The 144179-nt window shown below is 42.7% G+C and overlaps 1 protein-coding gene across 1 annotated transcript; it reads right to left on the reverse strand.

Moving 5' to 3' along the window:
- Window positions 1-11719: 11719 nt before the first annotated feature.
- On the reverse strand, window positions 11720-72410 carry LOC140192820 (chemokine-like protein TAFA-2). The gene is made up of 4 exons (XM_072250310.1): window positions 72392-72410; window positions 67536-67688; window positions 63946-64070; window positions 11720-11781 (listed from the first exon to the last, which is right to left on the reverse strand). The coding sequence occupies exons 1-4, from the start codon at window positions 72408-72410 to the stop codon at window positions 11770-11772; spliced, it is 309 nt and encodes a 102-aa protein (XP_072106411.1). The 3' UTR covers window positions 11720-11769.
- Between the last annotated feature and the right edge of the window lie 71769 nt (window positions 72411-144179).

Below are 144179 nucleotides of genomic sequence, written 5' to 3' on the forward strand. Positions count from 1 at the left end.
CCCTCTGCTCCACTCACTCTGACTTTCCCTCAAATCTGCCTGTCCTCCGCTCCACTCACTCTGACTTTCCCGCGAATCACCTCTCCTCTGCTCCACTCACTCTGACTTTCCCGCGAATCACCTCTCCTCCGCTCCACTCACTCTGACTTTCCCGCGAATCACCTCTCCTCCGCTCCACTCACTCTGACTTTCCTGCGAATCACCTCTCCTCTGCTCCACTCACTCTGACTTTCCCGCGAATCACCTCTCCTCCGCTCCACTCACTCTGACTTTCCTGTGAATCACCTCTCCTCCGCTCCACTCACTCTGACTTTCCCGCGAATCTGCCTCGACCTCAGTCCAACATTGGCTCGAATGTGCCTCAAACACAAATGGACTTTAGCCTGCACCCGTATGCTTAGCCTTGCCTTCACTCACCTCTCCATTGTTTGTGGTGATCATTTACCATAATGTTACAGGAAAAGGTGTGATTAACAAAGTATTTAGTTGTATTCTTTGTTTTGTTTGCTGCCAGTAGGTATCCGTTGGACTTCACAGGGGCCATCTTAAACCGAAACAGGGAGCAGGGCTTTATATTTCTGGATTATTGGAATCTCTTCTGGTGAGGGTATGACAAAAAGGACTGATTACGCTTGACAAGAGAAAATCTGCAGATACTGGAAATCAAAGCAACACAAAATGCAAGTCAAGCAGCATCTATAGAAAAAGGTACAGTCGATGTTTCGGGCCGAAAGCCTTCATTGGGTCCTGACGAAGGGTCTCGGCACAAAACATCAACTGTACTCTTTTCCATAGATGCTACCTGGCCTGCTGGATTACACCTGAACCTGAGGGGGACCAATATCCTTCCTGGCAGGTGTGCCAGGGTTTAAATTAAGCTGGCAAGGGGATGGGAACTAGAGTGACAGGGCTGAGGATGGGTCAGTTGGTATACAGTCGACAGTGTGTAGTGAGACTGTGAGGATGGACAGGCAGACGATCGGGGCAAAATTGAATTCAAATGAGGTGAAGAGTAACAAGACAGACAAAATTGAAAAGGGTGATGAATACAGGATTGAAGATGTTATATTTAAATGAACGCAGTATCAGAATAAGGTCAATAATCTTGTAGCACAGTTACAGATTGGCAGGTATGATGTTGTGGACATCACTGAGTCGTGGCTGAAAGATCATAGTCGGGAGCTTAACACCCAAAGACACACATTTCATTGAAAGGACAGGCTGGTAGTAGAGGCAGTGGGGTTTGTCTCTGCTGGTAAAAAATTAAATTAAATCCTTAGAAAGGGGTGACATAGGATCCGAAGGTGCAGAATCCTTGTGGGTAAAGTTAAGAAACTGCAAGGGTAAAATGACCCTGATGGAAGTTATATGCAGGCTCCTGAACAGTAGCCAGGAGGTAGGATATAGATTTTAACAGCAAATAGAAAGGGCATGTAATAAGGGCAATGTTACGGTTGCAATGGGGGATTTCAATATACAGGTAGATTGAGAAAATCAGGTTAGTGCTGGATCCCAAGAAAGAGAATTGGTAGAGTGCCAGTGAGATAGCTTTTTAGAGCAGCTTGTGGTTGAGCCCACCAGGGGAAAGGCAATTCTAGATTGGGTGCTGTGTAGTGAATCAGAATTGATTAGGGAGCTTAAGGTAAAGGAACCCTTGGGCTCAGTGATCGTATGATAGAATTCACCCTGCAGTTTGAAAGGGAGAAGACAGAGTCAGATATATCTGTATTACTGTGGAGTAAAGGAAATTACAGAGGAATGAAAGGAGCTGGCCAAATTTGGCTGGAATAGGACACTAGCAAGGATGTTGGCAGAATGGCAATGGTTGGAGTTTCTGGGAGCAATTTGGAAGGCGCAGGACAGATGCATTCCAAAGAAGAAACAGTATTCCAAAGGGAGGATGAGGCAATTGTGGTTGACAACGGAAGTCAAAAACAGCATAAGAGCAAAAGGTAGGCCATATAATAGAGCAAAAACAAATGGAAAGTTAGAGGATTGGGAAGCTATTAAAAACCAACAGAAGGCAACTAAAATACAACAGGAAAGAAAAGATGAAATATGAAGGCAATCTGGCCAAAATATCAAAAAGGATACCAAATATTTTTTTCAGATATACTGTATGAAGAGTAATAGAGAGGCAAGTGTGGATATTGGACCACTGGAAAATGATGCTAGAGAGGTAGTCATTGGAGACAAAGAAAGGCAGACAAACTAAATAAGAATTTTGCATCAGTCTTCACTGTGGAAGGCACTAGCAGTATATCAGAAATTTGAGAGTGTCAGGGGTAGACGTGAGTGTAGTTGCTATTAATAGGGCAAAGGTGCTTGGGAAGCTGAAAGGTCTGAAAGTAGATAAGCCACTTGGACCAGATAGACTACACCCAAGGGTTCTGAAGGAGGTTCACGAGGAGACTGTGGAGGCATTATTAATGATCTTTCAAGAATCACTAGATTCTGGAATGGTTCCTGAGGACTAGAACATTGTAAATATTACTCCACTCTTTAAGAAGGGAAGGAGGCAGAAGAAAGGAAATTAAAGGCCAGTTAGCCTGACTTCAGTGGTTGGAAAGATATTGGAGTCCATTGTTAAGGATGAGGTTTGGGAGTATTTGGGAGTGCATGGTAAAGTAGGCCAAGTCAGCATGGTTTCCTTAAGGAGAAATCTTGCCTGACAAGTCTGTTGGAATGCTTTGAAAAAGTAACAGGAAGGATAGATAAAGGAAAGTCAGTGGGTGTTGTTCACTTGGATTTTCAGAAGGCTTTTGACAAAGTGCAGCACATGAGGGTGCTCAGCAAGATAAGAGCCTATAGTTTTACAGGAAAGATACTGACATCAACGGAAGATTGGCCGATTGGTAGGTGGAAAAGAGTGAGAATAAAGGATCTACTCTGGTTGGCTACTGATGACAAGTTATGTTCTGCAGAGTCAGTATCGGGAACACTTATTTTCACATTATATGTCCACGATTTGCATGACGGAATTCATGGCTTTGTTGTTAAGACTGCAGACAATACAAAGGTAGGTGGAGGGGCAGGTAGTGTTGACGAAGTAGAGACTTTGCAAAAGGACTTGGACAAATGGGGAGAATGGGCAAAGAAGGAGCAGATGGAATATAGTGTAGGGAAATGTATGCTCATGCACGTTGGTAGAACAAGTAAAGCCATAGACTATTTTGAAAACAGGGAGAAATTTCAAAAATCAGAGGTACAAAGTGACCTGTGCAGGATTCCTTAAAGGATAACTTGCAGGTTGAGTCAGTGGTAAGGAAGGCAAGTGCAATGTTAGCCTTAATTTCGAGAGAACTAGAATATAAGAGCAAGGATGTCATGTAGGTTCTTTACAAGGCATTGGTCAGACTGCACGTGGAGTTTTGTGGGTCCAGAGGAGTTCCACATGAATGATTCTGTGAATGAAAGGGTTAACATAAGAAGAGCATTTGATGGCTCTGGGCCTGTTCTTGCTGGAGTTTAGAAGAATGAGGGGGGAGATCTCATTGAAATCTATCAACTATTGAATGCCCTGGACAGAGTGGATATGGAGACAATGTTTCCTAAAGGGGGGAATAGGACCAGAGGGCACAGCCTCAGAATACAGGGATATCCATTTAGAACAGAGGTGAAGAGGAATTTCTTTACGAAGATGATGGTGAATCTGTGGAATTCATTGCCATGGATGGCTGTGGAGGCTATCTGCTATATCTAAAGCAGATGGTGATAAGTTCTAGATTAGTCAGAGTGTCAAAGGTTACAGGGAGACAGCAGGAGAATGATGTTGACAGGGATAGTAAATCAGTCATGATGGAATGGTGGAGCAGACTCGATGGGCTCCTATGTCTTATGGTCTGACGGTAGTGTATGGTAACACTCACAACACGCTGCAGGAACTGAGCAGGTCGGGCAGCATCTGTGGAAAAGATCAGTCGATGTTTTGGTCCGGAACCCTTCGTCATGACTGTAGAGGGAAGGGATAGAGGTAGTGTATGGTAATATGTGAATAATTTGATAATAAATTTACTTTAAACTTTGAGCTTTGAAATTATTTGGCAGCAATTTCCAGCCATCAATAACTCTCTTCCTCATTATACCTCCTGCCTCCCACCATAACCCTATGCCTTCTTGTTTTTGATACCATACCCCTACTATGGGAAAAAGGTTTTGACAGCCTACCCTATCGATGGCTCTTTAATTTTATATGCCTCCATCAGGTCACTTCTCAGCCTCCTTCATCCCAAGGATTTCAACAACATTTCAATGTTTATATTCTGTGCCCTGGCCAATGAAAGCAAGCAAGCAGAATGCCTTCTTTAGTCCCTATTCAGGTTTGTTAACACTTTCAGGGAACTATAAGTTTGTATCCTGAAGTCCCGCAGGAAGTCAACATCGTTCCTTAGTGCTCTGCCATTCATTGTCTATGTTCTGCCCTTATCTGACTTGCCAAAATAAATCACCTTGCATTTGTCAGAAATAAGTCCCATCTGCCTATCGTGGTTATCTTGGGAAAACACAAAAAAAGACTTGACCAGTTTATGTGTGGCTGGAATCACACCTAATTTTATCTGACTGGAACTCACTTCCCTGAAATTGTCTCTTCATAATAGTTCAACAGTTGCCGTGGATATTTTCTCTGGTGATGGAACTTGCTGAAAGGGCAGAGTGCGGAGATATAGCCTCAGATAAACCAGTCTAAAATTAGGATGCACAAGGAAAAGAAAGTCTGCAGGCAGCCCAGTAAGAAAATATTCACTGTGGTGTGGGCTGGAGTCACTTTATAGATACACCGATGGTCCAAAGTCAGCACACATTGATACATATTGACTCCAGAGGTATCAGGATGATTAAAAAGTCCTGTGAATGACAGAAGAGGGTCCTAATATTCATCTCTTGTCTGGTGTGTTTGAACTCAGATCCACCTGCCTCGCTGTCCGTGAGGTCTATGAGTGATTCCATCATAAGGATACGAGTAGCACAGGTTTGCAGGGATGGATGGAGCACAGCACAACAGAAGCATAAAACCACAACAACAATGATGAATCAGGCTGCAGAAGAGGTTTATTGTGCTGCTGCCAGGATTAGGGAGAATGAACTTTAGGGAGAAACTTGCATTGGTCTCCACTGAAGCATCAGAAGAGGAGAGGTGACACAACAGAAGCTATAAAATTATGAGAGGCATAGACATAGTAGATAGTCAGACCACTTTTCCCAGAGTAGAGATGTCAAGAACTAAAGGGAATGCATTTGAAGTGTGAGGAGGAAGTTTTATGACGTGTGGGGCAAGTTTTGCAAATGGACAGTGGAGGGGCAGGTAGCTTTGAGGCAGTAGAGAGGTTACAGAAGGACTTAAACAGATCAAGAGAATAGACAAGGAAGTGGCAGACGGAATGCAGTGCCGGGAAGCGTATGGTCATGCACATTGGTTGAAGAAATAAAACGGTTGACTATTTTCTAAATGGAGAGAAAATACAAAAATCTGAAGTGCAAAGGGACTTGGGAGTCCTTGTGCAGGATCTCTTGAAGGTTAATTTGCAGGTTGAGTCTGTGGTGAGGAAGGCAATGTGATGTTAGCATTCATTTCAAGAGGACTAAAATATAAAAGCAATAATGTAATGTGGAGCCTTTATAAAGCACTGGTGAGGCCTCACTTGGAATATTGTGAGCAGTTTTGGGCCCCTTATGTTAGAAAGGAGATAATGAAACTGGAGAGGGTTCAAAGGAGGTTCACAAAAATGATTTCAAATTTCACAACATATGCCAGTGATAATAAACCTGATTCTGAACGACTTGCCAGATGAAGAGTGTTTGATAGCTGTGGGCCTGTATTCACTGGAATTCAGAAGAATGAGAGGTGACTAAATTGAAACCAATCGAATGGTGAAAGGCCTTGATAGAGTGGATGAGGAGAGGAAGTTACCTTTGGTAGGGGAGTCTAAGACCAGAGGACACAACCTCAGAATAGAGGGGCATCCTTTTAAAATAGAGGGGGAGGTGTTGTATTGCTTATCAGAGAAAATATAACAGCAGTGCTCTGGCAGGATAGATTAGTGGACTCATCTAGGGAGGCTATTTGGGTGGAATTGAGGAATGGGAAAGGTGTAGTGACGCTTATAGGGTGTATTATAGACCACCTAATGGGGACCGAGAACTGGAGGAGCAAATTTGTAAGGAGATAGCAGATATTTGTAGTAAGTACAAGGTTGTGATTGTGGGAGATTTTAATTTTCTACACATAGACTGGTAAGCCCATTCTGTAAAAGGGCTGGATGGTTTGGAGTTTGTCAAATGTGTGCAAGATAGTTTTTTGCAGCAATACATAGAGGTACCAACTAGAGAAGGGGCAGTGCTGGATCTCCTGCTAGGGAATGAGATAGGGCAGGTGACAGAGGTATGTGTTGGGGAGCACTTCGGGTCCAGTGATCACAATACCATTAGTTTCAAAATAATTATGGAGAAGGATAGGACTGGACCCAGAGTTGAGATTTTTGGATTGGAGAAAGGCTAACTTTGAGGAGATGCGAAAGGATTTAGAAGGAGAGGATTGGGACAATTTGTTTTATGGGAAGGATGTAATAGAGAAATGGAGGTCATTTAAAGGTGAAATTTTGAGGGTACAGGATCTTTATGTTCCTGTTAGGTTGAAAGGAAAGGTTAAGGTTTGAGAGAGCCATGGTTTTCAAGGGATATTGGAAACTTGGTTCGGAAAAAGAGAGGGATCTACAATAAATATAGGCAGGTTGGAGTTAATGAGGTGCTCGAGGAATATAAAGAATTTAAAACGAATCTTAAGAAAGAAATTAGAAAAGCTAGAAGAAGATACGAGGCTGCTTTGGCAAGTAAGGTGAAAATAAATCCAAAGGGTTTCTACCGTTATATTAATAGCAAAAAGATAGTGAGGGATAAAATTGGTCCCTTAGAGAATCAGAGTGGATGGCAGAGCCAAAAGAGATGGGGGAGACTTTGAACAATTTCTTTTCTTCGGTGTTCACTAAGGAGAAGGATATTGAATTGTGTAAGGTAAAGGAAACAAGAAGGGTAGTTAGGGAAAGTATGACGATTAAAGAAGAGGAAGTACTGGCGCTTTTAAGGAATATAAAAGTGGTAAGTCTCCGGGTCCGGACAGGATATCCCCTAAGACCTTGAGGGAAGTTAGTGTGGAAATAACAGGGGCTCTGACAGAAATATTTCAAATGTCATTAGAAACGGAGATGGTGCTGGAAGATTGGCGTATTGCTCACGTGGTTCCATTGTTTAAAAAGGGTTCTAAAAGTGATCCTAGCAATTATCGGCCTGTGAGTTTGACGTCAGTGGTAGGTAAATTGATGGAAAGTATTCTTAGAGATGGTATATGTAATTATCTGGATAGACAGAGTCTGATTAGGAATAGTCAACATGGATTTGTGCATGGAAGGTCATGTTTGACAAATCTTATTGAGTTTTTTGATGAGGTTACTAGGAAAGTTGATGATGGTAAAGCGGTGGATGTTGTCTATATGGACTTCAGTAAGGCCTTTGACAAGGTTCCACATGGAAGGTTAGTTAGGAAGGTTCAATCGTTAGGGATTAATATCGAAGTAGTAAAATGGATTCAGCAGTGGCTGGATGGGAGACGCCAGAGAGTAGTGGTGGATAACTGTGTGTCAGCTTGGAGGACGGTGTGTAGCGGAGTGCCTCAGGGATCTGTACTGGGTCCAATGTTATTTGTCACATACATTAATGATCTGGATGATGGGGTGGTAAATTGGATTAGTAAGTATGCAGATGATACTAAGATAGGTGGAGTTGTGGATAATGAAGTAGGTTTTCAAAGCTTGCAGAGAGATTTAGGCCAGTTAGAAGAGTGGGCTGAAAGATGGCAGATGGAGTTTAATGCTGATAAGTGTGAGGTGCTACATTTTGGTAGGACTAATCAAAATAAGACATACATGGTAAATGGTAGGGCATTGAAGAATGCAATAGAACAGAGGGATCTAGGAATAATGGTGCATAGTTCCCTGAAGGTGGACTCTCATGTGGATAGGTTGGTGAAGAAAGCTTTTGGTATGCTGGCCTATATTAATCAGAGCATTGAGTATAGGAGTTAGGATGTAATGTCGAAATTGTATAAGGCATTGGTGAGCCCAAATTTGGAGTATTGTGTACAGTTCTGGTTACTGAATTGTAGGAAAGATGTCAATAAAATTGAGAGAGTACAGAGGAGATTTACTAAAATGTTGCCTGGGTTTCATCTCCTAAGTTACAGAGAAAGGTTGAACAAGTTGGGTCTTCATTCTTTGGAGCGTAGAAGGTTGAGGGGGGACTTGATAAAGGTATTTAAAATTATGAGGGGGATAGATAGAGTTGACATGGATAGGCTTTTTCCATTGAGAGCGGGGAAGATTCAAACAAGAGGACATGAGTTGAGAGTTAAAGCACAAAAGTTTAGGGGTAACATGAGGGGGAATTTCTTTACTCAGAGAGTGGTAGCTGTGTGGAACAAGCTTCCAGCAGAAATGGTTGAGGCAGATTCGATGTTGTCGTTTAAAGTTAAATTGGATAGATACATGGACAGGAAAAGAATGGAGGGTTATGGGCTGAGTGCAGGTCAGTGGGACTAGGTGAGAGTAAGAGTTTGGCATGGACTAGAAGGGCCGAGATGGCCTGTTTCCATGCTGTAATTGTTATATGGTTATATGGTTATAATATAGAGATGAGGAGGAATTTCTTTAGCCAACGAGTGGTGAATCTGTGGAACTCATTGCCACAGGCAGCTGTGGAGGCCAATTCTGTATATATATTTAAGGCAGAGGTTGATAAATTTTTGAGTGGTCAGCACCTGATGATTGGGGCTGAGAGGAAAAATGGATCAGCCATGATGAAAAGGTGGGACATACTCGATGGGCCAAATGGTCTAATTCTACTTGTATATCTTATGGTCTTATGCTCTTATAATAATTATGAAGCATAGTCACTGCTGGCTTGCAAATACCCTGAACAGTTAATTTATACACAGAAGATCCCACACACAGGCAATAGACTCGGTGACCAGCAGTATTTATTGTTTTGGATAAGGAATTTCTTTCCTTTTCTTTGCCCAGTAATACCAGAGGTCCTTTGATATCCAATCAGGCTGGCTGAACTGAGGCTTCTCCATTTTGCTTCTCATCTGACACACATTGCAGAGCTCCTTCAGTTCCCCAGTTAACATCTGATACAACTGTCACATGTGTGTGCACAACTACACATCTGACACCCAGAGCAGAGCTCCTTTAATGCCCCAGTTAACATCTGACACAAGTGTCACTTGTGTGTACACAAATACACATCTGACGTACAGTGCCAGGCAAAAAGATGCGATGAGGAAACTTGAACTCATTTCCATTTAAGTCAAGAATGACCACAACCTTTGAGCTATGGCTGTGGCAACACGTGGATCTTCATTCTCTGAGTATTTCGTTCCATTTTCCTCCACCTTAAACACCAGGTAAGATTGCTCTTTCTCTAAACAGACTAGCTCAGTGAAAGTTCCTGTTGTTTGGACAGCAGGGTTCATAACTAAAGCTGAATTATATTGATGGACCATCAGAAAAGACTGGCATCTGAAACTGAGACAGGAATTTTCTGAATTCAGCTAAGCCATAGATCACCTCTTCCAAACAAGGATTTGGGTCCGGAGGGATAAGTGAAGTTAGCTTTCCAGGGCTTTTTACAGAATCTGGGGCTGAATTTATACTCCAAAGATTCAAAAAATGGTCATAACACACCTGCCAAATTCTAATATAAATATATCAATAAACATTAAATAAGAGGATGTTTCCCATAGTGACTGAGACTAGGACCAGAGGGCACAGATAGAGGGGGTGTGGAGAGGATGTTTCCTATTGTGACTGAGTCTAGGACCAAAGGACATAGATGGAGTAGATGTGGAAAGGATGTTTGCTTATAGTAGTTGAGTTTAGGACCAGAGGGCACAGCCTCAGAATAGAAGAACATCCATTTATAACAGAGATGAGAAGGAATTTCAGTAGACATTTCTATGGAAGTCATTCCTACAGACGAGTACGGCTGTGGAGGCCAAGTCATTGAGTATATTTAAAGCAGGGGTTTATAGGCTTTTGATTAGTCAGGGGATAAAAGGGAGAAGACAGCAGAATGGGGTTGAGAGGAATAATAAATCAGGCACGATGGATTCGGAGTAGATGCAATGGATCAAGTGACCTAATTCTGCTCCTATGTCTTATAGTCTAATTCCCTTGTGGGTAAGTTGTTGAACCTTTACAATTCTGAAATGATATTAATCTTCAAGCAGTCAATAAAATTGAATCACAAAGCACTGAAGGAACTCTGCAGGCCAGGTAGCTTCTTTGGAGGAGAACAAACAGTAAAGGTTTCAGGCTGTGATATCTCATCAGCACTCACCTTTTCTGTGTTGCTCGAGATTTCCAACATCTGCAGAATCTCCCTTGTTAATAAAATAGAATAATTCCTCTCAAAGAAAACTACTTTTTAAAACTCATCTTGTGGGCTATATTGCTGATTAATCATCAAAATTAACCACATTGTTTATTTGTATTTTATTTACTGTTTACATTGAAAACAAGGATTTACACAATTTCAGAAACAAAACCAAATTTTTAAAAAAGTTTCAGAAACTGTGCTACATGTTACAGCAACACCTGCTCCACATCTTGCCGTATCTGGGTGCTGAATCTCTTTTCACTTTGCAGAGTACACAGAAATCTTCATCATTAAATAAGATCTTTTAAGGATTCTGTCACAGCAAATCATAACGCTGAATATTCCAAATAAAGATAAGGGTACGATGACAAACATAACTGCTAAGTAACTTGTATACAAGCAGAACTGATGTTACAATAAGCATGTCCTGGGTTGTCAGTATTACGTTGATAATTTAAAGTCTCTAACATTTTCAGAATGGCACCTCTCCTAACAACTTAAAGCAAATTAAAAGATGTACTTTAGTGATAGAGTACATATTTCAGTACACTAAAGTTATTAAAATAGTTTGGAACTGTATTTGTTCATTTGCCAAAGAACAGTAGTAGTGCAGTTACATCAGAATTTTCTGCAATACCTGTTTTGTACAATTCATGTATATGGAAAAGCATTTACTCTCAATAGCAGACTGCAGTTTATACACATTTATCATAATGTAATTGCCTCTATAACAAAAGCAAAATCCGAACCATGAAAACTTGAAGCTTCCCTGTGATTCGAAGTTTTGAAAGTTTAGCAGAACATCTCAACTTGCAACTCGCAAGCGGCCTGAGGCTGCAACAACGTTTAGGAGAGTGCAGAAGCACACAGTTTGGTAGCAATGAAGTTTAGGATGTTTCCATTTTATCCTGCTGGTCTAGGGAATCCTCTTGCCTGCTCCTATGCATCAATAACGACCATCCAATTAGATGTGTTGAAGACTGAAGTGGCCATATCATAAAACTGAGTGAGAGAGGCCTGCTTGCTGTGACTACCATTTTGGAACATAGCAACAGAGTTCAACAGATATGGAATAATGAGTCCCCCTCCTGTTATCCTCCCATTAACAAATGGTAGACTGGGAAAATCCAGTTTGTTAGATTCCAGATTCCTGGAGATTTTTTAATTGCTCGATTTTCTTTCTCCCATCAATGAGAACTCTGGATGTCACCATAACTGAGCTGAAGTGAATGATTCCCAGTTCATCCCTATCTGAGAAGATGCAACAGGGTGATGAATGAAGAATAGGTCCCAACAACTTAGATATAGTATCTTCAAAAAGCAGCCGGCTTTCCTCGTCAACTATCGTGTCACCTGAGAACAAATATCAAGATAAGGTTAGGATCCATGTGAAGAACCATTGAACCTGCAGGCCTCCAAAATGACATTTCTTAACTTAGACTTTGGAATGTTAGCATATATTTGAAAAAGAAAAATAGCGATTTAGAGAAGTTCTACCACAGGGAACTTGGAAGATTATTGAAACAACAGAAACTGAATTTTATTCAACAAGCACAGGAAAATCTGAACTTTGTATTTAGCTTCTTCTGTGCCCATCTGATTTGTTGTGTCTCCATGGAGATCGATCACCCAAATTGTTTCCAATTTATTTTATTTATTTTTATTTTAAGAATTTTTATGTGTTTACATTTTATTTTGTAACTATTATACATCATGGCATAACAGACCAATCAAAATTCAGGATCTTTCATGACCAGCATTTATGTAAGTTGTTGATCTTAATGGAATCGGTGATCTTAGAGTCCATTAGCCATGCAAGATTCACCTTTGGCCTGGTCAGTACTGACCATCAGCAGTAGTCCACCTGGATATCTGCCTCAACTTTCATCTTTTACATTTCAGTCTACACCTTGGCTTCTTCCACCACTTGGCTCGCATATCAGTGGAAATCTGACAACCCATGGTGACAAGCTCTTTCAGCCTAAGGAGCCCATGTTGGCCAATTACAGCCCTGTGACCAGTTAACCTACTAACCTGTATGTATTGTGGGAGTGGAGGAAAGCAAAGCACCCAGAGGAAACCTGCACATTCATGGGAAGGAGATACAAATCCTTACAGACAGTGTTAGAATTGAAACCAGATTGCTGGAGCTGTAATAGTGTCATGCTAACTGGATGCTATTTAAGCAGTTACAAAGAAGGCACACCAGCATCTACCTTTTATTAGGAGTCTGAGGAGATTTGCTATATCAACAAAGACTCTAGCAAATTTGTACAGATGTACCATGGAGAGGATTCTGATTGGTTGCATCACCATCTGGTATGAAGGGGCCACAGCACAGGATTGGATAAACATGCAGAGGGTTGTAAGTTCATTCTCCTTCATCATGGGCATGACCTTCTCAACTACTGAAAAAATCTTCAAAAGGCAATGCCTCAAAAAGGTGGCATCCATTACTAAGATACCCCACCAACCAGGACATGGCCTCTTCTCATTGCTACCTTCAGGGGGGAGGTACAGAAGCCTGAAGACACACACTCAACGTTTTAAGAACACATTCTTCAGCTCCTTCATCAGATTTCTGAAAGGACAATGAACCCATGAACACTTCCTCACTTTCTTGCACTTTTTTGTACTACTTAATAAATGTAGTGCATATCAAAGATTCAAAGGTTCATTTATTATCAAAGCATGTATCCACATACACCTCTGAAATTATTTCACGTTATATACATTATATTTATTATTTATATTTTTATAATTTAGTGTTTTTCTCATCTACTGCACTGTGTGCTACTGTGAAGCAGCAGATTTGACAACTTACCTGAATATCAGAGATAATAAACCTGATTCTGATTCTAGCAGGCCAGCCAGTGAATAAGGAAACAAAACTATTAATGTCACCTACAGTACCTGCATTAATCTGTGGACAGGCCAATATGTGTAACTCATTGTATCCCTTCATTCAGCAGAGTACAGGGGTAATGGCAGGATTCTATACAATGTTGAGGAACAAATGGACCTTGTTGATTGATCCCTTAAAGTTACAAAGGAAATTGATTGGGTGGTTAAGAAGGTGCATCATGTATTGATCTTCCTTAGTCAGGGGATTGAGTACAAGAGCCCAAAGTAATGTTGCAGCTCTACAAAACCCAATTAGATCACATTTGAACAATTGTGGTCAACTGTATCCGGTACTTCCGATGTGGCCTCCTCTACATGGTGACACCCAATGTAAATTGGGGGATTGCTTTATCAAGCGGCTCTGCTCCATCAAAAAGTGGAATTTCCCAATGGCCAATCATTTTAATTCCTATCCCCATTCCCATTCCGACATGTTGGTCAGTCCATGGCCTCCTCTTCTGTCACAATGAGGCCACTCTCAGGTTGGAGGAGCAACACCTTGTATTCCGTCTGGTAGCCTCCAACCTGATAACATGAACACCAATTTCTACAACTTCTGGTAATTCACCCCCGCCCCACCTTCTTCTGTTCCCTACTCTGGCCTCTTACCTCTTCTCAACTACCTATAACCTCTCCCATTTGCCCCTCCTCCTTACCTTTCTCCCATGGTCTACACTCTTCTCCTATCAGATTACTTCTTCTCCAACCCTTTGCTTTTTCCATCTACCACCTTGTAGCTTCTTACTGCATTCTCCACCCCCCCCCAACCACCCACTTGGTTTCACCTATCACTTTCAAGCTCATCCTCCTTCTTTTTCTCCCCCCCCCCCACCCCTGCTCACCCTCTTATTCTGGCATCTTCACCCCTTCCTTTCCAGTTCTGATGTAGTGTCTCAGCCTGAAAAGTTGACTGTTTATTCATTTCCATAGATGCTGCCTGACCTGCTGATTTCCTCCAGCATTATGTGTGTGTACTTGGAGTATTGCGTTCACTTCTGGTCACCTCATTATAGGAAGGATGTGAAAGCTTCAGAGAGGGTGAAGACTTACCTGGGTGCTGCCTGGATTGGACAGCATGTCTTATGAGGATAGTTTGGAGGAGCTAGAACTTTTCTCTTTGGAGTGAAGGAGGATGAGAGGTGACTTAATAGAATTGTACAAGATATGAGGCACATTTTCCATTCCCATCCCAACTACCCTCTCACCTCTTCTCCACTCCTCCTCTGCCCATCTCCTCCATTTGGTTCCCCTCCACCTTCCTGTTATTCCATGGTCCAGTGTCCTCCTCCTTTAGATTCTTTCTTCTTCAGGTCTTTACATCTATCACCTGCCATTTTGTACTCTCCTCTCCCCACCTCCCTCCACTCTCTTCCCGGCCAGTCCAGCTGAAGGGTCTTAGCCTGAAACATTGACAGCTTATTTCCTTTCATAGTTGCTGCCTGACCGATTGAGTCATTTTGTCCGTGTTGCTCAAGATTTCCAGCATCTGCATAATCACTTGTGTCAAACATCATTCCAATGTGTCTATGGTAATTGAAACCTTTTTGTTGGAAATCATTTTACCTATGAGTATCAAAATGAATATTTTCCATTAACTGAGGACAACCGTTTCCTGCTTTGGAGGAAGTGGTAGCTTTTTAGTCACCAAATGATGATGACCTACTGCTGGCTAAGATCCATAAGGAAACTATAAATAGCAGCACAAGGTAGCTTTTTCTTTTTAATTATATGTTTTATTTTTAAGAAAATGATTTTTTAACTGTTAATCAAGCCAAGGGTTTTTTAAATTATGACCATAAATAGCAATCCTGCTCTCTGCATCAATCAATGTACAGAGAGGTTTCCAATCCGTACTGATTCACTGTCAGTGCAATGGTGTTACTGATGGCTAGGTTTGCCAACTATGATTGGATATTTTCCCACAGGAGGCAGGACATCCTCCTAATGGCTCCACTTCATGTTCCTGCCTTTGCTTGTCTGGTATGCTTGCTATGGCTAACGGATCTCTTGTTATCTTCTGCAATAACCACCCTTAAAAACAAGCTTTTATTTTAACCGTGTCAAAAGGATTGCAGTTAATAAAAATATTCAGGAAGTTGTTTTTCACTCAAGCCCCACTCTCCTTCTGAGCTATCTCTCCAAGGTTGCTCTGTGTCCCTGAAGAACCTGTTTTCTTTCCTGAAGGGCTTGAGAAAGATTACAAATAAGATTAGTTTTATTTGTCATGTGTACATCAACACATTCAGTGAAATGCAGACTGTCATCAAATCAGATCTGCAAGAATTGTGCTGGGTCACCACAGCGCTGGCACATACTGCCACGCCCACAACTCACTGACCCTAACCGTACACCTTTGGGATGTGGGAGGAAACCAGAGCACCCAGAGAAACCCCACGTGGTCATGGAGAGAACGTACAAACGCTTTACAGAAAGTAGCAGGAATCAAAACCAGCTGTGCCGTAAGGCTGCACCGCAACGACAGATAACTATTTAGCAGAAGTTCATCCATGATCAGTAGTGATAATGAGTCAAAGTGCTCGGGGCAACTTGCTAGATCAGAGCACAATGCACCCATGCTACCCAACATTACTGACTGGGGGGATTTCCAGGCATCCTTTTACAAGCTTCACAGTGGTTCACACGGCAACTGCAGGGATGAACACATCTTACCTATTTCCTCAGTCTCCAATGCCAACACGTCCTGAGAAAAAAATGCATAGAGTGTTTGCACTGTGTTGGACAGACTTCTGTAGGTTTCACAGCCTAGAGTTCATCAGTTTATTGGTAAAGGGACAGGTCTACTTAAAAGCTCATCAACATAACTGAAAAACAGTCTAACTATTGCACAGATCATCCTGGAATATAATTTCATAGAAACATAGAAAACCTACAGCACAATACAGGCCCTTCGGCCCACACAGTTGTGCCGGACAGGTTCTTACCTTAGAAATTACTAGGCTTACCCATAGCCCTCTATTTTTCTAAGCTCCATGTACCTATCCAAAAGTCTCTTAAAAGACCTTATCATATCTGCCTTCACCACCGTTGCCAGCAGCCCATTCCATGCATTCACCACTCTCTGCATGAAAAAACTTACCTCTGACATCTTCTCTGTACCTACTCCCCAGCACCTTAAACCTGTGTCCTCTCGTGTCAGCCATTTCAGCCCTGGGAAAGAGCCTCTGGCTATCCACATGATCAATGCCTCTCATCATCTTATACACCTCTATCAGGTCACCTCTCATCCTCTGTTGCTCCAAGGAGAAAAGGCCGCGTTCACTCAACCTATTCTCATAAGGCATGCTCCCCAATTCAGGCAACATCCTTGTAAATCTCCTCTGCACCCTTTCTATGGTTTCCACATCCTTCCTATAGTGAGGCGACCAGAACTGATTTCCCAGTTAGCAATGGATACAAGGCTGTAACCTTCTCCAAAGGTCATCACTTTGTCATGGTAAGAGACTTGTGAGTTCCTGAGATCCCAAGACTGATGCCACCCGGAGTTTAGACATCCGGCACTTACTGTAGCTCCTGCTAGGTCATCCATGTCAAGGGAGACATTCCAGACAAAGAGGGATCACAACAGCAAAGAAGGTGGAAGAAAGCTTTTTGAGGATGTGATTGAAGATGTATGGGGTGGTTTGGTCCTGACTAAATATCAGGAAATGCCAATGGGAATTACATAGCATCTCCCACCCAAGACAACTCTGCCTTCATGCAGGACTTAGGTCCAGGTGCACCCTGTCTCGCTGAAGGAGCTCTGTCTATGGCGAGTGTTTGGTGCCAGAAAAGTAACCAGACCAGTGGTGGTAGTGTCACCTAAAATCACTGAAGTCTCTGGCAGCAGGGAGATGGATGCCAAGCTTTGGTGGAGGATTGTCTTTGTACAACAACAGCAAAGGTTGGGCAATGTCTAGTCTATGATTCCCAATTGGGAATACCAGTACAGGTCAAATGCTCTAGTTAGATGAGCACTGTGGCAACAGAAGGCAATGGCAAACCACTGTTGAAATTTCTGCCTAGTCAATCATGGAAAGAAACAAAAGAAGGAAACCAGTCAACAGCGTGAATGGGGTTGAGTCTAACACCTCACTCGGTAGGGGTAATCATGTGCTGCAGATGACACCAGACCATCATAAGCAATAGGGAAAGGCTAAGGGTAGCAACATGGAACGTCTGCACACTTCACCAGAAAGGGAAGTTGGACAACATATTAAATGAAATGAAAAGGTTGGAAGTTGGTATCTGAGGCCTGTCAGAAATTAGATGGGCCGACAGTAGCAAATTCACTAAGAATAGTTCTCTGATAATGTATTCTGGAGGTCAACAGCATATGTATGGAGTTGGAATTATTTTAAACAAACAAGTATTAAAATTTCTTATGGGATATTGGGTGATATCCGGCTGGCTGCTTTTAGTTAAATTAAGAGGTAACCCTTTTAACATTAGCATAATCCAAGCCTATGCGCCAACAAGTGATGCGGATGAAGAGGATATCAACAAGTTTTATGAAGATCTCGACAGTGCTTATGAGCAATGTAAATCTCAGGATATAAAACTAGTCATGGGAGATTTTAACTCCAAAGTTGGACAGGAAAGGGTTGATAACATCATAGGACCTTTTGGATTAGGGAAGAACGATGAAAATGGAGAAAGGTTTACTGATTGGTGTGTCAAAAACAACCAAGTGATCAGCAATACTTGGTATAAAAACCATCCATGTAGATTGTGTACTTGGATTAGCCCTGGAGATTGAAGAAGGAATCAAATAGATTTCATTACCATCAATGAACGCTTTAGAAATAATATCACAAATTCTAAAGCCTACTCAGGAGCAGACTTTGGTTCAGATCACCATCCAGTAATATCTACCATCAAAACAAAATTAAAGAAACTGAAACCTGGAAAATAGAGAAAGAAGTATATGTTGGGAGAACTTAAAAATGATAGCATACTTAAGCAACAATTCAAAACAGCTGTAGAAGAACACCTCAATGAAAATGAAACAACACCAGTTTGGGACAGATTTAAATATGCTAAACAGCAATCAGCAGAGGAGATAATCCCAGTACAAGAAATCCAACACACCAACAAGGGGTGGATAACCCAAGAAATTCTAGATCTGATGGAACAAAGAAGGTTAGTAAAGAATAATGAAGTGCAATACAGAGAGCTGGACAGACAGGCCAGACAACTGTGCAATATTGCAAAGGAAGAATGGCAATGAAGTAGAAGGTCATATTAACAACAGCAAAGAAATGCCCAAGAAAATTAAGGAAATTACTGGAATTAACAAAATCTCCTCTACAGGATGCATAAGATCAGCAGATGGATCCATACTAACAGATCCAGATAAAGTATGTGAGAGGTGGATTCAGTATATAGAGCAGCTTTTTGAAGATAACAGAGGGGAACCCCCAGATAGTAAACACCCTAATTCTGGCCCACCTATTACCAAAGATAAAATAACTAAAGCAATGAAAAGCATGAAACATGGTAAAGTCACTGGACCTGTTGAAATTTCAGTGGAAAAGATACAAGCCCTAGAAGATCTGGGCATAGATATTCTTTTTGAACTGCTTAATGGCATATATGAGTCTGGCGTATTGCCTGACGATCTCTTGAAATCAGTATTTATAACTCTGCCAAAAATTCCTTGAACTATTGACTGTGAAAATTATAGAACAATCAGTCTTATGAGTCACATAATAAAGATTTTGTTGAGAATTGTTCTGAGTCGAATTAAAAACAAGTTAAGGCCAGAGACTTTGAAACTGCAATATGGGTTTATTGAAGATAAAGGAACTAGGAACACAATTTTCATACTATGAATGCTTTCAGAAAGGGCAATTGAATATCAAAATGATGTCTTTTTATGTTTAATTGATTTCATCAAAGCATTCAACAAAGTGCAACATGAAAAATTATTTCATATCCTCGCCAAACTAAACATTAATGGAAGGGACCAACAACTGCTTCAAAATTCATATTGGAATCAAACGGCGGCGGTAAAACTTGATGATAATATAAGCAGTTGGATTAAAATTCAAAGAGGAGTTAGACGGGGATGCATTGCCTCACCAGAATTATTTAATATCTATAGTGAAATGATTCTCAGAGAAATAGAAGACCGAGATGGGATAAAAATTGGAGATGTTAACATCAACAATATAAGATACACAGACAATACCACCCTAATAGCAAGTGCTGTGGAAGACCTACAAATCCTCCTAGACAAAGTAGTACAAACAAGTGCAGGTTTTGGTCTAACCATCAACTGTAAAAAAAACAGATGTATGGTAATATTGATGTTAAGGATACTATCAGAACGAGCTATTCAAGTGCAAAAAGATTTGCTTGTTTGTTTTATCGACTACACAAAAGCATTTGATAAAGTGAAGCACAATAAGTTATTTGAAATATTATAGAAAACTCTAGATCTAGATTCAAAAGACCTCCGCCTAATCAGAAATCTGTACTGGGAACAAACTGCCGCTGTAAGAATAGATGGAGAAGTGAGTCAGTTTACGAAAATCAAGAGAGGCGTTAGACAAGGGTGTGTTTTCTCTCCTGATTTATTTAATGTGTACAGTGAAACAATATTACAAAAAATAAGAGACATCTTGGGAATCAAAGTTGGCAGTGAAAACATCAATAATTTCCATATGCAGATGACACTGTGTTAATTGCAAGTACGGAGGAAGAACTACAAAACTTAATTGATACAATTGTTGTTGAAAGTGCAAAAATGGGTCTATCTATCAATTGCAAAAAGACAGAATGTATGGTGATATCCAAAAAGAAGGAGAATCCTATCTGCAGGCTGAGAATAAATGGGGAAGACATAAAACAAGTACAGAACTTTTCTACTTAGGAAGCTTGGTGACATCAGATGGCAGGTGTGACATGGACATCAAAAGAAAAATAGGGATGGCAAAAGACACCTTTACGAGAATGAAGAATATACTGACCAACACTAAACTAGGCATGACAACCCGCCTCAGAGTACTGAAATGTTACGTTTATCCGGTTATTTTATATGGCTCAGAATGTTGGACAATATCTAGTAACATGAGGAAATGAATTGTAGCAGCAAAGATGTGGTTTTTGAGGAGGATGCAAAGAATATCATCGATGAAACGAATATATAACGAGGATGTCATGAACAGAGCTAACACAAAAAGAGAAATAATGTATGAGATCATGAAAAGGCAACATAACTTCATTGGACATGTGATTAGAAAAGAGGAGTTAGAATGCACGGTAATTATGGGAAAAATTGAAGTGAAGAAAGCAAGAGGAAGGCAAAGACAAATGATGTTGGAAACAGCAGAAAGAAGAATTGCCATTGCCAAAACCAACTTCCAAAAAATGAAACCCATTTTTACCAACAGACACATTTCTATGCAACAAGGCTTAGGCTACTAAAATGTTACATCTGGTCAATCTTGCTGCATGCTTCCGAAACATGGACTATAACACCAGTACGCTAAAGAAACTTAGAAGCAACAGAAATGTGGTTTCTTAGAAGAATGCCAAAAATATCATATACTGTAGAGATAGGGTAACTAATGAGACAGTACTCCAACGTGCCCATACAAAAAGATCTTTAATGAGAACAATAAATGAGAGGAAACTTAATTTCCTTGGCCATGTCATCAGAAAGGGAGAAATAGAATGCCATACATTACAAGGCCGTATGCCTGGGGAACGCGGAAGAGGAAGGCAAAGAAGAAAATATATGGACACTGTGAAAGAACTAACAAATCTAAATGTGCGAGATATCATTGACGCTGTGAGAGATCGTTCGATGTGGAGAGCCATGATTGCCCAAGCGTGTAACGCGGAAGGCACATGAAGAAGAAGACTAAACACATTGATGAAGGTAGAGGCGTAGATGTAGTTTATATGGATTTTAGCAAGGCATTTGATAAGGTACCCCATGCAAGGCTTATTGAGAAAGTAAGGAGGCATGGGATCCAAGGGGACATTGCTTTGTGGATCCAGAACTGCCTTGCCCACAGAAGGCAGAGAGTTGCTGTAGACAGGTCATATTCTGCATGGAGGTTGGAGATCAGTGGTGTTCCTCAGGAATCTGTTCTGGGACCCCTTCTCTTAGTGATTTTTATAAATGACCTGGATGAGGATGTGGAGGGATGGGTTAGTAAATTTGCTGATTACACAAATGTTGGGTGTGTTGTGGATAGTGTGGAGGGCTGTCAGAGGTTACAGCAGGACATTGATAGGATGCAAAACTGGGCTGAGAAGTGGCAGATGGAGTTCAGCCCAGGTAAGTGTGAGGTGGTTCATTTTGGTAGGTCAAATATGATGGCAGAATATAGTATCAATAGTAAGACTCTTGGCAGTGTGGAGGGATCAGAAGGATCTTGGGGTCTGTGTCCATAGGACACTCAAAGCTGCTACACAGGTTGACTATGTGGTTAAAAAGGCATACAGTGTATTAGCCTTCATCAACCATGGGATTGAGTTCAAGAGCCGAGAGGTAATGTTACAGCTGTATAGAACCCTGGTCAGGCCCCACTTGGAGTACTGTGCTCAGTTCTGATCATTTCACTACAGGAAGGATGTGGAAAATATAGAAAGAGTGCAGAGGAGATTTACAAGGATGTTGCCTGGATTGGGGAGCATAAACTGAGTGAACTTGGCCTTTTATCCTTGGAGCGACAGAGGATGAGAGGTGACCTGATAGAGGTGTATAAGATGATGAGAGGCATTGATCGTGTGGATAGTCAGAGGCTTTTTCCCAGGGCTGTAATGGTTGCCACAAGAGGGCACAGTTTTAAGGTGTTTGGGAGTAGGTATAGAGGAGATGTCAGGGGTAAATTTTTTTGCGCGGAGAGTGGTAAGTACGTGGAATGGGCTGCTGGTGACAGTGGTGGAGGCAGATACAATAGGGTCAATAGACTCCTGGATAGGTACATGGAGCTTAGAAAAATAGAGGGCTATGGGTAACCCTAGGTAATTTCTGAAGTAAATACATGTTCAGCACAGCATTGTGGGCCAAAGGGCCTGTATTGTGCTGTAGGGTTTCTATGTTTCAAAGGCTGCAGCAGTGAAGGGACCCCAGTCTCCTTGCAGTCGGCGCCACTGGATACTAATACTGATCCATCAAGAACTGTGTGGAGGGTGCTGATGCCAGTCTGTCAAGGAGCATGTGGTGGCAGTCTGTGAGTCAGCCTCCCCACATTAAACAACACCATGCACAGGCGTTCTCCGTTGAGTAACACCCCAGCTTGGCTTCTGCAGCCACGTGAGCACCCCCCCCCGCCCCAAATAGACAATGCACTTGGAGACCATTGCACTCAACTCCAACAATCACACCACTACAACTAGGTCACGATGGAGATTTCTGCCCCAAGTCACTAACCTGTAAATCCTCTTCCAAATGATAACTAATCAGTCTATTTTTTTTCTGAATTATTTAACAAACTCCAGGTTGCAGCAAGAATGGTTGGTGGCTTTAGAAGTTAGCTTCATGATGCCCTAGTCTTCTGTAAGTGTGCTTTTAGATCTCGGCATAGTTTCAAACAACTACATGCAATGTAGCAACATCTCCCAATGACAAACACAAGCTGCTAACGATCTCTCCATAGTCGTCACTGTCTGCTTTTAGTAAGTGGATGCGTATTAATGGCAGCTTGTGCAAAGCAGTGTGCCATAGCAACTAATTTGAAATGAAAGCACTGTGACTGGAGGAGTGTTGTCGTTGCTAACCCCGTTCATTAACAGTTTGATCCAAAGCAACACCCACAAGATGCTGGAGGAACTCAGCAGGTCAGGCAGCATCTATGGAGCTGAATTTCAGGCGGAGGCCCTTCTTCGAGACCCTTCCTCGTAAAACTAACCATATTTCTTTCATTCAGTAACAGTTTAATCCATCCTCATAACACTTAACCACATTGGAGATCTACAGACCTAATAAAGTATGACTATGACTATGACTACATTTCAATGTCCAGGAATGTGATTACATTAGGAACGATTTCCGAATCATTATGTTGTGCAGTACAGAAGCAGACCCCTCAAACCATCAGGTTCATGCTAAACATTTTTGTCCATCTACTCTGATCTCTTTTGCCCATGTTATACCGAAGATTAGCTTTATTTGTCAGACATATATTGAAACATACAATTAAATGCGCCATTTGCCTTGTGCACCAACATAGCAAGCCCAGAACTTACTAACCCTAAGTCTGTGGAATGTGGGAGGAAACCAGAGTGCCCAGAGAAATCACACAGAGTGATGGGGAGAACATGCAAACTCCTTACAGACAGCGAATCTTGATGTATTTCAGTATTCCAGCATTATTCCGGAGCCCCTGTATCCAGAATCATTCATCTTCAGAACCATTCAGCTGAAAACCAGTGACCCATCATGATATTGGTTCAACTGGTCTGGTTTTTGTTTCCTTCTTTCTTTTTCTTTTACTTTGCTCTCTGGGAGTGCAGGACCGAGTTGTGTGGAAAGTCTCCCTGCTCTACATTATATAACCTGATAACATGAACATCGATTTCTTTAACTTCTGGTAATTTCTCCCCTTTCCCCTTCTCTCTTTTCCCATTCCCCATTCTCGATCTCCTCTTGCCCCCTTACTTCTCCTCATCTGCCCATCACCTCCCTCCGGTGTCCCTCCTGCTTTCCTTTCTCCCATGGTCCATTGCCCTCTCCTATCAGATTCTTCTTCAGCTCTTTACCTCTTCCACCTATCACCTCCCAACTTTTTGCTTAATCCCCCCACCCCCCCAACCACCTCCTCCCTCAGCTAGTTTCAACTATCACCTGCCAGCTTGTTCTCCTCCCACCAACTTATTATCCTGTCTTCTTCCCATTCCTTTCCACTCCTGAATAAGGGTCTCAGCCTGAAACACGAATGTTCTCTTGCCTGACCTGCTGAGTTCCCTCAGCATTTTGTGTGTGTTGTTCTGGATTTCCAGCATCTGCAGAATCTCTTGTGTTTATAATTCCAGCCTAACTTTGTCTCTGTTCTGTTGCCTATGTTCTCATTCTTTGGCTGTTGCCCATCACTCTGTGACCAGATGACCTTGCTTACAGCCTATCCCTGCATTCACCCTATCAGACACACCCTCCTTTTTCAACCCATCCAACAGTTTAACGAGCTCCTTTTCTCTCCTTCCAGTTCTGGCAAAACATTTTCAACCTGAAACACAAACTCTGTTTCTTTTCCCACAGGTGTGACCCGACCCTCAAACCTGCACACTTTTGTTTCATTTATTTATTTTGGGATGCCGTGCAGAGCAGGCACGTTCCTGTCCTTCGAGCAACAGCACCCCAGCAACCCCACGGCCCCGATTACAACCTAACCCAATCATGAGATAATGTACAATGACCAATTAACCTACCCGGTACCAACCTGAGAAGACAGGCGAATGGGTTTGAGAGAGGAATGGATCAGCTATAATGATATGGCAGAGCAGACTCAATGGGCTGAATGGCCTTATTCTGTTCCTATGTTTTATGGACTGGTGGTCTTTGGACTGAGGGAGGAAACCGGAACGCCCAGGGAAAAGCCACGTATTCCGTGGGGAGTACAGAGGAAACCGGAATGCCCAGGGAAAAGCCACCTATTCCATGGGGAGTACAGAGGAAACCGGAATGCCCAGGGAAAAGCCACGTATTCCATGGGGAGTGCAGAGGAAACCGGAACGCCCAGGGAAAAGCCACGTATTCCATGGGGAGTGCAGAGGAAACCGGAACGCCCAGGGAAAAGCCACGTATTCCATGGGGAGTACAGAGGCCCCTTACAGGACGACGCTGGAATTGAACCCTGAACTCTGGAATGCTTTGAGCATTAGTAGCATTGTGCTAATGGCTGTGCTACCATGGCACCCGGTGTGGGTCGGTTAATCGATTGATCTTAACGTCATACAGCAGGGAAACAGGCTCCTTGACCCAACTTGACCATGCCGACTGCGTTGACCGGTGTGCGTGTCCCGTCTGTCTGCGTTTGACCCACAGCCCTCTACACCTCTCCTTGTACTTCTCTAGATGGATTACGAACATTGCTCCTGAGCCTGCGGTTTCTTAAGGTTGTCATAGCCAGCTGGGGGGAGGTGGGTGTAGTGGGGATAAGCTCCCACTACCTATTAACTGCTCTCAGTGGTGTGCTTCTAAAGTACCTTCTGACAACCAAGTCCAGCTCACGGCCATCACTTGTGGCTTAGCTCCTAAGCCTAATAGAATGGTTTCTACTGACAAGAGAAGGAGCATAGGCAAGTTACTATCATTTTAAAACCAGACGCATCGGGCAAATGGGGCTCATCAGCTGAGGTTCGCAGCTCCATCTAGGAGAAGGAAAACTCTGATCTCAAACCTCCACTGCCTTGCGGCTATACACACTCATGCATAAGGCTTTGGGAGTAAACCCTGAGGAAAAAAAACCCAGAGCTGGAGTCCCTAAGGCAGTCCTATGTTGAGTTCAACGTTGACTGGCAACTCCCATGACACCGCTGATGCCAAACTGTATCGGTCTATGCCGTTGCTTTGGATTCATCGGCTGGTTGAAGCGGACAGGCTGGTGCATATGCAACATATGGTACTGCCCTGACTCGTGAATCATATAGAGTGCTAGGATGCAATATCCATGGTCAATCCCAACCAGCAGAGGGCTTCATAACGTGCCTGCTTCAATGACTATTTCAGGCAGCTCCTTCCAATTTAATTCTCCTCACAACCCTATCTTCTATATACTATGGTCTTTGCAAATACATAGAAAATAATCTAATACATAGACCATAGTGTATAGCAATTGGTGTGAGAAGAGAATAAAATTGGATTAATATAAAATTAGAGTAAATAATTCCTTGGTAGTTTGCATACATTCAGCGAGCTGAATGACCATCACCCATGTTCCTTGATTCTAAAGTACCTGTGATACCTGGATTAAAATCTGAGACAGGGTGAGCTGAACAGTAATGCTAAAAGTTAAATTTGCGGCCATTTCAAAAATTAATAACTGCTCGATAATCTGCCACAGATTCTGAAAACCATCCCATCTGTTACAATGTTGTACAGAAACATTCAAAAATAATTTTCCCTATTGATTATTTGAGCTATTATTAAAATTATTGTTGAAATCTACAAATATTTGCTGCAATATTATTAATCAGAAAGTGGCATGAGGTTTGATGAGATTATAAAGCGGCAACCTGCTCCAAAATTAAACCAAGAAGTTAAAGCAGAATGCTGGAAGAACTTGGCAGCATGTTTGGACGCGGAGGGTGAATTGACATTTGGGGTCAAGACCCTGCATCTGGACGGACTTCGCTTCCTCATGTTGCTTAACCCATCGAGTCCTTCCACCATTTTGCTTTCCATTCCAGATTTCACCATCTGCAGTCTCTTTTATCATCACAATCCGAGGACTAACAAGAAAGCAGAAGAAGGAGTTGTTGTCTCAAGACCTCCTAGATTATGATTCGTTAGTGCCATGTCATGTGACATGGGTGATCATCGTCTTTCCATGACCTGGATTATTCCTGACAAATTTTTCTACACAAGTGGTTTGCCATTGCCTTCTTCTGGCTGGTGTTTTACAAGATGGGTGGCCCTAACTATTATCAATCCTCTTCAGAGATTGTCTGCCTGGCGTCAGAGATCATATAACCAGGACTTGTGATATGCACCAGCTGCTCATACAACAGTCCACCACCTAGTCTGAAGGCTTCATGTGACCCTGATCAGGGGCCAAGCAGGTGCTACACCTTGCTCAAGGGGTGACCTACAGGCTAGCAGAGGGAAGGAGCACCTCACGCCTCCTTTGGTAGAGACGTATATCCACAGTGCCCCACCCCCCATTTAGATTATGATAGGGAGGGGATGTCACTAAAAAGAGCAAGCAAGCAAGGAAAAGCACAAGAGATTCTGCAGATGATGTAAATCCAAACTAACACACACAAAATGCTGGAGGAACTCAGAATGTCAGGCAGCATCTATGGATAGGAGTAAACAGTTGAAATTTCAGAAGCGATCGGTTCTTGGCCTGAAATAACAGCCTTTACTCCCCTCCGTTGAACAGCCTGACATGTTGAGTTCCTCCAGAATTTTGTGTGTGTTACTCTTCAAAGGTAAGCATTCTCCATTGAAGCAATAGTGTGCTTTACACCGTACAGTAAGAATGCTGGTGAAATCTTTTCACCACTATTGTTTGGCCAGTAGAGTGGCTGGGGTGGAAATGCACAGCCACAGCAGGAGTCAGAAGTTTATATTTCTCCCTCAGTAATTTCCAAAGCTGAAGAGTTCCAGGGTAAATTGAAATTAGTCATGTCCAGGGCAAATTAGTCACGTGGCAAAAGAAAATGAGTCTAGGCTGGGAAAGAGAGGGAGCAGAATGAGCAGGCTATCAAACCATGTCCTCCAGGACACTAACCCCAGTATTGATCAGGGATCAGGCTCCCCATTCACACTTAAAGCTAATGCCTGGTGGCTGGAAATAATGGTTCAAACAAAGACTGAACTGGTGGAATTTAAGTATCCTTTTTCATATCTCAGACCTAAGCTCATTTCTGCCTAAGAATGATAAAACTTTATATGCATTTGTTTTGGAATATTTGATTTAGAGGTGCTTTTTCACGAGACTGGGATACAGCACATCTCTTACAGCTGTGTACAGCTTCAATTCTTTGTACATTCCCACCGACCCTCTCCATCAAATTGGACGAGGTGAGTTGAGAACACAGCAGCACAAAATTGTTCAGATTCACTGAGCGGTGCATCTGTTTCAAGCCAAAGACTGACAATGCAGGAATACCAAAGCCTTTCCAAGACCAGATGGTGGGTGATTTCAGAAATGTACAAGTGTCAGTCCCAAAAGCCCTGCTTGACTGTGCCAGTCAGGAAAAGGTTAAAAGGACCCAGTGACAATTGTGCTGGTTAATTGAGGGTAGGCAGTGATGCCCGTGGCACGAGGAATAAATTAATAGAGGCTTTAGAGGAGGCACGATAGAGGTGTTCAAAATTATGAAGGGTATAAGTAAGGTGAATACCAGTTGCTTCTTCAAAAGTAATCCATCACCAAGGACACGGGGCCATAGGTGGAGACTGGTTATGGGGAGATTCGAGACTAACATCAGGAAATATTTCTTCACACAGCCAGTTATAGACACATGGAACAAACTTAGTTATGTAGTTGAGAGTTAGAGACTTTAAAATCTAAACTCAGTAACTATTTCAACACACAATGTGAATTGGAATTTAGCAAGCTTTCTTGGGCTGAATGGTCTGTTTTTGTTAAAAAGCTTTCCAATGTTCTAATGTTCTTTATAAGGCATTGGTCAGACTGCACTTAAAGTATTGTAAGCAGTTATCTAAGAGAGGTGGTGGCATTGGAGAAGTCCAGAGGGGTTTTATGAGACTGATTCTGGAAATGAAAGGGTTAACATATGAGGAGCGTTTGATGGCTCTGAACCTGTACTTTCTGGAATTTGGAAGAATGATGGAGGATCTCAGTAAAATCTACCAAACATTGAAAAGCCTAGATAGTGCAGATGTGGAGAGGATGTTTCCAATAGTTGGTGAGTCCAGGACCAGAGGGCACAGACTCAGAATAGGACAGAGATGGAGGGAGTTTCTTTAGCCAGTGGCTAGAGAATCCGAGGAATTCATTGCACAGATGGCTGTGGAGGCCAAGTTACTGAATATATTTAGGGCAGGGGTTGACAGGTTTTGATCAATCAGGGTGTCAAAGGTTTTGGGAAGAAGGCAGGAGAAGGGGGTTGAAAATCAGCCATGATGGAATGGTGGAGCAGACTCACCAGGCCAAATAACCTAATTCCTCTCCAATGTTTTATGGTTTTATGGTCCTATGAAACATAGAACATAGAAGATTACAGCACAGTACAGGCCTTTCAGCCCGCAATGCTATGCTGACCTTTTAACCTACTCTAAGATCAATATAACCCACCCCTCCCACACAGCACGCTATTTTTCTTTCATCCATGTGCCTTTCTAAGAAGATCTTCAATATCCCTAGTATATCTGGTTCTACCACTACCCTGACAGTGTGCTCCTCACACTTACCACTCTCTGTGTAAAATAGATCTGACATTGCCACTGCCTTTCCTCCAGTTTCCTTATCGTTATGCCCTCTCGTGTTAGCTATTTCCACCCTGGGAAAAAGGCACTGCCTGTCTACTCTACCAATGCTTCTTATCCTCTTCTGGTACTACTCCTGTGGCTAGTGAGGATGCAAAAATTATCGTGAAGATTGGAGGGTGACAAAAGTCAGTCCTTTGTTCAAGAAAGGTAATGGGGTAATCTTGGGAATTATGGAACCGAGAGTCTACAGAAGAGGCAAGAGTGGTATCATGAATCTCACACATGCATGGATTTCCAGCATCTGCAGATTTTCTCTTGTTTGCTGTTCGACCAGTCTACAAATGTGCAGTAGAGAGCATTGTAACAAGCTGCATCACTGCAGGGTACAAGAACTGCACTACAGCAGACAGGTATGCTCTATCACAGGTAGTCAAAACCAGCCAACGCACTACCCCTGCACCAGCCTACCCATCACTAAGGACTTATATTCCGGAAGGTGCCAGTGAAAAGCCAGCAATATCATGATGGATCCCACCCACACTGCTCATGGACTGTTTGATGCACTCCTAATGGGGAGGAGGCTATGTAACATCCACGCAAGGACCACCAGACTCAAAAACAGTTATTTCTCAAAGCAGTAAGGCTGATCAACACCTCCACCCACTAACCCACCCCACCACCACTACTTTATCATTTCCTGTCAGAGTCACCTTATGTACAGAGACACTCCTGTATCTACCATCACTGTGTGTACATACAATCAATGTGTTTAAGCAATGTTATGTATTTATATTTATTGTGGTCTTTATTATTTGTTATGGATACCTTATTGATCCCAAAGGAAATTACTGTGTCACAGTAGCATTACAAGTGTATAGATATACAAATATTAGAAGAGAAGTAGAAAGAATAAAAAATAAGTTACCTCAAACAGTCTAACAGGAGGGATCATCACTTTCCTGGCTTTAGATTGATTCATTATAGAGCCTAATGGCCGAGGGTAAGAATGACCTTATAGAGCGCTCTTTGGAGCAGCACAGTTGTCTTAGTCTATTACTAAAAGGGCTCCTCTGTTCAGCCAAGGTGGCGTGCAGAGGGTGAAAATATTGTTCAGAATTGCCAGGATTCTCCAGGGGGTCCTTTGTTCCACCACAGGCTCCAGTGTGTCCAGTTTGATTCCAATAACAGAGCTAGTCTTTCTACTCAGTTTATTAAGCCCGTTGGCATCAGCTGTGTTGATGCTATTGCCCCTGCAGACCACTGCATAGAAGATTGTGCTGGCCACAGCAGGCTGGTAGAACATGTGAAGGAGAGGCCTGCACACTCCAGAGGACCTCAGACTCCTCGGGAAGTAGAGGCAACTCTGGCCCTTCTTGCACACAGCCTCTGTGTTGGTTCTCCACTCAAGTCTGTCATCCCTTCATTGTCGAATACTGGAACTCCTAACCCAACAGCACCATGAAAGTACTTCCATTTTGACTAAAAAGACTGCAGCATTTCAAAGATTGGTTCATCTCCCTCTTTCCCTGAGCAAAAGAGATGGACAGTCCGTGCTGGCCTTGTAACTGAATAAATTAAATGGAAATTGAACATTGAAGTGGATGTGCAGCAGAAGACCATGAACATAGTCTCAGTACCTAATAAAGTGGCCACTGAGTGTATACTGAAATAGCACAAAATCTCATAGGTGCTCTAGCAACACCTATTGGTGGAATGCTTTTATACAACTGTAAGGATTCCTCGAGCAGGATTTAAGTAGATAGAGTATTAACATTTTTCTGCCATTTATTCCTTTCACCCTGTGCATTACTGCTTAGCCAGCTTCCTAAGCATAATCAGTGAGGCTTGAAGCTATGTGAGAGTTATGTAGTGGAAGAAATGTTGGTTATTATGCCTAAATTTAGTGGATCATTCTGAGTTTGTACAGCAGCTGCCATCTGGGACCCAACCTGTATAAAGTTAAATTAAATCCATTTGAATGATTAAGCTCTCTGGTAATTGAAGTTAGGGACATATTCCCACAAAAGGGCATGGCCTACACAGTTTTGTATGAAAAAACGATGCAGAGAATGAAAAAGAATTCTTCTGGTTTGGAGAGCTTTCTTCACAAGCCTGTGGTGTCGTATTAAAACACCATGACATGAGCTCAATGATATTTAAACTGAAGGAACTCAACAGGCTCCAACTGACGGCTATCTTGTCTTCAATTACATGGTCACTGATGTAATGTGTTTGAGCTGTCATATAGGTTATTGATTTTGCAGAGTGTTTGAAAGGTAGACAGCACGATGTGCAAGAGGGTTTGCAGCCTGAGTTCTGGTCAATAATTATTTACACTACAGGGTTAGAAGTCAGGTTTTTATGCTTTAGGTGCGAAGATGAGCAGGTCATGTCCTCTGAACAGTTTACACTTCACCAGTCAGGATTATAAGGTCCTGTACACCAGAATTCAAGTGGATTCCTTTGCCCGTTGCAAAGAACTAACAGAAGAAAATGTTGAGGCTATCACTGTCCTCTAGAGAACATCTAGACTCCAACTGTCCACACCAACCTCCCCAAGTCTCAGCATCAGATTTACTATCACTATCATATAGAACACTACAGGCCGTTTGGCCCAGAATGTTGTGCCGACCTTTTAACCTACTCTAAGATCAATGTAACCCTTCTCTTCCACACAGTCCTCCAGTTTCCTATCATCCACGTGCCAATCTAACAGTTTCTTAAATGCTCCTAATGTCTCTGCTTCTTTCACCACCTCTGGCAGCTTTGATTGCATCAGTACAGTGCAGAGATGTAAAATCTATAATTTACAGAAATCAGTAAACATTGAAAAAAAAAAGGAACAATTGAATTATTCAGAAAACTGATGGTGGAGGGAAAGAAGCTATTGAGTTTGGGCCTTTGGGCTCCTGTACCTTCTGGGTACATGCATTTGGGTCAGGTAGGAGACTGTGTGGCAGTACCATCACACCCCAGTTCACTGTTCCCACTTAAGCTACATGGGTGCACAGTCGCACAGTAACTGAAATGCAGCCATGCCCATAGCCTTTGTTGCCACACAGCTGGAACTGGACGGAGTTGGACAAAGTTTACGAAACATGAAAGATTTTCTTTGTTATACTGTATTTCATTATACCCTTCAATTAATAACTAAAATCAAAAGTATGTGATTTTTCAAATTTCATTCTGAATATTCATGGTATGCATATTATATAAAAAAACATTTAAAGTGCCTCAGAGTTTTCAGGCAGTCTAAAAATCTCCTGCTCAGGCTGGTCTGCAAACCTGTAAAAAATATAGAGGGAACTTTGCTCTTCAGCATATGAGTAGCGGCCAACTATAATACTAGCCAACTATCTATACTGGCCAACTATTAATACTGGCCAATTACCAATACTGGCCAACTATAACACTAGCCAACTATCTATACTGGCCAACTATAACACGAGCCAACTATCAATACTGGCCAACTATTAATACTGGCCAACCATAACACTAGCCAACTATCAATACTGGCCAACTATCAAAATTGGCCAACAATCAATACTGGCCAACTATCAATACCCACCAAATATCAATAATCTATTTACACTCATCATCATCAAGATTCTCACACAGAGAGGCAGTGCAGAGCGCACCATGAGAGGGGATCCTATAGAACATATAAGAATGAGTCAGGAAAGTTATTTGTGCTGGTAAGTGAAACTAGAACTAGGAGAAATGACCTCAATATTTGGGGAATAGATTTAAGATGGAGTTGATGAGAAACTGCTTTTCCCAGAGAGCAGTGAATATGTGGAATTATCTGCCTGCCCAGGAAGTAGCAGGGGCTACCTCTTTAAATATATTTATGACACAGTTGGATAAGATGTTTGCATAGCAGGGGAATTAAAGGTTATGGGGGAAAGGCAGATCTTATTGAATGGCAGAGCAGGATCGATGGGCCGTTTGGCTGACTCCTGTTCCTTGTTCTTATGTTATCATCTTATGAAGTCGTGCTAAGTAGAGTGAAAATAAATGGAATCTAATGCTGATCTACACTAAAGACTTTTCTTTTCTATTCCCTGACATATCACCTCTATTTTTTTTCAAAAACATGTGTTCATCTCTGAGTTCCCCATAAACTTCACAATAAATCCTGTCGAAGGGCAGTAAACCAGCAACCATTTTGTTTTTTTTTTGATGATGAATGCAGGAGATGGATGATTGCATAATCCTGCCTTCCTTGGAGGGTTAAATCCTCTCAGGCAACAGATTTTTGGGGAAATGAAGACCGTAAGACCATGAAAATTGTGGAGCAGATAGAGGAGCAGATTTAGTTAATCTGGCCCATCAGGTCTGCTCTATCATTCCATCATGGGTGATTTATTTTCCCTCCCAATCCCATTCTCCTGCCTTCTCCCCAAAACCTTTGATGGCCTTACTATTCAAGAACATACTTAACTCCACATTAAATATACCCAATGACTTGGTCTATGATAAGAAATTTCACAAATTCATCACCCTCCAGATAAAGAAATTCCTCAGTCCTCTATTCAGAGGCTGTGCCCTCTGGTCACTGACTCTCCCACTATTGGAAAATATCCTCTGCATGTCTGCACTCTCCAGCCATTCCCATGCCTGAGCATGCCATGTCATGAAATGAGAAACAGTTTATAGAATCATGGCATCATGCAGCACGTAAACAGGACTTTCAGCCTGACTCGTCCATGCTGAACAAGACACCCCTCTAAACTAGTCCCATTCTTCCGTGTTTGGCTCAACCTTTCCTATCCATACACCGGTCTAAATACCCTTTAAATGTTGTTCTTGTGCCTGCATCAACCACTTATTCTGACAGCTCATTCCACATACGTAGCAAACTTGCCCCTTAGGTTTCTCTTAAATCTTTCTTCGTGCAACTGAAATCTTTAGCCTTCAATTCTTCCTCAACCCTGGGTAAAGGACTACCATTCACTTTTTATTCACCTCATGATTTTATACACCTCAATAGTATCACACCTCAGAATAAAGTCTAAAGTTTTCCCGATAACCCGATCCCTTGAGAGACAAGATGGTGCCAGTGATCATCAGTGACTTTCTAAGGACCGCAGACAATAGTTCTAAAATCCAGGCTGAAATGCAAAGGGATGGGGCCTCCTCTGCTCAGCATCTTGTTGGCAAATGTGCAGTCACTGGAAAACAAAATCAAGGACCTGAGGACAAGATTGCTGTATCGGAGAGAAATGGGAAACTGTTGTATTCTATGTTTGACCGGAGATTTGTCTTTCCAGATACAATGATCAGATCCGAAGGCTTCTCGATTTACAGGATGGACCGAACTGCTGATTCTGAAAAGGCCAAAGGCGCAAGTGTGTGTTTTATGATAAACTCTTGGTGGTGTTCCAATGTGGCAGTTTTGTCAAACTCGTGTTCCCCAACAATTGAACACCTAATGGTCAAATGCCATACAGTCTATTTACCAAGGGAGTTCTCATCTGTGATCCTGACCACATTTTACATACCACCAGTGTCTGACTATAATCAAGTGCTCACAATATCGCATGGCACCATCTCCAAACAAGAAACAGTCCATCCCGATGTATTGCAAGTCATAGTTGGCAACTTCAACCAGGTTTGTTTGAAGAAAACCCTGCCCAATTACCATCAACTTATAACCTGTAGCACCAGAGGTCCCAACATGCTAGACCACTGTTACACTAAGATAAGGAATGCCTGCCGTTCCATGCTCAGACTGCACTTTGGTAAATCGCATCACTTGGCTGTCCCTCTCCTACCTGCAAACAGGCAAAGGCTAAAGAGCAAAGCTCCAGTGATTAGGGCAACAAAGGGAGGCAGATACATGGCTTCTACATTCTACCTGTTTCCTCAACACTACCTGCCCCTCCACCAATCTTCATATCATCTGCAAATTTGGTCGTATCATCTGAAACACCAAAGTCCTTAAATGGAAAATCCCACAAGAAGTATTGGATATGTCCCAGTCCATCACGGGTAAAGCCCTCCCAAACCCCAAATGTTATCACATCTACATGAAACACTGTTGCAGGAAAGCGGCATCCATCATCAGAGATCCCCACCACCCAGGACCTGCTCTCCTCTCACTGCTGCCAGCAGGAAGAAGGTGCAAGAGCCTCAGGACTCACATCATCAGGTTCAAAAACATCAGGCTCTTGAACGAAAGGGGATAAAACCTCACTGAACTTCACTTTCTCCATCATTGAAATATTCCCCAATCTATAGACTGACTTTCAAGGACTCTTCATGTCATGTTCTTGAAATTTATTGCTAATTTATTAATCATTATTTCTTCATTTTGCATTTGCACAGTCTGTTGTCGTCTGCACTCTGATTGAACACCCTAGTTAGGTGGCCTTCTGTTGACTCTTTTATGGTTATCATTCTATGACTTTATTGAGTATGCCTTCAAGAAAATGAATTTCAGGGTTGTATATGGTGACATAAATGAACTTTGATAATAAATTTACTTTGAACTTTTGAACTTAAATCCCTGCAACATCCCCATAAATGTTCCCTGCATTCTTTCCAGCTTGATGGCATCTTTCTTGTAGCAGGGTGACTAAAACTGAACACGGTATCCAAATGCAGCCTCACCAACATCTTGTACACCTGCCACATAATATCCCAGTGCCCTGACCAATACAAGCCAGTATGCTAAAAGCCATTGTTAACACCTTGTCCACTGCTATTAAACAGATTTTGAAAATCAGCGACATGAAGAAATTTTAGACCAGGTGATCAAAATCTTGATCAAAGTGGCAGGTGTTTTAATGAAGGAATGAAAGAAGAGGAAAATTGTATGGAAGCAGGGAATTTCATAGGCCAGGATCCGGGAAGCTGATCGCAATGCCAACTGTGTTGGTCTGATTAAAATCTGCTCTAACAAGGGCTGGACGTCCTTAGGATGAGTGACATTTCTTTAAGTAACTACTAAGAACACTAATGGTACCCATGTTGGCCTTACTGTTGTGTAATTAAACATTGAAGTCATTTATTCAAAAATGGAAAGACCTAATATTCATACCTAAACATTGCAAGGGAAAAATGGCCAGAAGATGCTTGCCCTGTTGCAGAATGCGCTACTTCAGGTAACAACAAACCTGCTGGAGGAATTCAGTAGATTGCGTGGGTAAAGAAATGTAATCATAGAACACTACAGTACAGAAACTGGCCCTTTGGCCCATCTAGTCCATGCTGAACCATTAATCTGCCTAGTCCAATTGACCTGCATCCAGACCACAGCCCTGCATACCCCTCCATCCATGTACCTATCCAAACTTCTTTTCAGTGTGGAAATAGACCCTGCATCCATCAATTTCACCAGCCCCTCATTCCACACATTCACCACCCTCTCAGTGAAGAAGTTCCCTCTGATGTTCCCCTTAAACATTTTACCTTTCACCCTCTAGCTCTAGTCTCACCTAACTTCAGTGGGAAAAGCCTGCTTACGTTTACCCTACGCCTCATAATTTTGTAGACCTCTATCAAATTTCTCCTCAACTTTCTACATTTCAGGGGATGAAATCCTAACCTGTACAAACTTTCCCTATCACTCAAGACCTCAAGTTCCGGCAGCATCCGTGTAAATTTTCTCCACACCCTTTGAATTTTATTTACATCTTTCCTGTAGGCAGGTAACCAGAGTAGGACATAGTACTCCAAACTGGGCCTATAGAGTTGTTTGCCGATGTTTGTCGAATTGTCAAAGTTTTAGGTGAAAACCTTGCATTAGGAACGTCTGCCCCATTTAAAGGTCCCCTCTACTTTTTTGTTTCACTCCAGAAGTTTTGGTTTCTCAGCTCAGCCACCTTTGCTTTACCATGCAAGCACGGGCAAAGAATTCACTGCTTATTCATCCTTACAATCGAGAAACCTATCCAGTCTGTTTACGATAAAATATATTTAAACATTGTCATTTACTACAGACGTTGTATTTTATCAGGGTACCAATATAAAAACTGCTAATTGCAAATCACCTGCTCAACCATACGAGCCTACTCATCCATGAGATCAATTCATGAACATTTTTTTGAGTAACACATACAGTACAAAATGAATTACTCTGTGTCTGTTACTCTGGATTTCTATCATCTGCAGAATCTCTTGTGATTATGATTTACTTTTTTTAATGTCTCCTAATTTATCTTGGCTTTCAAAGCTTATGCAAGATTTCAGTGAAAGGGGATGCGCAGGAGTACGGTGGGTTGTAATTAGATATCCTGTCCTTCAATCATCCTGTCTGCCTCAGTGACGTTTACACTAATCACCAGCTATTTATTATTGGTGTTCAATTTTGCTTGCGTCATACACCAGGGTGCTCTCTTCACTTACCTGATGAGGTAACCGTAGCCTTTGGTCTGGAGCAGATGTCATCAGGTGGTGCCCAAACTTCATAGAGTGTTTCAACCATTAACCATTACACTTTCCAGTTGGCTGGTCAGCAGTGATGGCCAAGTCACTGCCCATCTTCCTGACTTCCAGCTCAACTCCTCTCACCTGCTCCATATCCAGCAGAGGCTCTTTCTGCTTTCTCCCCCATCCTACGAGCTGCTTGGTTCTTGATCTTTTTATCAAGGCCCAGCACAGACAGTAATCTCCATGCTGACCTTGCCAGGAAACCCCCTACGGCTGATCTCCACGGGGAATAGCCACACCTGCCATCCTTTGTCCCTGCACTCCTGGACTAAGGACTGATATTTCAGGGCCTTTCTCTCGTGAGTCTCCCTGCATCCTTCCTCCCATGGTACTGTGAGCTCCACCAGGATGGTTTTCTTGTCTTCGGTGGACCACAGTACGATGTCTGGTCGAAGTGTTGTTTGCAAAATTTCCTGGAACTGCAACTTCCTCCCCTCCTCCACATCGACTCTCATCTCCCATGATTTGGCAGTTTGCAGCAGATTGGACTTAGGCCCCTTTGATATGACTGGCATGGCCCTCTCCTTGATGAAAATGATTGCCCTGTTTGCCTCTCTGCCAGCCGGTCTCTTTTCACACCTCTTCCACTCCAGTGTGTCAGCAAGGACAGCAGGACCTTGTCGTGGAGCCACCTATATTCACCTTGTGTTAAAGCTGTTTTGCATTCTGACAGTACATGTGCCAGTGAACCCTGCTGATCACACAGCTTGCAGTTGGGGTCCTTTCTCAGCCCCCATGTGTGCAGCTGTGATGGTGTAGGGAGAGTGTCATAGATGGACCTCTGGAGGAAAGAAATGTGGAAGGGCTCCAGTCTCTAAAGCTCTGCCCAAGTGATCTTGCGCTTGGGAAGATCCCTTTCTGTCTGGGCGCCCTGTGACCCCAACTTCACTGCCTTTGATACCCACCTTTCATCCTCGCGGTTCCATACCTCTGTCCCATCGATGGAAGTGTGCAGAGCCTTGCCGTCCCAGACATGGGTTGCTGATGATGTTTCTCAACTGCAGGGAGCCCACTGCCTGGTCTGTGGCCGAGTTAACAGCCCACTTTCGGCCCGATCTTGCTGTGACTCCTACTTGATTTATTAGTTTGTCATTGGAGCCTCTCAGTGTTAACACAACTCTAAATTTTGTCACCTTGAACTCCTCCACTACCGATGACAACGGGAGCTGTAGCTGGCCTGATCTTATGTAGAGCTGCACTAAAGAAAAACTTGGGGGGAAATCCCCAGACACCTCCGCAGGTGCTTGTTAAATGTCCTCTCGATGCCTTGTACAGAGGTCTTGTGGAACTCATACACTGAGAAGCCAGAGCAGCCTTGATAGAAGACCACATTGGTACAACCATGTCTTAAATTTACCAGGGAGTCTGGTGTTGTCGACCTTCTTCAGCCACTCTTCAGTCTGCTTTACGGTGTTGTGATGTTGGCACTGTCTGTCATTGCTGCATTAAACCACTTTCCCAGACACTTAACTGGGTTGTCTTCTGTGGATGGAATGACTGCTCCCTGTACCTGAAGACTGAACTTGCTAGTAACCTTGCCCTTTTTGATCACTACGCATCTGGACTTCCTGGTCTTGAAGGTCATCCTAGCCCAGGTAGTGACATTGTCCAGGGTTTCCAATACCCATCTTGCTTGGACATGGGTTACAGTGGTTACTATGATGTCATCTACGATTCCCCGGTGTTGCAGGTGTGGGATGCTGGGCTCCAACACTGGGCCTCAGGTTACGTCTGCTGCTGCTGATATGAGGAGGTCCATGCCCATGACAAACATGATGGGGGAAGGTGGTACAGCCAGATGGAATCCCTTTTTGAAGGTCTGGCCAACTTGTTTTAAAGCGGGCTGAAGTGAAGCATAGCTTCAATTCTCCGAAGTAGCTGGTGATCATGTCTCGCGTTACTGGAGGGATATGGTAATGGCCCAGGCCAGCCTGGACAAGAACATATGGAATTAATCCATAGGCACCGGTTAGGTCTAATCAGATGACTGTTAGGTTGCCTTTCTTCTGCCTGGCCTCGCAGATCAATTGGCTGATTATTGCGGTGTGTTCAAGGCACCCAGAAAAACCTGGGATGCCACTGTTCTGGATGGATGTGTTGATATAGTGGCTCTCCATTAAGTAAGAGGTCAGCCTTCTCACAAGCTCCCAGAAGAATATCTTGCATTCCACACTAAGGAGGAAGATTGTCGTAAAATGGATGATTGTAGAGGAATCTTGTTCCTTAGGAACAAGGCATCCTTCAGCGACTTTCCAGCTTGGTGGAATAGAGTCTTGGTCCAAATCCTCATCATTATCTTCCACAACTTCCGGAGGAGTTTTCGACATTTCTTATATACCTTGTAGGGTATACCACTTGGTTCTGGGGAGGCAGATGACTTTACTCTCGTGATGATATCCTGGACCTCCTGTCACATGGGCTCTGCCATGCTCAGCTCAGTTGCTGGGATTCTTGGTTGAGAGACTTTTGAATTGAATTCTAGTCCCGGATCCCTATGAGGATCGCAGTGTGATTCCCACAGAAATTCTTCCACCTCCTGCTTTCAGCTGGTTAGGGTACCAGATCTTTGCTGGCTGAGCAGAGCCCTGGTGAACCTGAATGGATTTTTAAACAAACTGCGCTTTCCTTCTCTCTCTCTCCACTCTGCACTTTCGTAGCTGCTCCACCCTCCTGAGCCTGCACAGCTCTTCCCGCAGTTTTCAACACCTTCTGTTTCATCATGTGAACTGTTTTTGAATTGTCTTCATTTCACAAGGTCCCCTCCGCTTTTTGCTTTCACTCCAGAAGTTTTAGTTTCCCAGCTCAGCCACCTTTGCTTTACCATGCATGCATGGGCAAACAATTCACAGCCTATTCATCCTTGTCTGTTTATGATACAGTATATTTAAACATTGTCACTTACTACAGACGTTGTATTTTATCAGTGTACCGATATAAAAACTGCTAATTGCAAATCACCTGCTCGGCCATACAAGCTTACCCATGAAATCAATTCATGAACATTTCTTTCAGTAACATATACAGTACAAAATGAGTTACTCTGTGTCTGTTACTCTGGATTTCCAGCATCTGCAGAATTTTTTGTGATTATGATTTACATTTTCTAATGTCTCCCTGACTAATTTATCTTGGCTTTCAAAGCTTATGCAAGATTTCAGTGAAAAGGGGTGCGCAGGAGTACGGTGGGTTGTAATTAGATATCCCGTCCTTCAATCATCCTGTCTGCCTCAGTTATGTTTACGCTAATCACCAGCTATTTATTATTGGTGTTCAATTATATTTCATTGAGTAGGATGAAATTCACTGGGAGCCAGAGAATAATTCCAATGTTCCATGATTTTCCATTAATTATTGGCTTTATACTGTGACTATTACTAAATTTAAGAGGGCAGTGGAATTGTGAGATTCTCCACCCAATGAAGACCAATACTGGGATAGTGTTTTTGTTGGTTATTTATTAGAAATAAGGCTAGATGATGAAACTACTTTAGAAAGGAAGCAGGGTGAACATTGGAAACGACAGACCTGTTAACCTGTCAGCAGCTCTAAAACGCAGCAGAAAAGGGCTTTCTTCATAAATCCAAAATCCGGGAAGAGCAAGATGCATCAGGGAGCATCAGAGATGCTTTGATTGTGACCATGTTCAAAGTAAATTTATTATCAAAGTACATATATGTCATCATATCCTGAGATTCATTTTCTGCGGGCATTCACAATAAATCCATAATGGAATAATAACCATAACAGAATCAATGAAAGACCTCTCCAACTGGGCGTTCAACCCATGTGCAAAAGACAAGAAACTGGGCAAGTACAAAAAGAAACAAAAAATAATAACAATAATGAATAAATAAACAATAAGTATCGAGAACATGAGATGAAGAGCCCTTGAAAGTAAGCCCGTAGGTTGTGGAACAGTTCAATGATGGGGCAAGTGAAGTTGAGTGAAGTTATCCCCTTTGGTTCAAGAACCTGATGGTTGAGGGGTAATCACTGTTCCTGAACCAGGTGGTGTGAATCCTGAGGCTCCTGTACCTTCTTCCTGATGGCAGCAGCGAGAAGAGAGCACAGCCAGGATGGTGAGTGTCCCTGATGATGAATGCTGCTTTCCTGCGACAACGTCCATGCTGATGTGTTGAATGGTGGGGAGGGCTTTACCTGAGATGGACTGGGCTGAATCCACTACGTTTTGTAGGATTTTCCGATTTACCTGCCAGCCTAGTCATCATATGGGAGCCCAAGCATGGGAGGATGAACCCTGGGCGCCCTCCCAAGACTATGGTCAACACGCTCCTAGAAGACAGCGGTGCGTCTAATGTAGATGAACTGAACACACTGATGAGGGAGAGGGAGAAGTGGAGAGTCCGTCATCGTGCCTGACGCCGGCCCCCTAGGCCTGAGTCAATGTAGTAGTAGTGGTTCTGTTTGAGGTGTTACGTACCCCATAACTGGGTTGCCAAGCCAGCAGAAATGGATCACCCAGTTGGAGTCTGGATTATTAGAACTAAGAAAGGTTTATTAAAGAAACAAGCAACACAGTAATCGAAAGGATAATGAATGCAACAGTTCAGCAATGATAAACACACATGTACACAGAATTAAGATAACAGGATCAATCAAGCTCTATCGTTGTCTAGGGGTAAATGACCAATTTCAAAGTGACACAAAAGTCCAGTTCGATTTAGTTCAGTTCGCAGTAATCGTTGCCATGGCGATGGACAACGTGGGGGGAGGGAGAGAGAGAACGAGAACGACTGATCATTCAGAAACGGCTTGCACTCACAGACCAGCGATATTGCTCACAAGCAGCTTTCGGGCGGGTCCTTTGTGATGTCACCTGAGGTCACCGACTGTGACCCCGCCTCCAGATGCGGTCGATCCTCTGCAGTGAACCCGGCACCCAAGCGAGGGTGGACACACACCAGGTTCCCGCTGATCGTACCTTTCCACCCTGTGCGTTTAAGGTCCGGTACTTCCCATCGACTCGTGAGGGACGCACCGCTTCCAGGGTCTCGTTACCTCGGGTGTCGTATGTGTCCTGCCTTAGCGAACCTGTCCCTTTTTATCCCCCTGCTGGGGTATCGCCTGTCCATCACTTCAAACAGTTCAGAGTTCAAAGGGGGAGCCGCTCCAGACAGCTCTCTCTCCCGTCCCTTCATTACACATCTCCAGATCGCCTGTCCATCACTTCAAACAGTTCAAGGTTCAAAGGGAGAACCGCTCCAGACAGCTCTCTCTCCCGTCCCTTCATTACACATCTCCAGATGCTGCTTCATTGTTCCTTATCTCTCCTTCCCCTGAGGACAGGTGGCAGACCAACTGCTGATGCCACTGATGCTAACCCAAGCCAGCAAACATCTTAATTTTATGTGTATTCTCGTCACAGAGGTCATTGGTGTTTCCAGACCAGTCTGTCATGCAGCCAATCAATATACTCTCAACCACACATTGATAGAGGTTTGTCAAAGTTTTAGATGCCATTCCAAATCTCTGCAAACTCCTAAGGAAGTAGAGGCGCTGCTGTACTTTCTTCATAATTACACTTACATGCTTGGCCCAGGAAATGATAACACTGAACAACTTAAGGTTAATCACCCTTTCCACCTCTGACCCTCTGCTGAAGACTGACCCACGGATCTCTGGTTTCCTCCTGCTGAAGTCAGTAATCAGCTCCTTGGTCTTGCTGACATTGTGTAAGTTACGACAACACTCAGCAAGATTGTCAATACCCCTCCTATATACTGATTCTTTAACTCGGCCTGCATCAGTGGTGTTGTCAAAAACACTTGAATATGGAATTGGAGCTGTGCTTAGCCATACAGTCATAAGTATAAAGTGAGTAGAGCCGGGGGCGGGGTGAGCACACAGTCTTGTGGTGCACCTGTGCTGATGGAGATTGTGGAGGAGATGTGGTTGCCAATCAGAACTGACTGGGGTCTGCAAGTGAGGAAGTCAAGGAGACAAGTATAACTGTGGTAACTATAGTAAATGTAGCAACAGGAATTGTGTGTTCTTCACAATCGGCTCCTCCAATGCACCCACCCCACCCTAAATCACAGGACGGATTCCATCCATCTGGAGGCATGGTTGACATGATCTCCACCACACAACAGAACCAAGAGAAATCCAGACAGCAGCACTAGACGCCACACATGGCTGTCGTCCTCAGTGAGGAGGCTCTGACGAACACATTCTTCAAATTTATTTGTCCACAGGAATTCATTTCTATCGGCTATTTGCTCCACAATGGCATGCAAGTCACCAGATAAACAATAAACCTGCAATCGAGCCAGTCTCAGGGAAGACTGCAGTCAGATTCAGTTAGATGTACATCAAAGCATACAGTAAAAAGTTTCATTTGCATCAACAACCAGCTCAAACGTAAGGTTATGATGGGGCAGCCAGCAAGTGGTGCCACATATTCCGGTGCCAACAATGCACGTCCACGATGTTCATTAGAACAGCGGCAACAAAACAACAACAGCAAAACAAGCACTGTCTGTTTCTCCCTCCCACCCAGCCCTCACTCACTCACTCACACAGACAGGACTCACCCTCCCATCCACCCCTCACTCATTCACACAGACAGAACTCTCCCTCCCATCCACCCTCACTCACTCACTCACTCAGACAGGACTCACCCTCCCATCCACCCTCACTCACTCACTCACACAGACAGGACTCACCCTCCCATCCACCCCTCACTCATTCACCCACTCACACAGACAGAACTCTCCCTCCCATCCACCCTCACTCACTCACTCACACAGACAGGACTCACCCTCCCATCCACCCCTCACTCATTCACCCACTCACACAGACAGAACTCTCCCTCCCATCCACCCTCACCCACTCACTCACTCAGACAGGACTCATCCTCCCATCCACCCTCACTCACTCACTCACACAGACAGAACTCACCCTCCCATCCACCCTCACTCACTCACCCACTCACACAGACAGACAGAACTCACCCTCCCATCCACTCCTCACCCACTCACCCACACAGACAGAACTCACCCTCCCATCCACTCCTCACTCACTCACTCACTCACTCAGACAGGACTCACCCTCCCATCCACCCTCACTCACTCACTCACACAGACAGGACTCCCATCCACCCTCACTCACTCACCCACTCACACAGACAGACAGAACTCACCCTCCCATCCACCCCTCACTCACTCACTCAGACAGGACTCATCCTCCCATCCACCCTCACTCACTCACTCACTCAGACAGGACTCACCCTCCCATCCACTCCTCACCCACTCACTCACCCTCCTATCCACCCCTCACTCACTCACTCACTCAGACAGGACTCACCCTCCCATCCACCCCTCACTCACTCACTCACACAGACAGAACTCACCCTCCCATCCACCCCTCACCTACTCACTCACTCACACAGACAAGACTCACCCTCCCATCCACTCCTCACTCACTCACCCACAGAGACAGGACTCACCCTCCCATCCACCCCTCACTCACTCACTCACTCAGACAGGACTCACCCTCCCATCCACCCCTCACTCACTCACTCACTCAGACAGGACTCACCCTCCCATCCACTCCTCACCCACTCACCCACACAGGCAGAACTCACCCTCCCATCCACTCCTCACCCACTCACTCACTCACACAGACACAGACAGGACTCACCCTCCCATCCACCCCCACTCACTCACTCACTCAGACAGACAGAACTCACCCTCCCATCCACCCCCACCCACTCACTCACTCACACAGACAGGACTCACCCTCCCATCCACCCCCATTCACTCACTCACATAGACAGGACTCCAACCCTAGGACCGGTCACCTTACAAGACCATATCACTGTCGCAAAGCGTCTGTCAATCTTTGTCACCACGATGTTACAGCTCACCTCCCAGAATCCTCCTGCAGGACTGGGGCTAAATAGGACAGTGTTTACACCCCAAAACCACAGCAGGATGGGCTAAAATATGCAGACCATTCTTGCACGATGCATGCTTGGAGGCCAAACTTTAAGGCACCATTGAATCATTTGCTGAAGCATAGAGTAGGATAGGCTTTGGACAATATCTATAAAAGCAAGGTCCTCTACTGCACCAAACTGATCTCTGACAATAACGTTCTAATAGATTAGGGAATGTAATGCACTTGGATTTCCAGAAGGCCCATCACAAGGGGTTGGTCAGCAAGGTCAGAACAGATGGAACAGTGGTTACATACTGGCATGGAGAGGCAATGGGTAGTTGCTGACCTTCTCCACCCCTGATGCTCGAATGAGGACTGGTGCATGGACCTCTGGTTTACTCCTTCTGAAGTCAATGCTCAGCGATGAAGTGGGAAGCTGGATGGTGACTGGTGGAAGAGATAAAGGGCTCAAGCAGAAGGAAACTGATTGGAGAGAATAATTGAAAATCTGGTGACTCCCAGAGTAAATAACATCAAATACTTGAGGAGCATTATTGATCAATTTCTCTTGCAATCAGGTGCCTGGTCTAATCTCCAGAATGGAACAAGTTCACCCCAAAGTTATATTAATCACATTTCAGCACAGATGGAAGAGTGGTTAACTCGTGGAATAGCTCCTTCACACCTCCAGCAACCCAGATTCAATCCTGACCTCTGGTACGGTCCATGTGGAGATTGCATATTCTCCCTGTGGCTGTGTGAGTTTCACCCAGGTAATCTCACTTCCTCCCACATCATCACAGTGGTAGGATTTGGATGAAGAGAGTCATACTGCACAGAAACAGGCCCTTCAGCCCATCTGGTCCATGCTGGCCAGGATCCCAATCTCAGCTCATCCCATTTTCCAGCATTTGGGGCACCACGGTAGTGTAGTGGTTAGCACGGCGCTGTTAAGCTCGGGGCGTCAGAGTTCAGAGTTCAATCCCAGCATCCCTTGCAAGGATTTTGTACGTCCTCCCGGTGGAATGTGTGGGGCTCCTCTGAGTACTTCATTTTCCTCGCACAGTCCAAAAAACGTACTAATTAGTAGGTCATTGTAAATTGTCCCATGATTAGATTAGGGATGATTCAGGGATTGCTGGCAGCACAGCTTGCAGGGCTGGAACGACCTATTCCACATTGTATCACTAAAGAAATAAAATAATAAATAAATTTGGTCCATATCCTTATCCATGTAGCTGGCTCAGTCTGTTTGGAAATGCTGTTAATGTACCTGCTGGGTCCTTAAACTTGTTATAGTTGGGGAAGGTACTGGGGATAAGCTCCACTAACTATGAAATGCTCCCAGTGGTGTGTGTCTCAAATAGCCTCTGACAACCAAGTCCAGCTCCGGGCCTTCACATGTGGCTCAGCTACTGAGCCCGGAGGAACCGTTTCTACTGACAGGAGAAGGGCAAAGGTGGGTTACTGGCACCTTAACACCAGTCACTTCAGGCAGACAGGGCACATCAGCCATGGTTGGCAGCTCATCTGGGAGAAGGAAAACTCTAATCTCAAACTCCTGCTGCCTTGCGACGATACCCACCTACAGAGAAGGCTCTGCGAGTAAACGCCAAAGAAAAACCCAGAGCTGAGGTCCCCAGGGTAGTCCTATATTGAGTTCAATGCTGACTGGCAACTCCTGCAATGCAGTTGATGCCAAATTGTACCAGTCTCTGCTGTTGTTTGGATTCATCAGCAGTGTGGAGAAGGGGAGCTTGCTGCATGGACAACAGCTTGTTCACCTCCTGGTTTGCGTATTACGTAGGCAGCAAGGACGCAAATTCTACGGTCAATCCTTGCCAATGGAGGGCCTCATTGCAACGTACCTGCCTCAACCACTTCCCTTGGCAACTCATTCCACATACTACCACTCTCTAGGTGAAAATGTTGCCCCTCAGGTGTCAACAGGTTCGGATATGGCCAAGTGCGGGGTGAGAGACACTGAAGCAGGTCGATAATTCACAAAACTTTAATGCAAACAGTGTTAAAGGGAAAATAAAGCAATAACGCTAGGCCAAACAGAGCCGTTAACTAAAACTCTCAAGTGGGAAATGAAGCCTACACTGCAACTGAAAAGAACATCTAATTGTTAAACGAATATCAGAGTCAGTTGACTTGACAGTCCGATTTCTCAGGCAAGGCCGTGCAAACAGGCAGCGAAGTGTTGCTGTGCTCTGTCCAAGTCTCGACAAGTACTATGGCAACAAGTATGGAGTTAAATACTATCACGATTAAATAATAATTAGCTGACACGTGTATATTCACAGGCGCAATTGCCCTATCTACTGCACTGCCGAATCCGTGGTTGTGACATCAGGTTCTTATTAAACCTTTCCTCTTTCACATTAAACCTCTGCCCTCTGGTTCTTGATTCCCCAGCCCTGGGAAAAAGCCTGTGTACATTGATCCTATCTAAATCCATGATCCATGAGATCCATGAGATCACCTCCATTCTCCTAATCTCCAGTGATAACAGTCCTAACCTCCAACCTTTCTCCGTAACTCAGTCCATTGAGTTCTATCCAATGGGAATGTGGGAGAATGCAATGGACTCAAATGATCAGCATGAAAATGGTGCTTTATAATAGCATAAATTCAGTAGCTCGAATGCTAATATGGCTTAGGACTCTACAACTCTAAAATGCTGAGATAGACAATCAAATTTCTTATCCATTGTTTCAAGTGCTGATGAGGCAGTAACCAGGGTGCACAAATGCAAAGTGATTGGCAAAAGGTGCAAAAACAACATAAGGGAACATTTCTTCCCCACAGTGGCTGGTTTCAATTTGGAATGCGCTTTTCCTCCAAGAGGACTACAACCTTCTTGTGGTTTGGAGGTTTGTGTGCTTCAGTGACCTGGAGAGCTATATGGGCTGGAGCCAGGGCTTTACACTTTGGCTCTTGGTAGGGTCACCCACGCCAAGCAGGTCAAAGGGTAGAGATCAGACAATGAGTGGTCCATCGGTCATCCAATTTTGGGGTACAGCTCAAGGCTAAAACGCCTTACAGGTAAAACAAAACTGTTACAGAAACAGCAATGAAAAATTCTTCCGCATCTGAGTGTGATGGTATTCCTGAGTTTTCACCTGGACCTTGCATGACCGACAACAGTGAAAACTGAGGGGAAGCTATTGACACGATGAGGGAAGCCCTGAGCACCACCAGAGATGGAGGACTTTCATTGCTGCCCCAGACGCCAGTGGCGTAATAAGCAGAAAGTAAATTCCAAAAGGATCGCTGGAAATAAATTCAACGGGAACTTGGAAAATTAAATGATATAGGGAAGGAGTGAGGGTGTGAGATTAAAGTCTATCCAGGAATAACAAACGAATTTCATCTTTACAGATGTCCAAAAGTCAATTTTGACTCTAAGTCAGAAAATGCACAAAAGTGTCTTTGTGCGGTAACCATATCTCCACAGCTTTGAAATGAGTAGCATCAAAGGCACAAAAGACTGATGAGGAAAAACAATTAATAAACATAGAAAGAAAAAGGAAACTAGATCTGCTATTTGTGGGAATGATACTTTGAAACATCAGACTTTTGAATCACAATCAGATCTTAGACAACGTGAAATTAAACCATGTTCTTGGAGCTCATTTTTATTTTGGGGATATCCATAAATCAGGTAATCCAATAGCTTATAATTGGAATAGTCTTGAAGAGCTAGCACAGATGCAATGGGCTGAATGACTCCTTTCTGTGCTGTAATACATTCCATGAATCTAACTTTGTGTCAAGGCAGACAGAAGTTTGAATCATCTGAACAGGTCATCCAACTTGGATCGAAATGGAAATTCCCTCAGCAGTGGAAATAATTTGCCTTAGAGGTTTGAGTTTGTGAGACAGGTGAGACAGGTAAACATTTGAAGCCCCGTTTGTGAAAGGTTTGGTGCTAATGAATTCTGTGGGTACTAAATGAGTATTAAAACGCTAATAATGAATTTGGTGATGTGTGAATTCTATTTGCAGGTGTTGAAAGTATGCTACATTTATTTCATATTTACATTAAGTCCCAAAGTGAAAGGTTCCCTCAGGAGAAGAACAATTCCTTTAATGTTGCATTGCCCATTTGCTTTTTATTTTGAAGGTCTGAGTCAGAGCCACTGTGGAGAGTGGTGGGTGTGGAGTGGGTTAAAGAGCAGTGCTTCCATGACAATATGCAACTGATGCAATGCAATACACTTTCAGAAAATGTCAAGGGTAATAAAGTTGTGGCATGTTACATAAATAATGTTTATTTGTGTGGCTACAAAGTGTTTCCCATTCCATGTCTCATCTACAATTGCAGATCACGCCATAGAACTGGAGCATCAGTTTGCAATGACAAGTAACTCTGATTTAATTATGTTTGTTTTCATTCAATTATATTTCAATTGATCAATATATGGTTTCAATTAGTTCTTGGTCCTACTTAGCAAAGACTAAAATTTCTGAAGTCCTGCTGGAAGATGAGCAGGGTGATGGTAGTTCAGTCTTTTGGTCTGCAGTGGGCATAGAGAATCAGAGAGTTCTACAGCGTAGCAACAGGCTCCTCATCCCAACTCGTCCCTGCTGACCAAGATTACCATTTAACCTAGTCCCAGTTACATTTAGATCTAGAGACACAGCAAGGTAATAGGCACCTTCATCCCATGCTGAACAATTACACCCATGTGACCAATTAACCTACTAACCCGTATGTCTTTGGAATGTGGGAGGAAACCAGAGCACCCAGAGGAAACCCACGCGGCCACAGGGAGAACGTACAAACTCCTTACGGGCAGCGATGGGAATTGACCTGGTTAACAGGTTACTTGCCCATATCCCTTCTTTTCCATCATGTACCTTTCAGTACCAGTGCCTTGTAATACCTTTCAAAGGAGTGGAAAGCTAAACAGTTTATTTTCATAATGAGGGAACTGCCTTTGACAGCCCCTCTGATTAGCCTAATTCCCAGGGGAAGAGTAATTCCAAATTCTTCTTCTCACACCCCGCAATGACCCCACAAGTGTTGTTAATGTACGAATGGAAAAAAAATAGATTCTGCAATTGAAAGGATTGCTGATTCTGAAATCTGGAACATGGAACAGAACACGCTGAGAATGCAAAGGCTTAAGCAGAACCTGGAGAGGCAAAAGCTGCAGATCGGGACCTTATGGGGTGGGGAGTTGCTGGAATTTGGGGTATAATGTATGAGCAACAGAACAAAAGTTACACTAAGTCACCCACTGTCCGAAGTATTGGCTCATACTCTACGTGTTTCCTCAGCTTTATTGGCTCATTAGGAAAGAGTCAACTGCAGAATCTTAAAGGAGAAACAGGAAGCTGGAAGAACTCAGCATCTGTGAAGTCAAAATGTGTAAGCCGATATTTTCTTTCAAAACCAAAAGACCATAAGACATAGGAGCAGAATTAGGCCATTCAGCCCATTCGGGTGTACTCCACCATTCCATCATAGCTGATTTATTATTCCTCTTAACCCCATTCTTCTGCCTTCTCCCCGTAATCTTTGACACACTTACTAATTAACAACATTTCAGCCTCTGCTATAAGTATGCCAAAAGACTTGGACTCCACAGCCATCTGTGACAATGAATTCCACAGATTCATCACTCTCTGACTAAAGAAATTCCCCTTAACTCTGTTATAAGTAGATATCCTTGTATTCTGAGGCTGTACCCTCTGGTAGAATCAGAATCAGAATCAGAATCAAAATTAGGTTTAGGATCACTGGCATATGCTGCAAAATTTGTTGTTTTGTGATAGCTGTACACTACAATACATATTATTTTTTAAAAACTATAAATTGCAAAAAGAGAGCAAAAAAGAAAAACAATAATATTGAGGTAGTGTTCATGGGTCCATTGTTCATTTAGAAATCTGATGGCAGAGGGGAAGAAGCTGTCCCTGAAACATTGAGTGTGTGTCTTTAGGTTCCTGTACCTCCTCCCTGAAGGTAGCAATGAGAAGAGGACATGTCCTGGGTGATGGGGATCCTTCATGATGAATAGCACATTTCTGAGACATCGCCTTCTGAAGGTGCCCTTGATACTGGGAGGCTAGAGCCCAAGATGGAGCTGGCTGAGTTTACAAATTTCTGCAATTTTTTCTGATCTCGTGCAGTGGCCCTTCCATACCAGTTGGTAATGTAACCGGTGAGAATGCACTCCACAATCTATCTGTAGAAATTTGTGAGAGTCTTTGGTGACATACCAAGTCTCCTCAAATTCTTAATGAAATATAGCCACTGCTGTGCCTTCTTTGTAATTGCATCAATATGTCGGGCTCAGGATTGACCTGCAGAGATGCTGTCACCCAGAAAGTTAACCCTTTCCACTGCTGATCCCTCGATGAGGACTGGTGTGTATATGTTGCTCAACTTTCCCTTCCTGAAGTCCACGATCAATTCTTTTGTCTTACCGACATTGTGTGCATGGTTGTTGTTGCAACACCACTCAACCAGCTGATCTACCTTGCACGGCTCCTCATCACCACCTGAAATTCAGCCAACAATTGTTGCGTCATCGGCAAATTTATAGATGCCGTTTGAGATGTGCCTAGCCACACAGTGGGTGTAGAGGGTAGAGCCATGAGCTAAGCACGCATCCTTAAGGTACACCAATATAGATTGTCAGAGAGAAGGGGGTGTTATTGATCCACACTGACTGTCTCTCCCAGTGTGGATTTCAAGGATCTAGTTGCAGAAGGAGGTACAGAGGTCCAGGTTTTGGAGCTTGTTGATTAGCACTGAGGGTATGATTGTGTTGAACACTGATCTTTAATCAATAAACAGCAGCCTGACGTAGATATCGCTGGTGTCCAGGTAGTTCAAGGCCAAGTGGAGAGCCAGTGAGATTGCATCTGATGAAGACCTATTGTGGCAATAGGCAAATTGCAGTGAGTCCAGGTCCTTGCTTAGGCAGCAGTTAATTGAGACAATGGCCAATCTCGCAAAGCACATCACCACAGTAGATGTGAGAGCAAGTGGGTAATAGTAATTGAGGCAGCTCATCCTGCTCTTCTAGGCCACCCTCACTATAGGAAACATCCTCTCCACATCCACACTATCTAGGCCTTTCAATATCGGGATAGGTTTCAATGCAATCCCCATTCATTATTCTAAACTCCAGCAAGTACAAGTAACATGTAACACTCACAATACGCTGGAGGAACTCACCGTTCTATTCCTGGGGTCATTTTCATAACCTAATATGGACTCTCTCCAATGCCAGCACACCCAAAAGTGCTCACAATACTCCAAGTGATGCCTCACCAGTGACTATAGAGCCTGAGCACGACATCCTGCTTTTATATTCTAGTCCTCTCAAAATGAATGCTTACATTGTGAACATAGAATTCTCCAATTTCTGGTAATTCTCTCCCCCTCCCTTCCTCTATCCCTATTTCACTCTACCCCTCCCCCAGCTGCCTATCACCTCCCTCATGGTTCTGCCTTCTTCTACTACCCATTGTGTTTCCCCCTATTCCTTCTTCACCTTTCCTGCCTATCCCCTCCCTGCTTCCTCTCCCCCACCACTTTATCTTTCCCCTTACTGGTTTTTCACCTGGAATTTACCAGCCTTCTCCTTCCCACCCTCCCCCCACCTTCTTTATAGGGCCTCTGTCCCTTTCCACTACAGTCCTGACGAAGGGTTCCGGTCCGAAATGTTGACTAATCGTTTCCACGGATGCTGCCCGACCTGCTAGAGTTCCTCCAGCGTATTGTGAGTGTTACATTGTATTTGTCTTCCTCACTACCAACTCAATGTTGCCTACTTGCCTTCTGGAGTTTGCCTCCAGATTGCTAAGAGTCTATCAGCATAAGTAGGATTCACATCAGTAACGCATCCCTTTCACCAGGCCATCAATCTCGATGTACATTCTGTGACGGAAATCTCCTCCTCCTTATCTGTCTTTCCTCTTTGGCTCTGTCCAAGAAACCCTTGACTCCCAAATCACACATCCCTTAACACTTAAAAGTTAATTTTCTGGTGGGGAAATTGTAAGTAAAGTGATAAGTAATGATAACAAGTGATTATTTATGGTTAACGAAAAAAAATCACAGTCTAAAATTCACTGAAATGGGCTGTGTGAATTAGGGATCATTCAGTGAACTATTAATTACTCTAAAATCCCAGTGCAGATATATCCTGACTGGCGAGAGTGCAATGCACGTGGAGGAAGGGTCATTTGTCAAACGCCGTGAAACCCAGCCTGCCTGACGACTCAAGTGCTGAGGTAATGCATTTAGCTGAGGCGAGAATAGCAACAGCATTCAATAAAAAGTAACTGCATCAGCTGCTCTTTTCAGCCATTGATGTGGTTTGTGTGAGTTGGGGCACAGAGGTGATTGAAATGTGCAAGCTTCTGTGTTAAATACACCAGAAGCTTCCTTTGTCCAGTTCAAAGTTTGCGTCCTCGGGGGAAGAAGCCACTGCCATATTTTATGGTTTAGAGGCCAGCCATAAGAAATTTAAGAAGTAGGAGCCAGTCTAGGGAAAATGGCTCCTCAGATCTGCTCTAATTTTGGATCCACTTTCCTGCCTGTAACCTAGAACAAACAATGTAATATGGTACAGCACAGGGAGAGGCCCTTCACAGCTCTCCATGCTTGTACCATGCAAGATACCAACCTAAAAGTTTCTGAGCCTTGCTATCCTTTCCATTGGTACTCACAAGAACATGCAAGGTCCTGAATTCTAATGCAACTTTCACAACACGCTGGAGGAACTCAGCAGGTCGGGCAGCATCCGTGGAAACGATCAGTCAACGCTTCGGGCAGGAACCCTTCATCAGGACTGAAGGAGGAAGGGGCAGAGGCCCTATAAAGAAGGTGAGGGGAGGGTGGGAAGGAGAAGGCTGGTAGGTTCCAGGTGAAAAACCAGTAAAGGGAAAGCTAAAGGGGTGGGGGAGGAGAAGCAGGGAGGTGATAGGCAAGAAAGGTGAAGAAGGAATAGGGGAAAGCACAATGGGTAGTAGAAAGAGGCAGAACCATGAGGGAGGTAGTAGGCAGCTGGGGGAGGGGGCAGAGTGAAATAGGGATAGGGGAAGGCAGGGTGAGGGAATTACCATTATTTCAACGTTTCGGGCTGGAACCCTTTTATTTCAACGTTTCAGGCCAGAACCCTAAAATACTCCCAAATTTTACGTGTTGCATTGTCCTTGATCCCCTTGTGATTCAAGAACCAGGCTGTTTCAGCTTAACAAATACTCAGTGACTCAACATCCACAGTTCTATGTAGTGGAGAGATTCTCAAAGAAATTCCTCCTTGCTTCATCCATTTATCTACGAGTCTAGGTGCTGTAAATCTTGCATCTCTCATTGTAGGAAAATATTTATACTCTTAAGCCCTCTCAAAACTTTCAATAAAATGCTCTCAAAACTGAACAGTCAGGCAGCATCTGTGGAGAGAGAAAATGAGTGAATGCCACAGTCAAAGACCTTTGATTGGGTCATCTCATTGACATCTACTGGACACTGAAAGGCCAGAAAAGAATGGTTGATAGGTACTGATTAGTGAGTGCATCGCAGGAGAATGGGGTTGAGAAGAAAATCAATCAGCCACGATTGAACGGCAGAGCAGATTCAATGAGCTTGAATGGCCTAATTCTGCTCCTATGTCTTATGGTCTTATGGAATGGAAGAGGGTGAAGGGAGACCTGACAGGGGTGCAGAAAATGATGTGGGACACGGGCAGCAGAGATAGTAAAAAACTTTTCCCTCCGCAGTGTTACCAGAAACTTTTCCCTCAGCTGCGTTACCGGAAAATTCTCCCTCAGCTGTGTTATCAGAAACTTTTCCCTCAGCAGTGTTATCAGAAAGTTTTCCCTCAGCTGTATTATTGGAAACTTTTCCCTCAGCTGTGTTATCAGAAACTAAGTGGTAGCCGTTTAGAGTCAGATGTAAGAGAATTAGAGAGAGAACAGTTCCACATAGAGGGGAGTGGGTGGTGGAGGTAGCTGCCCTCACAGCATTGAAGCAGTAGTTGGATGAGCACTTGAATCGCCAACGCATAGTAGGTTCTGGGCTAAGTGCTGGTAAATATGATTTGTATAAATAACTACTTGATATTCACTGCATACATGGTGGGCCGATAGGCTACTCCTGCATTCTGCGACTCCGCAGATCCAAAACATTACTCTTATTCTGGGAATCAACGTAGAACTTTGATACTGCACTGTCACGTACAGACTTTCTTGAATAAAGAGAACAAAGAGCACGCTGTTGTGTTTTCAGCGAAGCCCTGGATTGCCGGAGCAAGACAATCTTACTTCCGTCAGAGCGGCACTTTTGAAATAAGGAGCAGAAAGATGAAACAGGAATCTACTCAAGGCAAAATGATAAACAACTCCATACAACACTCCTTAATCACACTAGCCGGGCACACTGTACGACTTCAAATGGACTGTAGGACCTCCAGGCTGATCCTCCAACCTGGAATCAGAAATCTGCCACTCAGGGGATGGTGAATTTTCACTTATGGGTCAAAGTGAAAAGATTTCTGCTCTACAATTATGTCAAAGTGGTACTTTTAGGCATCCGTTAGTCTTGCGAGACCATGGATCTGCACCTGGAAAGTTTTCACTCTCCAGGGCGCAGGCCTGGGCAAGGTTGTATGGAAGACCAGCAGTTGCCCGTGCTGCAAGTCTCCCCTTTCCATGACACCGATGTTGTCCAAGGGAAGGGCATTAGGACCCATACAGCTTGGCACCAGTGTCATCGCAGAGCACTGTGATTAAGTGCCTTGCTCAAGGACACAACACACTGCCTCAGCTGGGGCTCGAACTCACGACCTTCAGATCGCTAGTCGAATGCCTTAACCACTTGGACACGTGCCCACAAGGTGGTATTATTAAAACAGGCAAAACTGAATTGGATGAATTAGCCACAATTTTAGAGTTCAGTATACTTTCAGTGGCCAGTTTATTACGTACCTCCTGCATGTAATAAAGAACCCACTCAGTGTTTGCCTGTGGTCTTCTGCTGCTGTAGCCCATCCACTTCAAGGTTTGACATGTTGTGCGTTCAGAGATGCTCTTCTGCACACCACTGTTGTAATGTGTGGTTTTTTGAGTTACTGTCCCCTTCCGGACAGCTTGAACTGGTCTGTCCATTCTCCTCTGAACTCTTTCGTTAACAAGACATTTTCACCCACAGAACTGCTGCTCACTGGATGTTTTTTGTTGTTCACGCCATTCTCTATAAACTCTAGAGACTGTTGTGTGTGAAAATCCACGAGACCAGCAGTTTCTGAGATACTCAAACCACCCTGTCTGACACCAGCAGTCATTACATGGTCAAAGTCACTTAGATCACATTTCTTCCCTATTATAATGTTTGATCTGAACAACAACTGAACCTCTTGACCATGTCTGCATGCTTTTACACATTGAGTTGCTACCACATGATTGGCTGATTAGATATTTGCATTAGGTATAGGTGTACCTAATAAAGTGGCCACTAAGTGTAGCATCTAGTGAGGGTTCTGGGATTATTCTAATTCTTGCAAATTATTAAGAAGAAGAGTGCTTGGACTGATGTTGCATGTGTTCTATTTCAGAGGCACAGTGATTATGTATGTCACGTATAGTTGCTGAGTAAAATCCATTCTGCTCTACCAACTCCTAGCCACATTCAGTGCTGCTGTGCGAGATGTTCCCACACAACATAGCATATGGCAGAAGAACTGTTAAAGTGTATGGTGTAGAAATGTACTTTAGCTGTTTGTACTAAATGTGCAGTTCTGTAAAAAAAGAAAAGGTATGGTGTCAAAATGGTATGACAGCAGTAGACCCCACACCATCAGGTTCAGGAACAGTTATTACCTGACAACCATCAGGCTCTTGAGCTAGTGTGGATAAATTCACTCACCTCAGCACTGAACTAATCACTAAACACAACTTATGGACTCACTTTCAAGGGCTCTACAACTTACTTATTTATTATTATTATTATTTCTATTCATATTTGTATTTCACAGTTTGTCTTCTGTTGCACATTGGTTGTTTGTCAATCTTTCTGTGTGGTTTTTCCATTGATCTATGGTGAATGCCTGCAAGGAAATGAATCTCAGGGTCGTACACGCTGACATACGTGTACTTCAATAATAAATTCACTTTGAATTTTGAATCTTGAAAATGGGTAATCTACTCAGTAAGAAACTAGACCCCAAGACAATTGATTATTGGACAAGTGCTGGAAACCTCGAGGAGCGTACAAAAAGGGCACGATGAACTCGGTGGGTCAGGCACCACGAGGCTGTGTGCTTAGCCTTCCGCTCTACTCACTTTACAATTATGACTGTGTGGCTGAGCACAGCTTCAATGCTATATTTAAGTTTGCTGATGACACCACTGTCATTGGCCGATCAAAGGTGGTGATGAATCAGCATATAGGGGGGAGATGAGTGGTGCCACAACAACCTCTTACTGAATGTCGGCAAGACCAAGGAGCTGATTATAGACTTCCGGGGGAGGACCAAAGGTCCATAAAAGCTTAGCTGGTTCACTCAAGTCCTTTTTTGAAGGAAATTGGACATTTTCACCAGGTCAGGTCCATGTATAACTCACTTCCCAGATATGTACTTGATTCTTGACTGATCTCGGAAATGTCTGGCATGTTATTCAATTCAGATAGATTTTATGAATCGACAATAATTTTGGGCTTCTTGGTGACAACAACATCCCATTATTAAAAGTTGAATAATTCTTAAAGTTTGTTTCTGAAATTTCAGATATCTGAATAGTCTGTGAAACCAGGAACAAAACCTTGTCCTTCTTTTTGTTTGTATTTATTTGGTAAATGATAATAACTTTATATTGTTACGCTCTGCTGCTGCCACCAAACAAATTTCATGACATACAGTACCTTGCAAAGGTCTTGGGTATATATAGTGTGCTGAAGTACAGTAGTGTACAGTAGTGTATTTGTTGATGTGGAGCGGAGTGCAAGTGTGTAAATCTGGTGGGAGCAAAGGATGTTGGGAATGGTGAGGGTGGAGTGCAACGGGAGAGGTGTGGGCCACGTGGCAGAGAAGGAGTGTCAGGGGTGGGGGTGGCCTGGGTGCAGACATACCCAGCCCTGAGACACCACACAACGTCATTTGATTCCAAACAATCGGTTTATTGATCATTACAGAATGTCTCTCTGGTGCTTCCTGCTCTCTCCCCTCTCCCTTCCCCTTTTCCCAACCATGATTCTCCTCTTCCTGCCCCCTTCCCACTCTCAGTCCACAATAGAATCAGGTATATCATCATTCACATACAGTATGTCATGAAATTTGCTTTTTCTTGAAACAACAGTACAATACAATACATAAAATTACTACATTACTGTGCACAAGTCTTAGGCACCCATGCTCTATATATGTGCCTAATACTTTTGCATGGTACTGTATGTCAAAGATAATCTGATTCTGATCTCGTTATGAAATTTAGTTCTTTTGGTTTTAACTGATCAAAAATTCAGGAATGAATCAATCATAAATTTATATTTGTGTTTAACGTATGCAGCAGAGAGTGAACTTGTGCACTAACAACATTTACATCTTCTTATAGAGCAATTTTTAACATGTATAAGTGCTTCATAGAATCAAAGAAAATTCAAAAAAATACAGAATACAACACAGAAGAATATTCAGCCAATCCTATCATGCTTGCTCATGTTAGAGCTCAGCAAGAGCACATGAAACTACTGTTAATATCATAAAGGTTTCAGTCTACACCACCTTTTTAGATGCTGAAATTTGGACACCCAACTCAAAGACTTTTTTGTCATCTCCCCTCGAAACTGCCAACAATTCTTTTATCTATTAGCCCGATGATTTTTAAAGTCTGCCTAAAGAAACTAACTCCTCTTTCTCTACTCCACATAGGTCTACCACAATCTTATATGCACCAAGTAAACGCTAATGCCCAGGACTGGAAAAGTCAACAGAAAGCGGTGGATACAACCCAGACGATGACAGGCAAAATCCTCACCACCATTGAGTGCATTGCCACAAGAAAGCAGCATCCATCATCAATGGCCTCATCATCCAGGTCAGGCTCTGTATCGCTACTGCCGTCAGGAAGGAGGTACAGGAGCCTTAGGACCCACACCACCAGGTTCAGGAACAGGTTTTACCATACATCCATCAGACTCCTGAACCAGCATAGATATCTTCTCTCACCTCAATGCTGAACTGATGCCACAACCAACACACTTACTTTCGACACGTCTACAATTTATGCCCTCAGTATTCTTACCGTGTATTATTATGCACAACTTGTCTTCTTTTGCACATTGGTTGTTTGTCACTCATTATTTATGTATAGATTTCCATAAATTCTGTTCTTATATTTCTTTATATCAGCACCTACCCAGCATCAGATCTTTCCTTTTAGACCATAATTCACAGGAGTAGAATTAGGCTATTTAGCCCATTATGCAGTGACCAGAAATGTATGCAACTCTCAAAATATGGTTTGCTAAACCATAAAGACAAGAAGGCCTACAGATGTTGAAAATCCAAAGCAACACACACAAAATGCTGGAGGAACTCAACAGGTCAACCAGTCCTGAAGAAGGGTCTCAGCCCAAAACGTCGACTGCTTATTCATCTCCAAAGATGCTGCCTGACCAGGTGAGCTCCTCCAGCATTTTGTGTCTGTTGCTTGCTAAACCAAATGTGCACCTCCAGCATAACCTCTCTGCTCTTCTATGCTCTTCCCTTCTAAAGGATATCATTGCATATGCCTGAATGATCACCTTATTTATCTGTCCTGCTCCATTTAAAGAATTTCTTGAGATACAGTGCTGTGCAAAAGTCGTAGAGACATATATATGTAGCTTGCCTGGTTACTCAGGGCTGGGTGTGCCTGCACCCATGCCACCCCCTTTCTGGCACTCCTTCTCTGCCACCTGTCCCACACCCTCCTCATACCATTCCCAACATCCTTTGCTCCCGGCAGATTTACAAACTATTTCTCTGCTGCACTTTGACAAATACAGTATTGGGCAAAGGTCTTAGGCACCCTAGCTATATATAGCTCCTATAAAAAGTATTCACCACCACCCCTGCACTTGGAAGTTTTCATGTTTTATTGTTTTAACAATATTGAATCACAGTGGATTTAAATTGGCTTTTTTTGACAGTGATCAACAGAAAAAGACTCTTTCATGTCAAAGTGAAAACAATCAGTCCACAGTCAGACATCACATTTCTTCCCCATTCTGATGTTTGCTTTGAACAACGACTGAATCTCTTGACCATGTCTGCATGCATTTATTCATTGAGTTGCTGCCACATGATTGGCTGTTTAGATATTTGTATTAATAATCTGGTGTACAGGTGTACCCAATAAAGTGGCCACTGAATGTACATTTACATGTATTAGGAATTTGTTGTGGTCTATTAGTACAACACAGTTCTTCAGGCTGTTATAGCTGGGGGACTCCTGCTACCTGTTAAATGCTCCCAATGGCGTGCCTCTCAAATAGTCCTTGACAACCAAGTCCAGTTCCCAACCTTCACATGTGGCTTAGCTACTAAGCCCAGCAGAACTGTTTCTGCTGACAGGAGAAGGGGCAAAAGCGAGTTACTGGAGCCTTAAAAGCAGACTACTGGCAGCTCATCTGAGAGAAGGAAAAATCTGTCCTCAAATCTCCACTGCCTAGCAGCTACACCCGTTAATGGGGAAAGCTTTAGGGAAAAATCCAGAGTTGATGTCCCTAAAGCAGTCCTACGTTGAGTTCAACACTGACTGGCAACGCCTGCAATGCTGCTAGTGCAGCTGCATCAGGCTCTGCCATTCCTTTGGCTTTATCAGATGCGTGGAGAGGGGGAGCTTGCCACACGGGCAACAGCTTGCTCTCCATATTGTACTGCCCCAGCTTACATACCTAGACAGTTAGGATGCAACATCCATGGTTGACCCTGACTAATGGAGGCCTCAGCTTTGGACAACATTCAACAATTATGAAGAATTACAAAAATAATGTAAGAAATATGGGCATGGAATAAAATTGCATAAATATATAAATACCAGCATTATACTGTAAACAGCACTACAAAATGTGGTTTAGAGTGTTTATAGTACAGTGACTGAGGTATAGTACTGTGCAACAGTATTAAGCAGATGTATATAGCAAGGGTGCCTGAGACTTCAGCACAGTACTGTATAGGGCAATAAGGATCACTCTCTGATGTGTTCAAAGTCCTTAATGTTTGCTGTTAGGGAGTACTGTGAATATAGTAGATACTAATTCAAACAAGAACCAGGCTTCAGTTCTTAATGTAGTTGTAAATTGCAAGCAGTAAATTGAAGTTACAGTACCGTGCAAAAGGTCTTAGGCACCATAGTTATATAATCGATGTGCTTAAGGCTTTTGAACAGTACTGTAATAGGAAGTGGTCGGGTGGGATGTGTGTGGTCTAACTAAATTGGCTGATCAGATTAATTGCCTGGGGGAAGGAATTTACAAAATGGTGTAAGAGTTTTATTTTTTCGGTTTTAATGGCTCAACAGCACTTTCCAGAAGGGAGCTTTTGGAAAAGGCAGTTTGCAGGGTGGGTGGGTAATGTCTGCACTGATTTTTCCTGCTCACTTCCTTGTCCAGGACTCAGCCAAGTCCTACAGTGCTGGTAGACTGCAGCCTTTTCTGCTGACAGCCCAACTGATTATACCACTGGGCTCAGGAAACAAAGTCATCGAATGAATTTAAGGCAGAAATTGTTGATTGGAAATAGGATTAAGGGATACAGGGGGAAGATGGGAAAATGGGTTTGAAAACAAAATCAGCCACAATTGAGTGGACCCGATACACCAAATAGCCTAATTCTGCTCCTATATCTTATGGCGTTGATTAGATTTATTTGTGACATGGAAACATTTAAACATAGAGTGAAATGTGCCACCTGCATCAACAATCGAGGATGTGCTGGAGGCAGTGTGCAAGTAATGTCACGCTTCCAGTGCTAACGTAGCAAGTCCACAATTTACTAACCTTAACACGCGTCTTTTAAAATCTGTAGTACCCGGAGGAAACCCACGTGGTCATGGGGAGAACGTATAAACCCCTTATAGACAACAGCGAGAATGGAACCCCGATCGCAACAGCGTTACGCTAACCACTAAGCTGCCCTTTCACCTGATGGACAAGGGAATCTGCTCTGATGTTATTTCCTCCAGGGAACGTTGATGTGGGTACCCATGTAATATCTTCCTCCTCTTCAAATAAAAAGAGCAAAGGCAATAGACTTTTACAGCTCTTAGGGCCTGGATTTGAACAGCGCAAAATAATTCCACTTTTTCAGCAGACAGAGGAAGTTTTCATCCAATCCATTTGGACAGGTTTCAAATGAGTTGAAAGACCAATAGCAATCACAACACAGCACCTAACTGAGCTCAGACATGGTGCACACCTGCCTGGCATTCAGAACTGCCACCCTGCAGATGTCTCTCCTGGACAGGAGAAACAGAGTTCCAGCAAGGTGGTGTAAATAGAGCAGAAACTGGCTGGGATGTCCGGAGAGGGGCCACACCACTGGGGAAGGGGCTTGTCATGTCCATTCTGGGGCTGCTCACTCACCTTTGGTCCCCACTGGACATACAGCTCTCACTGTGGCTCCAAGTAGCTGTTTGCATGCGAGAGCGGCCACACCCCGGTACACCGCCTCGACTGGAGGGCTAAACCAGGTGAGGGTAATGGTGGGCCTCATAACCCAGTGAGTCTGGGACGTGCCTGTGCCAGCATGCGAATTCAGCTCCGGTAGACTGGGCAATTGAGATCTACAGTGAGATCCAGCTTCCAGGAAGAGGGTACTGCAATGCTCCATGGAGAGCAAAGGGCATGACAAAGAACAGAAGATGTCATGGTCATCCACTGCAAACCAGGAAGACCCCAGTTTGTGACACTTGTTCGTACCACTGGACTTGAACTTCTGAGGTTGGGAGAGTGGAACTGCTCCAGTGCAACGGCTTTTCCACTTTAAAAGCTGTCCTGTACAAGTTTCTTATCATCATCGTACATAATGGACAACCACCACCTAGCTAGAACTCCAACCAGCAGCTGTGGTACAAATGCAGCTCAGGTTAAAGTCCAGTTGTATAGTGAAATATAACACCTTTTATAATAGCCACACACTAAAATTGAAATGTTCTCTGGTTGGAAAGGAAGCAGATGTTCGACTCACCTTAGTTGTCTTGACTTTATTTCCAGAGGCACAACTCCAACCAGTGCGATCGGGCAGTACTTTGCATTCCTCTCCATCAAGGCATGGCTGCATTTGACACCACCATTTCTGTAAAACTATTGAAGCTAAAACAAAGTAAAAGTTTATTAATTTATCTTCCCCTTGAGAGCTATAATCCACGATGTTATGTTGATCTCTTAACATACTCTAATCCTTCCCTCCCAGATAGCCCTCTGCTCTTCAACAATACACTCAAAACAATGGAGGAACTCAGCAGTTCAGGCAGCATCTATGGTGGGGAATCCACAGTTGATGTTTCGGGTTGAGACCCTTCATCAGAACTGGATAGGAAGGGCAATGGAGGACACAAGTACTCCATACTGTTCAGTTCAGAAGATTAACGCCGTGCTCCCCGCTTCCTTTCCAGTCCTGATGAAGCCCGAAATATCGACTCTTTATTCCTTTCCATTGATACTACCTGACCTGTTGAGTTCCTCCAGCATTTTGCTTATGTTACTCTAGTGATTATGTTACATTTCCTTTTCGTCCAATATTCTCCATTTTTTGTGTCCCTATCAATTGCCTTAAAAGAAATGTAACAAAGATTCATTAGATTGATTCCTCCGATCGAGACAGCTGTCATCTCTGATGAGAGATTGAGTGGAATTGGCTGGCATTCTTTGGGTTTTTTTTAGAATGGGAGATAGTTTTGTTGAAAAATTAAATTGTGAGGTGTTTAACGGAGTACATATTAAGAGATTATTGACTTGCCTAGTGAGTCAAGAACGGGGGGCCATATTTTGTTGTGTGGGGATGGCCATTTAGGACAAATAAGGAGCAATTTTGTCACAGGGAGCCGCGAATTCAGGACTGAGATCAAGAGATTTTGGGTCACTGAATAAAGGCCAGGAAAGTTGGGACAATGTAAATGTTCAGGCACTATATTATAACATGGTGAAGCAGACTTAAGAGATTTAATGACCTACTCCCATGCGCAATATGTCCTCGAGGTATTAGTTCTGAATTCTGTTCTGTTAAGTATGGAAGATTAAGGTGTGAACTAAAAGCTGTTTTGAATGATCAAAGGAAAATCAGATCATGAGGAAATATTTCCACTGCTAAATGAGACCAAAATGTTACCTTAAAACTAGTGTTAGGCTGTTAAGGGCAGATATCAGGAAGCACCACTCTGCACAAAGGGTAGTGCAGATCTAAAGTCCTGTCCCTTAACAGTACTAAGATGGAAATACAGGCGAAGGTAAATTTTAATGGGCGAGGAGATTAAGGGATAAAGGTCCTACATGCATAAATGAATGTGAGAGGCAGACTGGTCATCGTGTAAATGAGTGGAAAGTCTGTGCAATAATCATGCAGTCTTAACATGGTTAGAGTCAATGTTGAGAATCCAGAATCTTCACAGGATGAGGAAAATATTCCTTTAAAAATTTTTCAATGAACATTGGATTCATCTTCACTATAGTTCTTTGTCTGCAGAACTAATTATCCTGGTGAGTGCAAATAATGATTCCAATCCAATTAGTTGTTCAAGAATGCAGGATTATAAATTAGATAGAAGGAAGTTGTCACTCATTGAATGCCACAGGAGATCTGACCATTTTCCCCGATTTCAGTCGAGGCTCAGTGTTAAGGAGTGTTGGATGTGGTGATGATATCAATCCAGGATTCTTTGAAAGTCAAGGAAAAGACTTAGTGGTTACTACCATTTTATTAAATGTTACAAGAGCAAAGAAAAAAGGAGACAAAGAGAATAATCTTTGGTCCACTCATACTCAGACTACTGATTAACAGAACTGATTCCAGAGATAACAATGCAGACCACAAAACATGGAAGCAGAATTGGGCCATTCGGCCCATTGAGTCTGCTCCACCATTCCATCACTTATTTCCCCTCTCAGCCCCACTCTCCTGCCTTCTCCCCATAACCTTTGAAGTCCTACAAATCAAGAAATTGTCAAACTCTACTTTAAATATACCCAATGACTTGGCCTTCCCAGCTGTCTGTGGCAATGAATTCCAAAGGTTCACCACTCTCTGGCCAAAGAAATTCCTCCTCATCTCCATTCTAAAGGGGTGTCCTTGTATTCTGAGGCTGTGCCCTCTGGTCTTCCCACTATTGGAAACATCTACATCCACTCAATATAGGCTTTTCAATATCTGGTAGATTTCATTTATTTCATTTTTAAAAATTTTTTATTGATACATAATCTTCTACAGCTATAAAATGATACAAGACTTCAACAAATTGATATATATACAGTTAATATAGCTGAAGAAAAAAAACTTAACAAAAAAGAACAATATAAGATAATGAAAAAAAAATATTTTTTTATAAAGAAAAGAAGGAAAAAAGAGAACACCAACTAACTAAAAGAAAACCCCACTAACTGCAAGAGAAGGAAAAAGAAAAAAGAAGAAAAAAGAAAAAAAAGGAAAAAAAACCATTAGGAACCAACTCCTGAAGCAATACGTCTTACAATCATCTATATACACACTTCCTGCAATATCTTCAGGTTAGACATTTTTTACAAAAATACTTATCTAAGTTTCCATATATGCAAGAATCTGATTTGTTGGATACTATTTTAAATATGAATCCTTTAGTGAAAGGTTCCATTGGCATAATTTATAATTTATTTTTACTACAAAAAGATAACCTCTCACTAAAGATTAAACAAGATTGGGAGAGAGAACTTAATATGACCTTTGTTAATGAAGATTGGTTAAGTGTTCTGAAAATGGTCAATTCTTCTTCGATATGTACCAATTCAATTTAAAATTGTTCACCATTATTATTTAACAAAGGAGAGACTATCCAAAATATTTCCTAACATAGACAACTATTGTGATAGGTGTAAAACTAAGTAGCCATTTTGTCTCATATGTTCTGGTCATGTTCCTCATTAAAATCTTTTTGGAAATCTTTATTTTCTACAATTTCTAAAGCTCTGAAAATTAATTTGCAGCCTAATACATTGACTGTTCTATTTGGAATAGTTCCGCATCATGTTCAGGGTATTTCATCTTCAGACCAACATGTAATTGCATTTGTTACATTGTTGGCAAGAAGGGCTATTTATTGAAATGGGGGAAAGATACCTCTGTCCCCACATTAATTCAATGGTTTTCTCAAGTAATATTTTGTCTTAGTTAGGAAAAAATTTGAAGTAGAACTTTTGATCCTCGATTCGATTTTGAAAGAAGATGGGGCTCTTTTGCCAAATATTATCATTTAATTTGAATTAATTTATATGGCTTCCTTCCAATCTTATTTTATATCAATGTGAATTGGCTGTTGGTAGGTTTCAATTTGATCTCTCTATCATTCTTTAAAACTCCTGCAAGAACAGGCCCGAGTAACCAATAACATCCAAGTGGTGTGACACCCACCGCAGAAAATTTGAGAAGCTTGCAGAAAAATGTAGGTTCAGCTCCACTACAATTACTTGAAAATTTACTGAACAATTACACATATATGTGATTAAATAAAAATTATAAGCAAGCTACAAGAAAAGTATTAAAATAATAACAGTTCTACACCCTGATCCAGCAAGAAGCAGACACAAACCTACCATCCACACAGGAAGGGGCGGCACGTGTTGTTCCTGCTACTTGTCCTGGAAAACAGGAGCACTTCACGGTCTGGGACCGCTCTTCAATTTTGTTCTTGTTGCAGCACCGGTGTAAAGCCACTACCTCGCAGGTGCCAGTCTTAACATGGTGAGCTGTGCAACAACAAGAAGACCAGGTCAGTGAAAGCACCATTTAGACACACGTTTGAGACCAGCATTTGGAGTGTTTTCCTTCATCGCTGGGGCATATGGTCTGTTTGCCTTCATCACTCATGGCAAAGAGTGTTCGAGTCTGGAAAACCTTAAAACCTGAAGACATAGGAACAGAATTAGGCCATTTGGCCCATCAAGTCTGCTCTGCCATTCCATCATGGCTGATTCATTATCCCTTTCAACCCCATTCTCCTGCCTTCACCCCAATACCTTTGACACCTTTACTAATATAGAACCTTTCAGCCCTGGCCTCAACAGCCATCCGTGGCAATGAATTTCACAGATTCGCCACTCTCTAGCTAAAGAAGTTCCTTCTCATCTCCGTTCTCAAGGGACGTCCTTCTGTTCCAGAGGCTTTCAACCTGAGGTCCGTGGACCCCTCAGTTAATGGCAGGGGTCCATGGCATAAACAATATTATTCTGAGGTTGCGCCCCCTGGATCTAGACTCCCCCTCTAGAGGAATCATCCTCTCGTGTCTACTCTATGTAGACCTATCAATATTCTATAGGTTTCAAGGTGATCCCTCCCCCAATTCTTCTAAACTCTACTGAGTACTGGTCCTGTGGTGGGAGAGGAGCTGTTGGCATTTCAGGTCAATCCACAAATTGCTTTTTAGATAAGTGAAAAGACAGATGCATTAGTATTGGTCAGTGTGAGAGAAAGATGGTCAAAATCTACATATAGAAAGCATGATTGGAAAAGAGTAAACAGTCGAAGTTTCAGGTCAAGACCCTTCATCAGGACTGGAAAAATAAGAGATTAGACCCTTCTTAGAGGTTAGAGAAGGGTCTAATATCTTTTCTTCAGTCCTGATGAAGGGCCTCAACCAGAAACATCGACTGTTTACTCTTTTCCATAGATGCTGCCTGACCTGCTGAGTTCCTCCAGTGTTTTGTATGTGTTGCTTTGGATTTCCAGAATCTGCAGAATCTCTTGTGTTTGTGATTGATCAACACTGTTGACTGGACAGGTAAATCTGACCCACCATTAGCTTCAGTACCTCAGTCACTGATGTTGATCCATATGCCTCGTGCCTGAGTACACTCAAGTTATGTTTACTATTAGAACAATCCTCCAAGAAGCATGAAGTCTTTGGCAATGTGAAAATGTGATTACCAGCTAGCGTAGTCATATTTACAGACTGGTAACCTAATTTGAGTTGTCTGTGTGTTCAGCCAGTCTCTAACCAAACAATGTTTGCCGAGGAGTTAGAAAGCAAATGAAAATACTGGCTCAGTTTTTATATGCACCAGCTCACATGAGAAATGAATCTTATGAGATTAAATTGTGAACCCACAGAACTGTGCAAAAGTCTTAGACACATGAGATTTTTTATATTTTGTTTTAGATGTTTACTTTTTTGTCTTCTGCATCAGTGTGTCTGTAGAAAAAAGCAAATTTTAGATTTCCAAACATTCATTTTCCAAAAATTTAAATATTACAGAGAAATTTTTGTATTTCATTAAAGAAAGTAACATATTAAGTAATAAACCAATGCTTGATTAAACAAAGATAACAAGCAGGTGCTAATGATCAATGGCATCATAAATTGAATGAACTAAACTGATTAACTGAAACAGAAGCAGAAGTGGAGGAACTGAGTGAAGGACAACCAACTAAAATGTGGGCATGTGGCAGATGTGACAGTTTAACCTCCAAATCATCAAGTCTTGTACTCTAGCAAAAGCGAGCTTCACAACAAGCCATAACATGGTCACACTGCATCAGCAAGGGACTTTTCCTCCCAAGCAGAGATTTCACCACGGATGGGAGGTCCAAGATGTGCTGTCCGAGCTCTTCTGAAGAAACATAAAGAAACTGGCAAGTTTGAGGAACCAGAAATGCAGTGGCCGGCCAAGGAAACTGTGTGCAGCAGATGAGAGAACATCAAACTGGTGTCCTGATTAAATCAGAAGAAGCCCAGGACTGCTATCAGCTCTGAACTCTCAGAAACCACTGGAAACCAAGTACACCCCTCTACAGTCCGGAGAAGGCTTGTCAGAAGTGGTCTTCGTGGAAGAGTTGTTGCCAAAAATCTAGTCCTCCAAATTGGAAATACAGCTGAGAGACTCATCTTTGCACAAATGCACAAGGACTGGGGTGCTGAACAATAGCAGCAAGTACTATGAACTGAGAAGTCAAATTTTGAAATTTTTGGCCCAAACAGAAGGCAGTTTGTCCAAAGAAGAGCTGAAGAGTGCTACATGAATAAGTGTCTGCAGCCAACAGTGAGGCATGGCGGAGGTTCCCTGCAGGCTTAGGGCTGCATTTTTATAAATGGAGTTGGTGATCTGGTCAGAACTAATGGAATCATCAATGCTGAGTACAAGCAGATTTTTATCCATCACACAATACTATCAGGGAGGCTTCTGATCAGCCTCTTCTTCACTCTGCAGCAGGACATTGATCCCCGTCACACGACCAAGGTTATAAAGAACCAACTTCAGTGAAAAGAAGAATGAAAGAATTCTGCAACAAATGGTATGGTCTCCATAGAACCCTGATCTCAACATCATCAGGGCTGTTTAGAATTACCTGGAGAGACAGGAGCAAGGGAGACAGCCAAAGTCTGTGGGAGGAACTGTGGCAAATTCTCCAAGATGCTTAGAATAACCTACCAGCCGAATTTCTTACAAAACTATGCAGTAGAACTGATGCAGTTTTTAAGGGAAAGGTGGTTTTGCCAAATATTGATCTGATTTAGTTTCTTCCTGTTTACTGCTCTTTATAATAAATTTATTGGTATCTAGAAACTTTTCTTTTTCTTTATCTATGAAAGCATCTTTGTTTAACAGAATTTTTTTACACGGCCCCGAGACTTTTGCACGGTTCTGGTAGATGTTGTTAGCATTTCAATATTCCAAGAATTGAACATTTCCTTAATGTGATTCATGAAATAATTCCGAGCAAAATCAAAATCACACAAGGACAAGATTGAATCCAATATTTGAATAAGGTTGGCGTTCAGAGTCTGACCAATATTTGTTCCCATGTAGGTCTTTGACTTCTCTCCCGTATAAACCTGGCATGCTGCTACAACAAAGCACCTGGCAGACTATGATGAGGCTTTTTGTCTTAGAAAGAAGATGTCTAGAATGACCGGAGATATATATATACAGATGGAAGTCTGCTCCTTGATTTCCAAGTTCGTGTGAAGAAATTGGAATTGGTTCATTATTATCACATGTACTGAGGTAGAGTGAAAAGCCTTTCTTGTACACTGTTCATGCAAATCAAATTATTACACAGTTCATTGAGGGAGAACAATGTAAAACAATAACAGCACAGAATAAAGTGTAACAGCGATAGAGGAAGTGTGGTGCAGTTAAACAATATGGTGCAAAACTATAACAGGATAGATTATGAGGTCAAGAGTCAATCTTATTTTACTAGGGCACCATTTAATAGCCTTACAGCAGCAGGGTAGAAGATGAATAATAATCTAATTTTCTTTTTGTAACTTATAATGAAGTCTCCCAAGGTTCCAATTAACAGGTACACACTCTTTTCTTCCATCATACAAATGACTATGACGCCTGACTGACACCCTGAGGTTGTGAAAGATGTACGGCAATCGCTTCCCTTTCTTCCCCCACGCCCCCCCCCCCGACATCATAGGACAGCTGAGACTGGCGAGCCGACACCAATCCAGCAGGAACCAGTTCATGCCCAGCATGGTATCAGCCCCAACCATACTACACCTCTGGCCACTTCTAGTATAGCCATGATTAAATATAGAAGATATACAAAGAAAATTACTTAATCAATATGATCCCTTCCCAACACAAGTATTCTGTTGTAAATTATTTAACAAGTGATTCTGGTGTAACAGTCAGACAATTAAACTGTGCCATTGACTTGCCATCCTTAAGCGAATAGATCTCGTACAAAAGTAGTGCAAAAACTGACAAAGTGAATCAAACATGAACATTAACATGGAAATGAGAAATGTCCCTGACCAACGGCGCCTCTTTACAACAAATGAATCACTTTAATTCCAAACAATAGAATGGAGCCCAAGCGTTTTTATTTATCGTTTGAGCTTGCATTCTAAGATTCAGTTGTTTTCAGTATCAGAATTGAAACCCAAAGAGGCTGTGAAACATCACATAATAATAGCTACAGCTATAACCAATGTTCAATAAAGTTTGTTAGAAGGGAAGGTACAAGGTGTACTTTATTACTTTAGGATGGTTATAGAGTCACAGAATTACACATCATTGAAGAGAGCCCTTCAGTCCAACTCATCCATACTGACCATGATGTCTGAGCAAGTCCTATTTGCCTGTTTTTTAAACCTTCCCTTTCCATGTATATGTTTAAATATCTTTTAAATATTGCAAATGTACCTGCCTCTATCACTACCTTTGGCAGTTTGACCATGTACATACCAGCTTCTATGAAAAACTTACCCCTCAGGAGACTTCAAAGGTTCAAAGGTTCATTTATTATCAAAGGATACAACCCTGGAATTCTTCTTCTCCAGGTAGCCAAGAACCAAAAAACAAAACAAAGGCAGTACAAACATCAACCCCCAAATCCCCCCCCACTCACACAAAGTAATGAACAAAAACGGAGCACAGCAGCTGGCCCTCTCCTCTCCAGTAGCTGAGCGATCGAAGGACAGGCAGACAGCGCTCACCTTCTGCATTCACCTCCATGTTTCAATCTCCCTCATCGCTTTTATCGGTAAAATAGAGGCAAACTTTGGCCTGCACCCCGTCTCTTAGCCTGCCCACCACGAGGTTCACACACACTGCTTTTGTCTCCTGGACTCCTCTCGGAGACTGCAGAGCACTGGAACACCCAAACGATCTCCAAACCTCTGCATTCACCTCGACGTTTCAATCTCCCTCATTGGTGAACTATGTCGGCAAGGCCTCGATAGAGTAAACATGGAGAGAATGTTTCCAACTGTGGGGGAGTCTAGGACCAGAGGGCATAGCCTCGGAATAGAAGGACCTCTTTTTAGAACAGCAGTAAGGAGGAATTTCTTTAGCCAGAGTGTGGTGAATCTGTGGAAATGATTGCCACAACGGATGTAGAGGCCAGCTCATTGGGTATATTTAAAGCGGAGTTTGATAAGTTCTTGAGTCATAAGGGGCATTAAAGGTGACAGGCAGAATAAAGGAGAATGGGGTTGAGAGGGAAATTAAATTAGCCATGATGGAATGCCAGAGCAGACTCAATGGGCTAAATGGCCTAATTCTGCTCCTTTGTCTTACTGTCTTATATGGACTTCAGTAAGGTATTTAACAGGTTTCTGTATGGTAGGCTAGCCCAGAAGGTTAAGGCACATAGGAACCAATGTGAGCTGATTAATTGGCCTGGTAATAGGAAGCAGAGGGCAGTGGTGAATAGATGCTTCTTTGACCAGTGATGTTTCACAGGGATCGGTGCTGGGACATTTATTGTTCATGGTATATATTAACAAGCTGGATGTGAATCCTGGAGGCACATCTACCCAGTCTGCTGATGAATTGAAAGCTGGTGATGGGGTGGATCGTGAAGAAGGTTGTCCAAGGCTGCAGCAGGATATAGATCAGATGGAAGGTTGGGCAGATCATTAGCAGGTGGAATTTAATTGTAACAGGTGTGAAGTGATGCATTTTGGAAGTCAGATAGGATATATAAAGCCAGAGTACCAAGGAACGTCACTGAACAGACAGACATAACTTGGAGTTCAAATTCAACACAGGCGATAGCGCAGTGAAGAAAGAATACGTCATTTGTGTATATAAAAATAGGGACGTTATGTTGCAACTTTACAAAATAATGCACTCGGAGGACATTGCACAGTTCTGATTACTACGTTGTAAGAAGGACTCAGTTATGCTGGAATGATTGCAGAGCGCTTCACCAAGATGAGGCCTGAATTGCTTAACTTTAGTTAACGTGGAGAGTTTGGACTGGTTGCATTTATTTTCCTGTGACTGAGAAGTGACCTGATAGAGGTTTATAAAATTAGGTGATAGAGATGGTCAGTATATTTTTCCCATAGTGGGGCTATCAGAAACAGAAGGCCGGAGGTTTAAGGTGAGATGAAGGAGGTTTAAAGGGGATTTGAAAGGAAAGTGATTACATAGAAGGTGGTTGACATCTGAAAATCACCACAAGACACAATCACACTACTTAACACTTTTAGACGAGCATGTAAATGGGCAAAGTAGAGAAAGATATGGACCAGCTGCAGAAGAACGTGATTAGTGTACATGGACTGAATGGCATGCGTAGAAGAGGAGGGTGAAGGACCAGACAACATGAGGCTCTCCGTTGGTCGGGGTCAATCACGAATGTTGTATTCCAGCTGACTCTGTGATACACCAACAAGAGAAAATCTGCAGATGCTGGAAATCCAAGCAACACACACAAAATGCTGCAGGAACTCAGCAGGCCAGGTAGCACCTGTAGAAAAAAAGTTACAGATGACATTTCGGGCCGAAACCCTTCAGCAGGACACACAAGCCAGCATGCAAGCCATACTCTACATTATGGAGAGGAAGCTGTTGCCTATGTAGCCGTCTCTCCCTCTCCACACAGTTGCTCAATCCAAAGGAATGGTAGAGACCGATTCTGTTTGGCACCAGCGGCGACACAGGAGTTGGCGGTCAGCATTGAACTCAACATAGGACTGCCTTAGGACCAGCTCTGGATTTTTCCTCTGGGTTTACTCCCAAAGCCTTCTCCATGAGTGGGTATACAGGGCTGCAGAGGTTTGAGATCAGAATTTTCCTTCTCCTGGTTGAGCTCCCATGGCTGACAAGTCCCGTCTGCCTGAAGCAACAGGCTTTAAGTTGCCAGAAACCTGCCTTTGCCCCTTCTCCTGTCATTAGAAAAATTTCACCGGGCTTAGAAGCTAAGCCACATGTGAAGGCCAGGAGCTGAGCTTCGTTCTCAGAGGACATTTGAGATGCACGCCATTGGGAGCATTTAATAGGTAGTGGAAGCTTGTCCCCATTACCACACCCAGCTATAACAACCTTAAAGGAACAACTTTACAACTTGATCCTATCAAAGTGTCAATGAAGAGATTCAAAAGGGTAAATACTGAGAAGCGATCTCTTGGTGGGGGAAGTGGATGAGTCAAAGAAAGAAATATCAAATTTTGGCTAGGTCTTTTAGTAATAGACTTGATAAGCATTGTTCTGCTTAAAAAAAATAGGGATTTAGAACTCTGTGGGTTGGGTCATTGAAAATTCTGAACAGGCTATGCATCAAATAATTTTATAATGCACACCAGCAAACATCCAATTGAATAGTAGTCAGACTGGTGCACTGACTCTTTTGTATTTTTTAAGGAAAAATACAAGCAGAGAAAAGCTTAAAGTGACAAGTGTTGAAGATACAACACTTCTAAATTCAAGCCGACAATCTTCAGTCACGTGTACTTAGTTCAAGCTCTCACTTTGTTTCCTTCTTGCTTCAAACCTTCTGGCTTTCTAGTCTGCAAAAGCACTGCTCAAGGAAGCTTGCCTTGTTATGGTTTATCCACCTCCACTGACCCCTTGGTTCATGGTAGGGGTCCATGGCATAAAAGAGGTTGGGACCCCTGCTATAAAGGATTTCCCTCCCTTCCTGCCTTCTCGCTGGCTGAAGAGGAATGACTGTTCAGTAGTTAGTACCACTGCTTCACAGTTTCAGAAACTCGAGTTCAAACCTGACCACCAGCACAGAGTTTGCATGTTCTCCCTGCGACCACAAGTTTTCATCCACACCACCAATTTCCTCCCACATCCCAAAAGACAAGCTAGTAGATTAAATGGAACCCATAAGTTACTTAGTAGTTAGTGTTAAAGTAATTTAGAACAGGGAGCGATGGGTCTGCGAAAGAGAGAATAGGTAGTGAGGATTCAGGGAAATGAGGGGAAGGAGCCTGATGTGACGACTCTGTCTGGGAGAATCCATTCTGAGCCCAAAGCCTTGATTCAATAATTTTTGCCAACACACACAAAAAATGCTGGTGAACGCAGCAGGCATCTCTAGGAAGAGGTACAGTTGATATTTTGGGCTGAGACCCTTCATCAGGACTAACTGAAAGAAGAGATAGTAAGAGGTTTGAAAGTGGGAGGGGGAGGGGGAGATCCAAAATGATAGGAGAAGACAGGAGGGGGAGGGAGGGAGCCAAGAGCTGGACAGGTGATTGGCAAAAGGGATACAAGGCTGGAGAAGGGAGAGGATCATGGGACGGGAGGCCTAGGGAGAAAGAAAGGGGGAGGGGAACCCAAAGGATGGACAGCAGGCAAGGAGTTATAGTGAGAGGGACAGAGGGAGAAAAAAGAGAGAGAGAAAAAAAGGGGGGAATAAAAAAATAATAAATAAATAAGGGATGGGGTATGAAGGGGAGGAGGGGCATTAACAGAAGTTAGAGGAGTCAATGTTCATGCCATCAGGTTGGAGGCTACCCAGACGGAATATAAGGTGTTGTTCCTCCAACCTGAGTGTGGCTTCATCTTTACAGTAGAGGAGGCCGTGGATAGACATATCAGAGTGGGAATGGGATGTGGAATTAAAATGTGGGCCACTGGGAAATCCTGCTTTCTCTGGCGGACAGAGTATAGGTGTTCAGTGAAACGGTCTCCCAGCCTGCGTCAGGTCTTGCTAGTTTATAGAAGGCCGCACCAGGAGCACCAGACGCAGTATATCACCCCAGCCGACTCACAGGTGAAGTGTCACCTCACCTGGATGGACTGTCTGGGGCCCTGAATGGTGGTAAGGGAGGAAATGTAAGGGCATGTGTAGCACTTGTTCCGCTTACAAGGATAAGTGCCGGGAGGGAGATCGGTGGGAAGGGATGGGGGTGGGGGGGGGTTACGAGTGGACAAGGGAGTCGCATAGGGAGTAATCCCTGCGGAAAGCAGAAAGGGAGGGGTGGGAAAGATGTGCTTGGTAGTGGGATCCCGTTGGAGGTGGTGGAAGTTATGGAGAATTATATGTTGGACCCAGAGGCTGGTGGGGTGGTAGGTGAGGACAAGGGGAGCCCTATCCCTAGTGGGGTGGTGGGAGGATGGGGTGAGAGCAGATGTGCGTGAAATGGGAGAGGTGCGTTTGAGAGCAGAGTTGATGGTGGAGGAAGTGAAGCCCCTTTCTTTAAAAAAAGGAAGACATCTCCCTCGTCCTGGAATGAAAAGCCTCATCCTGAGAGCAGATGCGGCAGAGACGGAGGAATTGCGAGAAGGGGATGGCATTTTTGCAAGAGACAGGGTGAGAAAAGGAATAGTCCAGATAGCTGTGAGAGTCAGTAGGCTTATAGTAGACATCAAAGGAAATGGGGGAGATCTTATATAGGTTTTTTGCACCTGTATTTACTAAGGAAACTGGCATGAAGTCTATGGAATTAAGGGAAACAAGTAGTGACATCATGGAAACTGTACAGATCGAAAAGGAGGAAGTCCTTGCTGTCTTGAGGAAAATTAAAGTGGATAAATCCCCGGGACCTGACAGGGTGTTCCCTTGGACCTTGAAGGAGACGTGTTGAAATTACAGGGGCCCTGGCAGAAATATTTAAAATGTCGCTGTCTACAGGTGAGGTGCCGGAGGATTGGAGAGTGGCTCATGTTGTTCCGTTGTTTAAAAAAGGATCAAAAAGTAATCCGGGAAATTATAGGCCAGTAAGTTTAAAGTCGGTAGTAGGTAAGTTATTGGAGGGAGTACTAAGAGACAGGATCTACAAGCATTTGGATAGACAGGGACTTATTAGGGAGAGTCAACATGGCTTTGTGCGTGGTAGGTCATGTTTGACCAATTTATTGGAGTTTTTCGAGGAGGTTACCAGGAAAGTGGATGAAGGGAAGGCAGTAGATATTGTCTACATGGACTTCAGTAAGGCTTTTGACAACGTCCCGCATGGGAGGTTAGTTAGGAAAATTCAGTCGCTAGGTGTACATGGAGAGGTGGTAAATTGGATTAGACATTGGCTCAATGGAAGAAGCCAAAGAGTGGTAGTAGAGAATTGCTTCTCCGAGTGGAGGCCTGTGACTAGTGGTGTGCCACAGGGATCGGTGCTGGGTCCATTGTTATTTGTCATCCATATCAATGATCTGGAGGATAATGTGGTAAATTGGATCAGAAAATTTGCTGATGATACAAAGATTGGAGGTGTAGTAGACAGTGAGGAAGGTTTTCAGAGCCTGCAGAGGGACTTGGACCAGCTGGAAAAATGGGCTGAAAAATGGCAGATGGAGTTTAATACTGACAAGTGTGAGGTTTTGCATGTTGGAAAGACAAACCAAGGTAGAACATACATGGTTAATGGTAAGGCACTGAGGAGTGCAGTGGAACAGAGGGATCTGGGAATACAGATACAAAATTCCTTAAAAGTGGCGTCACAGGTAGATAGGGTCGTAAAGAGAGCTTTTGGTACATTGGCCTTTATTAATCAAAGTATTGAGTATAAGAGCTGGAATGTTATGATGAGGTTGTATACGGCATTGGTGAGGCCAAATCTGGAATATTGTGTTCAGTTTTGGTCACCAAATTACAGGAAGAATATAAATAAGGTTGAAAGAGTGCAGAGAAGGTTTACAAGGATGTTGCCGGAACTTGAGAAACTCAGTTACAGAGAAAGGTTGAATAGGTTAGGACTTTATTCCCTGGAGCGTAGAAGAATGAGGGGAGATTTGATAGAGGTATATAAAATTATGATGGGTATAGATAGAGTGAATGCAAGCAGGCTTTTTCCACTGAGGCAAGGGGAGAAAAAAACCAGAGGACATGGGTTAAGGGTGAGGGGGGAAAAGTTTAAAGGGAACATTAGCAGGGGCTTCTTCGCACAGAGAGTAGTGGGAGTATGGAATGAGCTGCCAGCCGAGGTGGTAAATGCGGGTTCTTTTTTAACATTTGAGAATAAATTGGACAGATACATAGATGGGAGGTGTATGGAGGGATATGGTCCGTGTGCAGGTCAGTGGGACTAGGCAGAAAATGGTTCGGCACAGCCAAGAAGGGCCAAAAGGCCTGTTTCTGTGCTGTAGTTTCTATGGTTTCTATGGTTTCTATCAGTAGATAAGCTGTCTCCAAAGACAGAGACAGAAAGATCAAGGAAGGGGGGGAAGGTGTCGGAAATGGACCAGGTAAACTTGAGGGCAGGGTGAAAGTTGGAGGCAAAGTTAATGAAGTCAACGAGCTCAGCATGTGTGCAGGAAGCAGTGCAAATGCAGTCATCAACGTAGCAAAGGAAAAGTGGGGGACAGATACCAGTATAGGCTTGGAACATGAATTCCTCCACAAAGCCAACAAAATGGCAGGCATAGCTGGGACACATACAGGTGCCCATAGCTACACCTTTAGTTTGAGGAAGTGGGAGGAGCCAAAGGAGGAATTATTAAGAGTAAGGACTAATTCCGCTAGACAGAGGAGAGTGGTGGTAAAGGGGAACTGGTTAGGTCTGGAATCCAAAAAGAAGTGGAGAGCTTTGAGACCTTCCTGGTGGGGGATGGAGGTATGTAGGGACTGGACATCCATGGTGAAAATAAAGTGGTGGGGGCCAGGGAACTTAAAATCATTGAAAAATTTTATTTATTTAGACTAGAACATTGGAACAGGCCTATCCAGCCCAGGGAGCCCATGTCACAAAATTACACCCACATGACCAAATAACATACTAACCCTTTGGACTGAGCGAGGAAACCAAAGCACCTGGAGGAAACCCATGTGGTCGCAGGAAAATCCTGCAAACTCCTTATAGACAGCAGCTAGAATCATGAAGAAGGCATACTGGTGAGTCTACTTCACTAGGAGTTTGAGGAAATTGGCCACCAAAGACCCTAGTAAATTTCTACTGGGGACATTTGTATCACCACCTGGTAAGGAGGCTCCAATGCACATGATAAAAAGAGGCTGCAGAGGGCTGAAAACTTGTTCTCCACTGTCCTCCAGGAAAAAACATTTCAGAAATACACACCTTCTGTGAAAATGAATTTCCTAGGCACCACCATTTTCAATGACTAGTCTTCTGCCTCCACTGAGCTGCCAGCAGTGTGATGTGGAACAGAAAAAATGTCGAGGAAAGCATGAACATCACTTGGAAACCAATTTTTAACTGACATAATCGAAGCCTTGGGCCAGCAGTCTTCCAATATAGTACACACAGTGGATTCTGCTTAAGTGGGCCGTCAGTTCATCAGGGATAGCCGCTTATTTGGGACAACTCTTAAAGGACAAAAGTTAATAGGGAAAATAGCTGGGATTCCCTTTGTTTGTTTGGGACAGGAGACTGTTGCCAAAGTTTCTAACTTGAGCCAGTCGCATGCATTTATGTGGCCATTAAACACTACACCGTGCCTAGAGTGACCAGCTTTTAAATAGTGTCAGTTGCATGTGTTTGTGTTAAAAAAGCAATGATTTTCATAATTGAGAGTTGGCAAGAAATAAGCAGTAAGACAACTTGGAACTGTTTTACTCACTGAAGTTTCAATCATTCTGGCTTGGAGACGCCAGAAACGGCTGGGAGTGAAAATGGAACAATTTCACTACTTCAAAAAGTTGGGAGCTGCGAAGAATTTGAAGGTATCAACAATGGTCATAAATATTATAATGAAAATGAAGATTTAGAGGATGGAATCATCAAAAGCATTATATGAAGGCAGTCTACACTAGGTGTCAGCACTGATTTTGTTTATTTACAGTCAAAAGAACACGGCAGTGTACACTGGATGAATTGGTCTGTCGATAACTATTAAGAACTACAGTTTTATAGTATTGTAGTTCAAAGCTCAAAGTAAATTTAATATCAAAGTACATATATGTCACCATATACAACCCTGAGATTCATTTTCTTATGAGCATTCAATGGAAAAGAGACTAGAAGCAGCTGAATTATGGTTCTACGGGAGAATGTTAAAAATATCATGGACCACACACACACATCAAATGAAGAAGTTCTCAGAAGAGCCCAAGCAGTTTGATCACTCATACCAACAATAAGAGAAAGACAACTCAGATTCCTAGGATATATTATGTGGAAAGATGAACTAGAAAAACTCATACTCTCTGGAAAGATTGAGGGGTATAAACCCAGAGGAAGACCTCGGCTTATGTACATCAAAAGCATAGCCAGGTGGCTACACATCGAGGAAATGGAAATCATCCAAAAAACGAGGGATAGATCTATATGGAAAACCATGGTCACCAACATCCACATCGGATATGGTACCTAGACAGACAGACAGTTCAAAGCTCAAAGTAAATTTAATATCAAAGTACATATATGTCACCATATACAACCCTGAGATTCATTTTCTTACGAGCATTCAATGAAAATACAAGGAAATACAACAGAATCAATGAAAGTATAACCAACAAGATGGACAACACCAAAGTGCATAATGCAACAAACTATGCAAATACAAAAAGAGAAAACATAATAGTAATAAATAAATAGCTCACAAAATAGAGGGCTATGTGGTAGGAAAATTCTAGGCATTTCCTAGAGAAGGTTACATGGTCGGCACAACAATATGCTGTAGACTTCTAAGTTTCTATGTTTGTAAATAAGCAATAAATATCAAGAACATGAGCTAAAGAGTCCTTGAAAGTGAGTCTATAGGTTGTTGGAACAGTTCAGTGATTTGGTGAGTAAAGTTGAGTAAAGCTATCCCCTGTCCAAGAGCCTAATAGTTGAGTGGTAATGACAGAAACTGGTGGTGTGGGTCTTGAAGCTCCTGTATCTTCCTCTTTTGATGGCAGCAGCAAGAAGAGCACGTGGCCTGGATGCCTTTGACAGTGCTACATGTAGATGTGCTCAATGGTGGGGAAGGCTTTACCTGTGATAGACTGGGCTGTATCCATACGTTTTGTAGGTTTTTCCATTCAGGGGCATTGGTGTTCTCCTACCAGTCTGTGATGCAACCAGTCAATATACTCTCCACTACACATCTATAGAAGTTTGTCAAAGTTCTAGATAAAATGCCAAATCTTTGCAAATTCTAAGAAATTATAGGCGCTGCCATGCTTTCTTCATAATGGAATTTATGAACTGGATCCAGGACAGATCCCCTGAAATTATAACACATAGGAACCTAAAGTTGCTGACCTTCTCTGCCTCTGATCACTGATGAGGACTGGCTCATGGACCTCTGGTTTCCTCCTCCTGAAGTCAATAATCATCTCCTTAGCCTTGCTGATATTGAGTGAGAGGTTGTTGTCGTGACACTACTCAGCTAGATTTTGAATTTTCTTCCTATATGCTGATTCATCACCACCTTTAGTTCAGCCAACAACAGTGGTGTTAACAGCAGAGTTGAATATGGCACTGGAACTGTGTTTAGCCACACAGTTATAAGTGTAAAATGTAAGTATAAAGTAGCATCGTTAGTGTTCTAATTTGTTCTGTGTTTCATTTAAATTCATAATTTAAATAGTAAACAGATTAAATGGTAAATGGTAGTTTGTCTTTTTTATACCTTTTTAACTCTTTTCATGAAACCAGCTAATTGTGGCAGCCACTTAATCAGGCAAAATGTACTGATCCTAATGTGTCCCAATTAACCAAAATCCACTCTATATATATATATATCACTGGATGATTTTTGTTTTTCGTACCATTCTCTGTAAACTCTAGAGACTGTTGTGTGTGAACATACCTGGAGATCAGCAATTTCAGAGATATGCAAGCCACCCTGTCTGGCACCAAAAATCATTCCATGGTCAATCACTTAGATCACATTTCTTTCCCATTCAAATGCTGACGTTTGGTCTGAACAACTGAACCTCTTGGCCCTGTCTTCATGCTTTTATGCTTTGATGCATTGAGTTACTGCCTCATGACTGGCTTATCAGATACTTGCATTAGGTATTTGCATACATATCTATCCGCATGTGTGTATCTATATATATATATATAAATATATATAGAGAGAGAGAGAGAGAGAGAGGGAAAACAGAGAGCAAAGAAAGAGAGAAAAAGAGAAAGCATATACATACTTTGATAGCAGAGAACTTTTCATGTTCCCTTAAAATCAGAGGGCAGCAGATTCATTGACAAGATATAGGGTCCATTTTCATTTTCATGAGTACTATAAACCTACAAACCATTAGCAAGTATACACATGAGAGATTTTGCAAATATTATTCCACAAGAACACTTGGCATATATAAATGAGGTTGTCCTGTTTTCACTGCTCACTACTATTGCCGTTCGGAGTCCACGAACAATACTGCAGAGAAAGCCGGCAATGACATTAACAGGTCTGCATTATTTATGTTTGAGATTTATATTGGTGCAGTTTTATAGCTTGTTCTTCCAGTGTAAACAGGATTTGAGTTATTTATGTTTGATTTCATTAAAATCAATATTATGCTTTATTTTACACCCTATCACTTCCCAAGTGATTAATCACAAGAGATTTTGCACTTTTGTTTAAAAAAATCAATAAATAAAGTACTCCAAAGTTGGCCATTCCTCTGCCACTGTATTTCAGTCTGTATTATTTAAATGGTTCCTTAAGGTTGTCATAGCTGGAGGGGTAGTGTGGACACGCTCCCACTACCTATCAAATGTTCCCAGTGGCGTGTGTCTCAAATAGCCTCTGACAACCAAGTCCAGCTCCTGGCCTTCACATGTGCCTTAGCTACTAATCCCAGCAGAACCATTTCTACTGTCAGAAGAAGGGTAAAAGATGGGTTATTGACATCCTTAAAACCCGTTGCTTTGGGCAGATGGGCCTCATCAGCCATGGTTGGCAGCTCAGCTGGGAGAAGGAAAACTCCATAACTTGCAGCTATATCCACTCATGGGGATGTCTTTGGCACTAAGCCCCAAGGACATATCCAGAGCTGGAAAATATTGAGCAATATTTTCCCCGGCTTGGCAGCTGGGCACTCAGTGAGCTGACAAGTACTAACCTCCCTAAGTATTCAAGAAGTGATGCCTCATGAAGGTGGTATTTATCACTGAGGTGCCCTCAACATCTAGAACATGCCTTGTCTCCTTACTACCATCAAGGACAAGGTACAGAATCCTGAAGACCCACACTCAGGAAGAGCTTCTTCCCCTCCACCAGCATACTTTTTAATGGTTCATGAATCCATTAACACTATCTCACTATTTTGCTCTGTTTTTGCAAATTATATTTCTAATATATTCTTATTGTCATTTATAGTAATTTGTATGCATTGCACTATACTGTGGCCGCAAAAACATAAGATTTCACAGCGTACTGTACATCAGTGATAATAAACTTGACTCTGATTCTAATTCTAATTCTCTACATATTAACTACCAATGCCCAGGCTGTGCCTTTAACACAGGAAATGCTTTGTGATAATTTACAGAGGAAGGTTTAGAATACTTGGAGAATAATCAGCATTTATTAATTGGTAAAAAATATATTGCAGCATGGAGACATAGGATAAAAGAATGGCCCTTCTGCCCATCAAGTCATTGCTAATTATCAACCACCCATTTAAACTAATCCGACACTAACCTCTGCATTCCTCAGATTCTGCCACTAACTGATTAGGGGTATTAGCTGACTAAACTATGGGGAATTTACAGCTGACAAGTAACTTCCAAACCTGTGCTTCCTTGTCAAGAGTAGCTTGGGGAACCCATAGGGTGTCTGTGCAAACTCTCTAGAACAGTGCCGTAAACTATCAGACATAGGAGCAGAATCAAGCCATTCGGCCCATTGAGTCTGTTTCATTATTCCATCATGGCTAATTTATTTTCCCTCTCAACCCATTCTCCTCCCTTCTCCCTGTAACCTTTGACACCTCTACTAATCAATTATCTGTCAACCTGCTTTAAATGTTCCCAATAACTTGGCCTCCATTACATTCTACAGCAATGAATTCCACAAATTCATCACCCTCTGGCTAAAAAATTGCCCACCTCTCTGTTCTAAACGGACGTCCTTCCATTCTGAGGATTAGACTCCACCACAAGAAGGAACATCCTCTCCACATCTACTCTATCTAGGCCTTTCAGTCGGTCAGGATTGTCCCAACTCAGTGCAGTGTGATGAGGCAGTAGCTGTGCCACTGTGCCACGCTGTAAAAATTCATATTTAATGCAATCACGTCAGCCTTTTCTGTGTCTTTTTTTTGTGTGAGAAATGCTAGCACTTACACCCCTAATTGTTTGGAAGTCCGGGACTCCTCAAATGTGGAAATCTGGAAGCCACTCGCCAGGTGCTGGATTCCTCATATGCAACAACAGTGGAGCAAAAACTTCTTGCATTTCTCCGGATCCCACACTGTGAAAGCTCCCTGCAAAACCAGAATTAATTTGGACCCAGTTCAGGGCCAGCAATTGCACTCCACATCAAGAAGAGGAACTGCCACAAGGAATAAGGAGAAAAAAAAATAAATTCTGTTTAACTTGGTGTTTTAATTAATTAATAAATCCTTTTATTTTATAATATATTCATTTTAATTGATTTTGAAAGTTTCTTGAAAGCCTGAGTGTTTGATAGTTCACACAGACTTGATAGGCAGAAGGACATTGTTTTATCCAATGACTCCATGCAACAATCTATTCTTTACCAATTAATGGTGCAAATAATAAATGCTGATTATTCTAGAAGTATTCCAACCCTTCTGTAAAAGTCAGGAATATTTATTTATTGCGGTTTGACAGCTGGCTAAACTGGGATATGGCTTGATCAGTTATCTGATTCACTGTTCCACTAACAGGTTGCCTTTTCCTCTGGATCCCCTCAAAGCACAATTATCATAAGGATTGACAGTGTGAGGTATAGGTTAAACTGGTTGTTAGAGGTGAAAATGATTGGCACATTGCTGTCAAGAAACCCCGGGCCAACATTCAGGTTGTAACAGTGACTTTACCATGATCAGAATACCTGGGCTGAAAGAGCAAGGAAAACATTTCCAGCAGAAACGCTCAAAGAGGAATTGGGAGTACAATTGAATTTCTGTTCAATGAGCATGGAGGGTGCCTGTTTGTATATCGTTATAACATGAGGGCAGGCATGAAAGACTAATTGGGCTTAACCTATGCTACAGGATTCTTTGAAATCAAATCCTGCAGCTAAGAAGTAATTAAACACATAGAAGACAGAATAAAGGTATCCAGGCTGCTGCCAGGATTCCAATTATTGACTTGCAGCTTTTACTGCTTCAGGGAGTGAAATCTCTCTCAAGACCTAGTACAGGACAGAGGAAACATGCTCACAAAGTTTCCTGCCTGTTCTCTGTGGAGGCCAGCAGCATGAAGAAGTCTGTAATTCTATAGGCTCAAACAGATTATGCTTCCTCCGCACTGGAGATTGAGGAGGTAACCTCACAGAGATATATTAAATCACGGGGTGAATTGCGACAGATTTTTTCCCTGAAAGGGGAGTCTACGACTGGAGGGTATAGGTTTAAGGTGCGATGGGACATAAGAGGTGTTTTTCATACAGAGGGTGATGGGTGGGTGGAACAAGCTGTCAAAAGAAATGGTAGAGGGTGAAATATTACAATGTTGGACAGCTATATAGATAGGAAAGGTTTAGAGGACAGAGGATAGTTGTTCAGAGGATGATTTGAATGAAGGAATTTTGTGGCCAAGTTTGCAGATGATACAAAGGAAGGTAGAAGGGCAGGTGGGGTTGAGGAAGCAGGGTGTCTGCAGAGGGACAGACAGATTGGGGGAAAGGGAAAAGAAGTGGCAGATGGAATATAATGTAGGGAAGTGCGTGGTCATGCACTTTGGTAGAAGGAATAAGTGGGGAGAAAATTCAAAAATCAGAGGAACTTGGAAGTCTTCATGCAGGATCCCCTAATGGGTAACTTCAGGTTGAGTTGGTGGTAAGAAGGCAAATGTAATATTAGCATTCATTTCAAGTGGACTAGAATATAAAAGAAAGGATGCAATGCCGAGGCTTCATAAGGCATTGGTCAGACCATAAGAGAGTCCAGAGGAGGTTCACAAGAATGAAAGTGTTAGCTTTTGATGGCTCTGGGCCTGTACTGACTGGAGTTTCAAAGGATAAGGTGGGGGCAAAACTTATTGAAACCTATTGGATGTTGAAAGGCCTAGATAGAGTGAATATGGAGTGGATGAGTGGATGTGGAGAGGATGTTTCCTACAGTGGGGTCTAGGACTAGAGGGCACAGTATCAGAATTGAGGAACATCCATTTAGAACAGAGATGAGAAAACATTTCTTTAGCCAGAGGGTGATGAATCCGTGGAATTCTTTGCTACAGGCAGCTGTGTAGGCCAAGTCATCGGGTATGTTTAAGGTGGAGTTTGATAGGTTCTTGATTAATCAAAGGTTACAGGAAGAAAGCAGGAGAATAAGGTTGTGATCGAAAATAAATCAGCCATGATGCAATGGCGGAGCAGACTCAATGGGCCGAATGGCCTAATTCTGCTCCTTGGTCTTATGGCCTTATGATATGGGCCAAATGCAGACAAATAGGGCTAGCTCAGGTTGGGAACTTTGGATGCTTTTGGCCAAAGAGCTGGATTCTATGCTGTATAACTACATACACAAAGAAGCAAAGCTACTCTTTGCTCTTTCCCTGTTTGAAGTTGAAAGTAATTTATTAAACAGAACGGATGCTATAATGTACACACTAAGCAAACATAAGGAAAATTCATGCCAGCACTTATGCAACTTCAGAAGTTGACTCAGTCGGCTGTCCTCTTTTCTGTGAGCAACCAGACCCCTGGCAGTGATAAAAGAAGCATTGGGAGTCCTCTTGGTTTCCCAGACAACCTGTGTCCATCAGTCAAGTTACAGAACAGCAGCTCATTTATGCCATAAGAGTCTGTGACATCATATTGCGCACAAATTCACTTCTGAGCCATTCAGAACAGCACTGACAGCTACCTTTATAAACAGCATTTGCTTTATTAGAAGCTTTTTGTGGCATTGTGAAATCCGAATGTCAGAGAATTAGTAAATAATGTGAATTGCTGAATTATTAATAGTCTGGAAATAAATACAATTCTGCAATCACTTCTTGCTAGATTTTAGTTTATTTAGAGATACAACGCGGAATAGGCCCTTCTGGCCCTTTAAGCCACATGGCCCAGCTACCCCGAATTAACCCTAGACTAATCACAAGGCAATTTATAATGACCAGTTAACCTACTAACTGATATGTATGTCTTTGGACTGTGGGAGGAAACCAGAGCACCTGGAGAAAACCCACGTATTCTATGGGGAGGACGTGCAGACTCCTTACAGATAATGTCGGAATTGAATTCTGAACTCCAGTGCCCTGAGCTGCAATAGTGTCGCACTAACTGCTGCACTACGCTACGGCAGCGGCGTTCATTGCATTCTGCAACAACAGCTAAAGACAATTAATATGACTTCACCCATTATTGTCTACTTGTGCTACTCAGGCCAGAGAACTGCATAACAAATGTATTTCTGGGAAACGATGGCAGCAGTCCTGACATTCGCTCAGCGGTGACAAAATTAAAATACGGCAAAACAAGGACAGATCAGAAAACAATGTTCTCAAGGGAGGTGAATTTTCAGAATCCTTGGCTTAACTGAGGACCCTGTTCTTTTTTCCTCAGGAAACCTAACCTAAGCAGACCTAGGGCCAAGAGTTAGCTGTCCTGTCTCAACCCAAATGTCAGTCTATACCCTTCATTAACATAGCCACAGCAGCATCAGCTCCCTGTCAGTGTGGAACTAAACTTGAAGTGACCTCTGAGCCCAACAAACACAATTGGTTTTATTTGCCTTTTACTGTCCTAAGAGTTTTCTTCATTTTTAATATGAGCTTCACTGATTACGTGTCAGTTGTGAATGCTCCAAGGAACTCCAAAACCAATAAATATTTACACGCTGCTTTCAAACTCATTACAAAGAAAATAAGAAATAATCTTTAAGAAAGTGCTGATATCAGCTGATAAATTAAAGAGATAACTTTTCACTTGGCAACAATACATTTCAGCAACACTGATTATAACCTTAATGTTATTACAAATCTGGGTTCCTTAAGGTTGGAATAGCTAGGGGCAGTATGGGGAAAAGCTCTCACTACTTATTAAATGCTCCCAATGGCGTGCGACTCAAATAGCCTCTGACATCCAAGTCCAACTCCTGACCTTCACATGTGGCTTGGCTGTTTCTACTGACAGGAAAAGGCGAAAAGGAGGGTTACTGTTGTCTTAAAACCGGTTGCACCAGGCAGATGGGGCTCGTCAGCTGTGGTCGGCAGTTCACCTAGCAGAAGGAAGAGGCCAATCTCAAATCTCTACTGCCCTGTGGCTATACTCACTCATAGGGAAGGCTTCGAGAGAAAACCCCGAGGGAAAAATCAGGAGCTGCAGTCCTTAAGACAGACCTACGTTGAGTTCAATGCTGACTGGCAACTCCTGCGACGCCACTGATGCCAAAACGTATCAGCCTCTGCCGTTCCTTTAGATTCAACAGCTGCAAGGAGAGGAGGAGCTTGCAGCATGGGCAACAACTTGCTCTCCATATCGTACTGCCCTGGCTTGTGTATCGTGTGGACAGGGACGATACGATATCCATAGTCAACCCTAACCAATGGAGGGCCTCACTACTGCAAATCAGGCATTGCAACATTTCTGCCAGGTAACTTTAAATGCATCTCAAGCAGCACTGACTTGTTCTCTCCTCTTCTCCCCACTACACTCCTGATTGCTAATTACAAGTACTCTAAGTTCTAAAGTTGTCAAGAAAAGATAGAATTAACAAACACAAAGGGGAATTGATGGAATTCAGCTGTGGTGGGGGCCGATCTTTACAAAAAATCTCTTGTTATAACATGGGACCACCACTGAGCCAAGTGATTGATCAGGAAAGCTCCGCCATTCTTCTGCATTGTGACCTCAATTTAATTCACTCAGACTTTCAATATATCCTTAGGTAATCTTATAAAACACAATATTTTTGACTTGAAAAATTCTATTCACCCAGCAACTATAGATTTTTTGGAGAAAAACAAGTCCTTCCAGTTTTCACAACTAAATCTTAATTCTGATGTTCCTTCTGTAGGAAATAGGTTTACTATATTTATCCCATTGTAACAGTCCATGATATTAAACTACCCTTAATATTCCAAATTCAAAAATACAGACCAAGTATTAATCCTCAAAACAGTGCCATTTGAGTTAATGTTTAGTTTTAGTAAATGTATACTCTACCCTTTCCAAAGAGAATTTTTTTTAACAGATGTGAAACTGCAGAAGACGCTTGATCGGGTCTTCTGTACAGATCAAGCCTAACTTGCTTGCCTTAGTATTCTAAGCTATTTGAGCTTGAACTCATGAGCAATTTAAGCCTTGGTCACTTAATTTCTCTGAATTGGACAATATCTCAGGAATCTGCCTGGTGGACTGTGATCATATCGAAGGGTGAAGCAGCCTTGAGAGGATGAGTGGCCTCCTGCTCCTACCTTCTTACATTCTTCAGTGCCCTCCCTCTATTACAAGAAGATTCTTTCCCAGGTAGTGAGCCTAGAGCTGGACACAAAATTCCAGCTGTGATTTCACTGTATCTAGCAGCTGATGTAATTGATCAATCACTAACACAAGGTAAATTTGCAATATATGATTGCAGGATCAGAGTTTTTTTTGTTTCTTGGCAATACTTGCATGAAGGCCACTACTCATAACTTCAGAAGTGTGGAAGGCCAAACTTGAAGGCGAAGTACAAGGTTAATGACAAGATCCCACTAAAGGGGGACAAAGGATTCTTGGAGTTTACATCCAGAGATACTTCAAAGTTGCCATGCAGGTCAACAGGGTGGTCAAGGAAGTATCTGGTGTGTAGGCCTTCAATAACTGGGAGATTGAGTCCAAGAGGTGCAAAGTAATGTTGCAGCTGTATATAACTTTGCTTAGACCACACTTGGAGTATTATGTTAAGTTCAGGTCACGCCTTCATAGGATAAATGTGGAAGTCTTCAAGAGGGTGCAGAGAAAATTTACTAGGACACTGCCTGGTCTTATGAGGAAAGGTTAAAAAAATGAACAATTATCTCTTTGGAGCACTGGAGGATATGAGAAAACATGAAAGAGGTACATAAGATAATAAGAGGCAAATACAGAGGGGACAGCCTTTTTCCCAGATCAGCAACGGCTAATACATAATTTTAAGGTGATTGGAGGAAAGTTAAGGAGGGGTAGCAGAGACACATTTTTTACACAGAGAGTGATTGGTGCACAGAACGCATTGTCAGGGGTGGTGGTAGAGGCAGATACATTAGTGACATTTAAGAGACTCTTAGATGGGCACATAGGTGAAAGATAAATGGAGAGCTATGTGGGAGGGAAGGGTTAGATTGATCTTAGAGTAGGTTCAAGGGTTAGCATAATATCATGGGCTGACATCAAAAGAAGTTTGTCCTCTATCATTAACCTTATTTGTTATAATAATCTTCCACATTTATGATTAGTAAGGTTTTTTTAGTGTCATGGTCCGGTCCGTGAAGTCTGCATTCTGGTTCACGGTCCGGTCCATGGACTCAGGACTCTGGGTCTTCCAGCTGTCCTTTGTTTTGATTGAGTTAAGCATAGGCACCTGATTCCCATCTTGGGGCTTGGAATTGAGTGTTTGCTGCTGGTTTGTCTTGTCAGTCCCCCTTAGAGCAACCTGCTGATAGAAGGCTAGTGAAACTATTTGTGATCTCTAAGCCTGGTTGGAGGACCACTGCTTCACGACGCCTTGTTGCCACTTGTTGGAGTAGTCATTGTGGTATGGATTTGGTCGTTTCTGAGCCAGCCTAGGTTGCTCGCTGCCCTGAGACTCAGAGCCACCCTGGATTGAGTTCCTTTCCTGGCCTTGCATCTGTTGGGTAAGTCAGGCTGTAATTGCTGTTACCCTGCAGTTGGCTCTGTCCCTTCCTGTTCATGCCTCTGTGGGGTGAAGTTCCGCGTCCTGCCCAGGAGTTGCTCAAAGAACCCAAGCCTTGAGGATCCCAAGCCTCCAAGCTCAAGACCCGAGGCCCCTGCCTGCAGCCAGGCTCAAGACCCGAGGCCCCAGCCACATCTTGTCCTGAAGCCATGTCATGTCCTTGCCTGGTTCTGGGGTCCGAGCCCGAGGCAAGACCCAGGTTCTGGGTCCTTGTCCAGTCTCGGGCTTGGAGTCGAAGCCTTGTCTCCTAGTCCATGGTTCCTAGTCCTGGTCCTGCTTTCCCTATAGGATTGGTGTCCTCACACCACTGTATGCAAGGTTTGGTGATAGAGCTCAACAGTAGCTGAATGTCTTTATCAGCAGTTCCTATCACAGCAGCACATCGAGAAGAAGCACAATTAGGGAAGGATTAGTCATGGAACCTGCGATTGCAACAGCACTTTGTGACTTTACCATCTTTATCTTGTTGACCTTGTTTATCGGTGAGATAGACAGTGGGGGGATCTGCACACCTTGGTTGCGGCAAAGACTAGGCTTCAAACCACAGGCTTGCCTTTTGCAACAGCCCAGGAAAGGAGACACCAGAGGCAGTGTAGCATAGTCTTCATGCTGGTTTGGGGGCTTGGACCCTCCTATTCGTGCTGCCATCTAGTGTTGGTTTGGTGGAAGGGCGAGCTGTGTTTTGCACCTTGACCCCAGAGTAATGCTGTTTCATTTGGGTGGTTGAATGACAATCAAACTTGAACTAACTGACTAAATCCTTAAGATGAGATGAGCTCAAGCACCGGCTGAAGGAAGAAGGCTTTGTTTGGAATTATTTAATTAGTTTTCTTTTTGCCTACCATCATTTAAATGCCAGTTGGATTATATCCAAGAATTGTCAGGCTCAGGTCAGATAACTGGGCTCAGACACAGTGTGGTTAGTACCCAAGGCGCGATTTGAAAACTAAGAGCACACCAGCCACTAATTGCTGCCTCAAGAGGCAAGGACACTAGATTTGGAGTTCACACATTGCCCTGGAGGCATGAAAATCTTCTGTAATTACACGAACAATTGGAAAACTAAAGCAAGTTCACATAGTATCCTTTAAGATGAGTGAGATGTTAAGATCAAACATTACCACAAGTTGATAATATTACATAAACATAGGAGGTACAGCATATGCTGGAAGTATTGAAAGCACACACGAAATGCTGGAGAAACTCGGCAAGTCAGGAATCATCCATGGAGAGGAATAAATAGTCAAAGTTTCAGGCCAAGACCTGTTGAGTCCTTATGAAGGGTCTCAGCCCAAAATATCAACTGTTTATTTCCCTCCAAAGATGCTGAGATGCTGTCTGACTTGCTGAGCTCTTCCAGCATTTTGCGTGCACAGGTCATAATATTTTATGCCATGTTGGTACTGAAAGTGTATTCCCAAAATCTCATTTCTTTTTGCCATCACCAAAACAATTCTATGGACTTGAAATAGTTAAGAAGAGTGTAGCTCCGTTTTAACTTATTACATTTTTCCCTGTGTACTCACATACATTCCACCAGCCAGTAGAATGACCATCTTCTAATGAAGTCAGCCCTACAACAAGCCACTGCAATTCAGTCTCATCTCTTGCTTGATATGAAAACTTTCAACACAGTCGTCTTGAAAGAATCATCACCAGACTGTCTGCCAAATTTTAATTTATGTTCTTCAGCCAACAATATATCTGTCACTAATCTGGAGCCCTCCTTCATAGCTCAGCTTTCTGCCTCTCTCCAGAACAAGGCCATTGTAAATTTTGAAAATTCATTTGTAGAGCTGTATTATGCAAGTTGATGCTTTCACTCTGGATCCCAAGGTCCCTAGAGAGGTCGATGATTCACTTCACGGACAGCCAGGGCCTTACACCAGCAGCCACCATCTCTGTCACATCGTCCAGCCTGATTTCAAAAGGATTTGCAGGAAAGAATTGAATTGCATTGTAGGACTCAGCAGCATTGATTTTTTTCAAACTTTATGCTTTGACTTTCAACTAGAACCATAATTCATAAGTGACAAAATTCTCCAGTCATCTGGATTTTAAGCCTGGGACATTGGGTAGGCCACTTAAGGAGATTTTAAAGATTAGATTTACCTGTCGCATGAACATTGAAACATACAGTGAAGTACATACTTTGTGTCAAATCAAATCAGTGGGGATTGTGTTGGACAGCCCACAAATGTCACCACACTTCTGGTGCCAACATACCATGCCCACAATTCACTCTAAACCTTGCCCTACCCATATGTGTGGGAAGAAATCTGAGCGCCAAGAAGAAACCTGCGGGGTCGTGGGAAGAACATCCAAGTTCCTCACAGACAGTTGTGGGAATCGAACCACGATCTTACAGTCAGTGCTGTAAAGCAATGCTCTAACCACTATACTATCATGCCATCCACTAAAGACCAAAAAAAGGAAATATTTCTTCTCCTTTGGAATTCTCTACCTCAAAAAAAAAACAGTTGAAGTCAATTCATTAAATATATTCCAGAAGGAACTGGAAATCTTTATAAGGGATAGACAGAGATCAGGGTTGCAACGGGATATTAAACTGGGATGATCAGTCATAGTCAGATTGAATGATAGAGAAGGCCAGAAGGGCCAAATGGCCTACTCCTGTTCCTATTTCCCAAGGTTTCTGTATTTCTATATGTTATTTGGTGCTGGCAGGGTAATAAGCACCCATTGGTCAATTGTTGCAACCAATCGGTTGTTGTAAAAGCCCATTTAATTCAAGAGGGGAGAAACATCCATAAGACCATAAGATAGGGGAGCAGAATTGGGTCATTTTGCCAAATGAGTCAGCTCCCCCAGTGAATCATGGCTTTTTTAACCCCGTTGTCCCACCATCTCCCTGTAACCCTTAACCCGCTTATTCAACAAGAATTCATCCATCGTTGCCTGAAATATAAGTAATGTCTTAGAGTCTGCAGCCCTCTGTGGCAACAAATTCTACAGATTCACCATCTTTGGGGTAAAGAAATTCTTCATCTCAGTTCTAAAGGGAGTCCCTTCATTTTAAAGCTGCACCTTCAGATCCTAGACTCTCCTACTAATGGAAATATCCTCCCCTCATCCATTCTATCCAGGCCTTTCGGTATCCAGTAAGTTTCATTGAGATAATTGCCTTATCCTTCTGAGCTCCATTGAGTACAAGCCCAGAGACACCACAGCACTCTGCCTACGTTAAGCTTTCCATTCCTGGGATTGTTCTTGTGAAAACTACAATTTATCTGCATTCAGGCCGATATTGACTCCAGGACACAGTTTATGTGCCTTATTCCAGATTGGCCAAACAAGTTAATCTGCACAGGGCAAGTAGGCACTAAAGATTAAAGATTAAATGTTTTCAAAGATTAGCTTTATTTGTTACATGGGCCTTGAACCATCGAAACATGCAGTGAAATGCATTGTTTGCGTCAATGGGAGCAGCTCACAATATCGCCGCGCTTCCAGTGCCAATATAGCATGCCCACAACTTACTAACCCATATGTCTTTGAGATGTCAGAGAAAACTGGAGCAGCCTGAAGAAATTCACACTATCATGGCAAGAAGGTATGAGCTCCTTATAGATAACGTTGGAATTGAACCCTGATTGCAGGTCAGTAAAGGGTTATGCTTGCCACCACTCAACCATGAAAATGTTGGATAAAATGTTGGATTTGCCAGTGATCTCAATATGCCAAGAGCAATGGATAAAGTGAAGAAAAATGTGATGAGTGATTGTGATTTGATATGAGGTAAACATAGGCAGTGAAGTTTTCGATAAGCCTAAATTTATGGAGGGTGACTGACAGGTCAGAAGACCTTGCCAAGAGTTTCACCTAATGATAACAAAAGCAAAGAATTTCAAGAAGTAAATGATTGAAAGTCAGGGCAGAGGTGACACATGCTGCAGGTGTTGGAGTAGATGGTCACAATGTTGGGGGGAGGAGTGGTTTGCATTAGTATCTCAGTTTAGAGTTAAAAAGGACAACAAGATAGCAAATTAATTTGTTCAGCCAAGGAAAAGAATGGAATATTTAAAATTGTTGTCAATCTTCAGTACAGGAGTGTAAAGGAGAATGAAATGATTGTTACTCCAGATCTGACACAGCATAAAAAAACACAATAAGTATAAAAAACACAATAAAAAATATATAAATGTAAAAACAATCATATAAAACACCACGTTCAAGCAACTGCTATATACATAGTCTGATTTTACGTATGTAAAGTGACACCAGGTGATGTGCATGTAGTTCAAAGATAAAGTAAAATTTATTATCCAAGTACATACATGTCACCACATACAACCCTGAGTTTCTTTTCCCTCCTGGGCAGACTCAGAAAACCTATAGAATAGTAACTGTAAACACAAAAGAGCAAGAGCATAGAAGACAACAAACTGCAAATGCAAATATAAATAAATAGCAATAAATAACGAGAGCACAAAATAACAAGGTAAAGAGTCCTTAAAGTGAGACCACCGGTTGTGGGAACACCAGAAATAGAATGAGTTATCCCCTTTTGCTCAAGATCCTGATGGTTGAGGGGTAGTAACTGTTCTTGAACCTGGTGGTACAAGTCCTGAGGCTCTTGTACCTTCTATGTGGGCTGGGAGGTGAGGATCTCTGATGATGGATGCTGCTTTTCTACAGCAACATTTCATGTAGGTGTGCGCAATGGTTGGGAGGACTTTCGGCTTTAAGGCATTTGTGTTCCCATACCAGGCCGTAATGCAACCAGTCAGCACAGTTTCCACTGCGCATCCATAGAAGATTGCCAAGGTTTTTGATGACATTCCGAATCTCCGCAGACTCTTAAGAAAATAGAGGTGCTGGCGTGCTTTCTTTGCAATTATATTTATATGACGGGTCCAGGGCAGGTCCTCTGAGATAGTGACACCCGGGAATTTAAAGTTACTGACCCTATCCACCCCTGATTCTCTAATGAGGACTGGCTCATGGACCTCTAGTTTCCCTCCCCTGAATTCTACACTCAGTTCCTTGGTCTTATTGACATTGAGTGAGAGGTTGTTATGACACCACACAGCCAAATTTTCAATGTCCCTCCTGTATGCTAATTCATCACCACCTTTGATTGGGCCTATAACAGTGGTGTCATCAGGAAACTTGAATATGGTGTTGGGGTTGTACTTAGCCACGCAGTCATAGGTGTGAAGGTATAGTGGTGGTTGGTGGTGATGGGGTGGGTTAAAATGTGGAGGTGTTGAACAGCTTGAAGGCTTGTGGGAAGTAACTGCTGGGGGAAGTCTAGTGGTCCTGGTGTGAATGCTCCGTAGCCTCTTCCCTGGTGTGAATGGGACAAACAGTCCATAAGCAGGGATTGTTCATGATGTTGCTGGCCTTTCTCTGACACCTTTCAGTACATCTGTCCTTGATGGTGGGTAGGTTGGTGTCAGTGAGGATCTGGACAGTTTTAACATCTTGTTGTAGAGCCCTCCTATCTGTCTCTGTGCATTTTCTGTGCATTTTTCACACAGTTACGCAGAAAAAAGCAAAAGAAAAACTCAATTGCTTTACTATGTGAAAAAATATGTCAACCTCTGGTTCATAGTTTACAAGTAACATGCACTGCAGACACTTCATTAGGTACCTACTGCACCTAATAAAGTGGCCACTGAGTGAATGTTCGTGGTCTTCTGCTGCTGTAGCCCATCCACTTCAATGTTCGACATGTTGCACATTCAGAGATGCTCTTCTTTACACTGCTGTTATTTGTTGTAATGCCTGGTTACTTGAGTTACTGTCATCATCCTGACAGATTGAACCAGTCTGGCCATTCTCCTCTGATCTCTCTCATTGACAAGGCAATTAAGCCCACAGAGCTCCCGCTCACTGGGTGTTTTTTGCTTTTTGCACCATTCTCCGTAAACTCTAGAAACTGTCATGCATGAAAATCCCAGGAGATCAGCAGTCTCTGAGATACTCAAACCACCCCATCTGGCACCATCAGTCTTTCCACAGTCAAAGTCACTGAGATCACATTTCTTTCCATTCTGATGTTTGGTCTGAACAACAACTGAACATCTTGACCATGCCTGCATGCTTTTATGCATTGAGTTTCTGCCACATGATTGGCTGATTAGATATTTGCATTAATGAGCAGGTGTAAAGTACACCTAATAAAGTGGCCACTGATTGTATGCCCTTAACAGCGTAGGCTGTTGTGGGTGATGTGTTGGCAGTTTTAACTACCTGTTGTAGAGTTCCCCAGTCCGTTGCACTGCAGATTCGGTATCATACAGTGATGTAGAAAGAAATACTCAATTATATTTTTCTAAAGTAGAAAATAATATCAAAAACTCAATGGCTTTAATGTAGTGATGTGAAAAAATGTCAACATCTGATTCATGGCTTACAAGTAACGAATACAGTATATCCTTTTAAGGCAAAATAAGCAGGAAACATGGTCCAGCACGGCTATCAAAAGAAGTTAAATATATAGTATTAGATCAAAGGAAAAGGTTTATAATGTTGCCAAAAATAGCAGTAAGCCTGAGGATTGGAAATTTTCCTGAATTTAGCAATGGAGAGCCACAACATTGATAAGAAAAAGTAGAATACGTGAACTGGTTTGTGGGAAACAGACTTTTAAAGCCTCCATGCATAATGTAAAATGAACCAATTAGCTAATGTGGGGTAAAGTTAATGTGGGCTGCTGCCAGATTGAGACAGGAAAGATTATAATAGGGAATGGTGGAGATATTCAGGTCATAGTTTGTAAATTCCTTCACAGAAGACCTCTCTGTAATTGTGGAGAACTTCAGGTGCAAGAAGCTGAGAGCTGTTATTATCAGTTTGACTTGAACTCTGAGCAAAGCACTTGGATCGAAAGGAACCTGATGACTGTTGAATGTTTTTACTGGGAAATCTGCTGACAGAGTGAAACAAATCCCAACCCTTGTATGCTCAGACCTCATTAGCATCTTCAAACAATGCCAGGAGTTTTTCTTTAAGACAAAGACATCCTGAAGGCTGCCTTTGACATAGCCAGTCCCAGCATCCTCTCTATTATCAACAGCTCCCTGGCCACTGGTACTGTTCCAACCTGCTTCAAGTGCACTGTGGTCCAGCCCCTCCTGAAAAAACCCAGTTTAGACCCTACCTTACCTAGTAACTACAGACCTATTTCTAAAGTTCCAATCCTGTCAAAGGTTCTCGAAAAGGTTATTCTTAGTCAATTGCTGCCCTACCTACACCAAAACATATGATATGGGTGATCATGGTCCGTGACCATGATTGTTATTGACAAATTCTACAGAAGTGGTTTGCCATTGCCTGGGCAATGTCTTGAAAAGATGACTAAAATGAAAAGATTATCTGGTACTTTCCATATCATTTTCCACAGAATCTTGCTGTGCATGAACTGGTTACATAGAAAACATAGAAAATAGGTGCAGGAGTAGGCCATTCGGCCCTTCGAGCCTGCACCACCATTTATTACGATCATGGCTGATCATCCAACTCAGAACCTTGCACCAGCCTTCCCTGCAAACCCCCTGATCCCCGTAGTCACAAGGGCCATATCTAACTCCCTCTTAAATATAGCCAATGAACTGGCCTCAACAGTTTCCTGTGGCAGAGAATTCCACAGATTCACCACTCTCCGTGTGAAGAAGTTTTTCCTAATCTCGGTCCTAAAAGGCTTCCCCTTTATCCTCAAACTGTGACCCCTCGTTCTGGACTTCCCCAACATCAGGAACAATCTTCCTGCATCTAGCCTGTCCAATCCCTTTAAGATTTTATACGTTTCAATCAGATCCCCCCTTAATCTTCTAAATTCCAATGAGTACAAGCCTAGTTCATCCAGTCTTTCTTCATATGAAAGTCCTGCCATCTCAGGAATCAATCTGGTGAACCTTCTTTGTACTCCCTCTATGGCAAGGATGTCTTTCCTCAGATTAGGGGACCAAAACTGCACACAATACTCCAGGTGTGGTCTCACCAAGGCTTTGTACAACTGCAGTAGTACCATATCTTCTATATTACAGTGCAGCACCATGGCGTAACACTATCACAGCACCAGCGAGCCTAGTTCAATTCCACCACCCACTGTCCGTAAGGAGCTTGTGCATTCTCCACATGACCACAAGATTTTCCTCTGGGTGCTCTGGTATCCCCCACATTCTAAAGATATATGGGTTAGTCGGCTAGTTGATCACATGAGTGTAATTAGGCCGCAAGGGCCTGTTACCATGTAACTGGCGCAGAATGGTCTGTAACCATGTCATTGGGCCAGAAAGGTCTATTATTGTCTAATTGGGCCATAATGTTCTGTTACTGTTTAATTAGGCCAGAGTGGCCTGTTACTGTGTAATTGGGCCAGAAAGGTCTGTTATTGTCTAATTGGGCCATAATGGTCTGTTACTGTGTAATTAGGCCATAATGCCCTGCCAGATCTCGAAACATCCTGACGTTGTCACAGCAAGAAGTGTGGTCAATGCTTATCATGCTGAACTTAGAAGGAGCGAAACAGAAGAGCTAAGATACGAGTTCAAGACAGCAAAGAAGAATCTCTTTGTCACCTATGACCGTCTGAAGGAAGAGGAACTAGCTGAGAGGATTAGAGAGATAGAGGCTGCTAATGAAGACAAGCAGCATGGAGAAGCATGATGCCTAGTCAACAAGATCAGCAGACAGAAGAAGTCACCATCAGGTCAAATAAGTGGTAAAACAGCAGAGGACCGTGTCCAGACATGGTTTACCCACTTTAAGAACCTGCTGGGAAGCCCTCCAATGATCACGGAAGAACAAGATGACATACCCACAATACTAATGCAAGTCAACATCGATGACGGCCCATTCACCATTGAGGAACTGAAGAAGGCCAAATATGCACTCAAACAGGGCAGGAGCGTTGGACCAGATGGGATACCGCCAGATGTCCTGAAGAACTGCGACCTGGTCGACAACTTGCTGGACATATGTAATACGGCACTGAGGAAAGGTGACAAACCAGAACAGTGGTCACTCTCAAACATTATCCCAGTCCCCAAGTCTGGATCTCTCACGAAGACAGATAACTACCGCGGTATCAGCTTGAACTGCATCTTAGCAAAGCTATACAATTGGATGATCCTGAACAGGATTGGCACCGCCATTGACCCTAAGCTAAGATTCAATCAGAATGGTTTTCAGCAGAAGCGCACAACAGTAATGCAAATACTTGCTCTCCGTAGAATCATCGAGGAAGTCAAGAAGAACAGCCTACTAGCCGTTCTTACTTTCATCGATTTTCACAAAGCTTTTGACTCCATTCACTGAGGTAAAATGCTGAAGATCCTGAAAGCTTATGGAGTGCCAGACCATCTACTGAGAGCAATAGAGTCCAGCTATACCAAAACCATGGCGAAAGTTGTATCACCAGACGGAGAAACAGCAGTGTTCGAGCTCCTCGCTGGTGTGCTGCAAGGAGACACTCTGGCACCCTACATCTTTATAATCGTCCTTGATTACGCTCTATGTCAAGCTACCAAAGATCATGACAAGCTTGGTTTTACCATAAAGCCGGGAAGAACCAAAAGGGTCAGATTTTGCAGATTACATAGTCCTGCTCTCTGACCAGATGGAGGAAGCACAGCAGCTACTGACAAAAGTGGAAATTGAGTGCCATAAAGCTGGACTTCACCTAAACGCTAAAAAGACAGAGAACATGGCATTTCACTGTGATGAAGGTACTCTCAAGACTGTAAAAAATGATACTATTAAGAAAGTCTTTGATTTCAAGTACCTCGGGTCAAGAATGATGAGTTCGGAGAAGGACATAAAGATTCGGAAGGTGCTGGCGTGGAGGGCTATGAACGACATGATGGAAATTTGGAAGTCGAACCTGACCAGAGGGCTTAAAAAGAGGATCTTCATAGCAGTCATAGCATCATACAGATGTGAGATGTGAGACGTGGACACTCACCAAGACTATGCGAAAGTCTCTAGATGGTTGCTATACACGAATGCTCTGGATGGCTCTTGATGTGAGTTGGCAACAGCACATGACGAACGTCGAGCTCTATAACAACCCACTGATGCTCTCCACTAAAATCGAGGCGAGAAGACTGCAACTAGCGGGACACTGTCTACACCACCCCAAGCTACTTGCCAGCCTAGTCATCATATGGGAGCCCAAGCATGGGAGGATGAACCCTGGGCCCTCCCAAGATTATGGTCAACACGCTCCTAGAAGACAGCGGTGTGGCTAATGTAAATGAACTGAATACACTGATGAGGGGAGGGAGAAGTGGAGAGTCCGTTATTGTGTCCAACACCGGCCCCCTAGGCCTGAGTCGACGTAGTAGTAGTAGCCTGCTTCTGTGTAATTGGGCCAAAATGGCCTGTTACTGAGTTGAATCTGTAAGTAAATAAAATAAATGAAAAAAATTTCAGAAGTGCATCTTTGGTTGCAACATATACAAATGCTGGAGGAACTCAACAGGTCAGGCAGCATCTATGTCAATAAAGAATTGACATTTTGGACCCTATATCAGGATTGGAAAGGAGGAGAGGAGAAACGAGAGAAAGAAGATGGGCATAGGGTAAAAAGTATAAGGTGGAAGGTGATAGGTTACATTTTATTAATTTACTTGTAATATTTTTGTTTAATATACCATATGTGATGTGTTTTGTGGGTGTACCATGTTCCAGAGGAACATTCTTTCATTTGATTGTATATATGTACAGTCAGACAACAATAAACTTAATAAAGACAAACTTGACCTGACTTGATAAGTGAAGCCAGGTGAGGGGAAAAATGTAGAGGCTGGAAGTTGATAGGTGAAGCCAGGTGTTACGTATTTAATATTTCAGTAATAGTTGAGTGATATTGTAAATTTTTTTTTAAAGTTTTCTTTGTTTAAATAATTCATTATGGGTTATATGTAAAAGTATGTGATGGCATACATCATTACACCACCACGTCATAATGGCATGCCTCATTTAAAAGTAAAAACAAAACTAAAGAAGATATTTTAATCCCCCACCTCTATGTTTTTCTTTTAATTAGTTTTATACTTTGGAGTTACAAAACATAACAGTGGCAATGAGGCATATTTAAAACGAACCCAAGATGACTACCTACCTGTTGAAGAGCAGCGAGACATTCGAATTTTCAAAGAAAAGGTGCTGTGTGTTTACTTCACAAGAGGAGAAGACGTTTGAGTTTTTTAAAAAGGCAGAAAATCAATGAACAGTGAGTACTAAGTGATAACAATTTTTTTAAAATTAGAAATGGCTGGCTACATTGGAAAGATAGATGCACATGATTGCACAAGAGGTAGCTGAATATTGTATACTGAGCAAATTGAGCTGTATTTCAAAGCAAAGAAATAGACCATGTGCAAGTGTTAGTTTTGCTGAGTGCATTAGGTGGGAAAATATAAAGTTTGCTTAGAAGTTTGACTACTCCAACCAAACCAGCTGTAATGAGCTTTGCTGATATCATGAAAGAAATGCAGGAACATTTAGAAGCAAAACCATTGTTGATTGCAGAATGCTTCAAAATGGAGGGAAGTCCATTTCAGCACACTTGGCTGAATTGAAGAGATTTTCTGAGCATTGCCAGTTTAGTACTTTTTACTTTGTGAAATCTTTCAAGAAATCATCCAATAATGGCTCCTAACTGAAACACAACTCATTTAAAAGAGCAGTTAAAATCGCTATGTCAATGGAAACATCAGAGTCGCAATTGGGAATGCAGTTGGGAATGAAAGTGAGTGTGAATAAAATTGCTAAGGCTAAATAGAAACTTGCTTGGTGAACAGACTGTGTTACCATTGTGGCAGGGGCTCACAAACACCAGAACAATGCATGTTTAAGTGTGAAACTTGCAGAAAATGCAAAGAAGTAGAACCCATACAAAGAGCATGTCAGACAGACAAAAGCAAATGGACTGCATGGGAAAAGAAAAAGATAAAAAGTCAAGTTATAGGTTCAAAACAAGCAATAATCTGCATGCTGTTGATGAAAAATATGATGATGAGAGAGTGACATAGGGCTAAGTGGCCTTGAGATTTACAGTGTGAAAGCTAACAAAAGACAAGCAATATAGCTTACACCAGAAGTGAATGGCAAGTTAATTAATATGGATTTGGACACTGGCTTGGCTGTTTCAGTCACTCTACAAAATGAGTTTGAACGGCATTTCAAAAATACTGAACTGAAGCCTGCAGATATCCAACTGAGAACTTTTATTATACTTGAGAAAAGTTAACTCCTATAGGAATGACATTCATTACAGTGAAATACAAAAACCAACAATCCACATTGGGCTTGTATGTGGTAAAACAGGAGGGCCAGCAATGAATGGTTGAAACAATTACAACTTGACTGAAGATCCATCCACCATTTGTATGACTCATCCCCAGCAACAGAGTCAACTGAAAGCAAATTAAGAAAGCTACTGGATGATGCCACAGCCGTGTTCAAAGATGGCATTGTAAAACTCAAAACATATCAAGAGTAAGATAGTCTTAAATGAAAATACCACACCAACGTTTTATAAAGCCCATCCAGTTCCTGATACCATCCATGATAAAGTAGCCAGCGAGCTAGATTGCATGGAGGCTGAAGGAATTCTTTCCAAAGTTGAGTGGAGCCCATGAGCAATGCCAGTGGTCCCAGTAGCCATGAAGAATTGGTCTGACAGGATCTGTGGTGATTTTAAGATCATTATCAACCCAATACTGAAAGTAGATCAGTACCCTCTACCAGGATAGAGGATATCTTGGCAAACCTTTCCAGAGGAAAACAATGCAGCAAAGTGGACTTAGCTGAGACCTACCTACAGATGGAAATGGAAGAAGAGTCCAAAGTGCTTCTCACTATAAACACACACAAAGGGCTTTATCACTATAATTGGCTTATTTTTGGAGTAGCATCTGCACCTGCACCCTGGCAGAACACTAAGCACTGGGTGCTGGAAAGCTGCACAGGCACTCAGTGTTACCTGGAGGACATCATTGTTACCAGCAAAGATGACAAGAAACACCTACAAAATCTCAAGACAGTGTTAAACAGATTAGAAGATTACGGACTCCGAGCATGACACACGCGTAAATTCTTTGAACCAAGCATCACTTACTATAGTCACACCATTTGCGCACAAGTTCTACACACGCGCTGAGAAAATTCAAGCAGTGGTGGATGCCCCAAGTGTAGCCCCCCTGGCCACCCTCAGGGTCACTCGGCTCGCTGTCGTCTAGGGAAACAGCCTTGGCCCCGCCAAACTGGGTAATAGTTTGTGTGGATGCTGTGTGATGTACCCCACCCCGTCAAATAACAGACAATACACCATATGCAATTAAATGATATACAGTTTATAGATATTACTGGAACTATATAATTAAAGAGAATAAAATATAAAAGGAAAATAAAAGGTGCCACACTTATCAAAGTTCAATTTCTTCGTGCACAAAAACCGTTGGAGCTCAAGGACCTTCTTCACCCTGTGACCTCCTCGGACCACCTCGACCGGCCGCCTGGGACCAACAACGGTGGTCGACCAGACGCTCCACACGAGTCTGTCTCCGTCTCCTCGCCGAACGTCCTGCTCGGGGTCCGACCCCGTTAGCGGACTCACAGCACCTCGTCCATCCTCGGTCTTGCTCTCCCGCCTTCTGCCCCAAAACCCCACGCATACAGTATCTTCAAATACACCAAAACCATAACAACTATCCCAATTGGTTAATAGCACTCTCTTATCACACACTAAAGAAAAACAAACTGTTAGCGCAAACTTTCTCAGTGTTTTAACACAACAAAGCCACATTCCCCAGATTAACATAACAAAGACGCCATTTTAATTAGCCTCCTCAGTAACATAAAAGTCGAAACCCCCTTACACAAGGTATAAGGGCACGTCACAGTTGCGATCGTTTTTAGGATTTGTCAATTACTATAATAGGTTGCTACCAAATCTGGCTACTGTGCTCCACCCCTTCAGCTCATTACTACAGATCAGGAAGAGATGGCAATGGACAAAGCAGTGTGAGGTGGCTTTCCAAAAGGTAAAATACAAGAGGTGATTGATAAGTTCGTGGCCTAAGGTAGAAGGAGTCAATTTTAGAAAACCTAGCACATTTATTTTTCAACATAGTCCCCTCCTGCATTCACACACTTAGTCCAGCGGTTGTGGAGCATACAGATCCCTTGTTTGTAGAAGTCGGCATCATGGACCTCCAGAAAGTGGTCCACAGCAAGGGTGATTGATAAATTCATGGCCTAAGGCAGAAGGAGATGAGTTATACAGCTCTCGTTACATGCACGTGCAGTTCAACTCTGAGTGATTATGCAGAAAGTTTCTGCATAACCTGCATCTCCTTCTACCTTAGGCCATGAACTTATCAATCACCCCTGCTGTGGACCACCTTCTGGAGGTCCAAGATGCCGGCTTCTACAAAGAAGGGATCTGTATGCTCCACGACCGCTGGACTAAGTGTGTAAATGTAGGAGGGGACTATGTTGAAAAATAAAAGTGCTATGTTTTCTAAAATTGATTCCTTCTACCTTAAACCACAAACTTATCAATCACCGTCTGTAAATGGCGACGTCAGACACTGCACTCACACATTATGATCCAATCATCCAGTGAAGCTTGCCTGTGATGCCTCTCGTTATGGTATAGGTGCAGTCATGTCACATGTTGTGAGTGATGGAAGTGAATGTCCCATAGCCTTTGCATCACGTTCCCTTACCGCTTCAAAAGAACATTTCGCAGGGAATGACAGAGAGAACCTGAGTCTGGTTTGGGATGTAAAACATTTCAACCAGTACCTGTCTGGGAGAGATTTTACCCTCATTACTGATCATCAACCAATGGTGTCCACTTTCAATCCACAGAAGGGTGTTCCACCTACAGCCGCACCACAAATGCCAAGCTGGGCTCTGTTTCTTGGAGGACACAATTACAAGATTGAATTCAAGAGGACAACTAATCAGGAAATGTGGATGGGTTGTCCCATTTACCCTTGGAAAAGGAAATAACTGAAAAATTGACAAAAGAAGACACTTTTCTTGATATATACTCCCTAACGTATATTGAAAGTCTCGCTATTATGGCAGAGATGATCCAAAGGGAAACCAGAAAGGACCTCACACAGTCTCAGGACTACATGGCCACCCGAAATGGCTGGAATGTGTAGCAGAAACTCCAGTTCCCCCATTTTTACCACAGCTGTATGAACTTGGCTTTGACAGAGGTTGCCTTACCTAAGGATTGAGAGTTGTTGCACCTTCTAAGCTGAGAGCTAAAATCTTAAAGGATCTACATGCCAGTCAACTAGGCGTGGTCAAAATGAAAGTGTTGGCTCAAAGTTTTGTCTGTTGGCCTGGGACAGATCAGCAGTTCAAGCAGCTTGCTATGCACTGTTTGGGATGCCAACACGTCCAGAAGTTGCCAAGAGCAGCACCTCTCCAAACCTGGAAATGGCCTACACTGCCCTGGCAGAGGATTCATGTGGAATTTGCTGAACCATCCATGCACGCAAATTTCTCAGTAGTAGTGGATGTAGCTACAAAGTAGACAAGAGTGTTCCCAATAGCCTCCACTACAGTCTATTGATGTGTTGAAAAATCTCTTCTCAAGGACTGGAGTTCCAGATCACTTGATCAGTGACAATGGACCGCAGTTTGTTGTGGAACAGTTTCAGTCATTCAAGATTTGGTCTACAGTCTAAAGAACACACTGTGAGTAATGTCAGCAGAACACACAACACTGACACTGAACCAGAAGATCTCTAATTTTCTTTCTGCGTATCACAATGCAGCTCACTCTACAACCAACAACTCACCAGTTATGCTGTTTCGTAGGTTGTCTCTTAATTTATGCTTGAATCTCCTCAAACCCGATCTCAGAAGAAGTATGCAGAACGAACAGCTGAGACAAATTGAGGGTTCCTCAAATATGGAAGTTCGATGTTTTACTCCTAGACAAGCAGTTTTAGCAAGGAACTGCAGAGGTGATCAAAAGTGGATACGTGGAAAAAATAAAGACAGAACTGGACCGCTCTCCACACAGTGGAGGTTGCGCCTGATGTCATCTGGAGATGACATGTGGATCAGTTGAGGAGAGCAGAGCCAATTGTTAAAGGAAGTGTCCAGAACTGCCAGAACCACTTCCTGCAGTCCCAGAGTCAACTGCTACAACCACCATGAAGGAGGCCCCAGAACCTGAGATTGTTTCACAGCAAAAAGTCTCATCTGCCAAGAAGAATGACACCCCCACCCCTTGTCAGGAAGGACGTCATTCCACAGGAGTAAGAAATCCTCCACAGTGGCTAAAATTTTAGGCCTGAATGGGACAATTTAAAGTTTACAATGGCATTTATCATTAAGGGCCTCCGCCATCCAGGACATGTCCCCTTCTCATTGCCACCATCAGGGAGAAAGTACAGGAACCTAATGATGCACACTCAACATTTTTGGAACAGCTCCGTCCACCCCACCATCTGATTTCTAACCAATCCACAAACCATGAACACATCTCACAATTCTGCTCTCCTTTTGCACTATGTGTTTTTATATGTTTCTTATTGTAACTTACAGAAATATTTTACATACTGCTCTGTACTGCTGCCACAAAACAACAAATTATATGACATATGTCATTGATAATAAGCCTGATTCTACACACCTATCATATACACTGTGAATAGATATTGTTGCATACAAATAATTTATTAGAACATAAGCTGCTGTTCAGGTTCAAGTTTAATTGTCATTCAACCATACACACGTACTGTATACAGCTAAACGAAACATCGTTCCTCAGGGGCAAAACACAGTACGTATAATTACAATCCAGCACACAGTCACAAAATAATACTGTATCAGTACACATCCCTGAATGGCACAGCCTGGAGATTGACAGGTTAACATAAAACACAAGATGCATGTTTATGTAAGACAGTCAAATGTTACTGGCACTATTATACTGACACAAGCAGTCATATCAATCTGTGAAAGAGCAGCAATAAAAGATGAAAAGTGACCAGTGCAGGATGAGAGTGTGTCTGTGAGCTGGGGAGCTTGGGGTCGGGGGAGTGAAGAAGCTGTCATCCAGCCTGACAGTTCTGGATCTGATGTGTCTGTGAGTTGGGAGTTTGGGGGAGGACAGGGAGGGGGGTTGCGGGGGTGTAAAAGAAGCTGTCATCCAGCCTGACAGTTCTGGTTTTGATGCTGCAGCACTTTCTGCCTGACTAAAGAAGTCAAAACGATTCTGGGAGTGATGGCAGGGGTCTTTGACAATACTGGAGGCACTATATGCACCAACATACCAGAACTTACTGCAGCTGGAGCCAATGTTAAAGACTACATTTGAAAGAGGCTTGCAGAGCTGTGGGAGAATAGGTATATTTACTTATTGTTTATGTTACCAAAAGGACATTCAGCCGATTGAATCCAATCCCACCAATCCCATCCGCTCCTCCTTTCCTTATATCTTCTCAACCCATTCTCTCCCACATGCTCATTAACTTCACCTTTTGCCACTTATTCAACTACATTTATTATCAAAGAATGTATAAATTATACAACCTTGAGATTCGCCTGCTTACAGGTAGCCACAAAGCAAGAAACCCAAAACAACCCAATTTAAAGGAAAAAAATTAAAAATAACAATAAAAGGCCAAAACAATGAGCAGGAGAAAAAAAAAAGATGTAAGTCATGCAAACAACTGAAGTGAACAGCACAGGTAGAGGGGTCATTTGCACCAAACAATCAACTTGGCGACACACATCTGGATGTGTGCAGAAACTGGAGTACCCAGAGGAAGCTCTGCTGGTTTCAGAGAAATCATGCAAACTCCACACTGATAGAAGGTCAGGAATGAATCCAGATTCCCGGAGTGATGAGACAGCAGCACTACTCTTTTGATGGGCAATACTGCCAAGAGTACGATGAAGTTAATGATTTCTGCACCTTAGAAATTTCCAATGTGCTCAGATCCACCAAATGGACTTTTGTTTAATGTGTGGCTTCAGAGTACGACTGAAACGGGACACTTTATTTCTTAACAGAATAAGTTCAAACCTTTCCCAACATTCAATGTAAACCTGGCTGATCAATTCCTTTTCTCCATATTTCTATCTATCATGAACAAAAATTAATCAATCTCTGATTTAAAATTAAAACTTAACTGCGCATTAAGTGGCATCCACAGAGGCAAGTTCCCAACTTCTACCACCTCTACATATTGGAGTGTTTCCCTATTTCTGTCACAACCACGGACTTAGCTGCACAGCAGATACAGCAATTGTGCTCGTGAATATGCATGTGTCAGCTAATTATTATTTCATCGTGATAGTATTTAACTCCATTCTTTTTGTCGTAGCACTTGCCGAGACGTGAGCAAAGCACAGCAATGTTTCGCTGCTTGCTTGCATTCGGCCTTGCCTGAGAAACTGGACTGTCAAGTCAACTGACTCTGAATACTAGTGGTATTCGTTTTATATTTAGTTATTCTTTTCAGCTGCAGTGTTGGAATTGTTTTCCATTTGAGAGTTTTAGTTAACAGCCCTGTTTGACCTAGTGTTTATTGTTTTCCTTTCCCTCTAAACTCTTAGCATTAAAATCTGTGAACTATCGACCCACTTCAATGTCTCTCTCATGGCACTTGGGCCATATCCGATGAACTGATAGCAAGTCTGGACTATACAAATATAGACCCAGCAGAGAGTGATCAGCTGACCTTGGCCCTGAGATTCATTGGTCAGGTAGGAGACAAGCTATGGGCAATGGAATCTGTTCTGAGTGAAGTTACGGAAGCAATGAGGCAGATAATCTCATGCTGACCAAGCATTTTTGGAGTTAAAGCGACATTTCACCACTGCCCCACTGCTGCAACACTCAGACCATTAATCACAGCCATTCATAGTCGAGGTGTCTGCATCCATCGGCATTGGAGCTGTCCTCACTCAGCGCTCGTCTGCAGATAGCCACTCCACTCTTGTGCCTTTCTTTCCCATCGCTTGATTCTAGGCGAGAGGAACTATGATGTTGGGAACCAGGAAGTTCGGGCTGTCAAGGAGGCACTGGAGGGGGCTGAGAATCCTTTATTGGTTTAGACAGATCACAAGAACCTCTCCTACATTCACTATTGCAAAGAGACTCAACTCTCGTCAAGCCCGGTGGGCTCTCTTCTTCACACGGTTTAATTTCATCCTCTCTTATTGACCCAGCAGTAAGAATACTAAGGCCAACACTCTTTCTCTGCAGTTCGACGATCTGAGGATAATGCCAATCCACAGCCCATTCTTCCTTGCTCCTGTATTGCTGCTCTGGTGATCTGGGGAATAGAGGCAGAGGTGAGAGTCACCCAACAGTCGGGCCCAAGCCCGGGTGGGGACTTCCCAAATGCCTGTTTGTCCCTGCTGTGGTGTGTTCCAAAATGTTGGAATAGGGTCACTCCTGCCATCTAGCTGGACATGCAGGAATTCAACAGACCCAGGAGTTTATAAAGAGACAATTTTGGTGGCCATCTGTGCCCTAGGATGTCCACAACTTTGTATCTGCCTGTCCCACCTGCGCACGGAACAAGACATCACACCAGCATCCTATGGGTCTGTTACGTCCACTGCCTGTGCCCCACCGCCCCAGGTCCCACCTCTCAGTAGATTTCATCACTGGGCTGCCCCTGTCTAATGGAAATGCCACCATTTTTGGCATTGTGGATCAATTTTGCAAGGCTGCTCACTTCATTGCCCTCCCCAAGCTCCCATCAGCTTGTGAGATTGCCACACTCATGGTTCAACATGTGTTCAGGCGCCATGGCTTTCCTCAAGACATAGAGTCTGATCGTGGACCACAATTCACTTCCCACTTTTGGAAGGCTTTTTGCTCTCTTGTAGGAGTCACAGCCAGCCTCTTATCTAGTTTCCAGCTTCAATCCAATGGCCAGACTGAAGAGAGTGAACCAGGAGTTGGAGACAACCCTTCTAACCCCACATCCTGGAGTTCCCAGTTGGTTTGGGCAAAGGTTGCCCACAATAACCTCCAGTTGACCTCCACTGATATACCTCCCTTTGAATGCAAGAAGGAACTCTATTCCCCACTCTTCCCTGATCAGGAGATTAACGTAGGACTTCCTGCTGCTGAACAGCTGATCCAGCGCTACAAGCGCACCTGGAGACGAGCCAGGGCTTCTCTGCTGTGCGCCCAAAAATGACATGCTCAACAGGCTGACGGGCTCCACCAATAGGTGGGGCTAATCAAGCTTGGAGAGGTCTGGTTGGGATCAAGGGATCTTTCTCTGAAAGTCAAGAGCCGCAAATTGGATCTGCACTACATGGGATCATTTGTAGTGGAAAAGGCTGTTAACAAGGTCTCGTATAGATTATGTCTACCAGCATTACTGAAGATCAGCCCAGTGTTCCATGTTTCCCAGCTCTCCCCTGGCTGCAGTCACACCACCTCCCTCTCCTCCCCGCTTGGTAGATACAGCTTGGTCTATATGGTGCAGCGCCTCCTGGCATCTCGCCGGGTATGGGGAAAGGTCTGGTACCTTGTGGATTGGGAAATGTATGGTCCTGAAGAACATTCTTGGATCCCAGCAAAGGATTTCTTAAGAATCCGCTCATCCAGGACTTCAGCAAGCACAGGTGTGTGGCACCTTAGGGGCTGCGCCTAGGGAAAGGGTTCTGTCACAACTGCAGATTCAGCAGCACAGCAGATTTGGCAACTGAGCTCTTGAATATGCACTTGTCAGCTAATATTTCATTGTGATAGTATTTAACTCCGTTCTTTTCGTCGTCACGTTTGTTGAGACTTGAGCAAAGCACAGCAACGTTTCGCTGCCTGCTTGCATTCAGCCTTGCCTGAGAAATTGGACTGTCGAGCCTAGTAGTATTTGTTTTATATTTTGTTATTGCTTTCAGCCTCAGTGTTGGTATCATTTTCCATTTGAGAGTCTTAGTTAATGTTCCTGTTTGGCCTAGTGTTTGTTTTCCTTTCTCTCTAAACTTTGTTCAGATTAAAGCCTGTGAACCATCGACCCAGTTCAGTGTCTCTCCCTCTCCGCACTTCGAGCCATATCCGAACGAATTGACAATTTCACTCCTGAAAGCCTTGGATTTGATTGGCAAGATTATGCCTTCTGATAATGGCTCACCAGTTATCTAGCCCAGGAATTCCTTTAACATTTTAAAATCTTCACTCTGTTCACCCATTTACAAAGCTTTATTACCTGGAATTTAATATTTCCTATTAGCTTTGCATTTGGAGTCCTAAATTCCAGGTGATAATGCCTTGATATCTCCAACTAGTTTAGCATTTGGTGAAAGTCTCCAGAACTACTTGTTGGATCTCAGATATGATCTAATAAAGACAATGTTTGGCTGACCCATAACTTCTAACACTTGGAAATCCAGCCTCCAAATATAAAGGCAAGCTTTCACTTAGACTTTCTGATTATCATCTCCACCCTTCCGTAATACATGCTACAGAATCCAAGCTCCAGCAGCCATTATCTCTTTGGTCGATCACTGTTACCACTGCTTCAGCATTTCAAATAGATTATTTTCTAGACATCTTGGATCCAATAGCCACTGCTGCTGTTACTATGCTAGGGTTTTCACCATCACCAAACATCTACACCCCTCACCCTGGCCATGTTGCAGGTATATATTGGGACAACTTTTTCCCTGCCTTGAGATGACAAGTTGACTGAACTCCAGAGCAGCGGTCCTCAACCTCCGGGCCGCGGACCGATGCATTGCCACGAAGAATGCAGGGGTGCAGCGGTAGTCGAAACACACCTGGTACTTCTTTAAGAAAAAAGCCGAAATAAATAAGCTAATTAATTAGTTGCCACCCGGCACGTAAATATCGGCCTCTGATCCGGGCGGCAGCTAATTAATTAGCTTGTTTATTCCGGATTTTTTCTTAAAGATGTGCTGGGTGCATCCCGACTACCGCTGCACCACTGCATTCTTCGCGGCAATGTATCGGTCCACAGCCCGGAGGTTGAGGACCACTGCTCCAGAGCACTGTTTCCAGTATTAACCAGTGCACAGGCTTGTAATGAGGTTCTGGTTCCCAGCTGACCAGAGACCCCAAGTGTATTACAGAGATTTTTCCATCAGCACCAAGAGGAGCCCTTCAAAAGCCCCCTAGGTCCAACCTATCAGGCCCTTTGGCATTCAGCAAGTCGAGTGGCAACTGCGAGGAGAGAAGCACAGGGGAGGGAATGGGAGTGAGAAATCCTGTCCTTCAACTTACTGTAAATGCTAACTGACCCTTGGAGTCTTCCCAGAATCTTTCAGTTTGATACTCAGATTTCCAGCATCTGCAGCTTGTTAGTGTTAACTTACTGTTCCTACTCCTGGCCTTCACGTGTGGCAAGCTACTAACCCCGATGGAACTGTTTCTACCGGCAAGATAATGGGCAAAAGCAAGTTAATGGCGCCTTAAAACCAGTTGCTTCGGGCCGATGGGACTCATCAGCCGTGGTTGGCAGCTCATCTAGGAGAAGGAAAACAGGTCTCAAACTTCTGCTGCCTTGAAGCTATGTCCACTCATGGGGAAGACTTCGGGAGTAAACCCTGAGGAAAATTCCAGAACTGGAGACCCTAAGGTAGTCCTACGCTGAGTTCAACACTGGCAACTCCTGCGATGCTGCTGGTGGTAAACTGTATCAGTCTCTTCTGTTCCTTTGGATTCACCAGCTGTGTGGAGAGGGGGAGCATGCTACATGGGCAACAGCTTGCTTTCCATATCGTACTGACCTGGCTTGTGTATCGACGTAGATACCTAGGAAGCATCATCCGTGGTCAACCCCAACCAACAGAAAGCCGCCTTATAAATAAAAATTAAATCTATTAAGGAGTCCTAGATAACTTCCAGCATCCGATCTCTCCCTTTGATTTCAACCAGGCCACTGTGTCAGATTAATGTGGCACAGGTGCAGCTGACCAATCTGTCAGTTGGACAGTTAAGAGATCGGAGTAAGTTGCTGGATTCCAGTGAGGAGTCCGCCTGTGTATTACGCGTACCCTCGGCTGAATGGAATCCTACCTTTCCACTTCCTCTCAAGAATAGCCCAAACTCTATCAGCCCCATTTTAAACAATATAAACTTCATTCAGTTGAGAATTAACAGTGAAGCATATTGTTACCATTTTGTAGACAACAAATAATTTATCTGCCACCAAAGATCTCACGCTTTTCACTTGTTAAGAATGAAGATCCAATTTGTGCTGAGGAAATGGCTTGTTAGACAATTTGTAATGAGGTGTTTATACAAATAAAGCTCCATAGAGACAACCTCAGAATATTTGCTGTTAATTGTGTTTGAACAACTCAGATACAGATTTGTTTATTATCATACTTTGTCAGTGATCTCTCCCACTTGTCCAGCAATCTCTTTGACCCCCTACCATCGGGCAGGAGGTACTGTAGCATTAGGACAAAAACCGTTAGGATGGGTAACAGCTTCTTCCTCCAGGCTGTGAGACTATTGAACTCCCTGACCACCCAGGTCTCATCACATACAAAGTACCAGTAGTGTTATACAGTTTACTTTTGAATATGTGTCGTAAATGCACCTTACTATTGTTAATTTACGTGCGGTAATATTGTTTTATGTTGTGTGTGCGGGTTATATGTACTGTGTTGTGCACCATGGACTGGAGGAATGCTGTTTTGTTTGGCATTATATATGTGTAAGGCTGACAATAATCTAAAGTTGAACTTAACTCTGGTGCAATGAAATTCCTTGCTCACCGTGGCTGGATGGGGTTGGATTTCAACTGCTGATGGTGCAATCGGCAGCAAGAACACGATGGGCCGAAGGGCCTGTTTCTGTCAACGACCTAGAAAGAATTCTCCACTCATGGCAATATGAAAAATGAAAGTATAAAGAATGGCATTGAGATGACCGAAATAAGCTCAACCAAATATTAACAGGTTGTCCAACAGGACTTCCATTTTATCACTTCATGTTGGTTAAATGGAGGAGACTTTTTTGCTTGACTTCTATGGAGAGATTAGCTTTATTTGTCACATGGACATCAAAGTACACAGTGAAATGCGCCCTTGCATTGAGGATGTGCTGGGGCAGCCCATAGGCGTGGCCATGCTTCTGCACACAACTCAGTAACCCTAACCCTCACATCTTGCGAATGTGGATGAAAGGCAGAGCAGCAGGAGGAAGCCACGCAGTCACGGGGAGAATGTACAGACACCAGCGATTATTCAACCCCAGTCTTACAACTAGTCCTGCAAAATGTAACATCAGTGTGCCACGCCTAACACAGTCATGCTAACTCTATCCTTATTATTTTTATAGAGTTTGGCAAAATCAGCTGTTTTTGACTATTAGAAAAGTATCAGTTAGGACGTGCATCAACTTTCCAAATAGGTGATTAAAGTGAAATCAATAATCACAATAAGTGCAAATAACTAGTCAGATTAATATTAACAATCTTCCTTATCTATTTGGGTACTTTTTAATTTTAATTCTATTTTAATTTAGATATACAACGTGGTAACATTCAGCCCAACAAACCAACGTCTCCCAATTGTGCCCATGTGACTAACAAACCAACTAACCCATACATCTTTGGAAAACTGGACCAGCCAGAGAAAGCCCACGCAGTCATTGAGAGAACATAAAAACTCCTCACAGATAGCAGAGGGAATTGAACCCTGGCCACTGGTACTGTCACGGCGTTATGCTAACCACTCCACTACCATGCCAAGAAGATGTTTGACATAGACGTGGTGAGAAAAAGGGCCAGTTTCTTTGCTGTAAAGCTCCAAGACTCTACCAGCTCACTGTCGCCCCATTGACCAAGATATTCCACAAACCAATGGCAACACCCAGTTGTCCCTAAATCCACATGTGGCAGTCCTGAAGCAGAATATATGAAATCATATATAGCTGATGTCTCTCAATAACATGAAGTTGTATCCTTGGGAGGTGGGAATTGGTCCGTGTAAGGAACATTGTAGTCTCTCCCACTAGCTTCCATTTAGCTGATGACGTTACGGCAGAGTTTAAATTTAGTGCTCAGTAACTAAGCAGTCTCTTTTGCTATCGGGTCACTGTGGATCAGATCAGTGAGGGTGCAGCAGAAACAGTACACAGTGGGGGTGTGCTGCAGTAAAGAGGGCCCGGGTGCACAATTTAGATAAGTATTTCCCTCAGTGTGTATCTTTAGTTGCTGGTGGACGCAGCAGGCCAGGCAGCATCTCTAGGAAGAAGTACAGTCCATGTTTCGGGCCGAGACCCTTCATCAGGACTAACAAGGAAGAGCTAGTAAGAGATTTGAAAGGGGGAGGGGGAGATCCAAAATGATAGGAGAAGATAGGAGGGGGAGGGATGGAACCAAGAGCTGGACAGGTGATTGGCAAAAGGGATATGAGAGGATCATGGGACAGGAGGCCCAGGGAGAAAGAAAAGGGGGAGGGGGGAAAAAACGCAGAGGATGGGCAAGGGGTATAGTGAGAGGGACAGAGGAAGAAAAAGGAGAGAGAGAGAGAAAGAATGTGTGTATATAAATAAATAACGGATGGGGTGCAAGGGGGAGGTGGGGCATTAGCAGACGTTTGAGAAGTCAATGTTCATGCCATCAGGTTGGAGGCTACCCAGACGGAATATAAGGTGTTGTTCCTCCAACCTGAGTGTGGTTTCATCTTTACAGTAGAGGAGGCCGTGGATAGACATATCAGAATGGGAATGGGATGTGGAATTAAAATGTGTGGCCACTGGGAGTTCTTGCTTTCTCTGGCGGACAGAGCGTAGGTGTTCAGCAAAACGATCTCCCAGTCTGTGTCAGGTCTCGCCAATATATAGAAGGCCACATCGGGAGCACCGGATGCAGTATATCACCCCAGCCGACTCACAGGTGAAGTGTTGCCTCACCTGGAAGGACTGTCTGGGGCCCTGAATGGTGTTAAGGGAGGAAGTGTAAGGGCATGTGTAGCACTTGTTCCGCTTACAAGGATAAGTGCCAGGAGGGAGATCAGTGGGGAGGGATGGGGGGGACAAATGGACAAGGGAGACAAGTAGAGAGCGATCCCTGCGGAAAGCAGAGAGAGGTGGGGAGGGAAAGATGTGCTTAGTGGTGGGATCCTGTCGGAGGTGGCAGAAGTTATGGAGAATAGTATGTTGAACTCGGAGGCTGGTGGGGTGGTAGGTGAGGACCAGGGGAACCTTATTCCTAGTGGGGTGAAGGGAGGATGGAGTGAGAGCAGATGTGCGTGAAGTGAGGCAGATGCATTTGAGAGCAGAGTTGATGGTGGAGGAAGGGAAGCCCCTTTCTTTAAAAAAGCTCTCCCTCAGTTAGTCCTGACTCAGTTATTTATTTATTTATATACACACATTCTTTCTCTCTCTCTCCTTTTTCTCCCTCTGTCCCCTTGCTCATCCTCTGGGTTTCCCCCCCCTCCCCCTTTTCCTTCTCCCTGGGCCTCCTGTCCCATGATCCTCTTACATCCCTTTTGCCAATCACCTGTCCAACTCTTGGCTCCATCCCTCCCCCTCCTGTCTTCTCCTATCATTTTGGATCTCCCCCTCCCCCTCCCACTTTCAAATCTCTTACTAGCTCTTCCCTCAGTTAGTCCTGATGAAAGGGTCTTGGCCCGAAATGTCGACTGTACCTCTTGTGACGCCAAGCAAAGCTATCGGACGATTGCTGCTAATGAGAGAGATAAGAAAGACAATGGAGAAACATTCAAAATGCTAATAAGAGAGAGAGAGGGATTAACGGGAAAGAAACACAATTCAGAATATTGACAGACCGGTTGCTTTTATCTGAACTGTTTGAAGTTTGATGGACAGGTGATACCCCAGCAGGGGTATAAAAAGAGCATGTTTGCTAAGGCACGCAACACACCACGAGACCACAAGACCCTGGAAAGTGCAGTGTATCCCCACAAGTGGTGGGAGTTTGGAGGTCCGGTTCGCGGGAACTGACCAGAGGCTCACAGGGTGTAAAGGTACGATCGGTGGGAACCTGGGGTGTGTGTCCGCCCTTGCCTGGGTGCCGGGTTCACCGCGGAAGAATGATCGTATCCAGAACGGAGGGGTCACAGTTGGTGACCACAGCGGGGATTAGAAGACATCAAAGGTCTGCCTGAACCAAATTGCATCTCTCGCTCTCTCTCTCTCTCCAACAGTACAACAACAGCCAACAGCGACTACTGCGAACTGCACTAAACTGAACTGAACTCTGCTTCACTTAAGACTGATCATTTTACCCCTAGACTGCGATAGAGCTTGGTTGATTCCTATTACCCTATTTCTGTGTATATGTGTGTATTATCATTGCCAACCTGTTACATTGATATCCTTACGATTAGAGTACTGTATTACTTATGTCTTTAATAAAACTTTATTAGTTCCTAGTAATCCAGACTCCAATGAGCGTTCCATTTCTGCTGATTTGGCAACACAGTTACGGGGTACATAACACTCTTCCTAAAGATGCTGCCTGGCCTGCTGCGTCCACCAGCAACTTTGATGTGTGTGGCTTGGATTTCCAGCATCTGCAGAATTCCTCGTGTTTACGTGTATCTTTAGTGTCTGTTTTGGCTGCTCAGTTTACATAAGAATCTGTAATCAAGTTTAGCGTGAAGGGTTTGATGTCATGGTCTTGTAATTTAGGGGGCTTAGATAAGTGCTTGTTTGATTTAGATGTTTGGTCGAGTGTTTCACTGTTTGAATTGTAAATAATAAGTTAACATGCTTACTCACTATCAGTGTCTTCTGTCCCTCTCACCAAATCCATGAATCTATTTTTTCCCTTAACACAGGTTAGGGGTGAAAAGCAAAATATTTAAGGGGAACCTGAGGGGGAAATTCTTCACTCAGAGGGTGGGGCAAGAGCTGCCAGTGGAAATGCTGGATGCAGGGTTGATTACAATATTTAAGTCAAGTTTGGTAAAGCACATGGTTGGGTGGGGTTTGGAGGGTTATGGTAAAGGTGTGGGGCGATGGCACTAGGCAGAATTGCAGTTTAGAATGGACTAGATGGGCTAAAGAGCCTGTTCCTAAGCTGTCACACTCTATGATCCTACAATTAAGCCCCAGTTGTTACCTCCTGTCCATTGGTAAACTTAGCTTACAGTTAGGTAATTCAAATATTGAGGGAAGTCTAAAATGAGAAGGCATAGGTTTAAAGTGTTAAGGAGGTTTGAAGGGAAAGTTTTCACAGAGCAGCTGCTATATGGAACTAGCTGCCAGAGGAAGTGTTGGAGACAGATATAATTGCATCACAGGGATTTGAATCAGCTGGCACAGACCCATAATTTGAAATCCCCACTGCAAACTGAGGGCATTATGACAAGCTTACCATTGCAGGATATGTGGGGGTTGAAAACAACAGAGCTCTGTGCGTTAAATACTCTAGAGGAAGTGTCTTTGGCAGAAGAATTCACCGCGTTACACCCTTGTCTTCTCCATTTGGATCAGAGGTATACAAGTGTAACTCCAGCAAATGTTATTAACATATATTGGCGTCATTGTCATCATATAGTCATAGAAAAGTACAGGACAGAAGCAGACCCTTCAGCCCATCTAGACTGTGCTGACCCATTTAAACAACCTAATCCCATCGACCAGCCCTTGACAACCCTCCCATCCATGTACCTATCCAAACCTCTCTTGGGTGTTGAAATTGAGCTCACGTGCACCACTTGCATGACAGCTCATTCCACACTCTCATGACCATCTGAGTAAAGATGTTTCCCCTCATCTTCCCCTTAAACTTTTTGTCTTTCACCCCTAAGCTATTACTACCAGTTGTAACTCCACCCAACCTCAATGCACTTACCCTATCTGTACCCTTCATTATTTTATATACCTCTATCAAAACTCTCCTCAGTCTTCTACATTCCAAGGAATAAAGTCCTAATCTATTCCTCCAGACCCAACAATATTGTTATAAATTTTCTCTGTACTCTTTCAACCTTATTTACATCTTTCCTGTAGGTAGGTGACCAAAACTGCACCCAATACTCCAAAATTAGCCTCACCAACATCTTATACAACTTCAACACGACATCCCATCTCTGTACTCAATACTTTGATTTATGAGAGCTGATGTTTCAAAAGCTTTTTTTTACGACCCCATCTATATGTGCCACTACTTTCAATAAATTATGGACCTGTATTCCCAGATCCCTTTGTTCTACCCTCTCCTCAGTGGCCTACTGCTCACTGTGTAAGACCAACCCTGGTTGATTCTACTGGAGTGCAACGCCTCACACTTGTCTGCATTAGAGTCCATCTGTCATTTTTCAGCCCAGTTTTCCAGCTGGTCCAGATCCTGCTGCAAGTTCTGATGTTGTTTCTCTCTGTCCACCATACCCCCAGTCTTGGTGTCATCCGCAAATTTGCTGATCCAGTTAACCTCATTATCATTTAGATCATTGATATAGATGACAAACAACAAGAAACCCAGCATCTATCCCTGTGGCATATCACTAGTCACAGGCCTCCAGTCAGAGAGGCAACCATTTACTACCACTCTCTGGTTTCTCCCACAAGGCCAATGTCTAGTCCAATTTAGTCCATCAGACCATAAGATCAAGGAGCAAAATTAGGCCATTTGGCCCATCGGGTCTGCTCCACCATTTCATCATGGCTGATCCATTTTCCCTCTCAACCCCAATCTCCTACCTTCTTCCCATATCCCTTCATACCTGACCAACCACGATCTATGCCTTAAACATACATAAAGATGACATCCACAGCCACCTGTGACAACAAATTCCACATATTCACCACTCTCTGGCTAAAGAAATTCCTCCTCATCGCCATCTCAAAGGACACCCCTCTATTCTGAGGCTGTGTCCTCTAGTCCTAGACTCTCCCACCATAAGAAACATCTTTTCCACATCTACTCATTCGAGGTCTTTCAACATTCGATAAGCTTCAATTAGATCACCCCTCATTCTTCTGAATTCTAGTTAATACCGTCCCAGAGCTATCAAGCGCTCTTCATATGACAAGCCACTCACTTCTGGAATTATTTTTGTGAACCTCCTTTGAACCCTCTCCAGTGGCAGTACATCCTTTCTAAGATAAGGGGCCCAAAACTGCTCACAATACTCCTAGTGAGGCCTCGCCCTTCCATTGCTTTATAAAGCCTCAACATTACATCCTTGCTTTTATATTCTAATCCCCTTGAAATGAATCCTAACATGGCATTTGCTTTCCTCACCATTGACTCAACCTGCAAATTAACATTTGGGGAATCTTGCACAAGGACTCCCAAATCCCTTTATGCCTCAAATTTTTGAATTTTCTCTCCATTTAGAAAATAGTCTATGCTTTTATTTTTTTCTACCAAAGTGCATGGTCATACACTTCCCACCTCCCCTTTCTTTGCCCATTCTCCTAATCTGTCCTTCTGTAGTCTCTTTACTTCCTCAAAACTATCTGTCCTTCCACCTATCTTCATATCATCCACAAACTTTGCTCCAAAGCCATCAATTCTGTCATCTAACTCATTGACATGTAATGTAAAAAGAAGCAATACCCACACAGACCCCTGTGGAACACCAATAGTCACCTGCAACCAACCAGAAAAGGCTCCCTTTATTCCCACTCTTTGCCTCCTGTCAATCAGCCACTGATTTATCCATGCCAGAATCTTCCCTGTAATACCATGGGCTCTTAACTTGCTAAGGAGCCTCATGTGTGGCACCTTGACAAAGGTCTTCAGAAAATCCAAGTACACAACATCAACCAATTTTCCTCTGTTGATCCTGTTTGTTATTTCTTCAAAGAATTCCAACAGATCTGTCAGATAAGATTATCGTGAGCCTCCAAGTACCCTGAAAGCACATCCTTAACAATTGACTCCAACATCTCAATCACTATAATTCCTTTTCTTCTGCCTCTCTCTCTTCTTGAAGAGTGAAGTGACATCTGTAATTTTCCAGTCAACTGGAACCTTTCTAGAATCTAGTTATTCTAGAAAGATCATTACTAATGCCTGCACAGTTTCTTCACCTCTTTCAGAACCTTGAAGCTCACACACCTCTGGCCAGCATACTGCTGGTGTCTTCCACAGTGAAGACTGATGCAAAATACTTATTCAGTTCGTCCACTATTTGCTTGTCCCCCATTACTACCTCCCCAGCATCATTTTGCAGGATCCAATATCCACTCTGGCCTTCCTGTTACACTTCATGTATCTGAAGAGACTTTTGGTACCCTTTTTAATATTATTGGCTAGCTTACTTTTGTATTTTATTTTTAATTTACTACCTTATTTCAATTTGCTATCTCAACTTGAATGCTGAACGACTGAACCTTCTTGACCAACTTCCCATGTGGGATCTTGTCAATTGCTTTGTCCAAATAGACAACATCCACTACCTTGCCTTCATCACACACAAAGCAAAGATGAGTGGGACTGTTCTATAACATACATCTCAAAGTATCTAAACAATCACTTCAGTTGAGTTGTTGAGTTTTTCCAGCATTTTATGCCTTGGCTTCAGAATAACAAGAATGTCTGACACAGTAATCACAAACCACTAGCCTTCCAAGGTACCTCTCCAGTCTCCAGGCTTCTATCCAGTGAACTGTGTGATACACCATGTAATTCATCTAGCAAATTCAATTGAGCTCCAGAATGGCAAGAGCTAATTCAAAATAAGTCACATTGTGTAAGCAGGTTCAGATGGATGATTGTATATTGAAATTCTAAAGGGATAGTGAGTCAAGGTACTGAGCTGGTAGCCCATTTCCAGTGGCCAAAACGGGACTTTACTCCTATCCTGAGAGAGACTGGGTCTTCTCATGAAACATGAAAATGGAGAGAGAAAGGCTTCAAAAAACATTTAAAACTGTTTGACAATTTACAATGTTAATGGACTCACAAATACAATAAACCTCCATGTCAAGGTTCTGTTTATTAATCAGAGCAATTTCTTCATGGAGATGTCATGGATAAGTAAAGGATCATTGTCAGAACTATTCACAGCTGAAAGGATGCAACAGGTCTGAAATGTTTAACTGCACCATTCAGACATTTTTTTCACAAGCACAGATGCATCATTTGAAATCCCCACAGCTAACTGAGGGCATTGTGATATTGAAGGTATGTGGGTGTTGAAAACAGCAGAGCAGATTGATAAATATATTAATGCTCTCAGTCTGTTAAAAACCCAAGAGGGAGTTTCTTTGGCAGAGATAGCCCCTCCCTTATATCTCTGTCTTCTCGATATCCCTTCTCCCCACCCCCTCGAACCTCAGTAGTATAGCAGTTAGCATAACACGATTACAATTCCAGAGTTGTAGTGTTCTGGAGTTCAGAGTTCAATTCAAGCACCGTCTGTAAGGAGTTTGTATATTCTTCCTGTGACTGTGTGGGTTTCCTTCGGGTGCTCCGGTTTCCTCCCACAATCCAAAGAGGTTCAGGTTAGTAGGTTAATTGGTTATTGTAAATTGTGATTAGGCTGGTGTTAAATAGGTAGGTCACTGGGCGGCCGGAGAGGCCTCTTCTGTGCTATATCTCTAAATCAAAGTAAAATAAACCACATTCCCCCAAATATCAAAGCAAGATATGCTCTTATTGATTTAACAGAATATATTTGAATCTTCCTAAACAACTAGACCATGCTGAAGTTGCATTAATACTTTCACCAAGTTCTTACTGAGAACAGGTAGCCTGATTGATAGGCTGGAACTGCAAAATCATTAATCAATCAGCCCACTTGTCTCAGCATCACTGTGATGCTCTTCCACTGATGTCATTACATAATAAACAACCCAGATATGCTTCAGACTGCACCACAATCTCATCGCAATTAAACAGCCAGCGAACGATTGGTAACAGCATGGAAGTCACTCTTCTGCAGATTCTAGTTCATGTCTACATCCACTTTAAAATTATGCAATATAATCCCTCTCTTCTCAAACTACAGACCTCCATAGGTGTCAGTGGTCATGTTCATTACTCCATTCTGTACTTCAAAGAGAGTATCAATTTGAAGATTAGAAAGAAGAAACAGTTAGCTTTATTTGTCACATGTATATTGAAATATTGAAACATACGGTGAAATGCATTGCAGGACGGTTTGAGATGTGCTGGGGGAATGGCATGCCAGTGTCACTAGGTTTCCAGTACCAACATAGCATGCCCACAATCTGCTAACCCTAACCCGTACATCTTTGAAACCCACATTGTCACGGTGAGAACGTACAAAGTCCCTGCAATTAGCAGTAGGAAGAAGGAGAGAACAGGTCTTGCAATGATGATATCCAGCAAGAGAAAATCCAGTCATTCAGAGGTAATACTGAACCCCCACTATCAAAATCCTGGGGTTCACCATCTGAACTTGAGACACCACTTACATGGTGTGGCTACTCGAGCAGGGTCGGTGGTTACTATGGTAAGTAACTCACCTCCTCACTCCCAGGAGCTTATCTGCCATCTCCAAAGCTCCAGTCTGGCTGGTAGGAGGCTTTTAAAAGTGAAACTGGATTTTAGGATCATGTCAGAGACAAGAGCAGGGCTGGGAAGTTGGATGACAAGGGATATTCGGAGTTGGGTCAAACAAAAGATCAACAAACAACACAGTGTGAGGATGTGCTGGGGGCAGACCGCAAGTGTCACCATTCCTCTAGCAGCAACATACTAGCCCACAACACACTGACCCTAAAACTTACATCTTTAGAATGTGGGAGGAAACCAAAGCACTGGAGAAAATCGATATATTCCACTGGGAGGATGTATAGACTCCTTACAGAGGATGCCAGGATTGAACTCCAAATACCATCACCCTGCCCGAGTTATAATAGCGTTTCACTAACCACTACATTACCGTGATGTTACAGGATGTACAGTACTGTCTAAAAGTCTTAGGACATAGAGTATATATAGCTGGGAGTATATATAGCCTAAGACTTTTGCACAGTACTGCATTTCTCAACGTGTAGCAGAGAGCGAGTTTGTAAGCTTAGCAGGAGCAAAAGATGTTGGGAATGGTGAGGGTGGAGCGGGGTGGGGGTGGGACACGTGGCAGAGAAGAAGTGCCAGGGTCAGGGGATGCCAGGGATGCAGACACACCCAGGCCTGAGACACGAGACAAGGTCATTTGATTCCAAACAGCTGGTTTATTGATCATTACAGAACGCCCTTCTGGTGCTTCCTGCTCCCTCCCCTCTCCCTTCTCCCTTTCTCAAGCATGATCCCCCTCTTCCTGCCCCTTTCCCACTCTTGGACCACTCTCAGTCTCAGTTCCAAATATATGAGCCCAAGACTTTTGTACAGTACTGTATTTTCTTTTCAAAAGATGGTATTAGTTATATCCAGATGGTTCTGTGGGTTTTTTTTCCTCCTTGACCATTTACTGCAATAGTTTCATTCTCATTTTATAATAGTAAAGGACATCAATTCAGAACCGAGATGAGGAGGAAGCTCTTTAGCCAGAAGAGGACGAATCTGTGGCAGTGGGGGTCAACTTATTATGAAGATCAATAGGTTCTTGATTTCATAGAAACATAGGAACATAGAAAACCTACAGCACAATACAGGCCCTTTGGCCCACAAAGCTGTGCCGAACATGTCCTTACACTAGAACTACCTAGGCTTACTCATAGTCCTCTATTTTTCTAAGCTCCATGTAGCCATCCAGGAGTCTCTTAAAAGACCCTATCGTACCCACCTCCACCACCACCGCCAGCAGCCCATTCCACGCACTCACCACTTTCTCCTGACATCTCCCCTGTACCTACTTCCAAGCACCTTAAAACTGTACCCTCTCGTGCTAGCCATTTCAGCCCTGGGAAAAAGCCTCTCACTATCTTGATGAGAAAGGATGTCGAAAGTTACGGGAAGAAGGCAGGAGAATGGGGATGAGAGGGATAATAAATCAGCCTTAATCAATTCATGTAGAAGACTCGATGGGCCGAATGGCCTAATTCTGCTCCTTTGTCTTATGGTAAATATTTCATTGATTTTTTTCAGCCACACCCACCATTTCCATTCAACCTGTCACTGGAGCAGTTACTCATTGGCCCATTAAAACTGTGTGTAAAATCCAAGATATTTATAACTGTAGATTGTTTATTCCACAACATTTGGAAGAAAGTTATAGGTCACTGGGATACAAATTCCTTAGAAGCAGGAAGTTATCCTTTACAATTATCTTCATAACCTAAAAACACCTTTTAATGTAATCTAGTTGACCCAGAGTCACGTAGTTTGCTTTGCTGAGGACTTGCTGTAGAAACTGACTGCAGCACAGAGTTGTGACAATTAAAGCTATTGCTTCTAAACAGCAGTGATCCAGTTCAATCCTGACCTCTAATGCTGAGTGGAGATTGCATGGTTTCCCTCCCACATGCCAAAGATGTGCATGTCAGTACATTATTTGAACACTGCAAATTGTTTCTAGTGAGTAGATTACTGTTACGATCGGGGTGACTATATAACCAGAAGATATGAAAGCAGAATTAGGCCATTCGGCTCATTGAGTCCGCTCCACCATTCAATCATGGTTGAATTATGTTCCCTCTCAACTCCATCCTTCTGCCTTCTCCCTGTAACCTATCAACCTCTACTTTAGATAGACCCAATGACTTGGCATCGACAGCTGTCAGTGGCAATGAATTCGACAAATTCACCACGTCCTGGCTAAAGAAATTCCTTCTCATCTCTGAGCAAAAGGGACATCCCTCTCTTCTGAGACTGTGCCCTTTGGTCCGAAACTCACCCACTATAGGAAACATCCCCTCCACATCCACTCTATCTGGGCTTTTCAATATTCAACAGGTTTCAATGAGATTCTGTCCCTGCCCCCATTCTTCTAAACTCCAATCAGTACAGGCCTGGAGTCATCAAACACTCCTCGTAGTTTAATCCTTTCATCCCCGGGATCACTCTCGTAAACTCCCTATGGGCACTGTCCAGTGCCAGCACAGCCTTCCATAGATATGGGGACAAAAATGCTCTCATGGCTCCAATTGTGGTGAAGGGGAGAGCTGAGGGGAGTTGAGGAAGATAGATTACTGGAAACATTAGGTGGAGGGAATGAGAGTGGGATTGCCTTGAGAGGTTGTGAAGTGCCAAATGGCTTCTTTCCATGTTAAAAAGAAACAAAACATGTCTGAGATAACTAAGGTAACGAGAGATGACTGAGTCTTCCTGTCTTCAATCTGGATACATTTTATTTTCATTTCAAAAATGTTTATTTTCAGAGTTATACAATGTTCACCACACATTTCAATTCAGTTCCAACAAAGCAATCACACTTAGTGGGGTTTTGCAATATCACCATAAGACATTTAAGTATCTCATTAAAGATTCAAACAACATTCAAAAGCAACACACAAGCCAAACACTCTTCATTAAAGATATACACCCTGTCATGCAGGTGATATTACGCTGAAAGAATATCAATAACTCCCAGTAAGATTTTTGTGTCTCCATCAGACAGCTGGAAATAGTGGCATTTTTATGAGTTGGAAAATGTAAAATATGCAATTGATATTTTACTTCGAGTGGCGGGGACAACTACATCATGATACTTTTTTCAGTATAGTCTTTGGAGTAAATGACTTCAGCTTGGCTCAGTGATAACACATGACCCTCTAAGCCAGAAGACAGTGGGTACAAACTCCACAAGAGTCCCTACTGTACTGAGAGTGTGTTGTATGATTAGTGTACACAGTACTGACAGAGTGTTGTACGATCAGAGTACACAGTACGAAGAGAGTGTTATATGATCAGAGTACACAGTACTGACAGAGTTTTGTATAATCTGCGTACACGGTACTCACAGTGTGTTATATGATCCGAGTCCAAAGTACTGACACAGTGTTGTATGATCAGTGTACATAGTACTGAAAGAGAGTTGTACAATCAGAGTACACAGTACTGACAGAGTGTTGTACGATCAGAGTACACAGTACTGACCGAGTGTTGAAAGATCAGTGCACACAGTACTGAGGGTGCATTGTATAATCAGAGTACAGAGTACTGACAGTGTTGTATGATCAGAGCGCACAGTATTGAGCGTGTTATATGATCAGAGTACGCAGTACTGACCTAGTGACGTATGATCAGAGTACACAGTACTGACAGAGTGTTGTATAATCAGAGTACACAGTAGTAAGAGTTGTATAATCGGAGTTCACAGTACTGACAGAGTGTTGTATAATCAGAGTACACAGTAGTAAGAGTTGTATAATCGGAGTTCACAGTACTGACAGAGAGTTGTATGATCAGTGTACACAGTACTGACTGAGTGTTGTATGATTAGAGTACACAGTACTGACAGAGTGTTCTACAGAATACACAGTACAGACATAGTGTTGTATGATCAGTGTAAACTGTACTGACAGAGTGTTGTAGGATCAGAGTGCACAGTAATGACAGAGTGTTGTATGATCAGAGTACACAGTACTGACAGAGTGTTGTATGATAAATGTACACAGTACTAAGAGTGTTGTCTCATCAGAGCGCACAGTACTGACAGAGAATTGTATGATAAGAGTGCACAGTACTGACGGAGTGTTGTATGATCAGAGTACACATTACTGAGAGTGTTATGTTTTGAGACTACACACTGCTGAGAGAGTGTTGTATACTCAGAATACACAGTACAGACAGAGAGCCATATGATCAGAATACACAGTATTGAGTGTGTTAAATCATCAGAGTACACACTACTGAGAGAGTGATGTATGATCAGTGTAAACAGTACTAACCGAGTGTTCCCTGATCAGAAGACACAGTACTGAGAGAGTGTTGTACGGTCAAAGTACACAGTACTGACAGAGTGTTGTATGATCAGACTACACAGTATTGGAAGTGTTATATGATAACAGTACAAAGAACTGAGAGATTGTTGTATAATCAGAGTGCACAGTACTGACAGAGTGTTGTATGATCAGTGTACACAGTATTGACAATATATTATATGATCAGTGTACCCATTACTGACGGTGTGTTGTACATAGTACACAGTACAGACATAGTGTTGTATGATCAGTGTACACAGTACTGACAGAGTGTTGTATGAACATAGTACACAGTACTGACAGAGTACTGTATGATCAAAGTGCACAGTATTCAGCGTGTTTTTTAATCAGAGTACACAGTACTGACAGAGTGTTGTATGATCAGAGCACACAGTAGTGAGAGAGTTGTACGATCAGTGTACACAGTACTGACAGAGGGTTCTATGATTAGAGTACACAGTAGTGAGTGTGTTGTATAATCAGAGTACACAGTACTGCCAGAGTGTTGTATGATCAGTGTACACAGTATTGACAATATATTATATGATCAGAGTACCCAGTACTGACAGAGAGTTCTACGAACAGAGTACACAGTACTGAAAGATTATTGCATGATCAGAGTATAGAGTACTGACAGTGTTATATGATCAGAATACACAGTACTAAGAGAGTGTTGTGTGATCAGAGTACACAGTACTGACAGAGTGCTGTATGCTCAGAGTACACAGTACTGACAGAGTGTTGTATGATCAGAGTACACGGTACGGACAGAGTGTTGTATGATCAGAGTACACATTACTGTGAGAGTGTTGAACAATCAATGTACACAGCAATGAGGGACAATTGTATGATCAGAGTACAAAGTACTGCAAAAGTGTTGTATGATCAGTGTACATAGTACTCAGAGAGTGTTGTATGATTGCAGTACACAGTACTGAGAGTGTTGTATGATCACAGTACACAGTACTGACAGAGTGTTGTATGATCAGAGTACACAGTATTGACAGAGTGTTGTATGATCAGAGTACACATTACTGTGAGAGTGTTGAACAATCAATGTAAACAGCAATGAGGGACAGTTGTATGATTAGAGTACACAGTACAGACAGAGTATTGTATGATCAGAGTACACAGTACTGACAGAGTGTTCTATGATCGGAGTACACAGTACTGAGAGTCTTGTCTGATCAGAGTACACAACACTGACTGAGTGTTGTATGAACAAAGAACACAGTACTGAGAGAGTGCTGTGTGATCAGTGTACACAGTCCTGAGAGTGTTGTATGATCGGAGTACACAGTACTGACAGAATGCTGTATGATCAGAGTACAGAGTACTAAGAGAGTGTTGTATGATCAGTGTACACAATACTGAGAGACTGTTGTATGATCAGAGTACACAGCACTGACAGAGGGTTGTATGATCAGAATACACAGTTATGCCAAAGTGTTATATGATCAGAGTACACAGTACTGACTGAGAGTTGTATGATCAGATTACACAGTACTGACAGAGTGTTGTATGATCAGAGTACACAGTACTTGAGATTGTTGTATGATCAGAGTACACAACACTGACAAAGTGTTGTCTGATCAGAGTACACAGTACTGACAGAGTGTTGTATGAACAAAGTATACTGTAATGAGAGAGTGCTGTATCACCAGTGTACACAGTCGTGAGAGTGTTGTATGATCAGAGTACACAGAACTGACATGGTGTTGTATTATCAGAGTACACAGTACTGAAAATGTTGTCTGATCAGAGAACACAGTACTGACAGCAAGTTGTATGATCAGAGAACACAGCACTGACAGAGTGTAGTATGATCGGAGTACACAGTACTGAGGGTGTTGTGTGATCAGAGTACACAGTACTGGCAGAATGCTGTATGATCAGAGTCCACAGTACTGAGAGAGTGTTGTACGATCAGTGTACACAATATTGAGAGATTGTTGTATGATCAGAGTACACAGCACTGACAAGGTGTTATATGAGCAGAGTACACAGTACTGACAGTGAGTTGTAATGTCAGAGTACACAGTGTTGACAGATCGTTGACTGATCAGAGTACACAGTACTGACAGAGTGTTGTATGATCAGAGTACACAGTACTGAGAGAGTGTTGTATGATCACAGTACACAGTACTGACATAGTGTTGTATGATCAGAGTACACAGTACTGACAGAGTGTTGTATGATCAGAGTACACGGTACTGACAGAGTGCTGTATGATCAGAGTACACATTACTGTGAGAGTGTTGAACAATCAATGTACACAGCAATGAGGGACAGTTGTATGATTAGAGTACACTGTACAGACAGAGTGTTCTATGATCGGAGTACACAGTACTGAGAGTCTTGTCTGATCAGAGTACACAGCACTGACAGAGGGTTGTATGATCAGAAAACACAGTTATGCCAAAGTGTTATATGATCAGAGTACACAGTACTGACTGAGAGTTGTATGATCAGAGTACACAGAACTGACATGGTGTTGTATTATCAGAGTACACAGTACTGAAAATGTTGTCTGATCAGAGAACACAGTACTGACAGCAAGTTGTATGATCAGAGAACACAGCACTGACAGAGTGTAGTATGATCGGAGTACACAGTACTGAGGGTGTTGTGAGATCAGAGTACACAGTACTGGCAGAATGCTGTATGATCAGAGTTCACAGTACTGAGAGAGTGTTGTACGATCAGTGTACACAATATTGAGAGATTGTTGTATAATCAGAGTACACAGCACTGACAAGGTGTTATATGATCAGAGTACACAGTACTGACAGTGAGTTGTAATGTCAGAGTACACAGTGTTGACACAGCGTTGACTGATTAGAGTACACAGTACTGACAGAGTGTTGTATGATCAGAGTACACATTACTGTGAGAGTGTTGAACAATCAATGTACACAGCAATGAGGGACAGTTGTATGATTAGAGTACACTGTACAGAGTATTGTATGATAAGAGTACACAGTATTGACAGAGTGTTCTATGATCAGAGTACACAGTACTGAGAGTGTTGTCTGATCAGAGTACACAACACTGACTGAGTGTTGTATGAACAAAGAACACAGTACTGAGAGAGTTCTGTGTGATCAGTGTACACAGTCCTGAGAGTGTTGTATGATCGGAATACACAGTACTGACAGAGTGCTGTATGATCAGAGTACACAGTACTAAGAGAGTGTTGTATGATCAGTGTACACAATACTGAGAGACTGTTGTATGATCAGAGTACACAGCACTGACAGAGGGTTGTATGATCAGAATACACAGTACTGATAAAGTGTTATATGGTCAGAGTACACAGTACTGACTGAGAGTTGTATGATCAGATTACACAGTACTGACAGAGTGTTGTATGATCAGAGTACACAGTACTTGAGATTGTTGTATGATCAGAGTACACAGTACTTACAGAGTGTTCTATGATAAGAGTACACAGTACTGAGAGTGTTGTCTGATCAGAGTACATAACACTGACTGAGTGTTGTATGAACAAAGAACACAGTACTGAGAGAGTGCTGTGTGATCAGAGTACACAGAACTGACATGGTGTTGTATTATCAGAGTACACAGTACTGAAAATGTTGTCTGATCAGAGAACACAGTACTGACAGCAAGTTGTATGATCAGAGAACACAGCACTGACGGAGTGTAGTATGATCGGAGTACACAGTACTGAGGGTGTTGTGTGATCAGAGTACACAGTACTGGCAGAATGCTGTATGATCAGAGTTCACAGTACTGAGAGAGTGTTGTACAATCAGTGTACACAATATTGAGAGATTGTTGTATGATCAGAGTACACAGCACTGACAAGGTGTTATATGATCAGAGTACACAGTACTGAAGTGAGTTGTAATGTCAGAGTACACAGTGTTGACAGAGCGTCGACTGATCAGAGTACACAGTACTGACAGAGTGTTGTATGATCAGAGTACACGGTACTGACAGAGTGCTGTATGATCAGAGTACACATTAATGTGAGAGTGTTGAACAATCAATGTACACAGCAATGAGGGACAGTTCTATGATTAGAATACACTGTACAGACAGAGTATTGTATGATCAGAGTACACAGTACTGACAGAGTGTTCTATGATCAGAGTACACAGTACTGAGAGTGTTGTCTGATCAGAGTACATAACACTGACTGAGTGTTGTATGAACAAAGTACACAGTACTGAGAGAGTTCTGTGTGATCAGTGTACACAGTCCTGAGAGTGTTGTATGATCGGAGTACACACTACTGACAGAGTGCTGTATGATCAGAGTACACAGTACTAAGAGAGTGTTGTATGATCAGTGTACACAATACTGAGAGACTGTTGTATGATCAGAGAACACAGCACTGACAGAGGGTTGTATGATCAGAATACACAGTACTGACAAAGTGTTATATGATCAGAGTACACAGTACTGACTGTGAGTTGTATGATCAGATTACACAGTACTGACAGAGTGTTGTATGATCAGAGTACACAGTACTTGAGATTGTTGTATGATCAGAGTACACAGCACTGATAATGTGTTATAGGATCAGAGTACACAGTACTGACAGAGTTGTAATGTCAAAGAACACAGTGTTGACAGAGTGTTGTCTGATCAGAGTACACATTACTGACAGAGTGTTGTATGAACAAAGTACACTGTAATGAGAGAGTGCTGTATGATCAGTGTACACAGTACTGACATGGTGTTGTATTATCAGAGTAAACAGTACTAAAATGTTGTCTGATCAAAGAACACAGTACTGACAGCAAGTTGTATGATCAGAGAACACAGCACTGACAGAGTGCAGTATGATCAGACTACACAGTACTGAAGGTGTTGTGTGATCAGAGTACACAGTACTGGCAGAGTGTTGAATGATCAGAGTACACCATACCGACAGAGTGTTGTATCATCAGAGTACACTGTATTGAGAATATTATATGATCAAATTAGACGGTACTGACAGTGAGTTGTAATGTCAGAGTACTCAGTGTTGACAGAGTGTTGTGTGATCAGAGTACACAGTATTGGAAGTGTTATATGATCAGAGTACAAAGTACTGAGAGAGTGTTGTATGATCAGAGTACACAGTACAGACAGAGGGTTGTACGATCAGAGTACACAGTAATGACAGAGTGTTGTATGATCAGAGTACACTGTACTGATAGAGTGTATTTTGATCAAAGTACACAGTACACAGAGAGTATTGTGTGATCAGAGTACACACTACAGGCATAGTGTGTATGATCAGAGTACACAGTACTGACAGAGTGTTCTATGATCAGAGTACACAGCAATGACAGAGTGTTGCATGATCAGAGTACACGGTACTGACAGAGTGTTCTATGATCAGAGTACAAAGTACTGTGAGAGTGTTGAACAATCATTTTACACAGCAATGAGGGACAGTAGTATGATTAGAGTACACTGTACAGACAGAGTGTTGTACGATCAGTGTACACAGTACTGAGAGAGTGTTGTGTGATCAGAGTACACAGTACTGACACTCTGTTGCATGATCAGAGTACACAGTACTGACAGTATTAAATGTTCAGAGTAAACAGTGCTCAGAAAGTGTTGTATAATCAGTGTACATAGTACTCAGAGAGTGTTGTAGGATTAGAGTACACAGTACTGAGAGTGTTGCCTGATCATAGTACACAGTACTGGCAGCAAGTTGCATGATCAGAGTACACAGTACTGACAGAGTGTGGTATGATCTGAGTACACAGTACTGACAGACTGTTGTATGATCAGAGTACACAGTACTGACAGATTGTTGTATGACCAGAGTACACAGTACTGACAGACTGTTGTATTATCAGAGTACACAGCACTGACAAGTGTTGTACAATCAGAGTATACAGCACTGACAGAGTGTTGTATTATCAGAGTACACAGTACTGACAGAGTGCTGTATGATCAGCGTTCACAGTACTGTGAGAGTGTTGAACAACGAACGGTACACAGCAATGAGGGACAGTTGCATGATTAGACTACAAAGTACAGACAGAATATTGTATGATCAGATTACACAGTACTGACAGGGTGTTGTATGATCAGAGCACACAGTACTGGCAGAGTGTTGCATGATCAGAGTACACAGTACTGACAGTATTAAATGATCAGAGTAAACAGTACTCAGAAAGTGTTGTATAATCAGTGTACATAGTACTCAGAGACTGTTGTATGATCAGAGTACACAGCACTGACAAAGTGTTTTATGATCTGAGTACACAGTACTGACAGAGAGTTGTATGAACAAAGTACACCGTAATGAGAGAGTGCTGTATGATCAGTGTACACAGTACTGACATGGTGTAGTATTATCAGAGTACACAGTACTGACACAGTGTTGTATGATTAGTGTACACAGTACTGACAGAGAGTTGTAATGTCAGAGTACACAGTGTTGACAGAGTGTTGTATGATCGGAGTACACACTATTGAGATTGTTGAATCATCAGTGTACACAGTCCTGACAGTGTGTTGTATGATCAGTGTACACAGTACTGAGAGTGTTGTATGCTCAGAGTACACAGTACTGATAGAATGTATTTTGATCAAAGTACACAGTACTGAGAGAGTGTTGTGTGATCAGAGTACACACTACAGGCATAGTGTGTATGATCAGAGTACAAAGTACTGAGAGAGTGTTTTATGATCAGAGTACACAGTACTGACAGTGTGTTGTATGATCAGAGTACACAGTACAGGCATAGTGTGTATGATCAGTGTACGCAGTGCTGTGAGAATGTTGAACAATCAATGTACACAGCAATGAGGGACAGTTGTAATATTAGAGTACACTGTACAGACAGAGTATTGTATGATTAGAGTACACAGTACTGAGAGTGTGTAGTATGATCAGTGTACACAGGTTACTATGAGAGTGTTGAACAACCAATGTACACAGCAATGAGGGACAGTTGAATGATTAGACTACAAAGTACAGACAGAGTATTGTATGATCAGAGTACACAGTACTGACAGAGTGTTCTATGATCAGAGTACACAGTACTGATAGGGTGTTGTATGATCAGAGTACACAGTACTGGCAGAGTGCTGCATGATCAGAGTTCACAGTACTGAGAGAGTGTTGTACGATCAGTGTACACAATAATGAGAGACTGTTGTATGATCAGAGTACACAGCACGGACAAAGTGTTATATGATCTGAGTACACAGTACTGACAGAGAGTTGTAATGTCAGAGTACACAGTGTTGACAGAGTGTTGTATGATCACAGTACACAGTATGATGGAATGTATTTTGATTAAAGTACGCAGTACTGAGAGAGTGTTGTGTGATTAGAGTACACAGTACAGGCATAGTGGGTATGATCAGTGTACACAGTACTGACAGGGTGTTGTATTATCAGACTACACAGTATTGGAAGTGTTATATGATCAGAGTACACAGTAATGACAGAATGTTGTATGATTAGAGTACACAGTACTGTGAGAGTGTTGAACAATCAATGCACACAGCAATAAGGACAGTTGTATGATTAGAGTACACAGTACTGACAGATTGTTGTATGATCAGAGTACACAGCACTGAGAGCGCGCTGTATGATCAGATTATACAGTACTGATATAGCGTATTTTGATCAAAGTACACAGTACTGAGAGAGTATTGTGTGATCAGAGTACACGCTACAGGCATAGTGTGTATGATCAGAGTACACAGTACTGACAGGGTGTTGTATTATCAGAGTACACAGTACTGGCAGAGTGCTGCATGATCAGAGTTCACAGTACTGAGAGAGTGTTGTACAATCAGTGTACACAATAATGAGAGACAGTTGTATGATCAGAGTACACAGCACTGACAAAGTGTTATATGATCTGAGTACACAGTACTGACAGAGAGATGTAATGTCAGAGTACACAGTGTTGACAGAGTGTTGTATGATCAGAGTATACAGTACTGACAGAGTGTTCTATGATCAGAGTACACAGTACTAACGGAGAGTTGTTTGATCAGAGAACACCGTACTGACAGAGTTTTGTATGATAGGTGTACACAATACTGAGAGTGTTGTCTGATCAGAGTATACAGTACTGACAGGGTGTTGTATGAACAATGTACGCTGTAAAGAGAGTGTGCTGTATGATCAGTGTACACAGTAGTGAGAGAGTCGTATGATCACAGCACACAGTACTGACATGGTGTTGTATTATCAGGGTACACAGTACTGAAAATGTTGTCCGATCAGAGAACACAGTACTGACAGTAAGTTGTATGATCAGAGTACACAGCACTGACAGAGTGTGGTATGATCAGAGTACACAGTACTGAAAGTGTTGTATAATCAGAGTACACAGTACTGGCAGAGTGCTGAATGATCAGAGTTCACAGTACTGAGAGAGTGTTGTACGATCAGTGTACACAATAATGAGAGACTGTTGTATGATCAGAGTACACAGCACTGACAAAGTGTTTTATGATCTGAGTACACAGTACTGACAGAGAGTTGTAATGTCAGAGTACACAGTGTTGACAGATTGTTGTATGATCAGAGTACACAGCACTGAGAGAGTGTTGTATGCTCACAGTACACAGTACTGATAGAATGTATTTTGATCAAAGTAAACAGTACTGAGAGAGTGTTATGTGATCAGAGTACACAGTACAACATAGTGTATATGATCAGAGTACACAGTACTGACAGAGTGCTGTATGCTCAGAGTACACAGTACTGACAGACTGTTGTATGATCAGAGTACACGGTACTGACAGAGTGCTGTATTATCACAGTACACATTACTGTGAGAGTGTTGAACAATCAATGTACACAGCAATGAGGGACAATTGTTTGATCAGAGTACACAGAACTGACAAAGTGTTGTATGATCAGAGTACAAAGTACTGCAAAAGTGTTGTACGATCAGTGTACATAGTACTCAGAGAGTGTTGTATGATTGCAGTACACAGTACTGAGAGTGTTGCCTGATTATAGTACACAGTACTGACAGCAAGTTGTATGATCAGAGTACACAGTATTGACACAGTGTTGTATGATTAGTGTACACAGAACTGATAGTGTGCTGTATGATCAGTGTACATAGTACTGAGAGTGTTGCATGATCAGAGTACACAGTACTGAGAGAGTGTTGCATGATCAGAGTACACAGTACTGACAGAGTGTTGTATGATCAGAGTACACAGTACTGTCAGACTGTTGTATGATCAGAGTACACATTACTGTGAGAGTGTTGAACAATCAATGTACACAGCAATGAGGGACAGTTGTATGATTAGAGTACACTGTACAGACAGAGTATTGTATGATCAGAGTACACAGAACTGACAGAGGGTTGTATGATCAGAATACACAGTTATGCCAAAGTGTTATATGATCAGAGTACACAGTACTGACTGAGAGTTGTATGATCAGATTACACAGTACTGACAGAGTGTTGTATGATCAGAGTACACAGTACTTGAGATTGTTGTATGATCAGAGTACACAGCACTGACAAAGTGTTGTCTGATCAGAGTACACAGTACTGACAGAGTGTTGTATGAACAAAGTACACTGTAATGAGAGAGTGCTGTATCATCAGTGTACACAGTCGTGAGAGTGTTGTATGATCAGAGTACACAGAACTGACATGGTGTTGTATTATCAGAGTACACAGTACTGAAAATGTTGTCTGATCAGAGAACACAGTACTGACAGCAAGTTGTATGATCAGAGAACACAGCACTGACAGAGTGTAGTATGATCGGAGTACACAGTACTGAGGGTGTTGTGTGATCAGAGTACACAGTACTGGCAGAATGCTGTATAATCAGAGTTCACAGTACTGAGAGAGTGTTGTACGATCAGTGTACACAATATTGAGAGATTGTTGTATGATCAGAGTACACAGCACTGACAAGGTGTTATATGAGCAGAGTACACAGTACTGACAGTGAGTTGTAATGTCAGAGTACACAGTGTTGACACAGCGTTGACTGATTAGAGTACACAGTACTGACAGAGTGTTGTACGATCAGAGTACACGGTACTGACAGAGTGTTCTATGATCAGAGTACACAGTACTGAGAGTGTTGTATGATCACAGTACAAAGTACTGTGAGAGTGTTGAACAATCATTTTACACAGCAATGAGGGACAGTAGTATGATTAGAGTACACTGTACAGACAGAGTGTTGTACGATCAGTGTACACAGTACTGAGAGTGTGTTGTGTGATCAGAGTACACAGTACTGACACTCTGTTGGATGATCAGAGTACACAGTACTGACAGTATTAAATGATCAGATTAAACAGTACTCAGAAAGTGTTGTATAATCAGTGTACATAGTACTCAGAGAGTGTTGTAGGATTAGAGTATACAGTACTGAGAGTGTTGCCTGATCATAGTACACAGTACTGACAGCAAGTTGCATGATCAGAGTACACAGTACTGACAGACTGTTGTATGATCAGAGTACACAGCACTGACAGAGTGTTGTATGACCAGAGTACACAGTACTGACAGACTGTTGTATTATCAGAGTACACAGCACTGACAAGTGTTGTACAATCAGAGTCTACAGCACTGACAGAGTGTTGTATGATCAGTGTACACAGTACTGAGAGTGTTGTATGCTCAGAGTACACAGTACTGACAGAGTGGTGTATTATCAGTTTAAAAGTACGACAGAGTGTTGTATGATCAGAGTACTCAGCATTGAGAGAGTGTTCTATGATCACATTCACAGTACTGATAGAATGTATTTTGATCAAAGTACACAGTACTGAGAGAGTGTTGTGTGATCAGAGTACACAGTACAGGCATAGTGTGTATGATCAGTGTACACAGTACTGACAGAGTGTTGTATGATCAGACTACACAGTATTGGAAGTGTAATATGATCAGAGTACAAAGTACTGAGAGAGTGTTGTATGATCAGAGTACACAGTACTGACAGTGTGTTGTTTGATCAGAGTACACAGTACTGATAGAGTGTATTTTGATCAAAGTACACAGTACTGAGAGAGCATTGTGTGATCAGAGTACACACTACAGGCATAGTGTGTATGATCAGTGTACGCAGTACTGTGAGAATGTTGAACAATCAATGTACACAGCAATGAGGGACAGTTGTATGATTAGAGTACACTGTACAGACAGAGTATTGTATGATTAGAGTACACAGTACTGAGAGTGTGTAGTATGATCAGTGTACACAGGTTACTTTGAGAGTGTTGAACAACCAATGTACACAGCGATGAGGGACAGTTGCATGATTAGACTACAAAGTACAGACAGAGTATTGTATGATCAGAGTACACAGTACTGACAGAGTGTTCTATGATCAGAGTACACAGTACTGACAGGGTGTTGTATGATCAGAGTACACAGTACTGGCAGAGTGCTGCATGATCAGAGTTCACAGTACTGAGAGAGTGTTGTACGATCAGTGTACACAATAATGAGAGACTGTTGTATGATCAGAGTACACAGCACGTACAAAGTGTTATATGATCTGAGTACACAGTACTGACAGAGAGTTGTAATGTCAGAGTACACAGTGTTGTCAGAGTGTTGTATGATCAGAGTATGTATTATTGAAATTGTTGAATCATCAGAGTACACAGTACTGACAGATTGTTGTATGATCACAGTACACAGTATGATGGAATGTATTTTGATTAAAGTACGCAGTACTGAGAGAGTGTTGTGTGATCAGAGTACACAGTACAGGCATAGTGGGTATGATCAGTGTACACAGTACTGACAGGGTGTTGTATTATCAGACTACACAGTATTGGAAGTGTTATATGATCAGAGTACACAGTAATGACAGACTGTTGTATGATCAGAGTACACAGCACGGACAAAGTGTTATATGATCTGAGTACACAGTACTGACAGAGAGTTGTAATGTCAGAGTACACAGTGTTGTCAGAGTGTTGTATGATCAGAGTATGTAGTATTGAAATTGTTGAATCATCAGAGTACACAGCACTGAGAGCGTGATGTATGATCAGATTATACAGTACTGATATAGTGTATTTTGATCAAAGTACGCAGTACTGATCGAGTATTGTGTGATCAGAGTACACGCTACAGGCATAGTGTGTATGATCAGTGTACACAGTACTGACAGAGTGTTGTATGATCAGACTACACAGTATTGGAAGTGTTGCATGATCAGAGTACACAGTACTGACAGGGTGTTGTATGATCAGAGTACGCAGTACTGGCAGAGTGCTGCATGATCAGAGTTCACAGTACTGAAAGAGTGTTGTACGATCAGTGTACACAATAATGAGAGTCTGTTGTATGATCTGAGTACACAGCACTGACAAAGTGTTATATGATCTGAGTACACAGTACTGACAGAGAGATGTAATGTCAGAGTACACAGTGTTGACAGAGTGTTGTATGATCAGAGTATACAGTACTGACAGAGTGTTCTATGATCAGAGTACACAGTACTAACAGAGAGTTGTTTGATCAGAGAACACCGTACTGACAGAGTTTTGTATGATAGGTGTACACAATACTGAGAGTGTTGTCTGATCAGAGTACACAGTACTGACAGAGTGTTGTATGAACAATGTACACAGTAAAGAGAGTGTGCTGTATGATCAGTGTACACAGTAGTGAGAGAGTTGTATGATCACAGCACACAGTACTGACACGGTGTTGTAATATCAGGGTACACAGTACTGAAAATGTTGTCCGATCAGAGTATACAGCACTGACAGAGTGTGGTATGATCAGAGTACACAGTACTGACAGATTGTTGTATAATCAGAGTACACAGTACTGGCAGAGTGCTGAATGATCAGAGTTCACAGTACTGAGAGAGTGTTGTAGAATCAGTGTACACAATAATGAGAGACTGTTGTATGATCAGAGTACACAGCACTGACAGCGTGTTGTATGATCAGAGTACACGGTACTGACAGAGTGTTGTATGATTGACGTACACAGTACCGTGAGAGTGTTGAACAACCAATGTACACATCAATGAGGGACCGTTGCGTGATTAGACTACAAAGTACAGACAGAATACTGTATGATCAGAGTACACGGTACTGACAGGGTGTTGTATGATCAGAGTACACAGCACTGACAAAGTGTTACATGATCTGAGTACACAGTACTGACAGGGAGTTGTAATGTCAGAGTACACAGTGTTGACAGACTGTTGTATGATCAGAGTACACAGTATTGAGATTGTTGAATCATCAGAGTATACAGTACTGACAGATCATTGTATGATCAGAGTACACAGCACTGAGAGAGTGTTGTATGATCACAGTACAGACTACTGATAGAATGTATTTTGATCAAAGTACACAGTACTGAGAGAGTGTTGTGTGATCAGAGTACACAGTACAGGCATAGTGTGTATGATCAGTGTACACAGTACTGACAGAGTGTTGTATGATCAGACAACACAGTATTGGATGTGTTATATGATCAGAGCACAAAGTACTGAGAGAGTGTTGTATGATCAGAGTACACAGTACTGACAGAGTGTTGTATGATCAGAGTACACAGTACTGTGAGAGTGTTGAACAACCAATGTACAGAGCAATGAGGGACAGTTGCATGATTAGACAACAAATTAAAGACAGAGTATTGTATGATCAGAGTACACAGTACTGACAGGGTGTTGTATGATCAGAGTACGCAGTACTGGCAGAGTGCTGCATGATCAGAGTTCACAGTACTGAGAGAGTGTTGTACGATCAGTGTACACAATAATGAGAGACTGTTGTATCATAGAGTACACAGCACTGACAAAGTGTTATATGATTTGAGTACACAGTACTGACAGAGAGTTGCAATGTCAAAGTACACAGTGTTGACAGAGTGTTGCATGATCAGAGTACACAGTACTGACAGAGTGTACTATGATCAGAGTACACAGAACTAACAGAGAATTGTTTCATCAGAGAACACAGTATTGACAGAGTGTTGTATGATCTGCGTACACAGTACTGAGAGAGTGTTGTGTGATCAGAGTACACGGTACTGACAGAGTGTTGTATGATCAGAGTACACAGTACTGACAGAGTGTTGATTGTTCACAGTACACAGCACTGACAGAGTGTTGTATGATCAGAGTACACAGTACTGACAGAGTGTTGATTGATCACAGTACACAGCACTGACAGAGTGTTGTATGATCAGAGTACACAGTACTGACAGCAAGTTGTATGAACAGAGTACACACGTCTGACAGAGTGCTGATTGATGACAGTACAAAGTACTGACAGAGAGTTGTACGATCAGAGAACACATTACTGACAGAGAGTTGTATGATCAGAGTACACAGTACTGCTGGAGGTTTCAATCATCACAGTGTGCAGTAATGACAGAGTCTTGTATGATCAGAGTACACAGTACTGGCAGAGTGTTGTATGATCAGAGTACACAGCACTGACAAAGTGTTACATGATCTGAGTACACAGTACTGACAGGGAGTTGTAATGTCAGAGTACACAGTGTTGACAGACTGTTGTATGATCAGAGTACACAGTATTGAGATTGTTGAATCATCAGAGTATACAGTACTGACAGATCATTGTATGATCAGAGTACACAGCACTGAGAGAGTGTTGTATGATCACAGTACAGACTACTGATAGAATGTATTTTGATCAAAGTACACAGTACTGAGAGAGTGTTGTGTGATCAGAGTACACAGTACAGGCATAGTGTGTATGATCAGTGTACACAGTACTGACAGAGTGTTGTATGATCAGACAACACAGTATTGGATGTGTTATATGATCAGAGCACAAAGTACTGAGAGAGTGTTGTATGATCAGAGTACACAGTACTGACAGAGTGTTGTATGATCAGAGTACACAGTACTGTGAGAGTGTTGAACAACCAATGTACAGAGCAATGAGGGACAGTTGCATGATTAGACAACAAATTAAAGACAGAGTATT

The sequence above is a fragment of the Mobula birostris genome, unplaced genomic scaffold (assembly GCF_030028105.1).
Source record: "Mobula birostris isolate sMobBir1 unplaced genomic scaffold, sMobBir1.hap1 scaffold_275, whole genome shotgun sequence".
In the NCBI taxonomy this organism is placed as follows: domain Eukaryota; kingdom Metazoa; phylum Chordata; class Chondrichthyes; order Myliobatiformes; family Myliobatidae; genus Mobula; species Mobula birostris.

Bases quoted from the DNA above. Each gene is read 5' to 3' on its own strand.
- LOC140192820 (XM_072250310.1), bottom strand. The intron at 64,071-67,535 runs GTAGGTTTGTGT...ACTTTGTTTTAG, and splicing joins CGCCCCTTCCTGTGTGGATG to CTTCAATAGTTTTACAGAAA.